We start from the raw sequence: 144,179 nt of genomic DNA, 5'->3' as shown, positions 1-144,179 counted from the left end.
TGGCAGCTGACTCATATTTATGATGGTTGTAGTGCCCTGGACTCATGTGATGTTGGTGACCTTCTGACAAGCAAAGTCAATTGGGAAGCCAGTTTCACTTAACAACTGTGTTACTAACTGAACAACTGCAGTGATTCACTTAAGATCTATGGCAAGAAAGGTCCTAAAATGAGGCAAAGTCCACTTAACAAATGCCTCACTTAAAAACAGAAATTTTGGGCTCAATTATAGTCATACATCGAGGACTACCTGTACTGGACCATGGAAGAAGAAAGTTGAAGAATCCTGAGAAGGAGATTGGAAGAAAGAAAAATCTATGAGAGGAGGTGTCAGAGACTGGAACAGTACTCCAACCCTCCCAAAACCGGGTCTGACCTAACCTTCATTCCATCAACATCATCATCAATCAGCCTTTCCCAATTCAGAGTTCTCCCATAAACAAACTGGGTCAGGAGGATGGAAATAATATTGCTGTACACCTCAAAGGCCAAAGATTGGGGGAAATTGCTCTACAGGTTTGAAAGCCTTGCCAGAGAACCATGTTTCAGGAAGGAAAGCAAACGGGGGGAAAAAATTAGGAAGACAGTGCTTTAGAGATGATATGGTCTCTATTATTTTGAAGGATATGTCTATGGAGTTTCTCAGTCATTTAGGTTATGGTTGTCCTGTATGGTTGTTAAGGACTTGGAAAGTCCAGTTGGCTTTTGGAAAGCACCTTTATTCTGAAGGATCTTTAGAGTAAATATCCTCAGTGGGTTCCAATTCACAAATGAGTCAGCTTTCTTTTCACAGTCCCATGGCCCTCTCTGCTTACTCACCTCTCTTGGGCTTAATTCGTATCACTGTTCAGAAAGAGGAGAGACAGGTAAGGTTAAAAACTCAAGCTTTCTGCATCATACAGTAGCCATTTAGATACCCTCAGGAGGGTAATAGCTTTCTTTCCCCGTTGTTTCATAATGCTAGCTTATAAAGCATATTGTTTCTGATTTTTCAGGCAGGAATTACCTAAGGGGTTTTCTACACTGCAGCTTCCATCTAATTCTCTCCCACATGTAATGCATCTGGAAATGAATCTGGCTTAAGAAGTCCTTTTCTGTTTTTCAATTCCTTCCTCTATTTTGGCCAGAGAGATGGCTTGATGTTCTGATTGGACCATGTTTGCCCTGGCCATAAGGGATGAGTTCTCCTGCTTCTAAAGAAGCCCTCCAGGACTGGTTTTAAGAAAAAGGAAGAAAACACAATGGTTTTATCATTTTTCTATCTCATGGGCCAGAAGGAGAAAGCATCTAGATCAGTGGCTTCTTAACCTTGGCAACTTTAAGATGACTGGTTGGGCAATTCTGGGGTGTTGAAGGCCACACATTTTAAAATTGCAAAGGCTGAGAAACACTGATCTAGAGTGTTGTCAATTTCACCTGAAATCTTGTCAATTTCATTGGTCAAAAAGGGACTTATCCGGTGGCGGGATTCAGCCAGTTCGCACCACTTCAGCAGAACCGCTAGCTAATTTTTGGTTGCCCAGGCCCAGAATGGACTTCCAGAAGCAACATCCACACAGAGAACCAGTTGTTCACACATTTGAATCCCACCACTGGACTTATCCTTGTACTGTTTCACTGAATCTTATTAAAATTGGCAATGGGGGAGGTGACCAGAGACAAGAAGAGAACTGGCATTCGCACTAGAAGCTCCAGCAGTCATTTTGGGCTGGAGAGTTTTACTTATAGGTGATTAAAATGTAGCACACAAATTGAACACTAGTGGGGTTTGATCTGGCATGAAGACAGTGTTGAAGGAAAAATATTCATCAGGGTCCAATCCAAGCTGGGAATAAACAAAATGGAGGCTGCTTTAGAAAGAAGGCTGTAGTTTATTGAAGAGGAGAGCCTGACAGAAAGATGGCTCTGGGAAAGCTGACCATATGTAATAGGGAGTGGTGGGTTTTTATACCTTCTTGGGCTTTTGTTTGGAGTTGTTCCTGTGGCATGAACTTTGACCTGAGTCTGCCTTTCTGGTATTCTGACGGTGGTGGGTTAATCCTATTATGCCTCAAAGGTCATATCCTGCTTCTCTGGGGGTGTGGCTGATGGCTATGTCCTGTGTTGGGTTTTTTTGGTGTGAGGGATTGTTGATTCTAGGGATCTTTGTCTTTCTAATCCAAGCTTCCTGGCTCCAATCTTTCTGACAACATTACATTTGATGCAGAGTCAGAAAACTCTGACAAGGCCAGCATTAGCTGCTGGCTGGGGAATTCTGGGAGTTGAAATCTACATATCTTAAAGTTGCCAAGTTTCAGAAACGGTGCTCCAATCCAAACAAGTAGGTACTAAAGTTTGATCATCTAAACATTGATGCTATTATTATCGAGAAGCACATATACACTTAATAGAAAAACAGCAAGGTGATTACTAAAAAAATTGAATAAAAATATATGACAACTGCAATAGCATAGAAACCAATCAGCATTTCAAAGACCAACAGAGTGTACTAAGAACTAGTAATATGGCAAACCTGCAGTGTTTGAAGGCAACTGGCACAGCTTCAAAAGAAGAGAGTTTCATAGCAACGGTGCCATATCATCAAAGGCCCTTCTTGGCTAATTGTTCCCTGGTCATTGCATTGAAAAAGAAAATTGAACTGAATTGACACTGGGCATAGTAGATGCGCAGATACCTTCTATAAGGGACAAAATACCATCCCCAAATTGTGACTGTGGAGATGAAAAACAAACTATCCAACACATAGTGACAGTGTCAAAACATAGCCTATGATGGAGATTTTGCTGATTTCCTGGCTGCAACAAATGAAGTAAAAACAACAACTGTATTTGCAATTTAGATATATGTTTGTAACCTTCCTGTTAAGATTTCAAATTTTACATTCTATGTTTTGTATTTTCCTTTTTACTAAAATATGATGTGAATATGCCATACGATAAATAAACAGAACAAATGTTTTTTTCCAGGATTCTGAAAGGACAGAAAGATAAATAATCCTATCCTATATACAGTATATTTGTCTTGTCTCCATCTAAATTTATGATCACCACCATACCATTGTTTAAATATTCATTTACATACATGCCATGTAACCAAGGGGTTTCTGTGTGTGTGTATGGGGGGGGGGGGGGTTCCTTGGTTGTTTTCTTGCTCAGAGAACACCAAGGACTCCACAGTTCAATTCTGTTGGCAAGTGTTTTCTATTACCATGGTTTATTCAATGAATGTGTAAGAACAGTCTTGATAAGAATGAAAACAAACAGGGCATTATCTATCAAGCCACACCTAGCTGCACACTATTCTCACCTGGTTACCAATACCTTGAAAATGTTGGCGACTGCCTACCAATACTCATGCATGGACAAGCACCCATAATAAGCAGAAGTTTCTGAGAAGATGGGACCAACTGATTACAACACACCTAGCAACATCTCTGATTTTTAAAGAATCACAGGACCATGAAATTCAATGTTTCCTAAATAGAGTCCAGTCTTTTGTGAAACAGGCTATTTTGACAATCTTCTGCTCAGATTGTCGCAATTTAGCAAGCTCAAAAGACAACTGATTGGGAAAGACTGATTTATATAAATCCACATTTTACTCTGCTTTTTTTTTAGATAACTAGAATAATAAAGGTAGTTGAAGGGATGACCTCCAAGTTCCCTTCCAACTCTGTTACTGTTACTATTACTGTTACTGACTGTATTACATTAACAAAGAATCATAGAAATCAAAATATCTAAAAGATTTAAATATGATTTGAATATGAAAATATGAACAATCTCAGTATGCCAGGTATGGAATTCAATGGAATAATGAGAGCAATTCCATGACACACCAAGGAAAAATTAGAATAGGTATGGTGGCAGCCCTTTTGAGGACTTCCCCACTTCTACGGTGTGTTCTACTATGATATGAGTAACAGAAAATACATTTCAGATGCCTCTCTTCTTTGGGAAGGCTAATGTAAATTGAGCTACAAGTTTCTCAATAGTCGTTGTCCATTCTAGATGCAATCCCCACCTCACATGAATACATATATAAAAATTCCCCAAGGATGCAGGAAGAGAGAGGCCGTCTTTCCGATGGGCCATTAAATTCAGGTGAACCTTAACCAATGTTCAACTTTGCTCCCTGCTAACTACAAGGATCAAATTAACATGACATTAAATATGAGATGGGCAAGAGTTTTATTAAATGAAGATCCAGGGATACCTCAGAGGAGGAAATTACAGCAAACTGCATTGATCTGGAAATGATGACAGTTCTCAAATACCACTCTTACATACTTTTGTGCTGATTCTGATGCAAATATGTTAGTTGCAATATTTGTGCATGTCTCATCTTTGGTGTCCTCCCTATGGAGTCCTCTGTCTTATTAAAATCTCAATTTACCTATGTGCTGCGGATGTAGGGTGTGTCCAGGGTATGTGTGTATGTGTTTGTATGCATTCAAAAAATCAAAAGGACAGTCATGACCACAACATAAAGCTGTCCCTCCTTGCACGTGTGAGCAATCTGAATGCATGTATCAAAAGAAAGGACTTTGATGGTGCAATCATGATTGTCCTCTTGTCTATTTTGACCTGATTCACTTTGGCTTCAACAGATGGATGCATGCCTTCGAGAGATCCTTCTCTCAGCTGCTGATGGCATCAGACTAACTTCCATTATTTGAGAGACATTCCAAGTTGACACCATATTTGTGAATTAATGGAGTTCAAGAAAGGTCAAAATACTTGTAAAAATGTTTCTCTACGTTGGCAACCTTTAAAGATGCCTGGACTACAACTCCCAGAATTCCCCAGTCAGCATTCCATTCTGGGAGTTGAAGTCCAAGCATCTTAAAGTTGCCTTAAAGTTGTCATGGTTGGGAAACACTGATATATAGTATATATTTGCCTGCACTTCCAAAGCAGACTACATTTATCGCACAAAATGTTCTCCTTTCAATAAAGGGGTATTCTTTCTCCTCCCACCCTAAGGATTTATTAAAGAATCATTTATAACCAAAGATAAAAATGCATAGAGTTTTGAAGCAAGGAAATACCAAATGGAGTCTTTGTGGATCTTTTTTGAGCATTCACCCCATATGGCAATAACATCAAAATGATTATTTTCAATTTGGGGTTGTGGTAGAGAATATTGTGTCAAGGCATAAGGTTGTCTTAATTCCTTCTGATGTTGGCTAAGACATATCCAGATTATGAAGGGTTTATTATATTAAAAACTTGTTTAGAAAAGAAATTCTTTCTTTCTTGACTATTCTTTTTGTGACAGCTGAATGCAATGACATGTGGGAACTTAGGAAAGACATGAGACATAAAACATAAGATTTAAGATGGATCTGCCTTGGATAAACAGAGGCAACTCAGCTATTGGATAATTTCAAAAGTCCCCTGAAAGTGACAGGTTATAGCCAAGTGCAAACTCTCCCTTTTCTGGATAAAGAAAGAGAGAGAAGGTGAGGCTGGGTGATCAGCTGAAAAGGATTTTCGTAGTTCTCTTTCAAATACCTGATACTAGGACCTCACCTAAAATGTCAGACCATATTTTATCTTGCTCAAAACTTTGGGAGTTATTTGTAAAAAAAAAGATTAAGGTGGGATATAAATAAATAAAATAAAAATATTAAGGAAGTTAAGTTATAGAAGAAAGGGTTCTGATTAAAAGGTAAGGAAAAAAAATGTCAACAAGTACAGGAACTCTTTGACAGCAAAACTAGTGACCCAAAGAGATTTATGTCTCTCCTTTGTTTGATATGTGTATTCAAGCAGGGGCTAGACTGTTCTTGCTTTGGATTTGATTTGGATTCCTGCAGTGAGCAGTGAATTCCAACTTTATATAAGAGAGAGAGAGAGAGAGAGAGAGAGAGAGAGAGAGAGAGAGAGAGAGAGAGAGAGAGAGAGAGAGAGAGAGAGAGAGAGAGAGAGAGAGGTATGCTATAGAAAAGGAATGGAAAGGAACACACCTGCCCATTGTTTACCCTTGGGTCCCGTGGTTTCAGAAGTGATTCCACTTCTATTTGTCTTATAGCAGAAGACATGTGAGGAGTGGCAATTGCTTTGAAAGTATGTACGTCAACTGTGCCTCACGATTCAAATAAATCAATGTTTTTTTCATTCAGGACAATCATTACTCATCAACCCTAAGAATTATTTCAGGTTTCAGTGGAGACAAATAACCTCAATATAAGCTGCAGTCCATATCAAGATTTGTTCCAGAGGATGCTTCAATTAAAATCTTGCCCCTGCCCCTCAAAAATGTCCATGGAGGATTGAAAAACTTGACATTTAAACTTCATTGGCCCAAAAATCAGCATAGAATAAAAAAAGTACAGAAAACTGATTCGAATTGAATACTTTATTTGGCCAAATGCGATTAGACACACAAGGAATTTGTCTCCGGTGCAGAAGCCATTTGGTTCTCTTTCCCCATATTATTTTATTTTGTTAAAACTAATCAATGTTCAACACCAGATTGCACGATAAATATCACAAGTGTCTGGCCTATAGGCAAATAGCCCAAATAGTTGTTTGCTATGACCACGGAGATGTCCTCGGACAAGCGCTGGCTCTTCGGCTTTGAAACGGAGATGAGCCCCTAGAGTTGGAAACGACTAGCACGCATGTGCGGGGGAACCTTTACCTTTACCCAGGGCTTTTTTTCTCACAGAACGCTCAGAACGGAGTTCCAGCACCTTTTTTGGATGGAACCTTGTAGCGTAGGCAAGGTAGGTTGTATGACATGTGTGAGTTCCAGCACCTTTTTCTTTTACAAAAAAAGCACTGCCTTTACTTATGTTCATATTATACTATAACACAGTGAATGAGTTGGTTGAATCATAAATTAATTAAAACAGTGGCTTTACACAACATGTTAAGCCAATTACACACACACAAGATTGAAATCAACCAAGCTAATTACTAAGTTCAGCATATTTGGAAAATAGCTGGTATGTATTGGTTTTCTAACCAAAAGAATCACGTTCTCTTTTAAACAAGCAGAGGAGATTATTACTCCAAAATACATCAAAACTTCATTCAGGCCAAGTATATCTAATAAGGAACTGAAATACATCATATTCCCTATTTTAACAGTGTGTGTGTGTGTGTGTTTGTGTGTGTGTGTGTAATTAAAAAGTAAACCCGAAGTAGAAATTGTATCCAGTAGAAATGGGTCCCTTGTAAATGGAAAGCTGGAGAGACCTACAGGTTCACATAGAAAATTGAACTGAAGGCGTCTTGAAGTTAGCAAAAATTTGATGCCCCACAAATCATATGCCTGTTATACTTCTGCTGCTTGAGCTGCTTTGGTTGGTGGTTTGCTTCTGGGTTCAATTTAGGGTATTGACTATCACCTTTAAAGACCCATGTCTGCATGAATATGATATTTATATGGTTTATGGTTATGTTTTGTCTTTTAATTGTTCATCACCCAGAGTCATTTTGTGAGCGAGATGGGCAATCTCCAAATTTGATATGTGTAGAAATAAATAAAAATGTTGTTTTCACTATAAAGAGAATATGGCGCCATCTATGAGTCTCTATGTTTGTCGTTTGACTGAAAGATGGGCTTTCACTCAATTGTGGGGAAAGGCTCCAGAAAGCAAAATCTCTGATATGATGTGTTTACCACAGAAAATGTTTTTTAGAGATTTTTTTTCCTATTAAATCAATAATTCGTTGATTTGAAAACATACTGCTAAGCTTGTAAGCCGCCCTGAGTCTTCGGAGAAGGGCGGGATATAAATGGAATTAAAATAAAAAAAATAAATAAAAAAAATATTGGACAAGGAGATACATAGTTGTGCATAGTCACAATGAAAATATGTACAGAATCCACTGTCCCCATTATACAGTATATCTATATATTATATACACACACACACACATACATATTGATGAAACATAACATATTAAATTAGGAGAATACATATTTGATTTATTTATAGCTTGCTTTATTTCTGTATAAATGGCATGCATAATGTTTCCACCTTCCCCCCCCCCCCCTACAACAGCAACCCTTTGAAGTGTGTTGGACTGAGCAACATCATCCAGCTGACTTTCAAGCTTAACAAAGACCTAGAAGACATTAGACTATAATTTTTGAATCTTGACATCTTTAAGATATGTGGACCAACTCCCAGAATTCCTCAGCCAGCATGCCAGATAGCAAGTTCTGGGAATTGAAGTCCACATAATGTAAAGTTGCTGAAACACTGCCCTTGAAGACTTGCCCTAAGCCATAATTTTCTGTTTGTGTCTGGGAATTAAGGTCCACACATCTTAAAGTTGCCAAGGTTGAGAAACAGTAACCTCAGCAAAAGATGGGAGTTCAGAAGCAGCCATATTGCCAGCACTTGCCGAAGGCCTGTGAAAGTCAGTTGGCAGACCCACGCAGGCATTCTGGAAAATAGAGAGAAACCCGCTGGAGGAGGGCAGGTGGTAGGGAAATATGTATAAGCCAACCAAGCAAAGTCAGAATCTCATGGTTGCCCAAGCCAAGGCTTGGCTCCAACCCAGCTGCTCTTACAGCCAACCTCATATTAAGGTACAGGTAGTCCTTATGAACACAATTGGGGCCAGAATTTCCACTGCTAAACAAGACGATTGTTAAGTAAGTCATGCCCAATTTTATGACCACAGTTTTTAAGTGAACCATTGCAGTTGTTCGCTGAATCACATAGTCATTAAGCAAATCTCCCTTCCCCCATTGATTTTGCTTGATAGAAGCTGGCTGGGAAGGTTGCAAATGATGATCGCAGGACTTCAGGATACATGTGCAGCCATCATAAAGACCTGCCAGTTGCTGAATTTGGATCACATAACCATGGGGATGCTGCATTAGGCGTAAATCTGAGGACCAGCCATAAGTCACTTTTTCCCCCGTGCCATTGTAACTTTGAATGGTCGTTGAACAAATGGTTGTAAGTCAAGGACTGCCTGTTAATGCATTTCCTGATTGGGCAAAGCCAACTTTGATTGTATTGCATATTCTTGGCCAGAATTCTCCAACAAATAGCCAAGGACATGACAACACATAGAGCATTTATTGCATGTAGCAAGGTTGTAGATATGAGTGGGGTATCACTGCCGTGGAAAGACACAGAGATCCAGTTAGGGGGGCTGTTGGTGCAGTTGTGGGCTTTATGAAGATGAAGGCATATCTGCAGCAGGTGGTGGAGGAGGGGGTACAGGTGGGGCAGGGGGAATGTGGTGGGTGTCATAGCGGCTGCCTTGGAATGGGACCTGGTGCTGCTCCTCTTGGTTCTCAGAGGGACCGTGGCGCCAAAGCTTGAAGCTGTTGAAAAAAGAAACTGACTTGAGTAGGGAAGCGGCTACGTGTTAATTCATTTATTTGATGGACTATCCTGAGTTTTCCATGGATGAAGGTCTTTTTATTTTCCCCCCACATAACAAGGACTCAGGGAGCTAAGATATGCTGAAACTTGCCTAAAGTCATCCAGTGATCTAACATGAACTTGACCTGGTTCTCCAGTCCTGTAACCACTGCATCATATTATCTTGCCAATCACTGAGGGTGGCAGAGGGAATATGATTTAATTCTCTCTTGGATTGAGCGATGTGTGTCAGAAAATCAAGACGGTCAAATTATTATTATTATTATTATTATTATTATTATTATTATTATTATTATTATTATTATTATTATTATTATTATTATTATTATTATTAATTTTATTTGTATACCGCCCTTCTCCCGAAGGACTCAGGGTGGTGAACAGGGCAATACATGTTAAAAGACAAAATACAAAAATTAAAAGAGATTAAAAAAATGCCCACAACTCTTACAATAGATTAAAACACATTAAAAATAATAAAAACCCAACCCCATCCCATCAGGCCAGGCCTTTTTTTAATGTGTTCAGTTGCATAGGCATGGTTCCCATCTTTTGACCCTCACTCTACAGGAGTGATCAAACAATCAACGCCCCAGATTATACAGTCCTAGCCACCATTTGGCTCTGCTGATTCCCTTTGCCGAGAGATACCTGGTGCCATCAGTGCAGAAATGGTCTTGAACCTTGCAATGGTCTCCTCTATTTTGACTATTGGAGTTAAGAGGGAACCTCAAACACCACTCCTACGCCCCATTCAGAAAACCTCTTCAATTGATGTAATGGGATGTGAGAATAAGGAAGAGAAGGAAGAGCTGCAATCAAGGCAGTCCGATGAAAAGAAGGACTAGGGATGACATGATAGCAGTATTCTAATATTTGAAGGCTGCCATAAAGAAGAGGGTGTGTGTGGTGAGGTGTCAACCTATTCTCCAAAGCACCTGAAAGCAGGACGAGAAACAATGGATGGAAATTAATCAAAGAAAGAAGCAACTTAGAAGTAAGGAGAAATTTCCTGACAGAGAGAACAATTGACCACTGGAACAGCTTGTTCCAGACATTGTGGGTGCTCCAACATGGAGATTTTAAAGAAAGAATATAGGAAAGAATTTTTTAAAAAATAAATTGGACAGCCATTTGTCTGAAATGGTATCGGGTCTCCTGCTTGAGGAGGGGGTTGGACTAGAAGACCTCCAAGGTCCCTTCCAACTCTGTTATTCTGTTAAGGAACAGTCGGGTAAGAGACACTTCAGCCCACACGGAAGGAATTCAGGTGGAGCAAATGTCTCAGGCTTGACCGTCCATTGTTCTCTTTAGGATGAAGGAAGGAAGGGGAGGTGTTTTCAGATTTGCAAGATTCTGTATTGTAACTTTACAATAAAGGTAGTTTTAGTATTGATTTATCTGGTGTTCAAACCTGATCTACCTTAAAGGGCTTTCTGGAAAATTCAAAGTTTTCTGTATACAGATAAGTCTTTGCCACCATCTGGTGGTCAGCTGGATCTCTGCAACTCAGATATGTTACCTATCCTACATGAAAGGTGTGGAGCAAGGAATGGGCCAGAAGTTAACAGCTCTCTGGACTTCCTAGTGGTGGGAAGTGGTGGTGGGCCTCCCCTGCTTCCACTATATTTCTGCCACTTGAGCATTCTTTTCGTCCTTCAGTCTTCTCTACTGTTTTACTCCAACACCTCATTTTTCTATGGGTGTAGATAGGATGTAGGTGTAGGTGTAGGTGTAGATAGGGGACGCGGTGGCTCAGTGAGTTAGGACGCTGAGCTTGTCAATCAGATGGTCAGCAGTTTGGCAGGTCGAATCCCGAGTGCCGCGTAACAGAGTGAGCGCCTGTTACTCGTCCCAGCTTCTGCCAACCTAGCAGTTCGAAAGCACGTAAAAATGCAAGTAGAAAAATAGGGACCACTACGGTGGGAAGGTAACAGCGTTCCGTGCGCCTTTGGCATCTAGTCATGCCGGCCACATGACCACGGAGACGTCCTCGGACAAGCGCTGGCTCTTCGGCTTTGAAACGGAGATGAGCACCGGCCCCTAGAGTCGGAAACGACTAGCACATGCGCATGTGCGGGGGAACCTTTACCTTTACCTTAGATAGGATGAACTAACAGCACCTGTCCTTTGCAGCGCCAAGGTTCTAGTATGGGTACTAACCATTCATAATAGACGGTGCTCAGGAAGCCAATGGTGATGACTCCACAGAGAGCGGAGAGAATGACAGTGATGACAATCATGTCTCCACTACGTCGTCCAGGCCAAGTGTCTATTGTTTTCCAGATTTTAGCTGAAAAAAACAAGTAAAAAAAATGATAATATATAAGACTATTCAAAAATCACTATCTGATACCTGTGGGGGAGGGGAAGTGACATCATGTGTCTGGACATAATCATGTAAATGCTCCAGATTATGCAATATGCACCTTCTGTGCCTGGCCACACATTACATCATCTGTGTATGTGAAGGCTGATGCATTGATGTAATCCTGGTTTCTATCTAACCAATGTATCTCTATTAAAACTATTGGTTTTATCTTCTTCCCAGTTGGCTGTATTAGTTTGTTTGTTAGACTGTTTTTTTCCTTTTGTTCCCGGGAAGGGGCTTATGTAGGTAAAACAGAATAGCTGGCCACGATGACAAAAAATGGACAGGGTGCATGTGGTGACTTCACAAAGAGCCTTGGTGGAGCAGTGGGCTAATGCCTCCTTAAGTAACACTAGATGCCTGCAATTAGTGTAGGTTCGAGTCCCACCAGGCTCAAGGTTGACTCAGCCTTCCATCCTTCCGAGGTAGGTAAAATGAGGACCCAGATTGTTGGGGGCAATAAGCTGACTTTATAAAAATGCCGCTTGGGGGGGGCGAAAGCCCTAATAAGCAGGCATATACATAGAATGAAGGCTATTGCTAAGCACATTGATTAAGCATATATGTCAAAAAGAACATAGCCCAGTTGTTGGACTAGATATTATGGACAGTCCTAGTTACCTAATAAGTCATAACATTTTCCAGTTGTTTTATTTTTCTCATCTGAGTTCCCTCCTTCCCAGATAATCCAGAATTGCATAACATGTTCTCCAGATGTGTTAGACTACAGCTCTCCTAACTATCTTGGTTAGAACTGAAGAGATTCCTGCAGTAATTCACCCATCCAGAAGGCACTAGCTTGGGAAAAGTTGCTCTAACCATTATTTTTGGAAGCTCTGCTATTTGAGAAAAATATTTTTGCCCATTTTTTTTGTATGCTTCTGAAAACTGCCAGACCTCCAATCCTGCAAATATCTCTCTTTCCCCTTTGCATCTGTTTCTTTCACAGCAGTGTTTAAGATGTACCAATAAAGGAGAATAGTTGTAGCTCAGATTTGAAATGACGGGTCCTTGGTAGTCTCTGAGTTTGGTTGTTTTCTTGCAGAAATTTCATTACCCAAGCTAGGTAACATCAACAGCACTTGATGATGTTACCTAGTTTGGGTAATGAAATGTCTTCAAGAAAACAAGCAAACTCAGAGACCACCAAGGACCCCTTGTTTAAGGTGTATACAGCTTAGAAAACCAAGTTTGCTTTTAGTTTTGAACAAGTTTATTTTTTTGCCTATGCAGAAATCACACTGTACTTGCTTTTTGTGCAGTGTTTTTTCAATGTGCCTAAGAATCTGGGGAAAGAGGGGAAAAAAGAGGATTATAGGTATGGCACTGCTCTTGGCATCATTTGGAAATAAAAGGATGATGGGAGGTTCCACCATTTTTGGATGACTGAGATTAGTTCTGTCTTCTAGAATAATCTTTTCCAACCGGATGCAACTCCCATTATTTCCCAGGTCCACAAAATTTTACAGTACCATACATATCTTAGCTTTTTAATGGGCAGCAAGTTCTTCTACTTGCATACCTTTAGTCAGCCTGATTGGAGAAGACCATCTTGTTTCTGCTTTCGAACCCGAAGAGTTCATGGCGAGGAATTTTACTCTGAAAAGTAAAGTGAAATTAAAATACAGGAGGAAGGAATAGAAAGAAATATCAATGACATTCCAAGTGCATTCAAGTAATGACCAGGTGTGCCCATAAAGTTTGGTCAAAACTGTCAAGATGTTGTACATAATGGTGAATGCACAAAACAGGAATACAGATCCAGAAAGAAAACAAAGGTCCCATCTATTTTGGCTGCTTTAACACTATATCATCATGAATGAAAATATGCAAAATCTTCTTTTAAGCTATCAGCCAATATTCAGTCAATATTTTATAATCATGATTCAACAATGACCATATAGGAGCCGTGACCAGGGGGGCTTTTGCCCAGGTTCGCCTGGTGCGCCAGTTGCAGCCCTACCTGGACCGAGATGCCCTGCGCACAGTCACTCATGCGCTCGTGACCTCCCGATTGGACTACTGCAACACTCTCTACATGGGGCTGCCCTTGAGGACCACTCGGAGGCTCCAGCTGGTGCAGAATGCAGCCGCGTGGGTTGTGATGGGGGTTTCCCGATACTCCCGTGTAACACCTCTACTCTGCGAGCTGCATTGGCTTCCGGTTGCCCTCCGGGTGAGATTCAAGGTGCTGGTGATGACCTATAAAGCCCTGAATGGCTTGGGTCTGGGATATCTGAGTGAACACCTGCTGCCGGCATCAAGCTCCCTTCGTCCTGTGCGCTCCCACAGGGAGGGTCTTCTCAGGGTACCACCGGTAAAAGATTGCCGGCGGACAATACCCAAGGGGAGGGCCTTCTCTGTGGGTGCGCCGGCCCTTTGGAACCAGCTGCCTGTATAGCTTAGGACTGCCCCTGAACTTCGCTCATTCCGCCGGGACCTGAAGACCTGGCTCTTCGAGCTTTCTGGCCTGGACTGAGAGTATTAACTGGGGTTTTAATTGTATTTTAATTGTAATTGGGGTCTTTAGTTCAAGGTTAGTGTAATCATTTTAATTGTTTTTAATTTTTGTAACTTGTTGTATTGTTTTTAAAAAACCTTGTGAACCGCCCTGAGTCCTACGGGAGAAGGGCGGTATATAAGTCTAATAAAATAAAAAATAAATAAATAAACAATGAAATTTGTAATGTATTGACCTTTTGTATATGTTGTTAACTGTTTACTCTTGTTGCACTGCTTGCTAATTGCTTGCATTCAATTGCTAAGTGCTAGTTCAGGTGTATGTTGTAGCCGGTTGTCTCCAGCTAAGTAGATCTTTGGGGGGGGGACCTATTGGTCGCTGCCTATCGGCCAACCGTATAAATAGCTGTGCAGCAGCTCCCTTGTTGCTTCTGTTCTGACCTTCAATAAAGCATGTTGCTGTTTTGAACCTTCCGTCTCGCTCAGTGCCTGCAAAGAACCTGGCCACACAACAAAATTGTTCTATAATTCTTGGTTGAAGACAAATCTTGTCCTTTTAGAAGTGACGTAATATTGGCCTCTTTCCAAGATTCTGTCATAGCAGATCCTTGCAAAATAGAGTTTTGTACACTTTTAAGTGGCTGTAGAAGTTGGTCTTCAAATTACTTATAATATGAACTTGATAGCTGATTAGAACCTGGTGCTTTCCCTGTTTTATTGTGTATCAGCAAATATCTGTGTTAACCATGAGAGAAATAGAGACTAAATTAAATTATGTGAAGCAGGAAAAAAATAGAATTTGCAAACAAATCAGGGAAATGGTTGGTTTACAAACTGAGGAAGGAAGAAGAGAAGAAAATGGTATTAGAGATTTAGGAAGAAAAAATAAAGAAAATAAAAATAAAAATAAAATAAAAAGGAGTAGGGTGACATGATAGCTGTATTCCAATACTTGAGGAGCTGCCGCAAAGAAGAGGGGATCAACTTATTTTCCAAAGCAACAGAAAGCAAGACAAAGAACAATGGATGGAAACTACTCAAGGAGAGAAGCAGCCTTGAATTAAGGATAAACTTCCTAACAGTGAGAACAATAAACCAGTAGAACAGTTGTGGGTGCTTCATCACTGGAGGTTTTTAAGAAAAGACTGGACAACACCTATCTGAAATGGTATAGGACAGGGGTAGGCAACCTCGGCTCTTTTATGACTCATGGACTTCAACTCCCAAAATTCCTGAGCCAGCTATGCTGGCTCAGGAATTCTGGGAGTTGAAGTCCATAAGTCATAAAAGAGCCGAGGTTGCCTACCCCTGGTATGGGGTCTTCTGCTTGAGCAGGGAGTTGGACTAGAAGCCCTCCAAGGTCCCTTCCAGCTTTATTCTGATTGACTGATTAAAGGTGAGACCATATTAACATATAATGTCAGTATTTAAATATCCTTCCATGATTTTATTTGAATTTGTATGAAAAAAAAATTATAAAGTCTCCCTGGGAAAGACTGATGAATATTTGAAAAAAATGAAAGTCACAAAACTTACACCATTTTCAGAAACAAAATATGAATACTACAATAACAACTTTTGAAATATCAGAAGCCTTCATTCCATTTACTGTGGTCATGCAATCCCTTGAGATTCCTGGAAGGACCAGGAACCTGCCCTTTGAGGCTCTGTAGCTACAAACCCATCATTATCTGATTAGAGCTGTAACGTCTTTTGTATTATTGAAGCCTGTGAAATCTTCCTGGCTCCGACTTCATTCCATTCCCTTACAGGGTGGAAAGTCTGGTTGAATGGGTCTGCATTCCCATGGCTATTTTCTCAAGGGATGGGCCCCAAGTGTCAAAAACTGGTTATATCTCCAGCTGCAGAATCAATAGGAGTTTTTATTTATTTATTTATTTTCAGAATTGTGACATTTGGCTTCATTCTTCCTTAATTTCTAAATGAGATGTAGGCCTGGATGTTTCAGGGAATCAAAAAAGTCAAAATGGCAGCTCTAATCATGCAATCAAAGGGGTTTCAACTGCAGTTATGGGTGCCATCTTGATTTTTTGACATGGGTAAAAAGGGGTGGGGCTTTAATCACAGAGTTATGGCCATCAACTTGATTTTTTTTTACCTTCTTCCCTTTAAAGACATTTTTGAAGAAGTGGCTGCTCACCCCAAATATTTATTTCTCTTCAATTAGAAATTTACAGAAAAGATCAAAGAATGCAGTTTGTTTAGAAAATCGGCTATGTGGAGCAGGGAGGTTTGAAAAAAGATCGTTATCAAAGTCTCTCAATCACAGAATGCTGTAGAAAGTTTGTATATCTGTAAGGATATATGAAGGGACGCAGTGGCTCAGTGGGTTAGGACGCTGAGCTTGTCGATCAGATGGTCGGCAGTTTAACGGGTAGAATCCCGAGTGCTGCGTAACAGAGTGAGCGCCTGTTACTCGTCCCAGCTTCTGCCAACCTAGCAGTTCGAAAGCACGTAAAAATGCAAGTAGAAAAATAGGGACCACTACAGTGGGAAGGTAACAGCGTTCCGTGCGCCTTTGGCGTCTAGTCATGCCGGCCACATGACCACGGAGACGTCCTCGGACAAGCGCTGGCTCTTCGGCTTTGAAACGGAGATGAGCACCGGCCCCTAGAGTTGGAAACGACTAGCACACATGTGTGGGGGAACCTTTACATTTACCTTAGGGATATATGACTTAAGAATAAATATCTTAATTGCATTAAGAGCCAGTATGGTCTAGTAGTTAAAGCACCAGGCTAGAATGAGGGACACTGTGAATTCTAGTTCGTCTTAGCCATGAATTCATGAAAGCCACGCGTGACCTTATTCGGTCACGGTCTCTCAGCAAAACCCACCTCACGGGGTTGGTGTTGTGGGGAAAATCGGAGGAGGAAGGTGTGTTGTATATGTTTGCTGCCTTGAGTTATTAGTATAAGTAATAAAGATGGGATACAAATAAATAATCTATCCTTTTACAGGAAGCCATTTGGACATCCTCTTCAAGCCTCTCTCCCTGCCATCCCTGATGGAGCTGCTGAAATTCTGCTGCAAAATGTATGCAGTTTTCTCTTAATTCTCCCAAGCTTGCAAAATTCCAAAAAGAAAGAGCCAGAGATTGCATTGCTGCTCTGACCCTTGTAGCCTTCAAAGAGAAGGAAAGGAGGAGGAGAAAATAGAAAACCCCTTGCTAAAATTATGGATATCATTCTTTGATTTGCATCTTGCCTATCAGTCCAGCAATCAAGGAAGCTTCCCTGCTTTTTATTTCATATCTAGCAAACAAAAGCCTTCAAAACTGATCATTCTCAGTCTCCTACTGTAATAACGTTATATGTCTCCCTTTCCTTCCCTAAATAAATGGTTACTGCAGTGAGGTTCCCTAAATTCTCCAATGTTTTTTGTTTCTCTCCCCCGCCCCCCCTCCCCCCCAAAAATCATGGCCAATCAGGTCCAACAGCTTTCAAGAGAATTTGAGAATTTATTTGCACTGCACGCTTATCCATGCTTGTAAATGAAGCCAGCTTTGCCAACGTGGTAAGCGATGCGCATCCACAAAAACAAACCTAGTCAGGATTAAATTATGCTTATCGTGCCATGCAAACAGCAGCCAATAGATTTGTGACTGGATGCAATAGGTCTGTTGGCTTAGATAACCAAGTGGAAAGGAAGGGATGTTTATCCATTTTCTGTCTTGATTTCTTTTAGGATATTATTAGTATGGCTGGTCGCACAGTCAGCCAGATGTTTAGAATGGATTTGGCAGTTTTGTCAACCTATCGAGTTTTTCCCAAGGAACTAGAATAGGCAGACTTTGTATTATTATTATTATTATTATTATTATTATTATTATTATTATTATTATTATTATTATTATTATTATTATTATTATTATTATTATTATTATTATTATTATTATTATTATTAATCAGATACTTTTAGACTGCATTTCTCATCCTTATCCACTACTGACTCTTTCCCAAGGACCTGAGAAAGGTAGATGTTATTGCTGATGGTGTTAAAAGTATCACCTCAGGCAGGTTTTTTTTGTCATAGAACGCTCAGAACAGAGTTCCGTCACCTGTTTTGGATGGAACCTTGTAGGGTAGGCAAGGCGGGCTGTATGACATGTGTGAGTTCCGGCACCTTTTTCTTTTACAAAAAAAGCACTGACCTCAGGATGTAAGCTGTTCCTCGTAAAGCTGCATTTTGCAATTGACTGATGGTGAATATCTCAGCTCTGATGGAGTTCAAGTGATGTTTTGGGATTGCATCCAAGGTGCCTATTGTTCCTACCTTTGCTTTCTTTGGCCCGAGTCTTATTATTATTGTTATTATTATTTATATTGCAACTACTACAACTATTATGTCTGACTGTTGCTCTTAAGAACTTTCAGATCCCAATCTTGAGAGTAGAATATTCATTTTATATCCTGCCTTCAGAGGTGATCACTGATAAAAAAACAAACAAACTCAAGATGGTGGCCACAAACACGCCATCAAAGCCCTGCCCCCTTTTAACTTGCATTATGACTGCCATCTTGACTTCTCTGGCATGCCTTCCCTTGAGGATATCCTTTCTGCCTGCCAGGGTTCCCTCCAAGGATTTCAGAGGGTCGAATCGAGGGCTATATGCCATCCTCCCTTTACCTGTAAGGTCCAGTAGAGGGCAGAGGGCCATTGCAGTGGGTCCTGCTGTCACCATTTTTGCAAGATGATTCGTTGCCGACCCGGAGCACGTTCGTCGTTTTGCCTTTAGGACATGGATATTGGGAGACGGTAGACTTCATGGTCATGTAGGCATAAGTGGTATATAAATTTTCATACGGTGGAATTTGCTGTGTGGATGTGGGATTTTTGAAATTAGCTGTGGCTGTCGGAAGAGCACATGAAAAAATAAGGCAGGGAGTGTGACCCAGGGATGAGTTCATCTTATCAAAAGCCAGTGGTTTAATAGCTCATCCATCTCATATTAGGCCCATGGTTAGGCCCATGGTTTGGGAAACCTCCCATTTACCCAGAATATGGTTTCCAACAATGGAAGCATCCCCATGGTCACGTGATCAAAATTCAGATGCTCGGCAACTGACTCATATTAATGACAATTGCAGTGTCCCAGGTGTTATGTATTAGGCTTTATTGGAATACCTAAAGCTTGTACAAGAGTCACCACCAGGAGGCATTGAACTGTAACTGTTTTGGCGGGAAGCATTTTCGGTGGGAAACAGAGGTTCAATCTGATTGGTTGGTTGAGTACCTGGCCAGGTGCTGGCCAGGTATATATAAGAGGGCAGTTAGCCCCTATTCCCCAGTACAGTCCCTTCACCTAATAAAGAGCTGTTATGTTGTACTCATCGTCTCGGCGTCCTTCCTGCTCTCCAGAACTCACTATGCAACACCAGGGTCATGTGATCCCCTTTTGCGACCTTCTGACAAGCAAAGGAAATGGGGAAGCCTGATTCTTTCAACAACCAGGTTCCTAACTTAACAACTTTAGTGATTCACTTAACCACCGTGGCAAGAACAAGTTGTAAAATGGGGCAAAACCCAGAAATTTTGGGCTCAATTGTGGTCGTAGGTTGAGGACTACCGGTAGTTAAGGTTTGGGACTAAAATTGGGAAGACTCTGTGTCATGGAAGCGCAATAGGCAGCTTTGGGCTCGTCCCTCTCTCTGAGCTCAAACGATTGTAGAAATGCAGGTGGGGCTGAATGACAAAGGCAGCATTGCACCATAATCCCCATCCGTCTTCTGTACAGATTGGGACATTGTGTGCAGTCCCAAAGGGGCAGGACTTGTAGAACAATGCTGCTTTCATAATTTTACTCAAAGCAGAAAGCTTCTGCGGATGTTCGCCTTCCAGGCGTGGCGTTCTGGGAATAAAATAGAGGGAGCCTCCTCTCTACGTCTTGACTTCTGGATGGAAAATTGGAAATAAAGGGGAATGACTATAGCTCAAACATGAAATGGGGTGGTGCTGGTCCTTGGTGCTCTCTGACCTTGGTGGTTTCCTTGCAGATGTTTCATTATCCAAACTGTTACCTAATGAAATGTTTGCAAGAAAGCCATCAAGCTCAGGTTGTTCAACTCAGAGATTACCAAGGACCCCTCAAAGGTGATTATGAAAAAAGAATGGAAATGGCTTGGAAGGGAATATTCAGAAGCTGTTACAGAAGCTGGGGTAGAGAAAACATTAGGAAGAAACAGGCTGATTCCTCTTGATTCAGTGGGATTTATGACAAAGAGAAAAGAAGCTCGCTCAGATTTGCAAGATTCTGCTATGATAATAAAGTTTAGTTCTAGTTTTCCTGGGGAGTCAGCTTCTTGATCGGGTCTATCTTTCCAGAGCTAACAGATAGAAATCCAACAAATAAAATACATTAATTTTCTTCATAAAATGTCTTATGATTTTGGCTGTTCACTCACCATTAGCGAAGGTGATTACCAACCAGATGTTGTCGGAGGCATTGACAAATGAGTCAAAGACACAGTTGGGCAGTTCTAAAGCAAAAGTACTACCAGTGATTTTTCCTCCCATGTTCTGATCCGAGACCCTAGGAGTGTAGGGGACCATCTCTGAAAATACATTGAGATGTCATCAGTATCAGTTGGTGATGCAGAAATGCAAGAACTGGTGATGCATCTAACCAAAGGCAAGCAGGGGTCAGAACCTTTCTCACCAATAAAAACAACATTCTTATTTTCCCCCCCTGCTTTCTAGACCAAGAGTGTACACTATAGCTCGTACTCCTTGACCTGCAATCCCAAGAGCTTGTGCAGCTGGGGGAAAAAAAAGACAAAGGCATGGTGTTTTCAGAACCTCTCTTGATGTTACCTCTATGTTCCTTGGAAACTTTAATAAACAAACAATATATGCCCTACGTGGCCCATAAAAGTTGTTCATCCCTGAAAAAAGTAAATTTGCACAGTTCTCCCCAAATATTGCCCACTGCTTTCAGAGAGGGAGGGTCAGGCTATTTCTTTCCCCACGCTACACAATGACAGAAGATGTCTGCCTTTTGTTTGGTGCCCACTCTGCCGTTACAGAAAGTATGGTAAAAACTCTCCTAGAACAGAAGTGAGAAGGCAAGTGGAGATGGTGAGGGATCAGAAGTTCTACCTCAGGGCTTTTCAACCTTTTCACCCATTGTACCACTTTTAGGATATGGCAACATCTGGGTACCACCAGTCGCCTAGCAAGGTGTCAAAAACTTGATGACCTGCCCCTCCCCCCCGCAAAAAGGAAAAAAGTGATGAAGTACAAGTAGTCCTCGACTTACAACAGTTCGCTTAGTGGCTGTTTGAAGTTACAATGGCACTGAAAAAAGTGCCCCCCAAGCCACAGCCGAGCAAGACACCTGCCTGCCCGCCCAGCAGCGCTCTTCCTCCTATCCGAGGTTTTCATTATGTGAGCATTTCTGTTGAGGATTGGCAGCGGGGTTGGGGTGGGGAGGTGTTTGGTTTTTATTCCCCCCCATCTGCTGGGTGGTTGCATATCTCACTCAGGCTTGTGCGATGCTGCCACGGGTTCAGCTCATTCCCCTCCCCTGCTACCACTTTTCTAGGATGGTCGCGTACCATCTGCCAGGTGCCAATGTACCACAGGTGGTACCCGTACCACTGGTTGAAAAGCCTTGTTCTACCTCATGGCCTGCTCTGTGCTTCCTGAGTTAGCTTGGTGACCTGAAGTTCAGGAGACACTGTGTCTCATGGTGTTGCACTAAGACCTGACTGCCTGCCTGCTTGGCTTCCATCAGCTCTTCTTATGAATGTCAAAGGAAGTTTATCTCTTGCTTTCATATTCTTCTGCTGTTACAAAAATGGATCAAAAGGGTATAGGCATGTAAATATGCCCCCTAATAAAAAAACAAACTCTGGTCAACGTTTTTGGCCCAAAGAGCCACCATGGACCATCCCCTTACACCCTTTTGTGCCACTCAGTAGAAAAGCCGTTCTTCAGGATTATCCTGGGATGGGAAGGAGAGGACACTATCCCCTTTCTTTCGATGGTAGTGCTCCCCATAGCCTGTCAATCAGAAAGGATATCAAACAGCTCCCCATTTAAGGAGAAGATTGCCATATTATATATGTATCGTAAACGTAGGGGTTTTTTTTAGATTTAAGGAAAGTATCCATGGGCTGTCAGGCTCCTGAATGGGAAATAATTTTATAAATTTTATGTATGATTGACTTGCAAGGCTGGTGTGTTTTGCAATTAGCTCACATGGTGTAATAAGATGGAGGGTTTGTTGTCACTGTGAGTTGGGGGGTGGGGGCACGAAGGGAGGCTCAGCCAATCTCAATGTATACATGGTTGTACTTTGACAATAAAGGTTCATTCATTCATAAAGAATGCTTCTCTCTTTAATTCCCCTCCCCGCTACTGCCCCAAAGCCCTATTTCCTTGGGAGCAAAAGTTTAAAAACAAAAACTGCACAACCAAATTTTCCTCTTAAATACCTAAAAACCTAACTTGGATAGAAAATCTTCCATATCTGGAATCACATTCGGCCCAGATGACCATTATCCATCTATTGTAACAGATAATAGATAAATAACAGATTTGGAAGGGACCTTGGAGATCTTCTATCTAGTCCAACCTCCTGCTCAAGAGGGAAACCCTATACCATTTCAGACAAATGGCTGTCCAATCTCTTCTTACAAAGCTCCAGTGTTGGAGCAGCCACAACCTCTGAAGGCAAGCTGTTCCACTGATTGATTGTTCTATCAGGAATTTCTCTGGATTCTCTCCTTGTATCAATTCCAAGCATTACTGTTTAACCTTATAGCATCCCCTGGTCTGTCTGACTCACTTATTTGAGTTTCCATTTGAATACCCACCATCCCTCCCTTCTTCCAGCATCTAAGAGGATTAAGCCAGCCACCTCACCTACCCAGAGCTCTGTGCTGACATGGAAGTGGAATGTCATTGGAAAGGAAAGCAGAGCATATCTTCCACACATTTCTCCAAATTCATTTTATAATATTGACATTTGTATTTAAACACAATCCACTTAACCGTGCAAGTAAAAGCTTAAGCTAGGTTAGTATTGTCCAAGCCCAGTCTGTTTCATTTATGGATGGATGTATTTCTGAACACAGAAAATAGGTTAATTCAGGAAGCAGATTCAGCACATTATGTGAACATAGCCACCCAGTTTTTGCTTGTACTTAGTTACTTAGTAAGGGACACGGTGGCTCAGTGGGTTAGGACGCTGAGCTTGTCGATCAGAAGGTCGGCAGTTTGGCGGGTTGAATCCCGAGTGCCGCGTAACAGAGTGAGCGCCTGTTACTCGTCCCAGCTTCTGCCAACCTAGCAGTTCGAAAGCACGTAAAAATGCAAGTAGAAAAATAGGGACCACTATGGTGGGAAGGTAACAGCGCTCCATGTGGCTTTGGTGTCTAGTCATGCCGGCCAGATGACCACGGAGACATCCTCGGACAAGCGCTGGCTCTTTGGCTTTGAAATGGAGACGAGCACAGGCCCCTAGAGTCGGAAACGACTAGCACGCATGTGCGGGGGAACCTTTACCTTTACCATATAGTTACTTAGCCCAGATTATTGCAAGATTATTCCATTTTTTTAACTATCTCATCACAAAAGATGATTACTGGCAAACATTTACATCTAAATGTCTGCTAATGCCCAGAGCAAAAGAGACAGAATCTTTATCTTGGAAAGTTTAATTCAAAATGGTAGGTGATACTCTTAATTTAGGAAAGGACACCAATGATAGAGAGAGAAGGAAGGAAAGAAAGAGACATTTTAGGCAATCTTCCCCAAGTCATCCTACACATAGGTGAGATGACACTCGCATCATTTCCAATAAGACAAGTAATGACATGAGTTGTACTTGAACATGCTTGGAAAATACCAGGTTGGGAAAGATTGCATCATCAGCCCACTGAGATAGGGCAGGATCTTTCCTTTCATCAAACAGTACCAAAAAGCATCGAGTTGCTCCAAATAACCCTCTTCCAACTGTATGATTTTATGATTTTATAAAATAATAATCACCTAAAGCCGTGGTCTTGCAAGCAACTAGGAGCAGGAGTAGAAGGGAAGCAGCCATCATTACAGAAGCTGGTTATTCTTCTCAAGAACTTTCTTCTGGCTATGATAGAAGATGTCCCAAGCTGACAAAAGGATGTTCCTCAGAGTCCAAGGTGCAAATGAAGACAAGGTCAGTAAGGAAAAAACATCCTTTTCTACTCTACTGGCCAATTCCTTATCACATTGTCTTCAGCAACTGCCCCTGTTCCACCCTTTGCCAACTTTCCACATTCTTCCCTTGCCTTGTAAGGATCTTGACCCCGATAGCAAACAGGTTTGTCTTGTTCTTTCTCAAGAGAATTGAAAACAACCACTAACTGGACAGTGTAAGTGGGCATCACAGGGGTGGAGAATGAGGGGACATGAGACTGAAAGGGGGAGAAAAAAAAGAAAGGTAGTTAAGCTAGACAATATCAGTAATATTAAGTAAGGTGCAGTAGTTACACTATGGGATTAAGACCTTGGAGATACAGGTTCAAATTTTCACTCATTCACAAAATTGTGAATTTATTTATTTATTTATTAATTTAATTTGTATACCGCCCTTCTCCCTAGGGACTCAGGGCGGTGAACAGGGCAATACATAAAAACTAGATACAAAAATTAAAATCATTAAAACATGATTAAACAATGCCCATAAATTAATACAAATTTAAAATTAAAGTCATTTCCCACCCCGTCCCATCAGGCCAGGCCAGCTTGTTTAAAGAGGTAAGTTTTAAGATCGCGCCGGAAGGAGCGGAGATCGGGCGCCATCCGGAGCTCAACCGGAAGATGGTTCCATAAATCCGGTGCACCCACAGAGAACGCTCTCCCCCTGGGGGCCACCAGTCGGCATTCTTTGACCGGTGGCACCCTGAGGAGGCCCTCTCTGTGGGAGCATACTGGGCGGAGGGAAGTTGACGCCGGCTGCAGGTGCTCCCCAAGGTATTCTGGACCCATGCCATGAAGGGCTTTGTAGGTCATTACCAACACCTTGAACCTCACCCGGAAGACAACCGGTAACCAATGCAGCTCGCGGAGTAAAGGTGTGACATGGGAGTATCGGGAGACTCCCAGTACAACTCTCGCGGCTGCATTCTGTACCAGTTGGAGCCTCCGAGTGGTCTTCAAGGGTAGCCCCATGTAGAGAGCATTGCAGTAATCAAGACGAGAGGTCACGAGCGCATGAGTGACCGTACGCAAGGCATCCCGGTCTAGATAGGGCCGCAACTGGTGCACCAGGCGAACCTGGGCGAAGGCCCCCCTAGTCACAGCTACAATATGGTCTTCTAAGGAGAGTTGTGAATCTAGGAGGACTCCCAAGTTGCGAGCCCTATCTACAGGAGATAATGACTCAACCCCCATAATGAGGGGTGGGATATCCTGAATATCCCGAGATGCCAGTACGCACAGCCACTCAGTCTTGTCAGGGTTGAGTCGAAGCCTGTTCCTCCCCATCCAGACCCGGACCGCCTCCAGGCACCGGGACATCACGTCGAGGGCATCACTGGGGTGGTTTGGGGTCGAAATGAAAAGTTGGGTATCATCAGCATACTGATGATACCCAACTCCAAAACCACGAATGAACTCACCCAGCGGTTTCATGTAGATGTTGAACAGGAGAGGCGAGAGGACCGACCCCTGAGGGACTCCACAAGCGAGAGGCCTCGCGGTCGACCTCTGCCCCCCTGCCAACACCGACTGCGAGCATCCCAGGAGATAGGAGGAGAACCACTGAAGAACCGTGCCTCCCACTCCCAATCCCCTGAGACGCCGCAGCAGGATACCATGGTCGATGGTATCGAAAGCCGCTGAGAGGTCTAATAGGACTAGAACAGAGGAATATCCCCTGTCCCGGGCCCTCCAGAGATCATTCACCAGCGCGACCAATGCCGTCTCCGTGCTGTACCCGGGCCTGAAGCCCGATTAGTACGGGTCTAGATAATCCGCTTCATCCAGGACCAGAGGGAGCTGATGCGCCACCACACTCTCAACAACCTTCGCAAGAAAGCGAAGGTTGGAGACCGGACGAAAGTTATTCAAAACAGCCGGGTCCAAGGCAGGCTTCTTGAGGAGAGGTCTCACCACCGCCTCTTTCAAGGCGGCGGGAAAACTACCCTCACTCAGAGAGGCAGATATAACCGCCTGGAACCAGCCTCGTGTCCCCTCCCGGGCTGCATAAACCAGCCAGGAAGGGCACGGGTCCAATAAACATGTGGTGGAGCTCAGCCTCCCCATGATCCTGTCCACTTCCTCCGGAGTCACAGGATCGAACTCCTCCCAGGTGACATTGACAAGACCGCTCGTGTCCTGATCGTCCGATACTGCCCAGTCAGAGTCCAAACCGGTCCGAATCCGAGCGATTTTGTCCAACAGATGTTGACTAAATTCCTCGGCACGCCCCTGCAAGGGTTCCCCACTCACCTCCTGATTAAGGAGGGAGCGGGTCACCCTAAACAGGGCGGCCGGGCGATTATCTGCGGACGCGATGAGGGCAGCGAAGTAGTGAATGAGGAGCTTTGCCACCCATTTGGTTTAACCATGCGAAAATAAGTATAGGTAGACCTCACATAGCACTGCATTTGGACCAGCAGGTCTGTTGCTAGGTACCACAGTCACTAAACAGAAAACCATATGACCTCGATGGGTTTATGGATTATTTCCCCTGAAGTGATTAAGTGAATCACCCCGGTTATTAAATAAAACAAGGGACTGTGATTTACAATTTTACTTCTGCCTTCTCTATTATCTCTGCTTATTGTAAGCCAGTTGCGAAGCTCAGAAACAGTGATCACATGACTGCAGGACCCTGCAACAATTGGTCGTAATTTTTTTACACCACCATCTAAATGTCAAATGGTCATTAAACAAGGCAGTTGGTAAGCGAGGATTACTGTACACTGGAACCCACTGGATGAACTCATAAGCACATCTAGTTCACCACTCATTTCCCCCAAATGGTGAATAGAATGTGAAGGATGTGTGTACCGTATATACTTGAGTATAAGCCGAATTTTTCAGCCCACTTTTTGGGCTGAAAAATTCCACTTCGGCTTATACTCCAGTCAACAAAAAAACTTACTGAGGACTTGTGCGCGGCCGAGGCTTTGGAGCTTCCGGGATCGCGCTCACCTCTCCCAAGCCACCGCCGTCCGGAGACCTGCCGAAGTTTGGGGAGGTTTGGGGAGGTGCGCGCGCACCTCCCCAAAAGTCCCCAAACGAAGCCGGGTCTCCGTTCCTCTGCGCCCTGCCTGCCTGCTTCTTTCCACAGCAGAAAGAAGCAGGGAGGCAGGGGGCGGAGGAACGGAGACCCGGCGACGTTTGGGGAGGTTTGGGCGCCTCTCCAAATATCCCCAAACGTCGCCGGGTCTCCGTTCCTCTGTGCCCTGCCTGCCTGCTTCTTTCCACAGCGGAAAGAAGCAGGCAGGCAGGGGGCGGAGGAACGGAGACCCGGCGACGTTTGGGGAGGTTTGGGCGCCTCTCCAAATATCCCCAAACGTCGCCGGGTCTCCGTTCCTCTGTGCCCTGCCTGCCTGCTTCTTTCCACAGCGGAAAGAAGCAGGCAGGCAGGGGGCGGAGGAACGGAGACCCGGCGACGTTTGGGGAGGTTTGGGCGCCTCTCCAAATATCCCCAAACGTCGCCGGGTCTCCGTTCCTCTGTGCCCTGCCTGCCTGCTTCTTTCCACAGCAGAAAGAAGCAGGGAGGCAGGGGGCGGAGGAACGGAGACCCGGCGACGTTTGGGGAGGTTTGGGCGCCTCTCCAAATATCCCCAAACGTCGCCGGGTCTCCGTTCCTCTGTGCCCTGCCTGCCTGCTTCTTTCCACAGCAGAAAGAAGCAGGGAGGCAGGGGGCGGAGGAACGGAGACCCGGCGACGTTTGGGGAGGTTTGGGCGCCTCTCCAAATATCCCCAAACGTCGCCGGGTCTCCGTTCCTCTGTGCCCTGCCTGCCTGCTTCTTTCCACAGCAGAAAGAAGCAGGGAGGCAGGGGGCGGAGGAACGGAGACCCGGCGACGTTTGGGGAGGTTTGGGCGCCTCTCCAAATATCCCCAAACGTCGCCGGGTCTCCGTTCCTCTGTGCCCTGCCTGCCTGCTTCTTTCCACAGCAGAAAGAAGCAGGGAGGCAGGGGGCGGAGGAACGGAGACCCGGCGACGTTTGGGGAGGTTTGGGCGCCTCTCCAAATATCCCCAAACGTCGCCGGGTCTCCGTTCCTCTGTGCCCTGCCTGCCTGCTTCTTTCCACAGCAGAAAGAAGCAGGGAGGCAGGGGGCGGAGGAACGGAGACCCGGCGACGTTTGGGGAGGTTTGGGCGCCTCTCCAAATATCCCCAAACGTCGCCGGGTCTCCGTTCCTCTGTGCCCTGCCTGCCTGCTTCTTTCCACAGCAGAAAGAAGCAGGGAGGCAGGGGGCGGAGGAACGGAGACCCGGCGACGTTTGGGGATATTTGGAGAGGCGCCCAAACCTCCCCAAACGTCGCCGGGTCTCCGTTCCTCCGCCCCCTGCCTCCCTGCTTCTTTCTGCTGTGGAAAGAAGCAGGCAGGCAGGGCACAGAGGAACGGAGACCCGGCGACGTTTGGGGATATTTGGAGAGGCGCCCAAACCTCCCCAAACGTCGCCGGGTCTCCGTTCCTCCGCCCCCTGCCTCCCTGCTTCTTTCTGCTGTGGAAAGAAGCAGGCAGGCAGGGCACAGAGGAACGGAGACCCGGCGACGTTTGGGGATATTTGGAGAGGCGCCCAAACCTCCCCAAACGTTGCCGGGTCTCCGTTCCTCCGCCCCCTGCCTCCCTGCTTCTTTCTGCTGTGGAAAGAAGCAGGCAGGCAGGGCACAGAGGAACGGAGACCCGGCGACGTTTGGGGATATTTGGAGAGGCGCCCAAACCTCCCCAAACGTCGCCGGGTCTCCGTTCCTCCGCCCCCTGCCTCCCTGCTTCTTTCTGCTGTGGAAAGAAGCAGGCAGGCAGGGCACAGAGGAACGGAGACCCGGCGACGTTTGGGGATATTTGGAGAGGCGCCCAAACCTCCCCAAACGTCGCCGGGTCTCCGTTCCTCCGCCCCCTGCCTGCCTGCTTCTTTCCGCTGTGGAACGAAGCAGCCTGAACGAAGCAGGCTGCTTCTTTCCACTGCGGAACGAAGCAGCCTGCCTGCTTCTTTCCGCTGCGGAACGAAGCAGCCGGCGGCGGAGGCTTGCAGAACGGCGGATCGGCTTATACTCAAGTCACCAACTTTTTCCAGTTTTTGGGGGTGAAATTGGGGGTCTCGGCTTATACTCGAGTCGGCTTATACTCAAGTATATACGGTATATAATGGATGTTTTTATTTGTGGTTTTTATTGGTGTCTAGTGTGCACTGTGGATAGCATTAAATTTCATTGTGAGAAAAACACAATGACAATAAATATATTCTATTCTATTGTATTCTATTCTGTTCTGTTCTGTTCTAAATGCCCAATGGGATGCATTTGAAAAGTTCAGAATCTTTTAATTTGGCAATCATTAGAATAAAACCTCAATGAATGAGCCAAATATCAATCTGAAATTTATATAATCCTTAATGTGAATTTATCCCAGGACCATGTTGTATATTGCTATGTTATCAAAATCAGGCCTCTATTCCACTGGAGAATAATTATGTCTAAATTATGTAAGCTATAGTTTTTGACATTATTTTTTTATGTGAAAGAAAATACTTTCTTTGATTAAGGAATTATCTTTGACTTCTCATTCAATTACTCAAATCAATCAATCAATCAAATTAATCAAAATATTTGATTAAAGAAATCTTTGGTTTCAGCTGCAGGATTTTGTAGTACTGTATGTTGGAGAGAATTCAGAAAACATACCTTGGAGGGTGTGGAAATACAAAATGTCTGTAAATTTTTTAAGTTTCTGGGCAACCACAGGAAGACATGGCTGCTTTAAAAAGTAGCTGATGGTGTTAGATTTGCAGTCATACAGTATATAATCATAGAATCATAAGGCTGGAAGGGATCTTGGAGGTCTTCTACCTGCTGTCCAAGGCAGGATTCCTTATACCATCCTGGACAAACGGTTGTCCAATCTTTTCTTGAAAACCTCCAGCAATAGAGCACCCACAACTCCGAAAGGCAAGCTGCTCCATTGTTTAATAGGCCTACCTTGTGGCGGTAAGAGCGGTGACCCTGCCATTAGACTAGGACCTGGGAGACACAGGTTGAAGTCTATACTCAACCACTGAAATTCCCTGGCTGATTTTGGGCTAGTCTCTGTGCAATATTTGCTGCTTGAGGTCACAGAAGAATCGTAGATATAATTTAACTAAGAGGAATGACATCAACTAGACCTTAGTTTACTTTTATTTGAGGCTTTCTATGCCATGGTCCATCAAACCTGTGGTGGAAGCTTCAACAAATTTTACGGAACCATCAAATACCTCAGTTGGCCAACAGAATTTGGAAAGCACCAGAAAGAGCAAAGAGAGATGTGAGAATAAAAATTTGAAAAATGCCATTAAACAGGCATGGGGAAAGGTTGTAGCCACGTTAGCTACCATACCGGTTACAGTCAAGTAAAGCAGGTAACACTGCTGAACAGGTTTTATAACTTTGGACAGTTATGCTGTGGTTGAACAGGTCTTGGGGGAGGGGCTTCACCTTTCCCCACACCCTATGCATTCCCAAAGACAGATACAATTAAATACGGAAAACACATCACACTTAGAAACTAAACAATCCCTACCCCACTCAGGAACCATAACCAACCCCCACAACCAAATGACGAGGCTAGTTACATCTTTATTTATTTATTCTCATGGTCTTTCTTCCTTTTAGTCATTTGTGTTTTTACAATGGTCAGTCAGATTTCCGTCGATGGATTCATATCTCCCAGAATTTCCAGCACAGAATCCTAGAGATGCAATGGATCATGTGGGCCACTCAGTCCAGTTGCTTCCTCTGTGCATGAATGCAAATTAAAGTAATGTGGATGGATGGCAGCTTGAGCACATCTGGAAAACGGTGGCCTACCACTTTCTCCAAGTCATTTGTTTCACAGCTGAACTGCTCTTACGATTAAGAAGTGAGTTAACTGAGATTAAACATGCTTGGGATAAACACATGTTCAGCATCCAACAAAAATTAAAAATATGAACATAAAATAAAAATTGTTGTTGTTAGCTGCGAAGTCGTGTCCGACCCATTATGACCCCATGGACAACGTTCCTCCAGGCCTTCCTGTCCTCTACCATCTTCTGGAGTCCATTTAAGCTCACGCCTACTGCTTCAGTGACTCCATCCAGCCACCTCATTCTCTCTCGTCCCCTTCTTCTATTGCCCTCAACCTTTCCCAGCATTAGGCTCTTCTCCAGTGAGTCCTTCCTTCTCATTAGGTGGCCAAAGTATTTGAGTTTTAATTTCAGGATCTGGCCTTCTAAAGAGCAGTCAGGGTTGATCTCCTGTAGGACTGACTGGGACTCGCAGGAGTCTTCTCCAGCACCATAGTTCAAAGGCCTCAATTCTTTGGCGCTCAGCCTTTCTTATGGTCCAACTTTCACTGCCATACATTGCAACTGGGAAGACCATAGCCTTGACTACTGTATACGCACTTTTGTTGACAGGGTGATATCTCTGCTTTTTAGTGTGCGGTCTAGATTTGCCATTGCTTTCCTCCCCAGGAGCAAGCATCTTTTAATTTCTTGCCTACAGTCCCTCTCTGTGGTGATCCTGGAGCCCAGGAAAATAAAATCTGTCACTACCTCCATTTCTTCCCCATCTATTTGCCAGGAATTGAGAGGGCCAGATGCCATGATCTTGTTTTTCTTAATGTTAAGTTTTAACACAACTTTTGCACTCTCCTTCTTCAACTGCAACAAGAGGCTCTTTAGTTCTTCTTCACTTTCTGCCATTAGAGTGGTATCATCTGCATATCTTAAAATGAAAAATAAAAATTAATAAAATATAAAATAATTACAAATAATAAATAAAAAAATAAAAAACAAAACAAAAACAAATGAACTCAAAGGGCAGATTCAATAGACTACTAGGCCTATCTCTGTCAGTTTTCAGTTTCTTAAAAAGTGTTTCCTCAATATTCACGTGCAATACAGGTAGTCCTCAACTTACGACCACAATTGAGCCCCAAATTTCTGTTGTTAAGTGAGCCATTTGTTAAGTGAATTTTGCCCCATTTTATGACTTTTCTTGCCACCATTGTTAAGTGAATCACTGCAGGTGATAAGTTAGTAACCTGGTTGTTAAGTGAATCTGGATTCCTCATTGAGTTTGCTTGTCAAGGTTGCAAATGGTGATCACATGGCCTTGGGACACAGCAACAATCATAAATATGAATCAGTTGCCAAGCTTCTGAATTTGATCACATGATCATGGGAATGCTGCAAAGGTTGTAACTGTGAAAAACGGCCATAAGTCATATTTTCAGTACTGTTGTAACTTTGAACGATCAATGAATGAACTATTTTAAGACTGCATGCCTTCCCATAATTCGAAACTATTATTCCATATACTACATTTTCAAATGATCAAGAACAGATCTTGACTTTCTATGCAATGTTTTGTCAACTAGTTTCCAGTTTCCTGATAAATCTTACTGCCTTTCCCCAACTTGCTCCAATTTTGCTGAAACCTTTTTCATGTATGGTTGTTCATGTCTTTCTCCCTCTGCTTTTGTCTGCCTTTCTCCACATTTTTAGCTAGCTAACAATTTTAGATGTTTCCTGAGGTTTAATAATTAACAATTAAACTATTTTTTTTCTAGATGAACTGAAGGGTGTGTTTGCTTGCTCTGATTTGGATATAATGATTGACCAGGCACATGCAAACTAAACCTCCTTCCCCTCATGTTCACATTATTTCCATATTTATCATCTCCTTCTGGCTACAGGGCATATAAAGTGCTAGGCAGGTCAGTCACATGTAATACTAAGCTTAATAGTTTGACGTTTGTTTTCTCCCATTCTCTCCTAACACATGCTGTTAGTATTATTTGACTGATAGGACTCTTAAAATAGCCAATATTGTTGGAACCTGTTGTTCCACTGCCTGCATTCACACAATATTCTTAAACCAAGTCAATTCAACAGTAATGATCACATTCACAGACATTGCTAGGCGTAGTTCATTTTAACTTTGTTTATACGCTGAGCTTGTCGATCAGGTCGGCAGTTTGGCGGGTCGAATCCTGAGTGCCGCGTAGCAGAGTGAGCGCCTGTTACTCATCCCAGCTTCTGCCAACCTAGCAGTTCGAAAGCACATAAAAATGCAAGTAGAAAAATAGGGACCACTACGGTGGGAAGGTAACAGCGTTCCGTGCGCCTTTGGCATCTAGTCATGCCGGCCACATGACCACGGAGACGTCCTCAGACAAGCGCTGGCTCTTCGGCTTTGAAACGGAGATGAGCACCGGCCCCTAGAGTTGGAAACGACTAGCACACATGTGCGGGGGAACCTTTACCTTTACCTTTATAGTTTATAGGAGTGCAACCTTAGAGTGTCGCACAAATCTTGTTTGGTTGGTTAGTTTACTAACTTAAATTTAGTAACAAGGCAAGCAAGTTGTGTCAACACAACTACTGGTATAATGTGTTTCTGTGGTTTACTGAATTTGCTTAGATTCAAACGTGGGACAATTTGGACAAGTATGACTGCACAAATTTAACTCCACTGATCACCTCGCTCCATCTCATAACACTTGTTGCAAAAAGTCCTACGAGGGAGGAAGACTGAAGCACTGAAACCAGCCTTTTGAACTAGCTGGGGTGGAGAGAAAATAAAGGGCCAACTTCTAATGCATACCTGAGACCAAAAGCACAATGGAATTTGAAACATGCAATGTCAGCTATCCAGCTCCGGCTGGATCAGCGAAGCAAGAATCAAACAGAGTTGAATTAAGGAATGCTATTGCAAGAATTAGAAGTAAATTATAGAAATAATGAGAATGTTCCAGCCTCTCTTAAAAGTGAGCTCATTAAGGTGGAATCTCTTTGAAAATTTCAAATGGCTTTTTCCAAGCCTTTTGGCAGTTATTTCTGAGACACACTCTCCCATCAGTTGGTTGCTTTATACTCTAGCCTTCCTCCTCCTGCTCCTTTCTCATCCTCCTCACTCAGAACAGAGCAGCCTAGGACTAGGTTATGGCTCTGAGCAGCCTAGGGGAAGACCTGATTTCCTGCCCATTGACCCTGCGTCTCCCATACTGTATGAAAGTTGGAAATTGTAGTTAGTAGCCCTTGTGCCAAAGGCAACTGTACTTTGTCTTTTCTTTGGACGTTTCACTTCTCATCCATGAAGCTTCTTCCCTTCTGAACCGAAGAAGCTTCTTGGATGAGAAGCGAGACGTCTCCAAAGAAAAGACAGTCCACTTGACCTGGATGACTGAGAATCTCCATAGACATTTAGTAGCCCTTGCTTTTCCGACTCTTTTTTTAACATTTTTTTTTGTGGGGAACAGCCGTTTTCACATACCAGTATTTTGTCTGCCTATTATACACTCAACATCTCTTACATAGTACAGGCAGTCCTCATTTAGTGACTGCCTCATTTAGTGATTATTCAGTTATGACAGTGATGAAAAAGTAATGACCAGTTGTTGCATTTATGATCGTTGCAGGTCTATAAAGCAAAGGAAAGCTGAAGTAAGATCATTAACATCACAATTTTACTTCAGCTTTCCTTTGTGTTACAGATCTGTGAAATTTGTAAATGTGAGGCCTGGTTGCAAAGTTACTTTTTCAGCAACACTAACTATGAAGCAGGGACGCGGTGGCTCAGTGGGTTAGGACGCTGAGCTTGTCGATCAGAAGGTCGGCAGTTTGGCGGGTCGAATCCCGAGTGCCGCGTAGCAGAGTGAGCGCCAGTTACTCGTCCCAGCTTCTGCCAACCTAGCAGTTCGAAAGCACGTAAAAATGCAAGTAGAAAAATAGGGACCACTATGGTGGGAAGGTAACAGCGTTCCATGCGCCTTTGGCGTCGTCATGCCGGCCACATGACCACGGAGACGTCCTCGGACAAGCGCTGGCTCTTTGGCTTTGAAACGGAGATGAGCACCGGCCCCTAGAGTTGGAAACGACTAGCACGCATGTGCGGGGGAACCTTTACCTTTACCTAACTATGAATGGTTGCTAAATGAGGCGGTTGGTTGCTAAACGAGCTCTATCTATATATTATAATGATTAATGAGAACAAAATAAAGGTTTTCTAAATCTGAGGATAGTTGCTTAATCCAACATCTGACTGGTCTGTTATTTCCAGAAACCCACAAGTGTGTGTATGTATGTATCCAGAATCCCTACCCATTCTTCAAACCAGGGCCGTCAATTCAGTTCCATCATTCTCTTATCAATTCTCCTCTCCTGGATTAAGTTCCATTTGCTTCCTTGCCTGTAGAAGTAGCTCATGATGCTCATTTACTATTGGAGGACTTAGTTCTATGTAAAGAAGTTTATGGATCTTAATCCAGGAATGAAGAATTCACAGGGAATTATGGGATTGAATGATGGCCAATGTGCAGTTTGTAAAAAGGATGGAAGCTGCAGCCAATGGAAGACTTGCTTAGCCCATTGTTCTCTTCCCATATCAACAGGAAGCTTCCTACATTTTATTAATTTTAGCTAAAACATAAGACATATGGCCTTAAGACAAGTTTTGAAGTGATGTGTATAGAACTAAGTTGTTGAGAAACGGCAGCTATGGTAGTGTGTGGTTACTAGAATATTGAGAATGATAAAGTAAGTCCAGTTGCCACGATTCAACTTTCAGACAACTTTAACTGGATGACCGAGAATCTTCATTGCCATATTGCCACTTTGAGGAAGAAAGTCTTGACTCTCAAGATATGTATCTTAGACTTAGATGCATGCAGGTGCTGCTTACCTTTGATGTGTTACAACTGAAGTGATTTTGTTTCCATCTTTCTTGACCATTCTAATTCACCCAGGGTGTCACATCCTAAGTATTCGCTTTATATATAGGCCATTTTAAGTTCGTATATTGTACTTTTTGTTATGTGAGCAAGCTTGTTTGTTTTCCACTTTAAAATGCATTTTTCTCATTTTTATTTACTGAAAGACCTAGAAGTTAATCTCCCCTTCCCCACCTCCTTAGCAAAATATGAGTTTCCAGAGATAGAAGAACTATGACAAAAGCACCAGGATAGAAAAGTGGAAACCAAACCAAATCCAGAGATTTTGCCAAAAAGTTGCTCATCTCCAAAACTATTCCAAAATGCAAACTTGGCACTGGGATATTTGTTCCAAGAGGAAGATTTGGAAGATAATTTCCAGAAATTAGAATTGCTGCAAGTAGAAACTCCACCCAGGATTCTCTCCAATGTGGTAAGCAGGATTCTTTATTTTTGAATGTAAATATCTTGCAGGACGGATATGATTTCCCATCTGTGTGACTCTTTACTTCCCTCTAATGGCCAGCTCTGGTAAAACAGCCTTTTTGTTTCAATGCCTAATTGTAGTAGTTTTCAAACTTGGCCCTTTTATGACTTGTGGACTTCAACTCCCAGAATTCCTCAGCCAGATTTGGCTGAGGAATTCTGGGAGTTGAAGTCCACAAGTCATAGAAGGGCCAAGCTTGAAGACCCCTGCCTAATTGTATGTACCACACCCATTTTAGAAATTCCACTATTCCTATCTCTTGTAATTTACCTAGGATAGCTAGGTCAATTTACCCTTCCCTTGTTTTTGACATTATTTTAAATGTATTTACTTATACTTTTAAATATAAATTAAGAAAATCAGGAAGATGCTTATTCTTATAGGATGAGTGGGAAGAAAATTGTAATATAACATAGATGGATTATAATATTGCTTTTAAAAACAGTGATAAGCAATCAATGTCAAGGCCCTAATTTTTGTCCTCAGACTGAAGATTACTGACTGTATGTTAAATGTAGATCCCAAGCAATTTTTCTGCTTGAACAGCTGGTAGTGACAAAAAGGAATTTGGAGTTTCATTGTTAAAAATGTTTCCAATCCAACATGTAGATGGGATGTGAGACACTGGAGCAGGGTCTTCAAACTTGGCAACTTTAGACTTGTGGACCTCAACTCCCAGAATTCATCAGCCAGCCAGGGTCTTACAAGTTTGAAGACCACTGCACTGGACTCTTTCACCTACAAGTAGACCTCGACTTACAACTATTGAGTCCAGAACTAGCCATTAAGTCACTGTGGTTGCTAAGTGATTTATGACAGGTTCTCGCACCTATAACTGTTGCAGCATTCCTGTAGTTATTTGATCAAAATTCAGGTGCTTGGTAACCAGGATGTAATTATGTTACAGCACCCTGTGCCTCATGAGGGTCTTGTCATCCGAGATCTTCCCAGGGGGCTCCAGCAAGCAAAGTCAATAGGGGAAGTTGGGTGTGTGATTTATTTAATGACTGTTGCAAAAAAGCTGCAACGTTCGATGCGACTCATGGAATGACTGCACTGCTTAATAACTGAAGTCCAGGAGCACTTGCATCACCCTATAACTATGGGCTATAATTCTGTAATTATACTAGTACATAATATGGCACTAGCCACTAAGTTCAGATTTCTGAGAACCTTAATTTTCCAGAATTTTTTTCTTTTAGGAAAAAGTTTCTCCTGGTTACATCTGTGACAAAATACTTACAAACAAACACAGCTGAAATCCCAAATGAAACTGTATAAAATGTATTTCAGGACTGTCTCAAATCTTTACTTCGGTCCATGATGAACTAAATAAGCAGCAGTGGATTATGCAAAATATATAGTTATCCAATATGAAGAATTTATGCAACTTACAGAATCCAGTTTTTACTGATACAGTTAAAAAAAAATTAGTTCTCCAATTACATAAAGCATAATTATTTCAGGGTTTGTCTTAAAAGCTGTAGCAAGCAGCCCTAAATTTAACCATATACCCAACTGTGATCTTGCTAGATGACTCTGCACACTGCACACAAGATCTGTAAAATGGGAAAACTGAAAGGTTATTTTACAGGGCCTGGATATAACAAAAAAGTATTAGAATCTGAAGATATATAGCAACTTTCCACAATTTGCTGTCAAAGTTTGATAGAATATAGTTATGGCTATGACTATTCCAAATAGCATGACAGTGGGCGGTAGCACATAGCAACTTGGATTTTAAAAGAAAGCTGAGTAAGGTTGGACCTGAATATTCTTGCATAAGAGGCTAGGATGAAGTCCCAGGTCTGCAAATCTGAGAAGGCCATTTCTGTTCTGCTGCCAACGAAACTACTTGGATGTGCTACCGCCCACTGTCATGCTATTTGGAATAGTCATAGCCATAACTATATTCTATCAAACTTTGACAGCAAATTGTGGAAAGTTGCTATATATCTTCAGATTCTAATACTGCTTTTGTTGCTAAACAACATGATTTTGTTCAAGCACTGAAGTAGGGAAATCTCATCCCTTTCAAGAGATCTGCCTCAAAGCAGCATCTCATTCTTGATAGAAAGTGAGAAGGAACAAATAGTAGTGTTCCTTCACTTCCAGTCACTTGGCGTATCTTCAACCCCTGTGCAACCACATATGGAAGGATACAATATGAGGATTAAGCCACCATCCTTTTATGTATTTCATCTAGCAAAGGGAGATTTATTGTATATGACCAACCTGTATCAGGACTGTAAATGCCCTTAAAATATCTCTTTATATATATCCATATATATGTAAACCCTCTCCTCACAGTCATGCTGGGCAATCTCAGAGACTGTGTTATTGCTCAGCAAAAGGGAAAGCAAACATAAGGCAACAGAGGTGGGGATTTGTAGCTGCCACCCTCAACCGAGAGGCACCTATAGTCAAGGAGAAGACAAACTCCACTTTTGGCTGCAGCTCCAGTCCAAGATGGGAGGTTAAACTCATGGACTCAGGCAATCTTCTGTGACCCCTTGAGCTGCCAGTTCAGCCAGCACATTGTCAAGGTAGTTTGGGTCTGGGTAGCCATGGCCTGAGACATTAGAGGTCATCTCTGTCTTGTGATGGATCTCATTCCACACCACAGTGTTGTTCTCGCCAGTTGTGCTAGATGTTCCCACAGTGAAGATCAAGCGCCTTCTCCACGCCACCTTTAAAAGTTCCAGCACCTAGAGAGAAAAGAAAGAGGCTAACGTGAAGCTTCTCACATTCCACAGAAGAAGACTCCAATCTTTTTTATGCACCCACTTCACTTTGTTGAGATCTAAATTCTACTTCTATTCCATGTGTAAAGTTGGAAGACGTCTCTGAGATCATCATACTGTGCACTCTCTAGGACTTCTCCAACTTCTGCTTCTGAAACTCTCCACCTGCTCAATATCTGGCACTATTGTTGAACTGTTCTTATTAAGCAGTTCAATCAGAAGAATTGGATTTAAGCTGAATTTTCCATGGTGAAAAATTTAAAAACTTTTTTAAAATACTAAAGAATCATTAATAGTCTTCGTTTAATTAAGCTACGGATTGTGCAGAAAAAAAGGAGAATTAACTTCACATTCTTTATTCTACCGCAACAGGTTAACTATACAGATCTTAGTATCACTGTACCTTTCGCCCCTTCTCGTTGTCAGGTAAGTAACAATATCGTGGGAATCCTCTTGCAGTGTATGGCAGCCCTGGGCTGGGATGCTCTGGACCCTGAAAAGATAAAGGCAGAAAACATTTATATATGAAGATCCACTCATTTGTACACACTGGCTTGGAGCACAAAATAGACTTAATTTAGTTGTTGAATTAATCAATGTTCTGGATTCACATAATTTGCTGGATCACACTCTAATAAAAAAGCAGGATCTGCAGAACACATTAAGGTATCAAAAGCAAGCCAAGGTTCAAACTAAACTAGCTCAGGCACATTGTACAATAAATGATCAATTATTACCGGTTAAGAGTGCAAACCCAGCCACTGGGTACCAACTGTGCTGGTTAATGCCTCTTTAGCCCTTTAAGGACCATTGCAACGACCCCAAATATTGAAGAAGTGTTTCAAACTGACATAAATAAACTGCTCAGAGTATAATAAAATTCTTTAAATGTAGCGATGTGCATTTTTTTGTGAGAAACGAAAGAGCAACTCTAGATTTATCTGGAAAAGATTTTTTGAGAAACAAAAACCCCATTAGGGCTCCCAAATTGCGAGCAGGTGGAAGAACATTTTTCACTAGTGCTCTGCCCTTTAATGGGAATGCGGTGGATCATAGCATTATATAGCAGGGACATAATATGTGCATCCCATGTGATTTCTAGGATTATTTTTTCAGGAAGAAATTATCACTGTACCTTGGAAGGAAGATTTGCCAAGAAAGGAATCCATCTGTTCATTCTTTCTCATTCCCACCTAGCCACTTTGAAATGCAGTGGCTGCCACAAGGCCTAACCTTCAGCATCATCTCGGGCTTTCTAACTTTGCTTTACCATCAGGCCCCTCCCCTCAGGATAGGTTTAGTACATACAACATACTCACCTGAATGCCTCTGTTGATATAGTATACAATCTGTATTGACCCACAGTTCTCGTGCCCTGGAAGAGACTCTGAGCGCTTGTAAAATTCCATCTTGCCACTAGGTTGCGTGCCTGTCTTCTCACCATAGATGGCCTTACAAGAGGGACACTGTAAGCTGCCATCCTGATAGAATATTACAAAATGTTATAATGAGTATAAAATAAGGGCTGTGAAAAATACAGATTTCTGGAAATCTCTTCCCTCTTTTGAAGTTCAGGATTGCATATCGCTTCCCACTAGCTGGATGTCCACAAAATGTTGGATGCCCTTGGCAACCTATGGCTGTTTCTAATAAGCCACTTTTCTTACTTCTTAATCTATAAAGCAAAAGGACTTTTGTCTTGATGAGCCCAGTGGCGTAGCGTGGGGGGTGCAGGGGGGGCCGGCCGCACCGGGCGCAACATCGGGGGGGCGCGCTCGCACTCGCAGCTCTCTGCCCCTGCCTGGCTCACTCACTCTCTCTCACTGCAGTGCTGGCTGCGCGAATCCGACCCGAGCCGCCCGGTCGCCGCCCACTGTGGAGGGGGGGGGGGTGCCAGGCGTGCGGTGCGGAGAGCGAGGGACTATCTGGGGGAGGGACAGTGCAGCGGCCGGGTGCTTGCCCCGGGTGCTGACAACCCACGCTACGCCACTGGATGAGCCCATTTTATAGAGAAGGGGTAGAAAACACCCCATGCGAGCACCCTTGCATGCATTCTTGTATAAAGCATCTTCTCCCACGAAACCTGAAGGTGCATCCATTCCCATTCCAGCTTGCCCATCTATTCAGGGCCCCTACTATCCTTCCTCCTACTTTAAAAGAGTGGCTTACATGACACACACTTTTCTGGCTGATGGATGCTGCTTACAGAATGCTTTCCTCAGTATCAGCTGTACCTGATACTATCTTTAAATCTTTTGCTTTTCATTTTGCCCACTATGGTAATCCGTTGGAACTTTGTGATAGTCTTTTAATGAAGTGGCTTTATTACTTTTTTTTTTTAAAAAATGATAAAGCCATTATTTAAATTTCTTTTTCACTGCCATGGAACCTACCGGTTGTAGATTCTGAGTCATAACATGAAGCACTACAAAAAACGGAGAATTGTCTGCCTTTCTCTAATGCCTGCAGGAGGTCTGGCAGAAGATGTTAGTCCTTGTTGCTTAATGGCCACCAAAATTAAACTTCTATTCATCACATGAGTATTTCTGGATTCCACTGCTCAATAACCCTACAGCAAGACAGCCAACAGACTGCTACGTTTATCATTAAGTGAGGTTGGCTACTGTGGCATCCACACCTGGTGTTCCAAAGCAAGACAAACAATAGCCAATCCCCTCCTCGCTTGCTGTACCTTGTTGCCACTGGTGTACATGGCCAGCACACAAAGTAGGTGAAAGGTATGGGCACATTTGATCAGTCTCCCCACACTTCCAGGTTGGATCATCTTGCTCTCACTGGTATCACTGTATCCTGAAGGAGCACCCAATTTTTCCATACAGATAATGCAATCCTACAAAATAAACAGTTCTTTCATATTTTTGCTTCAGGGGATTGAAAACATCATAACAACCAATCAACCCCTTCCAGATAAGGATCTTGTGAGACAATCAGATGTCATTTTGCTCTAGGAGAGAAGAAACATTTAATCTCTTCCCCATGGACTATTTTCCTCCTTCAAATCTTCTCTGGCTGCTTTTTCTCTCCTAGGATTTTAGAACATAGGATTGGGAGGGACTTTGGAAGCCTTCTAATCCAACCTGTACATGCATAAGCAAAAGTATCTCAAATTCTAAGGGGAGGATGCTTCTCTGCTCTATGTGGCCAAATAACATGGTTGGAAAAAGTTTGCTGAAAGAACTGTAAAGTTTTCTTGCAAAAGCAGGAATTGGCAGGCCCAATTGTCACTTGAGGAGTGACATGTTGGAGGACTGTTTAAAAACAAAAACAAAAGAAAATCAAACATTCCCCTAGGTCCAACTCTACTCCTGATATCATAGGCATATCCAAGTGGCCTTGCACCCAAAAACCAATGAGGCCCTTTTCCCCCCTTGTACCTCACACCTTCTTTCCCCCCTTTCCTTTTCCTTCCCTTAATCTCCTATTTCTATTTATCTTTGTATTTTATATATTAAATAAAATTTAATAAAAAGAAAAAAAAACAAAAGCCAAAATCAATGAGGCTCAATTACGATGATCTCTTTGAGATCAACCAAGGGTATTTTAGTATGGCCATCTCCTGTGACAGGCGGGGCTTTCCATGTGTCCCACAACAGATCAAATTTGCAGATGAACCTTTTGCAGCAACAGCATCTTCCCAAATACAGTTATGCGTGAATGGCTAGGCTAAAGGGGGGGGCGGGGCGGTGAGAATTAACCTTTATGTAATGTGTTCAAAGGCAGCATCACACACTGATTAAAGACAGGTCACAGTTCAGCATGGAGAAAATCAAACAGGAATCATCATGCATTATCTGGGTTGCACAAAGTACTAAATGCGATCTGTTGTAATCATTTGCTGAGCAAGCCAGTCACTAGACTCAGCCCAAATGAAATGAAGCACACTATAGCTTAGCTTAATGTATGACCCCTGCTAGCATTGGGAAATACCCTTTGCCCCAAACTGAAAAGAATCCCCAGCAGCTGAAACAGAAAATGGTATCAGACTCATAAGAGAATTCAGTACAAAGCATCCTGAATTTTAGGAGTGTATTTAAGTTGTCAAAGCTGCCTTCTGTTTCAAAAGAGTAACCAAAAGGTTAAGCCACAGAAAGCTAATGTAGAATGTTCTGGTGAAAACTGAATTTGATTAACCTTTAATTGAAAGTCTGAACTATTAATATGATTAATTTTTTCTTTATCTTTTTTTATTTTTTTTATGTTCAATTTTATTTTCCCATTTCTTCCACAAACAAGTCAACAAATATATCGCCATACATAAATACATACACGTAAGTTTGGGTACTGCTCGTCCATTTCCCCTTTCACAGTATCCACCCTCCTTCTCTCTCTTCCCTCTTCTCTACTTTCTTTCTCCCTTTCTCCTTTCTTTCCTACTTCCCTCTTCTTCCTCTCCTCTCCTCTTTCCCTCACCACTCCCCTCCCGTTTCCCCCCACTTCTCCTCCTCTTTCCCTCCAACCTTTCTACTTCCTTCCCCCTCCTCTACTCTTAATTTCCTCTTTTTCTGTCGTATTACAATGTGGCTGGAACATTTCAAAGATGTTGTGGAGGGTTACAAAGAGGTGGTGGCGCGGTGGTTAGAATGCAGTATTCCAGGCCTAGTCTGTCCACTGCCAGGAGTTCGATCCTGACCAACTCAAGGTTGACTCAACCTTCAATCCTTCTGAGGTCAGCAAAATGAGGACCCAGATTGTTGGAGGCAATGTGCTAACTCTGTAAACCGCTTAGACAGTGCTGTTTATAAGGCTACGTGGTCCCAGAAGATCCAATCTCATCAATGATAACTAGCAAAGCCCAATGATAAGATAGAATCATGTTGATTGCCCCATACACAAATGAAGGGGAACACAAGCTTGAACAATATAACACCAGCATTGTTGTCAACCAGTAGGGTCCGTGTTGTATCGGTTGAGGATGATGAGAATTACAATCGACACCTGGGAAGGTGTTAAATGGCCAGAGGTTGGCTTTAAGGAAGGTTTCTATGACCCACTCAGCAATGCTCTTTGAGGGAGGTGAGTGGTTTAGAAATGTGAAATGTAGATAAACAAACTGCTCATGTGCATCTCTTCCACATACCTCATCAACTGGAGGTGTCTTCAGCTCTTCCAAATACTTCTTCACAACCTCTTCTGGCCTGGTCTTGCTGTCTGAAGAAAAACAGAGAGAAAGATCACAGAGGGGAATATCATTCTGCACTAAGGCACTAGGAGGGAAAAGAGGTGAAGGGGAGTAGCAGGAGGCATAGGCAAGTTAAGATGGCAGGCAAAGAAGAAGGAAGAGATGTTTCCAGAAAATTAATCCAGCACAGTCATTCTTGAACGGCTAATTTGAAAACAGCCAGTATTTTAATGGTACACAAGTAAGGAATATGGCTATTCCTACTGCTGCTGCAGAGGCAAAGGCATCAAATGGGCAGGAAAAAGAATTAGAAGATCAACTATGGCTGTGGATGTCATTTTACTTTATGCTGGGGAATTCTGGGAATTGAAGTGCATATCTGTTAAAATTGCTGAGGTAGAGAAACATCGTTCTAGTGTATTATATAGTTTGGAAATAAAATGGAGTGAAACTTTGAAGCTGGTTTTGCCTTTGGAAGCAAAGGGTTTTACCTTTGGAGACTTCAAAATTTAACTCCCATTTTATTTCCATGATGGCTGGGGAATTCTGGGAGTTAAAGTCCATATCTAATATACAACATTTGGGGTGAAGGGGCTTTGAAAATGTCCTTGCCGTAACTTTTCTTTCCTTAACGAAAATCTACAGTCAGAAACACAGTATTTTTTTTTCAACTACTGGAATTTTTGTACATGTACATCCTATTCATTTCAGAAAATGGTTGAAGTTATTTATGTAGCTACCCTGGTTCTACAAGTCAAAAGTCAAGGAAGAGACGTAATAGGCAATGGTTTTCTCAACAACAGAGTGATCTGAGAGGTCAATATCCCTCCTTCCAAACACACAAGGGTTATCTGGGCTTGAGAAACTGATCAGGGAGAGCAATTATGTGTATGTGTTTGGAATCTACTGAAGAACAGCATAGACATGAAACCATCACTAATTTGGGGATGCAACGTTTTGAGGTGAAAAATAGAAAAGACCTTAAAATAAACTTTAGAAAGTGACTAACAGACCCCAGGATGAAACAAAACTTTTGGTCCACCTATGTACATCTTATGGTCTGCCATTCTGCACTATGTGCTGCACGCAATTGTGTCACAGAATGCTGGAAGCCAACCTTATGCTGTCACTGGGTGGAAGTGATCAACTGGTTTTATTCATTTAAATTTATTGGCTGACTAATTCCTGGGATCATACAAAAACTAGAAAACCCATACACAGTAAAAAAAACATTAATGGTCAATTTATGCAAGCTGAGTGCTTGTCCTGTAGGTTTATGCAATTTAAAAGAATTAAAGAAATTATAACAGCATAATGATCTCCAAAACATAAAAGTAGCTAAAGTAAAACCCTGTAAGATAAAATTGTACTGTTTTCACTAAACTCACATACAAAGGGGGGAAATGTTCTATGAAAGATATAACAATGTTCCCTAAGAAAAAAACATTATTAGTGGATGATCCCACCATCCAATTTAATGCTAACAAGTTGAAATATGTTTTAGATGCCTTTAAAAAAAATACTGGAAACTTTCCAGCGGTTGTTAGAACAGATCTCAACAAAGTAATTTCACAATGCAGTTCTGAGCATTGTGAAAATGAATGCTGTTTTCCTTTCTATAGCTTGTCTGATATTAAATAGTTTAAAACAAATGCTTATCTCTGGCCTTACAGATGGGTAAGAAACTAGGCTTTCGAAATTAACTAATCGTGCACAGTTTTCTTGGGGGGGGGGGAGGGAGAAGGAAGAGTGCAAAGGCACTACTTCTTGGAGTGCTCCATAGACCAGGCCAGCAGCAGACGCAGGGAAGTTCAACCCTAAGTAGGCTAGAGGGATTCTTTCAAGTGCAAAATGGATCCCAAGCTGTGATTCAGGGACCATTGGTAGCCTGCTTAAGTTTCAAAGGAAGACCCCAATGTAGGCATATAGGGACGAAAAATCAAGAGATTGCAGAACTGTTACTGTTACATTCCTACTTGAAATCTTGTGAAAGTTTGGATATATATGACTGATGAAAACTAATAAGTTTGAAATGCATATCAGTCTCCCTTAATTCTTTGTTAGCAATTTAAAATTTACACACACACACACACACACACACACACACACACACACACACATATATATATATATATATATATATATATATATATATATATATATATATATATATATATATATATATATATATATATATATATATATATATATATATATATATATATATATATATAAATAAATAAATTCTGCTGTTTTGAGGTCTTCCAGATGCCGTGTGGGGCGACTGCATGTACACGTCTCAAGCTGCCTGGAGGCAGACACTGTGTTGCTGTCCCCTGGCTGACGTGAAGCTTTTCAGATTTGTGAATTAGAACATAGTGGTTTGCATATAAGAAAAAGTAAGGATCTGCTATGAGTATAAACACAGATTAATGGGGATAGAAATTGTACTGTACTTTTCCACAGACGTATTCTTGTCCCGTCCCCCCACCAGCTTATTTTCAAAGACCAGAAAATGCCAATATAATTATGACAAAATAGTAGGCTACTTAGCCTTTTGCCTATGTGGAAAAATGTTTTAACTGGACACTTTTGTATAAGGAAAGAAGAGGAGAAAGCTAAGGGAACTTGAGAAAATGTCACTGCATTTTTATGTTTGTCAGCAAGCACGTTGCAGTCTGCTCTGCAGCTGTGCTGTTATCTTATCATTGTAACCATGGTGAGTGTCACATGTTCAACCACGTTATGGTTTCATGTCTGGTTCTACTATTGTGTGCGCATGTCCAAACAAAGTTTTTTTCTTTTTCTTTCTCTCTGTGCTGTCTGGTGAGACAGAGCATGTAGTCAGTTATGAGTCTTTCTTTGATTAAAGTTTTTACAGTAGAATATGTTTCGGGTTTTCTTTCTTTTACCTGGAACGCACCATGCCTCAAATGAACCACGGTTGTTTTTTGATTTACTCCTTTGACAGAAAGGAGAGGCAAGAGGCCGCTTTGAGAAGGGCGGGCTGGGAAGGGACGTTAGTGGCCCTTGCGTCAAAATACATTATTATGTAAACAAGCAGAGTTCTATATCTCTTAATTGGACACCCCATATAATCCGTTCAAACAAAATTATTAAAAGTTTTAACTGGCGATTTGAATAAATAAGGCCCAGAAGTTAACACCCCTAATCCATCCCCCACTTGTCATGCCACCAACCACGAAAAGAGCTAAGATTAACATCAGTATAAGAACTTTAAATTGATTATTTTGGAGTGTGGCAGCATGGCTTTAAAGTAGAGGTCCCAAATTACACTTCTGACCAATAAATCCAGTCCTGCCATAGTGCCAGTAATATGTTCAGAAGTTGGCGTTTTCCAAAAATCAGAGACTCAAAGGGCCTGTTAGTTATTTTTTCCCCTCAATGCACCTTGTTACAGCTGCTTGTATTAACCATTAATATATGGATGGCTATTTAGTTTTAATCTCTCCAAGCAACTCTTCTAACTCTTTTAGTGCTCCTCTTCCCTTTCTCATAAGAGCCAACCAAAAGCATCTGACATACTCACAAGTAGCCATCTCGTTAGCTTCTTCCACTGTTTCCTTTCAACTGGTATTCTGATATCCCTAATTTAGCATCAAGTATTCAGAGCTGATAGCCCTTGACAGTCCTGATTTCCATGAATTTATGAAATCCCTTAAAGCCACCCAACTTAGTGGCCATCACTGGATGTTGTGTGAGGGATCCACAGGTTAATTAATGTAATATGTAAGAAAAGTATATAAATCATATGAAAGTGATTCTACAAAAAGTGGTGCAAAATTACTTTTCAAGATTTTAATTAAGAAAAATTAAAATTGTAAGTTCAAAAAAATTACAAACCCTAAAAACATTTTAATACCGGATATAACCCAGTATTGATCAAATCCTCAGTTGTCATGTTTCTTCATCAATGTTTTTGATGAACAAACGTTGGGATGTATAGTTTACCCTTCCTTTTCTCCATTTTTGAAATCTTTGCCCATTGTTTCTACAATTCTGCTTTAACTGCTTCAAGCTGCAACTGTATGGAAGAGATACACAAATAAATGACATAATTTAATAAAATGCAATGTGAATGTCCATTAGTAGTCTAGCTATACAGGTAGTCCTCGGTTAATGACAGGAACTGGAACTGACATTGCTAAGCAAAACAATCACGTGACAGTGCTGCTTATCAATGGCAATTCCAGCACTCGGAGCTGCCATTGTTAAGCAAGGATATCCTGTGGTTGCCATTTGCAATCTCCTGTTGGCTTCCTCGTTGATCTGGCTTGTTGGAAGCTGGCAAGGAAGGTTGCAAATGGTGAACGCATCACCATGGCCATGTTGTAACAGTCAGAACTCCACAGACTAGTTGTAAGTACCACTCGTTCAGTGCCCTAACAAGCTTGAACGGTTGCTGAATGAGTGGTTGTTAAGCAAGGACCACCTGTAGAGTCACTGCTCTGCCACCTTCTTCTCCTTACCACATTTCTCCATTTAGCAGGAAAAACCCTTGCCACAGCTGGCTTCTCTACTTGGGTACGTGGGTGGTCTTCTGAACCGCTAAAATGATCGGGCTGACGCTGGACAATAAGACCTACAAAGCAGCAGCATGTAAAGCAGAATTGTGTCAAAACTCTTGGGCAACAGGAAAGCTTGTCCTTCTTGGAAAGAGTAACCAAAGGCATTTTCATCGAACTGTTTCTGGGAGAAGTCGGAGAATAAGAAAAAGGAAAATGCAGGGCAGGAAAGAGAAAAAGGAGGCAAAGGTGGCAACAGAAGCAGCAGCAGCAGCAGCAACTGAAGAAGACTCCCGCGGAGTCCAAGCAAGTGAGAGCTACCTTTGGTGCCCACGCTCCTCCTTCCCTTAACTGAGCAGTTTTTTTTAGAGGCTCTATGGGCTCGGGCAGGTTGAGGCGCTTGGGTGAGGTGCACAGGAAATCCAGGGACTGACATCAGAAAGGCCATCATGCCTACAAGGGACATGAGACAGTCATGCACAGGGCAGGTAAGGGGAAAGGGGTGGAAAGAAAATTTGCATCATACCATTTGTAAGATTAAAAAGAAACCCGATTAAAAAGAAACCCTCTTGATTCGAGAACCTGATTCAGTGCTCATTTCAAAAAACAAGTGACCAAGCAAACCCCAAAGGAAAGCAAGCAACACGTTACAGGGAGAGGTGGTGGGTGGTTTTGAGGTAAGGGAATGTAGACACAATGAAAAGCTTTTTTTTCTTTCTTTCTTTCTTTCATTTGGAAGAGACAAGGACGGGGTGAAACCACACAAGCAACTGCCTGCTTCAGAAAAAGCATTTCAACTCTTTTCTTTCTGCTTGAGGAAAACAGAAAAACCTCCTATGTTCAATTTAGGATTAAAGCTGGTTTATAAATACAGACTTTAGAAACTGCAACAAACGTTGCTTGACTTCCATAGTGCTGCACTGACAGCACATAAGACCAAAACTTCTTGCCCTTAAGGTTAATATATATCATTATACAATAATTACAGTAGGAGGCTTAATATGCAATATGGAAGAACAAAAACTGTGGACCCACAAATGTATATAATAGCCGTTTTCATTTCCCCCTCCCTATGGCATATGCTACTTTCAAACTTTCTGTGACTTCTAAAGCCTGCTAAAAATTGCTAGTGCATTTCCCTATCATTTTGAGCTTAGGAATATATGCGAAACTGTTGTGTAAGCCAAAGTGACATAACATAGTTCTAACAAAATCACATCTCAAGTCCTCCAGAAAAGCAGCAACTGACCCCCAAATCCTGTTCACTGCAACCTTTTCCCTGCCAAATATTCTCTGTCGGTCTCCCTATCACCCAAAGGTTGCCTATTCCTGTGATAAACTACGTGTTTAAACATCATTGATTGAATTACAACAAACCACAAATAGACTTTTGGCATATTACATGCTATGTGCAACCAATTCATCACAAAATATCCTTTAACCACAAACAAGCCAGAAATCCAATAGCAAAGTAACACATAAGGGAGGTTGCAAAACCAAACAAACACCAACCTCCTTTTACGTTTCAGAGATGCAGTTTCATGTACACTTCTGGTGCCTAGTGCTGCCTCACTGCAAATTCATTCATTCATTGATTTGGTTAGTCAGTCTGTCTGTCTGTCACATGCATGCATGCTACTGGATATTACAGTACAGTGAGAAATATACAGATATTTAAGACAGTTCTAAGTTGCTGACATTAAGGCTACATGTGGCTATATGGAAGTGTAGAAAAATCATGGAATTCAGCTATGCTTCCCAGGAATTTCATTTTCTTTCAAAATTTCTGTTCTATTTATGGATGTGAAGTACTTAGGAAAACATCTGGGCAATGTCTACAAGCACTGCAGAAATCTTGAGTGAAAGTTAAGTAAGTTTTCCAAGGACCTGGGCCAATACTACAATGACCTCAACTGCTCTGTAAACGGGCCTATACATCGAAAATTACAACTGAAGAGAGTGAATGGTCAGAAAATATGCTTTTTGGCAGAATTCAAAAATTGTGTTTTGTTGTGAAAGTGATAACAACTGCTGGTGGAGCTGGAGACAAGGAGTAAAAGGAAGCATTGGTGAAAAGGGGGTAAATAGGTAGACTAGGCATAGCACCGCTATTTGAGAAGGCAGCGGTCTTTATAGTTTTGTGCTCAGAGGGTCAACCTTTGTTTTTAATATTCCTTCATGCAAAAGTAGTACAGCATGCAAAAAGAAATTGAGAAAACTGGGCTAAAATAATTTGTGGTTGTATTATAAAAATATTCTTATTCCTTCTTATAAAAACCTATGAGTGTGCAAAGCAATTGCTACACACGTTAATAACAGAACACTCCTATACTTCCAAGTCTCCCTTAAATAAAAAGTATTTTTATTTAAATAAAGTATTTTTATTTTATTTTAACTTAAATAAAGTATTTTTTGGCCCAAGTCTCATGACAGGAAGAACAGGGTAGAACAACGGCTAATGACCCTCTTTTACTGGTCTACTATAGAGAGCGTCCTCTCGTATGGTATTGTGGTTTGGTATGCTGGTCTGACAGCCGCGGACAGGAAAGTATTACAGAGGGTAGTGAGCACAGCACAAGACATTGTGGGCTGTCCCCTGACACCACTGGATGACATCGCCAGGGCTCGTTGCCTTGGAAGAGTGAGGAAGATTCTCAGGGATGACTCACACCCTGGACGGTATCTCTTTACTCTCCTACCATCCGGTAGGAGATATAGGAATATAGCCAGCCATACCAACAGGCTGAAAAATAGCTTTTATCCGTGGGCTGTTAGGCTTTTAAATGGGATATAATCTCCATAAACTTATGCAGAATTGACTTGGGAGGCCGGTGTGTGGTATAGTTGGTTCACATGGTGTGGTAGGATGGTTTGTTGTCACTGTGTGTTGAGGGGAGAGAGCACGGGGGGGGGGCTCAGCTAATCTCAATGTACACATGTTGTACTTTGACAATAAAGGTTTATTTTATTTTATTTATTTATTTAGGAAGAGGAGCATCAGAGCTATTGTATAGTAGAGCCCCCAGATAAAAAGAAAAAAAGTTTGCCAATCCTTGCCATAGGATTTGGTCAGATGAAGGAAAGCTCCTGCAGACAGAATACTAGGCATATGGTGAGCACATGATCCTGTTTCAATTCTCCTTGATGTGTAACTGACTTGAGGCCCCTCCACCCCTCCCTTGTGAGAAACAAGGTATGAGTGAGCTTCCCTGTAATATCTTAGCTGCAAAAAGCTCATGCGTATATATGTAAAACCTGCCTGACTGCTGAGAGAAGCAGCGCATACTTTGCACTTCTGCAGGACATAATCTGTCATCTATACTACAACGAAGAAAATCGGCCTGGAGACAAGCACTGCTCTTTAAGGCCAAGCTTTCTTAAATGCTGTGCAGCCTGTATTTAAAAAAAAAAGTGGACCAGGAACGGTTAAAGTTTGTAGCTCCCGTGTATTATTAATTGTACTTTGTATACAGCATTTCATTATACCAGTACTTTCTATCTGGCCTAGTGAGAAGGAAACCCACCGTGTGCTTTCCCAAAGGCACTAGGTCAGGGGTAGGCAACCTCGGCTCTTTTATGACTCGTGGACTTCAACTCCCAGAATTCCTGAGCCAGCTATGCTGGCTCAGGAATTCTGGGAGTTGAAGTCCACGAGTCATAAAAGAGCCGAGGTTGCCTACCCCTGCACTAGGTATTTTATTCAGGCACTGTTTCAGTTTCTCGCACTAAGGATTGCCCTCGACCCTAAAGATCATAAACATGCTCTTTAAAAGTATGAGTGCCAAGATTCCTAAGATACTGGTTTCATTATGACACACTAAATTTCCAAAGAAGCATTTTAAAACAATTGCTAGAACTAATCTGTTTCTAAATCAGTCCTCGTAGGGGCAATTCAATTGCATAAGTTGCAATCAGATTAACTGGAATTGGGCACATTCATATGCTAAGTGGGGAGAGTTTAAGAACAGGCAGAAACCCTGATTTTAGCTATTTTTACAGGGAGCTTTTTTCCTGCTCTAAAGGACCGCGGGGTGGCCTCCTTAAGATTTATCTCCCATTTTTGAAATTAAAACCACTAAATCTAAAAACAGTCCCTATAATATTGCTTTATTAATTATCAAATGTTTGGACAGCCATTTGTCTGGGTCTGAAGATTCTCGACCTGATTCTTGGCCAGAAGCTTGGATTAAAAGATTTCCAAGATATCTTATAGACCTACAAATTCTATAAAATAGGGAGTTACCTTCCAAACATTTATAGAAGGTTATACCACTCACTTAAGAGCAGTAAAGGTGGGGGTGGCATTAACAGAGGGAGAAACTTGAAGTCTCAGTCACAAAAAACAAGGCTCCCCTGCATTAGAAAACCATTTTATCAAAGCAGGTGAAAAGGGGGATCATTAGCAATAAAAGCAAAAAGACAAAAAATATGTAGCTATGCAATTCCTGTTTTAATGTTTATGATTATTTCAAGTTACACGGTAGTAAAGATTGTAGTTGTTTAAGGCAGACTCTAGCTACAGTGAAAAGGACATCAAACCAACCATAATTACTATGAGATTTACAGAAATTATGGCCTATAGCTTCTCCCTTGATCATCTGATGAGAACATAAAAATGAAATATATGCAGCAGCTCAAAACAGGAAAAACAAGGCAGAGAGGAATGGGACACCAAGGGCCACCCCTTTTGTCCATATGATTCTTGCTATATAATTAAAAAAAGTCTCTTTATGAGGATTTTTTACATATCTGACTCTAAATTTTCTAATATTAGATAATGCTTTGGGTGCAGAAAATCCCAGATTAAAAACCCCAGGACAGGAATGCAAATCCTGAGCAAATAAAATCAGAGTTGTGTGTCCTTTTGCCTCACACTTTTCTACTGTGTGAAATGTCAGTTTGTAGTAGAGTGTTTTTATGCAAACAGTGTGTTTAGTCCCCAGATTTTCAAGATAAAGGACTGGTAAAGATCCTTTCTAAAACAAACTGTGGTGCGAAAGACTGATTTGTTGTTTTAGAATAAGCAACTGGATGTGTGATTTATATATTTGCAAGAACAAGTTATTTATTAAATTTCTACACTGCCCATATCACCAAAGAAATTCTGGGCAGTTGACAACATTATAGTAAAATAATATAAATACATAAATAAAAGCATACATTAAAAGCAGAATTAAAAACAGGTTAACAAGTAAAAATGAATCAAACTAAAAAATCCAAAAGGGTAGGTCAACAAAATAGTCATTGACTAGAGACCATAATTCAGTAGTAGAGCAGAACTCTGCAATATCAGCTCGTAGATATCTCCCAGAAGAGATAAAGAAAAAGGCCACTGACTAGATGAGGACTAGTAAAAGCAGATTAAAAAATATGCAAGATGGTCTAATTCCTGGCAAATCCAAAGGTCAGAGGATGGGGTTGTTTAGCAAATGCAGCTGCTGGAAATGCAGAGACCCTTAAGAAACAGATTCACCTAAGACGAAGACATTTTGAAAACTTCACCCCAGATTTATCATTACTTAAAAATTATAGTCAGCATCCTTATTCCAGAAGGTGTGGTGGACCAACTGGTAAATTATAAAAAAGTCAGACTTTGAACTGGGGCTACTAGTTTCCCAAAGTAAAACATGGTAGGTAGGATTGTGTGGAATGGGGAAAAAAGATGGTGGCCATTACCTGCCAGAGCTTCATTCACTTTGCTGGGTCTGGGTATGGTCACTGGTAACTTTGGTACACTGAGGAGACAAAATCAAATAAAATGAGAATTTTATGCACAGTGGTAAAAAAAATCAAGTTCTTTACTGGGGCAACACATATTTTGTCTCCAAATTGGCTGAATTCTGAAACAGACAAAATTTAGATAACAGAATAACAGATTTAACAGAACAACAGAGTTGGAAGGGATCCTGGAGGTCCTCAGGCCAAACTTCCACCCAAACAGAAGACCCTACCATCCCAGAGAAGAAGAAAATAGTAATAGTAATAGTAATAGTAATAATAGTAGTAGTAATAATAATAATAATAATAATAATAATAATAATAATAATAATAATAATAATAGTTGGAAGGGGCCTTGGAGGTCTTCTAATCCAACCCCCTGCAATGGTAGTCCACTCTCTTCTTAAAAGCCTGGGGTGATGGAGCACCCACAACTTCTAAATTATCCTGGATGAGAAACTGGAGGTTTCATGGGGTTGGTAATGGAGTGGTTCACAAACAGGATATGGAGGATTAGGCCCCACTGATTGCTCTCCAAATCCTCCTCCTGGAGGAAAGGACCCAGTAGCCCCCACCAGTTACTTTACTCCTGAGAAAACGTCTCTGCCACCCATTTCCCTCTGACCCTTCCATAGTCTGACTATGCTGAAGAGGCTAGATCCCTTTGGGCAAAATGAGAACCTCTGATAAGGCTTTTAAACATTTAGTATGAAAAGCAAGGCCAGGCATCTGGAGAAAGGAAAGGAAAAAGGGAGAAAGAAAAGAACCAAGGCTTTTTGACAAGGCAGATCCTTCTCCACCCTGGACCCAGGATTCTCTCTCACCAACACGCACAATCAGAAGAGTTTCCAGTCCATAAAATCTCAGCTATTATACTGACCCCGACTTTCTATCCAAATTCATTCACTCATTCATTCATTGCTGTTGCTGCTGTTAATTCTTACCGGCCTTCAGCCATCTTCTCGGAAACTTGGGGGAGAAAGGGCCGAGAGAGAGAGAGAAAAAGAAAGAGAAACCAAAAGCACAGGGGGGAAAATGGCGGCTGCCCTCCTTCCTATATAAGCCCCCTTGGGAGGGGAAACCCTCTCTCTTGATTGGCTAATCAGTATTCGGTTTTGTCTGTCTCCACCCATTATTTGGATGGACAAGTCAATTGGCTTTTGTTTTTTTAACCATTTCAGTGTCTGCCTGAACCTGAACCTATTTTTCAACTGAGATTTTCAGACGATCACCTCTACCTACCTGAGGAACAGAATCTGATTTTTTTAAAAAGCGCAAAACAGCAAGAGATTTAACTCTGCAGGGACTTGTCCAGGGAGTTGCCAGGAGTCAATACTGACTCAAAGCTGGTAAACCACACAAACAGCTTACAGAAACCCCCTGGTTTTCTTAGCAAGCATAGATCTAAAAGAATAGCGCTAACCTTCCAGGCAGTTTATTTCCCCCTCAACACATTTCAATCTTAAGAACTTTTTAAGGAGGTTTTTCTATACATTCCAGCAACATCTGCTTTTTACAAGAGCTGCGTCCAGTCCTTGCCAAATTCTGGGAGAAGAGCCAAGCAAATGAGGGGAGGATGACACAATCGCTGAAACTCCTAATCACAACCATCCACTATCTGTAAACTGGAGAACTCCTTCAAGGTCAAAACAGAATGAACACAGGAAAGAAATACCTTAGTTTTAATTAAAGGAAAGATACAGGTTTTCAGATGACTTTTTGGAAGATGAAGATTTAACTCAGTGGTTTGCCACTCTCCCTAGGGCCTAGAGCAGGGGTAGGCAACCTTGGCTCTTTTATGACTTGTGGACTTCAACTCCCAGAATTCTTGAGCCAGCTGGCTCAGGAATTCTGGGAGTTGAAGTCCACGAGTCATAAAAGAGCCAAGGTTGCCTAACCCTGGCCTAGAGGAACAATTGGTTTTTAAGCAAGCTTGAAACAATTAAATCAGGCAACTTTAAACCTGGCAACTTTAAGACTGCATGGTTGGCTGGGAAATTCTGAGAGCTGAAGTCCAGAAGTCTTAAAGTTGCCAAGGTTGGACAACCCCTCAGTTAAATCTATGCTGCAGTCAGCCATTGTTGCAACTGAATCTTCCCCTAAAGGAATGATGATTTACTGTCTTACAACTTGCCATTCATTATTGCAAATCAACTCCACCCACAGGAGCTAGGTATTGGGGCATCTTTTTGTTACCTGCCCTCAATCTGATCCTATTTGTCCTCAAGCCTAGCAATTAGAAAATGAGAATCATAGTCTGAGTTTAGGCAGCAAACAGCCTCTCCCCTTACTGACATATTTTGTAATTAGATGGCTCAAGACAAAGCACTTGTCAAAAGTGAATACACGGTTATTGATAGCGGTAATAAACACAGACTATGCTTCTCATTTTCTAATTGCTGGGCTTGAGGACTTAACAACAGAAATTTGGCACTCAATTGTAGTTGTTAAGTGAAATATTTGTTAAGTGAGTTTTGCTCCATTTCACAAATTTTCTTGCCACAGTTGTTAAGTGAATCACTGCAGTTGATAAGTTAATAACCCAGTTGTTAAGTGAATCTGACTTCCTCATTGACTTTCCTTGGAACATGACCTTGGGACACAGCAACAGTCATAAATATGAACCGCTGCCAAGCATCTGAATTTTGATAACATGATCCTGGCAATGCTGCAAAGGTTGTAACTGTGAAAAGCGGTCATAAATAAGTTTTTTCAATGCCTTGTAACTCTGAATGGTCACTAAATGAATTGCTGTAAGTCGAGGACTACCTGTATATACCTTAATGCAGCATTAGAGACACTAAACATAGAAATATTATGGAGGAAAGTGACTATGGAATCCAGACTGCTCGCACGGATCAAAGCCCTTTACACAACTACTTGCTTGAGAGGGGGCCTTGCAGTTAATGGAGCCATGACAAGTAGGATCAATACAAAAGTGTAAAAAGAGGGTGCATTTAATAAAGGCTTACCAGGACTGATGAAAGATGCTAAAGTGTACAAGTCTAAGGCTTTCAACACACATTGCAACATCTTGCTAAATGCTGACAATATGATTTTACTATCATATTTATTTGTTGGACTACATGAGTTATGATTTGGCTCCTACTATCACAATAATTCTCAGATTATTAATAAATCAAAGTAAAAAATCATGTTTTTTTTAAAAAAATGACATCACAGCCATAGATGTTTAATAGATGGTGAGCTAATAGAGCAGGCATGTCAAACTCGCGACGTCACGTGATGCCGCGTGATGTATTGGGACTTTTTTCCCATTGCCAGCAATGGGGAGGGCATGGTTTCAGCAGGCCGTCAGTTTGTCATGCCTGCAATAGAGCAAGTTAACACCTTTCCCTATTTATCAGTAGCCTTTTCTGAGACTGGATTTTGGCTCCATCATCATCAAAGCAGCTTGCTCAGAGCAAGAGCACATGCAAATTCACTGTTAAAATTGATAAATCACTGCTATCCAGATTCCTTAGCTTCAATTATTAAGATATACCTAATCAAGGTTACCCTTATGCTCTTATGTGGAGCTGAAGTTCGGGTCTTAAAACACAAATCATTATTAGAACAAACCAACGTTTGAGAAGTCTCTTGGGTATGGATAACAGCACCTTAGATACTGCAGTTAGAGCTGAATTGGGAAGTTCTATAATTTGTTCTTTCTCTAAAATCAGAGCCTTATTGGTGCAAAATCAATGCTATGGAAACTGACAGATTCACAAAATTGAGTCTGATAGAACAGATAAAATCTCAACTAGAGACTTTTTGGGTTGATAAATTTTATCAATAGCTGTGATCTCCCTGTTTCCTATCCAAATGAAAAAGTTTTCTGTCCAAAGAATTGTGGACATAGAAGTTCATAGAGATATAGTTACTCCCAGTAAGGCCAACACATTGAGATGAATGAGCCGCTATAAAGGCATCTTCTATGTTGCCAATTATTTAAACATAAAAATCTCCAAGCCTCTTAGGGGAGTCTTTACTTGAATGAGATTTGAGCAGTTGGGAGGTTTAACCAAGTCGCTTAAGATGAGCCTTGGTGGAGCAGTGGGCTTAAGTAACACCAGCTGCCTGCAATTAGTGCAGGTTCGCATCCCACCAGGCTCAAGGTTGACTCAGCCTTCCATCCTTCCGAGGTAGGTAAAATGAGGACCCAGATTGTTGGGGGCAATTAAGCTGACTTTGTAATAATGTCACTTGGGGGCCCCCGAAAGCCCTAATAAGCAGGCATATACATAGAATGAAGGCTATTGCTAAGCTTGTAAGCCGCCCTGAGTCTTCGGAGAAGGGCGGGATATAAATGGAATTAAAATTAAAAAAAAAATTAAAAATGAATGTACTTGCATTTGTGGAGCCCCAGAGACAGAGGACATAGTGCATAACGTATTTGAATGTCAATTGTATAAGAAAGAGAGAGATCAACATATTGAACAGCACATTAGACTAGCAATCTCCTGGAATCATTATATTAAAACAACATATTTCATATGCCTTAAAATTACAAACAATAAAGCCCTTTCCTTAAACAAAATAGTGCAGTTGAGAACTGTATACGTGCATCTGATTAGGTTAAATTGTAGGGGTGACACAGAATTATTATTTGCATTTTCTTTTAGTATATTTTGTAAAATAAGATCTTATTGTTTTGTATTTTACATTTGGTATTCTAATATGGCCTGATAAACAGTAAAGTACTGTTACTATTTAAACACTACAGATAGTCCTCGACTTACAACATTTTGTTTGAACATGCCGTTCAAAGTTATAACAGCCCAGAAAAAAGTGACATGACTGTTTTTTTTCACACTTACAACTATTGCAGCATCCCCATGGTCAAAATTCAGACACTTGGCAACTCTTATTTGTGATGGTCGCATGTCCCCGGGTCCCGTGATCACCTTTTGCAACCTTCTGACAAGCAAAATCAACGGGGAATTCACTTAACAACCCCTTTGCTAACTTAACAACTGCAATGATTTCCTTAGCAACTGTGGCAAGAAAGGTTGTAAAGTGACACAGATCTCACTTAACAACTGTCTCACTTAGCAACAGAAAATGTGGGCTTCATTATGGACCTAAGTTGAAGACTACCTGTATCTCCTTTCAATATAAAGTACATTCTGTAAGAGTAGTCCAGCAAGCATACTTTTCATAGCTCCACAAAGGTTTTATGGTCCTTACTCACACAAGTGCAACTAGGAGCAAATGTTCAAAGTTTGGTAAGTACTATTATTAGAGACAGACATTAAGAAGGTATTTATAACACTTCCACTGCTGCATACAATTCTTAGTACTGTATAGGTACAAAAGTAGGCTGACAACCCTAATCACTTTTTGAATCATACCTATATGTACCTATATATACACCAACTGGCTAAATTTGAATTCTAAAAGAAATCAGGCAGGAAATCCATCATGCACAGTACCAATTTCTATATGATGGCTCTGAATTATAGTTGCAATCCATTTTTATCATTTTGGAAAGGCTTGACCAATATGGTAGCTTTTACACATCCCTTGTTATGGAAAAACGTGAGCGCCAGCACTTCATCTAGTGTGCATGGGTACCCGCTCTTCTTTGGAGAATTACTTTGTGTTTGAGAAACACAAATACAGAGTGTTTGTTTCCTCTTCTTAAAAGTCTTCGTTTAACAACCTTGCCATAAGCTACACAAAGTCATATCTTCTAGAATAAGCACTATGACTTACTCTGAATCAGCCTCATTTATTTCACTTTCCACTCATATATCCCTCCTACTGTCAGGTTACACAAAAGGGAGCTGTTCTGGCCAGCTGAAAAGACATGAGAAATGTTCTGATTTGAAAAAAATAAATAAAAGGAAAGGTAGACAAGCAAAGTAGCAAAGCCCAGACAAGCAAAGTAGCAAAGCCCTGCTTTCCTTCTCAGATTTCTACTAATTGTGTACGTTAGATTTGCCCAGAGACAGAAGTAATTACATGCTTCCGATGGGATGCTGTTCTGTGGAGATAGAAACAGAAGCTGTCTAACGCTGTCTCCTGGTGTTGAAATAGCCCTTTCCTCGGCTTAAGCTTATACCTTGTTCTGAAATGTCAGCATTGCTTTCAAAAACAGGTCTCTGTTTAGAACCTGGCAAGTGAAGGTCACCTATAAAAAAAACCTAAAAAGTTAGTAAATTCTGAATCCAAATGCACAGCGGATGACCAGCTCTCAGATCCAACGCATAACTACAAGTTAAATCTCTGGAGTACAAAATATTCATATCTGTATCAAAGGTGCTTTTTCAAAAGGCAACTGGACTTTCTTTGATTTTTTTTCCTTGAAGATATTTTGCTTCTCATCCGAGAAGCTCCTTCGGTTCTGACTGAATGGTGGAGAATGGAAGGATTTAGAATTAATTCTCCACTATACAGTATTCACTAGTCAATCTCAATTTCCTTCCCACCCAAACAAAAATTGCTGAAGAAAAAAGATATGATTGAGCTTTTTGAATGCCACCAAATGGTTACCTGTTTCAACACTATCTCTAAATCTGGATGGCCAGATATTGCTCAGAAATTCAAAATTAAGTAAGTAATTTAAGTCTTTAGAATATATAAAGCAGGGCCTCACATGGCAATTAAGTGACATGAATTTATTTATTCCATTTCAAAATATCACCTGAGTTTATCATTAATAATACCAAAGACTGGGCAACAAATTCCATAAATTAATTACACCTTCGGTCAGGTAAATATTATTTTATTTTGGTCAAGTCCAGTATTAATTTACACTCACAGCATCAACAATCACTACTGCGCCAACAATGACCATAACATTTAGCCTGTAATGAAGAGAATACTTTCTCTCATCTCCACATCATTCTAAAAACCTCCAACCCTCTATAATGCACTTGTAAACATTATAGATCTCACAAAATAATGAATCCAAAACATTGGGACACTCACTCACTTCAGTGGCAGTTTCCTGGGCCTGGAAAGCAAAAGAAATTTGCAATTTTGCGTCTCCCATCAGGATGTAGAGCCACTGTGTCAGAACCCACCCCAATCCACATCTTAGGAAAGAAGAACTCTTGGATACGAGATTGTCCAAACATGAACTTTTACTAAAACATGGTTGACAGTGGATAATATAGACAGGATCTGGAAACTGTCTCTCAGGTCGATACTTTTAAAGTGTCCCCAAGTAAAACCCCTCCCCTCAGTCCATTTGGTCAGTACTGGATCAGTCAAGTTTCAGGTGTCACACTCCTCCTGGGAATGGAGAGCCCCAGTACATTTGCAACATTATTACTTCCTCCCCTTCACATTCCAGTCAGAGATACAAACCAGAATTCCCCCTTCTCCCTCTTTCTTTGTTCTTCTTAGTTCAAAGGGTTTCTTCCCTGGTCTTTTGTGATGGCCTCCAGGTAGGCTGAATAAACAAACCTTGCATCTAAGGGATAGAGATGGCTCTTAACAACCCTGCCTTCTCTTTCCCTCCTTGGAAATGGCAGAATCCAGTAAAGGGGTGAGATTTAGATTTGCGCAGATAGGGAGTTAGAAATGAAATATAAATGGATTCTGACATTCTGCCCTTTTTTTTGAAATTGCATTTTCTGGAATGATATTGGAAAAAGAGGCAAAGCAATTTTTCCAATCCATCAGCAAAAAATCCAGCAGTTTTGGACCACTGGCTTTTTCTACTAGCCAAAGACTCAAGAGCAATCAAGTGCTATTTAAAGAAAGGACACTGTCCAACAATGATGAAACAGCCACAGTTAAGCATAAGGGATCCGATTCCTGAGGGCACAATGACTCTTCAATTTTATTATTGACATGACCCTTTCTGGGAGTCAATAACTATCTGAGAAGCAAGATAAAAACACTGCAAGTAAGTCTATAAACAATCGTATTCACGGATGGGCCCGCAACATCCAGCAAAAATGGAAATCCCTTAGGAAAGCATACCTGGTTCCTTTGGATGCTGTGTGAGCTGAACTGGACCCACCAACGACTGCAGATTGTGATGCTGACCCTGCACTCTGCACGTTCAGTCTTGGCATTGATCTTGCTCCAGAGAGGGCTGGTTTATTGTAAGGCACAAAGCCCACCAGAGAAGCACCGAGTCCTGAGTTTCTATTGGCCCCCTGTATACCAGTAAGGAATTTGGGAGTCGTTCCTGCTGAATGTCCAGGAAGATTCACCATTGAGTGCCGAAACCGTGAAGTTATGGGGCCAGTTCCACTATTCAACAAGCACTGTTGGCATGAACATGTGGGCCCAATGTGAACAGGCCCCGTGGCTGTGGCTACTGGGTATGGAGAGTCCACACACCGACGGATTCTTCGCTGGTACCCAGTGGTTTTATTTGTCTGGCTCAGTGATACAAAATCAATTCCATAATTGTAACCAAAGGGCCCAAGATCCACCTGAGGGCTATTGAGCGAGAAAGCTTGCTCCAAATATACACAAACGTTCATCTCATATGGAAACCAGCTTCCTTCATCGTTCTGCCACTCCCAAGTTACTCCCTGTCCAGGTGCCGAATCAAGCTGGAAGACATGTCTGCGCACCGCTCGCATGGTCCCTAGAGGGGAAAAAAACCACAACAAACCAGGAAGTAAAATTAGATGTTAAAACTAAAAGCAGTAAGAGAAGGATTTTGCATAGCCCAGAAAACTGAGTATTAACTGTTATGATACTTCTCATTCACATTAGATTAGGAGAATAAAATGAGAACGCCGGGATACATTATTTGATCATTCATTTTTGCAGCAGTCCCTCCAGCAGATCAGACATAGAAAAATCTTTCAAATCGCTTGCTATCTGATTATTTTTTTCAGAAGAAATATCAAAAGTTCTACCAAGGAGCATTTGCATTCATGGCAACACAACTAAGTATGATCCCTTCTTTGTGAGTCAGGTTCAAACGTTAAAGACCAGTTTGAAATTGGCCAACTTCCATTGTATTTGAATTGATAAGGCAATAAGAAAAGCAAGGGGTTTTACCTTGTTTTGTATAAAAAGCTAACTGCTTATCTATGTATACTACTCAAAAAAATAAAAGGGAACACTTAAACAACACAATGTATATTGTATTTAATAGTAGGCTGTCTCATCTTGTGTTCCCTTTATTTTTTTGAGCAGTATATTATTTAAAAACATACAATATAATATAACAATGCTCACTTTACTTTTCCCTCCTTCCTTTTTCCTTTGTATCATGTTATTTATAGCTGGAGACTAAGGGCAGGAACTGTCTTAACTGTGCTGTGCATATTCATTTTTAAGCATTAAATACTGTCATAAATAAGGGACGCGGTGGCTCAGTGGGTTAGGACGCTGAGCTTGTCGATCTGAAGGTCGGCTGTTTGGCGGGTTGAATCCCGAGTGCCGCGTGACAGAGTGAGCGCCTGTTACTCGTCCCAGCTTCTGCCAACCTAGCAGTTCGAAAGCACGTAAAAATGCAAGTAGAAAAATAGGGACCACTCCGGTGGGAAGGTAACAGCGTTCCGTGCGCCTTTGGCGTCTAGTCATGCCGGCCACATGACCACGGAGACGTCCTTGGACAAGCGCTGACTCTTCGGCTTTGAAACGGAGATGAGCACCGGCCCCTAGAGTTGGAAACGACTAGCACGCATGTGCGGGGGAACCTTTACCTTTACCTTTACTGTCATAAATTAAGCTAGTTTGGTGATGTAGTTAAAGCATCAATATAGATACTGGGAGTCTGTGAGTTCTAGTCCCAACATAAGCAAGAAGCCAGCTTGGACCAGTCAATCTCTCCTAGCCCTAGAAAGCAAGCAGTGGCAAGACACATCTGAAATCTTGCCAAGACAAATGCAAAGACCAGCCCAGGCAATTGCCAGAAGTCAAGACTGATTGAAATGCACCAAAAAATGTACCAAAACCGGTCACAAATAATTACATTATTCAGCCACTTTTTTTATACAGGTAGTCCTCAACTTACAATCACAACTGAGCCCCAAATTTCCATTGCTAAACAATTGTTAAGTGAGTTTTGCCCCATTTTACGACTGTTCTTGCCACAACTGTTAAAATGAATCACTGCAGTTGTTAAGTTAGTAACAGGGTTGTTAAGTGAATCTGGTTTCCCCACTGACTTTGCTTGTTAGAAGGTTGCAAAAGTTGATCACATGTCCCCAGAACACCGCAACCGTCATAAATTCATGTCAGTTACCAAGAATTTTGATCACATGATAACTGGGATGCTGCAACAGTCATAAGAGCAAAAAATGGTCATAAGTCATTTTTTCAGTGCTATTGTAACTTCAACCGAAGTAAGTCGAGGACTACTTGTATAAACTATTCTGTGGGGGATGGGAATGACATCATCTGATGCAATGAACAGACAGGGGGACACCGAGAGACGCCACCACCATCCCCCACTTCCCTCATTTAGCCGTGATCTTCATTGCTTTCAACTGAGACTCCAATAGAAGCTCCATTTCTAGATAAACTGCTGCTTCCTTCTATCTCAGGAAAGGTGGTTTCCTGTCATTTTTCTCTCACTTCCTATGAAGATACCAGAATGCCAGAGTTGTCTTTTTCACAGGGCGTACTTCAGATGATTTGCAGATGGTTGTTTTATTTTTATAAAATCCATCTGACGTGCTGTAGAGATTAATGGGCTGCATAAAATAAAACACCACAGAACTCATTTTATTTTGTGGGAGGAGGAAGGGAAGGAGTCTGCAAAAATACCGTAGAATGCCCACATTTTAAAAAGAAATGCAGAATCTTTTATGATTGGTTTACATTGATATCAGTGTTTGATATCCTGAGGATATCCTGTTGGCCATCAGCTATTTATCCTCAGAAGACAGCTACCTGAGAACAAGAATAGGTTCACATATCACACATCAGCCAAGATTTAACAAGCCATAATTTCCTCAGTGCGTACATTAACCTAAGTCAAAAGCAAACAAACCATATTATGGCTTAGTCTGTGTGTAAACGAACAAACACAAAGTCTGCCCCTATCATAAAGTTAGAATTTTTTTGTGGGAGATATTATTCTCCTATATTCAATAATAAAACCTGAGACCAAGAAAATATTGGCAACCTAGTAAATGAGATTTAATCCAGGTTTACAGCTCTTTCTCAGCACTTCAGACTGTGCTTAGAAGAGAATGCTCTGCAGCAGTGATTCTCAACCAGGCAACTTTAACTGTATGGACTCCCAGAATTCCTCTGTCACCATTGAGAAACAATTTTCTACACCATGATGGATATGTCCACTATTAAACTATATCTTTTAGCAGATAATGCAGCTGCTTCTTACCAGTATCTTGCCGGAACTGGGTGAGACTTGCTATGTCAATTATATAGGGAGTCAGAGTTGAATCAGCCTGTCCCAAGGATATGCTGCCATTGACAGGCCAAGTTCCCAGTGACCGCCGGCCTTTCACCATGAGAACCTGGAAAGATTGCTCAATGTAGCTGCACACGCTGCTTCGGTATGGCCTCCACCTGCCAAACTCATCCTGCCACTCCCACACAGCCACTCCTGGATCTGAGAGTGACGGTGGAGGCCCAGCAGATGTACTTGGCAAAGTTGCCATTTTTAAATGGATTTTCCCCACTTAAAAAAAGTCGACAGGAACCTGGAAGTGGTGTTAAATCAGAATCCAATCTGTCATCTTCAGCAACAATACCTTGACAGACCTGTGGTGGAAAAGGAAAGGACATTAATCATGAGGTATCAAGCATTATTTCTCAGATGTTAGCAACTGACCTACAGTGCAAAAAGTCACATGTAATATCACCTCTTCCGAGACAAATTCTATCTCTAGCACTTTACTTTCTGAACTACAGTTATGTTAATACAAACAATCCATCTAGGTCCTAGAGCTTTCTCTACAACGTCTGCTTGAATATACTTCTACTTTTCTAGAAATCTGATATTATTTCTGCTGTTTGAACTGCACTTACAGCTAGAAACTTTTCCTATCATTCAAACATAAACTCTGTTCCTGTAATTTAAGCCCATTATTGTATTACTGGAACATTAAGCAGACAAATCACTGCTGGGGAGAAAGGTAACTAAGTAGCAATGAGAGAGAACTGCAGAGAGATATCTTTGCTGCCAATGTTATTAAAATAACTAACTACTCCTAGTACTAGAAGATTTGTCCTATGGCTTGATCCAATGCCTGGATTTGCACAACATGTTAGACCAGTGTTTTTCAACCTTTTTTGGGCAAAGGCACACTTTTTTCATGAAAAAAATCACGAGGCACTCCACCATTAGAAAATGTTAAAAAATTTAACTCTGTGCCTATATTGACTATATATAAAGTAATTCTCTTGAATAGGAATCAAATAAACACAAAGAAAGTATTTTATAATTACTTTATTATGAAATAGTAAGTAAAGAGAAATATGAAAAATTATAAAATGTCCGTCTCCTCCTGCTCCGGTCCTCCTGGTGACTCGAGTCGCGACGTCTTCTTCTCTCCGCTGCTGCGCACACTGTGCTCGGGCGGGAAGGAAGTCGGAAGATGATGTCCTACTGTGATAGGTCCAGGCTGGAGTCTGGACCAATCACAGCCCGGACATCAGAAAAGTGGAGGGTGTCCCCCTGAGGAGCGCCAATAGGCGCCCCTGCTGGCCGAGGGCGGAGTCAAAACCCCACCCCCCCCATACCCAGGACACAGTCCGGCGCCCGCCTAGTGGGCGAAAATTTGACATTTTTTAAATAATCTTTCAAATTTTTCAATTTTTCCCACGGCACACCAGGCAACATCTCGCGGCACACTAGTGTGCCACGGAACAGTGGTTGAAAAACACTGTGTTAGACCAAACAGAAACAGGTTTGAGTTGCTTTTGGCATATCCTGCTGGAGGGATCCAGCCACTGTTCTAGAATGTTGTATGAACCAGGCTCTATACCAAAGAGTCCAACTATCTGGACAAAAAAGAATTTGACTAACTGGCAGCAAATCAGAAGAGTTACGATAGTCCTCAACTTACGCCAAGGTCATTTACCAACTGTTCAAAGTTATGATGGACCTCCCCCAGGCTACTTACGACTCAAAGTTCTGACAGCCGCCCTCCCATGGTCATGCCATTATATTTTGGGTGTTCAGCTACTGGCTGGCATTTGCAGACATCTGCAGCATCCCAGGGTCACATGATCATGATTTATGGTTTTCTTTTTCTCCAGAAACCAAGGTTTACGTCTTATTTCTGGGGGGGGGGAGACACCCATTGCAGACAATGGGTTCATTTAACAACTACTGCAAAAAAGTCATAAAATTAGCTGTGGTCACATGGTGACCCATTTAACAACTGGCACAATTTACAACTGTAATTCTGGGTTCAATTACGGTCATAAGTTGAGGACTACCTGCAGGTATGCCGCGTTGATTTGGGGGGAGGGAAAAGACGTTATTGTTCTCAACTGTACAATACTTTGAAGATTTCAGCAGGCAACAATGTTATTTACCGGTATAAATAATTGTACTAAATACTACTGTAACTTTATTTAGCAATGCAGTATCTGTGACATCTTTTAGAGCAAGACAAGCCCTGCCTCAAGCAGCTTATATAAGGTGTAAAGAATGATGGGAAAAAATGACCTTCTAGTTCAGGGGTCTTCAAACTTGGCCATTTTATGACTTTTGGACTTCAACTCCCAGAATTCCTCAGCCAGGGCCAGGTTTGAAGACCTCTTTTCTAGATGTTCTTGAAATACAACTTCCAGCAACCTTTACTATTAACCATTCTGGTTGAGGTGAGGATGATTAAAGTTGCATTTCAGCAACACATGTAGACGTCCAGGTTCCCCACTCCCCTTTCGTACTACACTGATGTAAATAGGCCCTTGACTTACAACCACAATAGGGACCAGAAAAAAGTGTGAAGTGGTGTGGTCATTAAATGAGACATCATGTGACCACCCCCAATTTTACAACTCTTGCCATGATTGTTCAGCAAATCACTGTGGTTGTTAAGCAAGACATTATATAACTGTGATCTGCAACCCTCTCTGCCTGCTTCCCCACTGACTTTACTTGTTAAAAGCCAGCTGGGAAGGTCACAAATGACAACCACAGGACTGTGGGGTGCTGCAACTGTCATAAATATGCAATGGTTGCCAAGCATCTGAATCATGGTCACATGACCAAGGGGATGCTGTAATGGACTAGTTGTCATTTTGTTCAGCACCTTCATAACTTTGAATGGTTGCTAAATGAATGGTCGTAAATTGAAAACTACTGTACGTGTAATTCTTATTCATGGCAGTCTTTAGTGATGCAATAGCAATGTAATACAGGGCAACCTCTGAAAGATGCCAATGCAACCAGCACCGATTGCTTTTAATTTAATCTGAGAAAATCCAGGAGCACTTTTTAAAATTCTAAAGAACTAAATATTCATGATGTATACCACAACATATCATACCTAGTTATATGCATCGTTCTCCCCTATGGGCTGAAAGAGTTTACTTTGCATTTTCTTAATAATCCTTAAAATCCCAAATTTTATAGCATCCAGAAATTTGAATTATAGCTCAGCTGTTTACATAAAAATCTTCCCTGGCCCATTACACCCAGAATGGGAACTGCATTCAGTGATATCTAACAAAAAAACTGAGCAAACAATCTGTATTCCTTAAAGTATGTTCAAATACTTAACAGTTTGTTTGCTTTCTTCTATAGTACCATTCAAAAAGCAATTGTAAAAATATTGATAAAAATACATAATGTGCATGGCTGGACTCACATAATACACTAAGTCAATACAAAATAAAACATATTGTAAAATCATAGGGCTGGAAGGGTCCTTCGGGATCTTCTAGTCCAGGCATGTCAAACTCATGACGTAACGTGATGTCGTACCATGACTTTTCCCCCATTGCCAGCAATGGGCTGGGTGCGGTTTCATCGTGATGCATCTGGCCCGCGGGCTGGCAGATTGACATGCCTGTTCTAGTCCAATCCCCTATTCAAGGCAGAAGCCTTATATCACCCCAGTCAAATGACTGAAATATTGTGGGGAAATTAGTCTTAATAAGAATTTTGAAGAAAGGATATATAGATTTAATTAATTTTTACAAAGAGAAGTGAAATATAAATTGATTAGAAAAGATGTTATAGGTAGATGCTGTGACAGATCAGTAGTATAGTATTTCTATAACATGAAATATGAAAATACTGGGGTGATATATTTAAGTGGAAAATTTGGATAGTTAGATGTTAATTATTGAGAAAATTATGATTGATAAGAATTGTTTGAATATTATGGAGAAATTGAGTTTCATAAGATATAGAGGGAGCCAAGCTATTCTCCAAAGCACCTGAAAGCAGGACAAGAAGTAATGGATGGAAACTAGTCAAGGAGAGAAGCAACCTAGAACTAAGGAGAAACTTCCTGACAGTTAGAACAATTAACCAGTGGAACAACCTGCCTCCAGAAGTGGTGAATGCTCCAACATTGGAAGTTTTTAAGAAGAGACTGGACAGCCATTTGTCTGAAATGGTATAGGGTTTCCTGCCTTAGCAGGGGGTTGGACTAGATGACTTCCAAGGTCCCTTCCAACTTATTATTATTATTATTATATGGTGAATTAATAAGGACTTTTACGAACATAAGTTGATAAGAAAAAATGCTATATATGGACGGTATTATTGTTGGTATAAATATAGAAGAAAATGTTTTTATTTAATCTATATATGGATAATATTAAATATCAAAAATTATATTTGTTTAATGCTGAAGGAGAATACTATTGGGAGAAGAGAGGATCAAGGAAATATATTATCAATTGATATACTAATTATGGAAATATAAAAATTAATTATTATTGACTGTTAATTAACTACTGATTGTAAAAAAAATCACGAACCAAGACAAAACGCTGTACAAAACTAGGCACTAAGGTTGTTGTTGTAAAAAAATAATAAAACGTTTACAAAAAAAATGGTTATCTAGTTTATTCTTGAAAACTTCCAGTGATGGAGCACTATAACCCACAATCCTAGGAAGCAAGCTGTTCTATTAATTGCTTTTGGTATCAGTGTGTTGTGTCTTCTTAGCCTATTTTGGACTATTCATAGTGCGCATAAACAAACAAATCATAACTAACTTACAAACAGATCAATACAAAGCAGAAAGAAAGTACTGCATTTTACAGTTTGTTCACTTGGTTGCTTAGAGGCAATGCAGGGTTATTACAAACCACATGAGGAGACTTTTTGCCATACTTGCTCCAAGGTAATTCAGTATTACTGTGCCTATAGATTAATGCTGCAACAACTTTATAAACTATGAAGGTTTGGATATAAATCAATAGCTGAGGGGGTGACTATATGCCATTTTGAAATCTATAAAAAACATTCATCCAAGTTTCTCATAAGCCATAATATGGGTCTGAGTAATTTTGGTTAAGCACATATCATAGTAGTATACGATAGTTGCTTTTGGTTTAAGAACCATTATTACACAAACCATTTCTTAGCACACTGTATGACTCAGTGTAATGGTTCACTAGAGTTCATCAAATGATTCAATCTAAGTACCCAAATCAGTTCATTAAAATGATAATCATTCAGGAGTTTCCAGAGGGATACCTAACATTGTAAAAGGTCAGGGAATATTTGATTATTCATTGTTCTTGAATAACCTTAGCAACAGGTTCTATCCAATTACCATTTTTATGATGCATGTTTGGGGGAAATGAGTCCTGAAATCTTCAAGAGAAACATGCATATTGCCCCCCCAATCGCATCTTTCATGTGAGTGGAGAATACAATACAGTACAAAGGACATGCCTTGGAGAAGAACTGGGAAAATGTTGGTATGGTATCCATCTCTTCTTTCCCATCTCATACACAACATTATAAATGTTTACTTTTTTATATGAACATAAACAGGAGAATGAAGAGAATCCCCCATCTTAGTATTTTTAGCACCGGCATTACCTGTGTTAAAATGCTGATGGTAAAACAATTACTATCAGATTTTAACCACCCTAATGGTTCAGAGGAAAGACTGTCCAGTGGCCTGTAACTATCAGGAAAAGCCATTTTAGGGCAAAGTCATAATCTTCAGCAGCAAACACTCAGAAAATATAGTACCTCTAGGAATGAAGGTTATCTCATAAATATATATGGAAAGCTGACACGCATACTTCTTTTAATTACCAGAAAGGGTACACGTGGTTTGCAAGTTTAAATAAAATCAAATAGTCTTGTAATAATTTATAGAAAATGATCAAAGAATATAATTTAGGTTAGCTTGACAAGGTACCACGTGCTTGTTATTATCACCAAAAGTTTAATCATCTCCCTCTTTAAATAAACAGAAAAGATATCCCTTCTTACACAAATTCAGCTTCCTTCCTGGGAGGGAAACACTTTACCCTACAACAGATCTGATTTCAAAAATTACCAAATTTACTGTAGTTCCTTTTGGCTTAAGAAACAGCAAAACCACCTGCCCAGCCCACTTCATAGAATTGTGGGGAAAATAGAAGGCAGGAATATTAGCTATGTCTGCTGCCTTGTCCCTTTCTCTCTCTCTCACACACACAGGACAAATATGAAAAAGGGGCAAATTTAAAATAGGTGCATAAAGATAAAACTAATTGTTTATTACTTTGATTTACAAAGGAAAATTCAAGAGCGAAACCAAGAAAATAAGTAATTAAGCTAAAGGACATAATAAAGGACTGTTCTTTATATGCATGTTAACTGTAGATAGATGGGTAGGATAACAATATAATCATCATCATGCCATCCCTTTTTGGGCCAGAGATAACAGTGTGAAAGTTATTGCCATTTGACGCCAACCAGGAAACCTGATCCAGCTATACATTTCCACTACAGGGAAACGTAGAGTTAAGTTTTTTGGTTCTTAAACTAAGCTTCCTGGTTACTCCTATTATGCTCAGCCTGGATTTTCCCAGAGAGGGACAAAAAGAAAGAAAAAAGGAAGGCAATAAGCTACTCTCTTATGCTTTGTCGAGAAAGGCCGTGGTGTACAAAGGTATACACATTTAATCACATGCTGAGGTGTGTTAAACGTTGACTTAAATGTTACCCCTCCATCGTGACAAACACCCCAACATGGCATTCGTTCTCTTTCGGTCTAATCATGCTGGCTGGGGAATTTGGGGAACTGAAGTCCACTCGTCTCCAAGCTGTCAAGGTTGAGAAACGCTGAGTTTAAACAACTACAGGCTAACTGTCAAAATATGAGAGAGAGAGAGAAAGGGGCCAAAGAGTCAGGGATCCCTCCCCCCTCCTCCGAGTTTCTTGGAAGTAATAATAAAACCTTTATTGTCAAAGTACAACATGTGTACATTGAGATTAGCTGAGCCTCCCCCTGTGCTCTCTCCCCCCAACACACAGTGCCAACAAACCCTCCATCCCACCACACTATGTGAACCAACTACACCACACACCGGCCTCCCAAGTCAATTCTGCATAAGATTATGTCCCATTCAAAAGCCTAACAGCCCACGGATAAAAGCTATTTTTCAGCTATTTTTCAGTAAGGCAACATACGAGACCAGACAGCCACCTTCCTTGCACCTCCACTGAAAGGGAGGTTGAAAAGCCTTCTCCAAGGTCCTTCTTCGGCAGAGAATTCGGACACCTATTCTACCCTCACTTCCTTGGACAGAAAGCTGCCATCAACACCCCCGGCCAAGGCCTTACCTGAAGCGGCTACCTGCAAACACTCCAGAAGGTAAAAGCCGCAGTTCTCTAGCGAGTCCCGCATCGCCTCCTCGGGTGACGGAAATGCGCACGCGTCAGCCTTGTCCTCAGCTTCCTGCTCGACGCCCATGCTTGGGCGGTGGCGCGGAGCTTCACGGGAAATGTAGTCTTGAAAGCCTACGATCCTCCTATTCTGGGGGGGGCAGCCTTCTTGCCGCGGTGCATTCTGGGCAGTGGCGTGGAAGACGGGTTTCGCGTCGCGTCTTTGCCTTTTTTTCCCCTCTCTTAACAAGGAGTTTATACCAAGTCGCCTCCTAGTGATTTCATGGACGCAGCGTTATACAGGAGTTTTCTTGGAAGTTATGGAAGAAGTTTGAGGTGATTTTTATTTCCTCCAAGACCAGCCTGTAGCGTTGCGATCATTTTAGTGCAGGGGTCTTCAAACTTGGCCCTTTTATGACTTGTGGACTTCAACTCCCAGAATTCCTCAGCCAGCAAAGCTGGCTGAGGAATTCTGGGAGTTGAAGTCCACAAGTCATAAAAGGGCCAAGTTTGAAGACCCCTGTTTTAGTGGCTTCCCACCCAGGTGCTAAGCATGACTGTGCTTAGCTTTCCAAATGAACCAAGCCTGTTTCCAAGCACCAAAGTTCTCATAAATTAAGCGCTGTGTCCAGATTGCTTGTGGTTCAAACTTGAATGGGGATGGAACATTAAAGGTTATACTTGTAATGCTGATATCCCAAATGTCCATATTGATAGAAATGTTTACATCCCTCTTTTTTATTTTCAATACTTTAAGCTTTTTAAGTAACAGTTAATTTTTAATCACATAAAGCATGGAGATTTGTACTGAAATAATGCAATGTGTCCTATTTCCAACTTTACAGTATGGGTAGTCCTCAACTTATGACCACAATTGAACCCAAATTTTCCATTGCCAAGCAGGACAGTTAAAGTGAATTTTGCTCCATTTTAGAACTTTTTCTTGCCATAGTTGTTAAGTTAGTTACATGGTTAAGTAAATCTGGCTTCCCTATTGGCTTACCAGTCAGAAGGTGGCAAAAGGGAATCACATGTCTCCAGGACACTGCAACTGTCATAAACACATTCCATGTACTAAGTATGAATTTTGATCACATAGCCATGGGGTGGCTGCAGTGGTCATAAGTGAAAATCCTTCAACAATAAAGTCTTCATCATAACTTTTTTCAATGTTGTTGTAACTTCTAATGTTCACTAAACGTGTAGTTACAAGCTGAGAACTACCTATAAAGGAGGAAAAATGGCTTCTTCAACAAATAATGGTAAAAAAAATATCTATGAAACAAAAGAATTATTTTACAATTCTTTGAAAGTCTGGAAGGGTTACATTTCTCCCCTAGAAGTAAATATTTCTTTTTTTATATGAATTATTTTTGGTCTGAGAATGCTGTGGTAGACCAGTAGTCTCCAAACTTTATGTCTTGGCGGCCCAGGGGGTGGGGAACTGGCCCATGTGTGAGGAATAAAAATTCAACTCCAAGGGTGTTGGAAAACAAAACAAGTTTTATTGAAGCTTTCGCAAAAGCGGTGGAACTCTTGGTAATGGCAAATCCCAGAGTCCACACTTGAATCAATTTTTGCGTAGGGTTTTTATACCCTGTCCGTGCATCATTCCACATCCTTCCAAAGTGAGCCCAGTTGATAGGCCCACCCAGTCACATGCTTTCTGACGCCTAGCAACCATTACAATTACCAGACCCTCCAATTATTAGATCAGATGCCCCTTTTGTTCCTGTCTTTATCTTCACTCCCTTTTCTGTGACATGATTTGTAACATCCTGCTAACTCGGGGTATAGCCTTATCTTCAAGGTGAATTGTCACCCATACTGAATAATTGCAATTATAAAGGATTTATGTCTTCCCTTGTTTTTCTATAAGAATGCCTGCTTTGTATCTAGAAGCTATGTGTATAACAAAGTTCATGCTTCGGTTAAACATGGCTGCACTTTGGTTCATAGTTATACTTTAAAATATTAACTCTAGACAGTTTATTTTTATAAAGAATAAGCCTTATGTAAATTGAATAATATGTTATTCAATATGCTATTCATAAGCTATATGCTATTCTACAATAGTGTGCACTATTCTAAAAGTATACTTTATACTTTATACTCCAGCGTATTATATCTCCTTTCCTAAACATACCTTAGCTAAGTGCCTCTATATGCCTATTCCTTTGGCAGAAATGGACAATTACAACATGTATATTTCTTGTGTACCTCACACATGGAAGTGGTGGGCTGTCATGTGTGTGTGCTGAGTCACTGCTTGTGCGCCCCCCGACCCACTACTTGTGTGAGTTGAGCTGCACGTGTGCCAGCCCGCCACTCACATAAAACAGAACAGAATAGAAGCTGGAAGGGACCTTGGAGGTCTTCTAGTCCAGCGCCCTTCTCAAGCAGGAGAACATGAGTCAAGCTGTGTGCATGCATGTGCTGGCCAGCAGCTCTCACAGTCCTTCCTATAATTACATTAATTGTGTTTTATATTCTCTGTTGTAGTCAGCATTGGAATAAACAGATTGGGTATAAAGTTCAGTAATACACTTGATGTGCAGAACACTGCAAGAGCCAGGTTCAGTTTTCAGATTAGGACAGGAAAAAGAGATAATCACCTGATACCTGGATAACAGTAACCACAGACATTTGCAGAATCCACCATTTTTATCAAAAAAATTAAAAGTCACATTGTGCCATTGCAAGACAAGTTCCACCCCCTTTATCCATGCATGCAGCATCATAAAGTACATACCAGAGGAAAATAGCTTTCACCATTTGCCTTTGCTTTTCTCTTTCTGTGGACCCCACTGGTAGTAGGCAGTCAGAGCAGGCAGTACCCACTTGATGGAGCAATGATTTCCTTTGATGCAAGGCAGTTTCTCTTCTTCCTGAAACGTCTTCACATGTTCTTTTTCATTTGTTAATATGGCTTACAGGAGCATCACAAACTAAACGTAAACTACACTTGACAGGGGAAAAAAAATCACAAGGGCCAGGGGAGGGGGAAGGCTGACTTTATTCACAAACTAGAAATGTATTTTGGTTTTCTGCAATGTCATGTAACTAGCAACTATTCCAAGACCAGAGGAAATGTTCAGGATTTCAGGAGCAGGGGGGGGGGGGAAAGTAAAATTTAAGCAGGAATTTATCATCTCCCCCCTGGCATCCATTCAGGTTAAGAAAAGCCACTTGGCCATGGGAGCCATGGGAAACATTTCTTGAGAAATAGCACTTTTATTTAGGATGTTTCTATTCTTAACTTTTTTTCATCCTGCTGTAAAACTGGGACAGACCATGAAGTTGAATGGCTAGAATAGCCTAGTTCAGGGGTAGGCAACCTTGGCTCTTTTATGACTCGTGGACTTCAACTCCCAGAATTCCTGAGCCAGCTGGCTCAGGAATTCTGGGAGTTGAAGTCCACGAGTCATAAAAGAGCCAAGGTTGCCTACCCCTGGCCTAGTTCTACGCTAATCCAGTTCACTGATCACATTGTGGCAGCCACTGCTAGAGATGATTGTTTTACAATAACAAGGAAAGCATGGAGAACATGGCTTCTAGAACATTTCTGACCCTTTAATAATAGCTCTACTGTATGAATGAAGCATGTTTAGAAGGGAGGTATTGACTACTGCCCAATTGACTCTTTTATAGGGAGATATTAGAGGGTTTTTTTCCTAGATTTTTTTGTCCCCAGTAGGTAGGTTTCTCCTGCCTTCAGTTGAGGTGCCAACACTGTAAAGGCTGTGTATCCCAAAACTGCACTGAGTGCAAGATCCTCTAAAGCGGAGGTTGGGTTAGCAACCTTCTTCTGCATAGGAAGTAGAGGCCATGCTACTGCTGCCATTTTGTCCTCCTCCATTTCATGGCTTAGTGCTAGGCAGAGGACATGTTGTGCCCAGGCTGAGGTGGTTGGTGAATCCAGAGCCAGAATAACCACCGAGGAGGTAGCAGACTGGATGAATATATTTCTTTTTGAGATTATGGACTGGATGATTTCATATGGCAGACCAGATGTAGCCCACAGGCCATGGATTGCCGACCATTGTTTTAAAGGGTTTTAAGCATAGCCACCCAGCTGATTTTAGTGCAGTTGGTACAAAGTACAGCAAACTGCATGTTAATTTCCACAGGATGACATGAGCACATTACACCTGCACTGGTTCACAATTGGTTTTCAGGTACAATTTAAAGTGCTGGTAACTTATAATCTCCCATGTGATTTGTTGCTTTCCCAGTCAGCTTCCGACAAGCAAAGACAATGAGGGAAGCCAGATTTGCTTAACAACTATATGATTCACTTAACAACTGTAGCAAAAATGGTTGTAAAATTGGGTGCAAGTCACTTAATAACCAAAGAAATTCTTAGCAACAGAAATTCTGGTCCCAATTGTAGTTGTAAGTCAAGGCTGGAATATATTATGTTATTTAATCAACAATTACACAGTAAAAAATAGATTACATTTTTTTTAATTCTTGTTAGCTCCAAGTGTCATAAAGGTAAAGGTAAAGGTTCCCCCGCACATGTGTGCTAGTCGTTTCCAACTCTAGGGGCCGGTGTTCATCTCCGTTTCAAAGCCGAAGAGCCAGCGCTTGTCCGAGGACGTCTCCGTGGTCATGTGGCCGGCATGACTAGACGCCAAAGGCGCACGGAACGCTGTTACCTTCCCACCGTAGTGTCATAGTCTCTTTCTATTTTATCCATCATAGAGGCAAGCAGGCTAAGTGAAACATAAACCCCCAAATGAAAATAAGAGATCTCTCTTCTCTTTTTTTTTTACTGGCATGAGATGGATATGCAAGAAATTCCAGCCAAGATGGATGTAGCCCAATGATCATTAATAACTTCCTCCCAATTTAGATTTTCTTCCTGTTTAAAAATGATGTCTCAGTGCAAAACAACAGCAGCACCATCAGCAACATACTTTTGTCCAAAGAATTTCTAATCTGGTATTCACTTTCTATCAATAGCTTAGAGGAAACACCTCTTGCATTTCTTTTGTCCTCTCTGGAAATTTGACCCATTCATCAGAGAATTATGTACCTTCAGAGATGTCTCCGCTGAAATATTTCCCAATCACTGCCTCTTTGCTTATGGTTATGGGTTGGTTTTTTTTAAAAAAAACTAAATGAAGATGTCTTCCTACATAAAGAGAATGATTGCCATACAATTTAATTTTAAGCCTTAATTACCTGCTTTACCAGCTCCAAATATATATATGTATATATACATGTAACACAAGGTTATTGCAATGACGGACTGGAACCAGGCAATTAATAGATGAGACTTTTTCCTCCATGCTTCTTCAGAATTTGCAAGGAAAGAAAAAGGACAAAGAAAAAGGGGTTGTTCTTCTTGGCATAGAGATTGCCATTCAATTTTTAAAGAATATATTTTTATGAGTTGCTTTTTTCCTTTCCCTTCATCTTCATAGATTTTGGGATATAACCCTGATTTTGTTTCGACAGTGGAAAGCAGAATAGCAAACAGGTAGGTGATCTTTACAATTCCTTTTTCTTTTGATATTTACAACATTTGTGGAAATACTGCCTTATATAAGATAAGAAAAAGTAGCCACTCTGCTTGTCCTAAATACAAGATATTGCTAGAGTTGGACATTCAAAGGAATAGAGGTGATATGCAATATTTAGCATCGGTATTAATTTCCCATATTCTTAGACTATATTTTATTTTTCTAAAAGTATTTTAAATATAATAATTGCAAATAAGTATTGAAAATATACTAGTGACATTTCATCATAAGAAAATATTGTTCAGTTGTGAAATAATTTGGGGAGATGCTTAACAAGGTATGCCATGATGGAAAATTTGTCCTATATACTGCATTTGATCTCAACAAGGCAATTCTCACTTTCCAATTGTTAGTTGAATATCTGGTACAGTTTGGTGATCTTTATTGGAATTCTTGGAACCAGGTTCTCAGTTTCCAAAAATTTTAAAGGGGTATGTGCTGAATTTCCATACATTTAAAACCATTTAAGTCTTAACAAGCTGGCTAACTATAGAAAAGTAAGGAAAATGGTGAGAAATCTGGAGTCAAACCTTATGAGGCAAGAGTGAAGGGCTGGATCTATGAATCTTGAAGGTGAGATCATCTCTAGATGTTTATATACACTTGTATTTGATTAGTTGTGAGTCACAGTAGACTAAATCTATTTTTTAAACTGCTAGTACTCCTCCCTTTCTGAATAGGGAGAATTGAGCATTTGCCTACATTTTGAAATGGAGCAGAAAGATTGAATGCTTAATTGTGAATTATGCTTAAATGCTTAATTACATCACAGCTACCATTCTTACCATCCCCATTACCTGCAAACAATAGAAATGATTGGGGTTCAAATCCCGCTAGATCAGGCACGTCAAACTGCTGACCCGCGGGCTGGATCCATCATACTGAAACCATGCCCACCCCATTGCCGCCAATGGGGAAAAAGTCACGATACGTTGCGCAATGTCACGTGACACAGTGAGTTTGACATGCCTGTGCTAGATGGGTTTTGAAATCCTTATGTGTGGATGTATGCTGTATATGTGTGTGTCTGTACATACGTGTGTACATTTCTTGTCTGAAATGGTATAGGTTCTCCTGCTTGAGCAGGGAGCTGGACTAGAAGACCTCCAAGGTCCCTTCCAGCTCTATTCTATTCTATATACGTATATACAGACACATGCTCATTTCAAATTATCTACTCAGGATTGGATTAGTAATTCACCTAAATCCCACAAAGCTGTTTAGAAGAGTCCCATGATTTAGAGGGTTTTAAAAATTGCAGAAGGGTCAAAAATCAGGCAATATCAGAGAATCACACTCTTGTCACTTAAACCTAGATTGACTTAATAAGACACAGTTGACTGGGTTGTCACACAGCAAACTAAATTATTTATTAGCAGATTACAAAGCACCTTAGCAAAGTTCACGCTACACACTGAGACAAAAACAAATCATACGATGTTCTATCACAACGTTTAGCATCTTCCATGAACCAAGGAAACACGGCAAGTTAAAATCTAGTCTAAAACCAAGGAATTAAAAACCCAAACAATCACGTTCACCCAGAAATTCTAGAGCTACGCCATTTACCTGCTAATTATGTAGCCAACGTGGGTGAAAACAGATGCACATGGATCTGTCATTATTCAGCAGCACAGGGTCCAAAGATAACTTCCTCTATCAGGTGGCAAACTTGAACTAGAAGTCAGTTTTGCTAGGCTGTTTGTTAATAACCAAAAACTGTAATTGTGTGGTTCTCCAAAATCTGAGTCTACAGATTAAATAACAAATTCATTGCAACAGAATCAGTTTAACGAAGAAAAGAGAGTCTCTTCACAGAAACGTGTTCTTATCTCAAAAGTGTTTTTCCAATAAAAAAAAACAAAAAATCAAAGTCCAGTTGCCTTTTGAAAAAGCACCTTTGGGACAACTATGACCTGGGTGACTGAGAATCTCCTTAGACATTAAACATGTTCTTAAATACTTAGGTCCCCATTGATGTATGAATAGCATTTTTATCACCCTATCTTTTACTTGAAAAAAAGACCTTTGGAGTGGCCTATTAAAAATCAGATGTTAGGCTTACCAACTAAAGGGCATGTCACAAACCAGAAAAAAAGGGTGAATAAAGAAATCTGAGTATTAAATCTCAGTCACAGAGGACAGAAACTTCAGGGCTTCTAAAGATTTCATTCTTATCTTTCCTGAGGTAACCATACAGTAATGGAGTTTGAAGCCTTGTTAGATTTGTAGACTTTTTATCCTTCCTGCTGTAGCACAAAACAGAAAGGCAGAAAGGGGGAAAGAGAAGACATCAGATGCCTGAAATATAATTCAGGTCTGTATATTTCTGGCAGGTGCTTCTTCTACTTAATTTGCCTAAGAATCTGGCTAAGTCCAAGCATTCTTAAAATTGCTAAGGTTGAGAAACACTAAGCTACAGAAATGGTGTCTTCTCAATTTCTGGTTGTTTTAATTATTTTTTAGGAACCTTTAGATGGTTATCTCTCAAGTATGGTTTAATTGATTATCACTGGTGTCCCCCAGGGAACAAGAGGAATCAGATCAATGAAAGCAGCGTTGTGTCATTGTGATGCAAATTCCATCCCTTTTGTATGGGCATTGTGATGTCTCATACACACAGATACCACAAAGAGGTGGAGCTTGTGTTATCAAGTCACTATGCTGCTCTTCTCATTCTGAGGAAAGCAGCCAAATACTGTAGAGATTGCTATGGTTTTCCAGCTTGTTGCAGAGTCTTGGTCTCCATGATCTGTAGGGTCCTTTCCAATTCTATAATTCTGTTATTCTATAAAATATTTGCAACTATTGTTTTATTGCAGCTTCCAATCGGAGTTGGTCACCGGGACCAGAGGTTTAGTGCTCTGAGGTTTCGGACACGTGCTGGAGCCCATCCTCAGGGAACCTAGAACATTTAACAAAATAATGTCTGTCAAAACTTGCAGAAAGCCTAGAGTTACTAGAGTTGGCCATCATCAATACACCATTGCAAGAAATGCATGAAAGTGAATTGCAAAATGTACATACAGGTAGTCCTTGACTTGTGACCACAATTAGGGCCAGACTTTCCATTGCTAAGCAAGATGATTGTTAAAGGTTGTTGTTGTTGTTAGTTGCGAAGTCATGTCTGACCCACCGTGAACCCATGGACAACGTTCCTCCAGGCCTTCCTGTCCTCTACCATCTTCTGGAGTCCATTTAAGCTCACGCCTACTGCTTCAGTGATTCCATCCAGCCACCTCATTGTCTGTCATTTCCTTCTTCTCTTGCCCTCAATCTTTCCCAGCATTAGGCTCTTCTCCAGTGAGTCCTTCCTTCTCATTAGGTGGCCAAAGTATTTGAGTTTCAACTTCAGGATCTGGATTGTTAAATGAGTCACACCCAATTTTAAACCGTTTTTATTATTATTATAGAATAGAGTTGGAAGGGTCCTTGGAAGTCTTCTAGTCCAGCCCCCTACTCAAGCAGGAGAACCTACACCATCTCAGACAAGAATTGCCGTGGTTACTGCCTTTGTTAAGTGAATTATGCAGTTATTAAATAATCCTGGCTTCCCTAGTTGACTTTGCCTGTCAAAACTGGCTGGGAAGGTCACAAATGGCTTTCATGTGACCCTGGGACACTGGTTGGCAAGGACCTGAATTTTGACCATGTAGTTGTGGGGATGCTGCGACAGTCATAAGCGTGAGGCCCAGTCGTAAGTCACATTTTTACTGCCATTATAAGTTCAAACAACAGTAAACAAATGGTTACAAGTCGCGGACTACCTGTACTTTAAAAGATGTGCCTGTACAGTATGTAAAGATGTACAAATTGAAAGATTCCAAAATTGGTCCCTTCGAAAACGGGTGAAATATGCAGATCACGGAATTGGCAAGGTGGAGATGCTTCTTCTCCTGTTCCAATTCTGAAAAGGGGTATGTGTGTGTGTGGGGGGGGGGGGTTGTCGGGTGAAGAATAACCTGAGGCCAAGCCACACACTTTCCTTAAGCCAGGACAGGTTCACGCTGCTGGCTTGAGGCCGATTCATCTGCCATCGCTCAGTCTTTCTCAGTGGCCAGCGGGAGAGGGAAAGTAGGTAAGGGCCCCACAGGACAAAAGTCGACATTATTTGCAAAGGAGCGTCGGCAGCATGAGGGATGAATAGAGCATTCAAACACACACACACACCCCGATGGAGCAAGATTGTTTTTCATTCCCAGATGCCATTTGTCTGCTGGTGTGCAGCACTCAAGAATGGAGAAAAGTGTGTGAGAGTGAAATTGTAGGTCCGCAGGGGGGTGGGGGGGGAGATGTGTTTTTTTTCTCCATTCTATCTCAAATAGTCCTTTTGAGGCTGGATTATGGAGGCTAAGAGGGTAAGGGGAGATGGGCAGCTTTAGGGTTAGAGCAGTCTTTCCCAACCTTAGCCATTTAAAGATGTATGGATTTCAACTCCAGAATCCCTCAGCCAGCCATGCTGGCTAGGGGATTCTGGGAGCTGAACTTCACACATCTTAAAAGTACTGAGAAACACTGGCTTAGAGCAACCGTCCCAGCAGTTTTCACCGTCCCAGAGATTGCTCCATAACTTTTTTGAACTGTTGGAATTGCAGAAGTAGGTTATTTTTATTGAGTAAAAATTGGTGCATTGAGTCCCACTCTCAGTGATGTCACGCCACATCACTGCCATACCACCCGTGATTCTCAGAAACTGACAAAAGGTGGGGGGGGGGGAGGAACTCCAGGTTGGGGAATGCTGGTGTATAAGGAAATTAAATGGAGCTAATTTGCATTAAAATACAACCTTCATCCGTTTCTCTACCATGCCAAGTTTCATGTCTTTTACATGATGAGAGATGGTTGCCTCGGCACTGTCTTTCCCTCTTCCTGGTGTGGCTTGGCAGACGTCCCTCGGGAGAACATCGAAAATCTTCCACTTAATCCTGCAAGAAGCAGAAATGAACTTTGGACCTTGGCCAGGTTACAGGAAGGAAGATCAGAAGCCAGGACTCTGGGTACCACCTGCCTTACTGACCCTGCCAACACTGGCTCCATTCTTCTTCCTTTTACTAACAGGTGAGTAGTCCCTCCCCCTCCTTTTCTTCCTCCGCTGCTTCTTAGTAGGCCACCTATAGTTATGAAATTAGCATACAGATGATTGTAAATGGACAAATGCAGGTAATCCTTGACTTATGACTGCAATTTGGACCAGAATTTCCAGAATATTGCATCCAGTTTTGGCCACCACTATATAAAGAAGATGTTGAGACTCTAGAAAGAGTGCAGAGAAGAGCAAACATACAGTATAAAGAACGGTTGCTGGAATTGGGTAAGTCTAGTTTAATGAGGAGAAGGACAAGGGAGGACATGATAGCGGTGTTCCCATATCTCAGGGGTTGCCACAAAGAAGAGGGAGTCAAGCTACTCTCCAAAGCACCTGAAGGCAGGACAAGAAGCAACAGATGGAAACTAATCAAGGAGAGAAGCAACCTAGAACTAAGGACTAATTTGCTGGCAATTAGAAACAATTAACTAGTGGAACAACTTGCCTCCATAAGTTGTGGGTGCTCCAGTCCTGGAGGTTTTTAAAGAAGAGATTGGACAACCATTTATCTGAAATGGTATAGGGTTTCCCGCCTGAGCAAGGGGTTGGACTAGAAGACCTCCAAGGTCCCTTCCAACTCTCTTATTCTGTTCAGTTCATTGCTAAGCAAGGTAGTTTTTAAGTTTTTTTTTTTTTAATCCCATTTATATTCCGCCCTTCTCCGAAGACTCAGGGCGGCTTACAATCTAAGAAGCACAAATCAATGTGCTTAGCAATAGCCTTCATTCTATGTATATGCCTGCTTATTAGGGCTTTTGCCCCCCCTCCCTCAAGCAGCATTATTACAAAGTCAGCTTATTGCCCCCAACAATCTGGGTCCTCATTTTACCTATCTCGGAAGGATGGAAGGCTTAGTCAACCTTGAGCCTGGTGGGATGCGAACCTGCACTAATTGCAGGCAGCTGGTGTTACTTAAGGAGGCATTAGCCCACTGCTCCACCAAGGAGCAGAAGAACGAAGCTGAAGTCACCAGCCTGAGGATGACAGATGAGATTGTGTCGAAACGTTGCCCTGATACCTCCAATTCTATGTGGGGGAAAACCTGAATGACCAAAGATCTACATACAAACACCCGCACTTACATAGATTTGTGGATTTCAGCTCCAGAGGTCCCAACCAATCTTGTTGCTTTCCACTGTGTTGAGATTAACAGGTCCCTGAATTTCCTATCATCCTACAAGGATGGGGATTCTGGAATGTGAGTCATTAGAATCCTAGAGTTGGAAGGGACCTCCAAGCCTGTAAACTGCTTGGTGGAAAATTTGATAAAGAATTTTAGACAAATGGTTATACAGCCTGTTGTAAGTCTCAGCACACCTGAAAGTCAACAGATGGAGAAGGATGTCCAGGTTTAATTCCTGAAATGGGGATATAATTGAATTTTGCATGAACTTATATTATTATTATTTTTTTGCAGCTGGCAGCACTGGGGCTGCACCGATGACCATTCCAGGTGAGACTGTGTTATATGGAGATGCATATAGAATTTTAAGGCTCTTCCATATCTGGCCTTTGTGCTGCTTTAGCATCACTATCATCTCTTTCCAGCTTTGTTTCCTACAGCATCATTCTTGGAACAGCTGATTTTCTTCCTGCTTTCCTGAAGGGCAAACTACCAAACTTTCTATTTTAATATTTGCAACCTGAGACTCTCCAGTTTTGCTGGTTGTCTCTCTCTCTCTCTCTCTCTCTTTCTCTCTCTCTCTCTCTCTCTCTCTCTCTCTCTCTCTCTCTCTCTGTGTGTGTGTGTGTGTGTGTGTATGTTCCATTTCCCCTCTACCTATTTTAAGGGTCCTTATTAGATTTCATAGGCAACTTTTATCAATAAATTCCATGTTAAGACCTGCCAATCTACCAATGCAGTCGCTAAAATTCAGCATAACTTGATGTTGCATAATCATTCAACTACATTTTGTCCATTTCTAACTGAAGAATGCACTGTATGGGTTTTGTTGGAAGCTCAGGAATTTTGATCAAATGAATAAATGCTAGATGCCAATTAGGAAAGAGTTACAACAATTCAAACTGAAACATATTTCATCAAAGTAAATGCTTGACTTGTACAGTTAAAACTCAGTCTGATAAACAGGTGTTAAAATAGCCTTCTTATGGCTCTTCATCTTGAAACTGGGCTTAGAATAGAAAGCTCTTCAGATAGAAAACAATCTCCTGTAACATTCAACTTGATTACCTTAGTGAGAATTGACTCTTAGCAAAAAAAGTGATGGTTCATTGCATCTGAGCCCAACTAAATCATAATGGACATAATGTACACCTAAAGTTAGCAGGTATTTGCTAGGTATCATGGTAGTGCCAGCAATAACAGCTGGACTGGTAGAGTGGTTAGAATGCAGTATTGCTGGTTAACTTTACCCACAGCCTGGTTAGATTCTGACCTGGTCAAGGTTGACTCAGCCTTCCATCCTTCCGAGGTCGGTAATATGAGGACCTGAATTGTGGGGGCAACGTGCTGACTCTGTAAACAACTTCTTAGAAAGGGCTGTAAAGCACCATGAAACAGTATATAAGTCTAAGTGTCATTGCTAACAGCGGGGCATAAAAACAGGAGCCAATGATCCTCAATTGTTTTCAAGAATTTGTACTTTAAGGTATGGTTGGGCACCAGAACATGCTGGATATTTTCCTCCTGGTTGACAGATCCCCTCGAGGTTGGACAATTGTAGAGGCCCAGACCCAAGGCCAGCTGATAGAATGCTTCAAGAGACAAGTTGAATGTAGAAGACCATCAAGCTGAAACTAAAAATTATATGTGAGACTAAGAAATCACAGTTGCAAGATGAGAGCCAGAGAGCATGCCTCAGAAGTCTGGATGGTTAGACCAAGCCAGAGAAACTATCACTTATTGAAATATTCCATCTGTAGTCCCAAAGGGGTTTTTTTCAAAGGCAACTGGACTTTTTTTTGTTTTTCCTTGAAGACTTTTTGCTTCTCATCCCAAAAGCTTCTTCAGTTCTGACTGAATGGTGGAGAGTGAAAGGATTCAATTCTATACCATTCAGTCAGAGCTGAAGAAGCTTCTTGGATGAGAAGCGAAACGTCTTCAAGGAAAAACAAAAAAAGGCCAGTTGCCTTTTGAATAAAGCACCTTTGGGACAACCATGACCTGGATGACTGAGAATCTCCATAGACACCCTGTCTGTGGAACTCTGATAGTTCACCGGAAGAAACAGTGATCCACAAAGTTTGGGGGTTGATGGCTCTAATCCTAGCAGCCACCGTAGTAATCCTTTCCCTTGGTGGGTTGAGTCCAAGAAGAATTTGCAGTTTTAATGGGCCATAGCTATATTAGATACCTTTTCATTCTAGCAGATTTACTTTCCCTTATTCCAGTAATGCCTCAGGATGCAGTATAATCCCTAACATTCTTGAATGACCACCCTGAAAGATTTCAGTGGATGCCTCAAAAATCATGAGCTGCTCTTGGTAGAACTAGTTGAATGGACTCAAAAGGAAGAAACTTTCAGCATGCAGAGAATAATTATATCAACTGTATTTCATAAATAGGGTATGCAAAATATCCTGTCACAGAATATTCCAACCCAGAAATTTGTTTTGATGTCCAGCTACTTTCAGAAGACTCAGAATGGCCCATTTTGAGATTGGGAAGTTCCATGGTAGAATTTTGTTCCCAGGCTTTAATATTATTTATTTAAATTAAATTAATTTTTTATCTTAGCCCTACTTACTTTTTAAGCCAACCCAGTGCACCTTTGGGGCTTTGAATTCCAATATGTAAAATTAGCCCCAGATGATTTGCCTGACCCTACATTAGTTGCTCACCAGCCATGGTGAAGCTGTTCCTGCCCCACTGAAGTCGTCTTGACTTGTTCAAGACAGTAGCTTTCCCCTCTTTTCTTCCAGAGGTACGGCTAGTCAATGGACGCACCCGGTGCCAGGGACGGGTGGAGATCTTCTACAACAATACCTGGGGCACCGTGTGTGACGACGACTGGGACATTGTGGATGCCAACGTGGTGTGCCGCCAACTCGGTTGTAGCCGTGCCATCGCCATGCCACCCGCCCTCTCTTTTGGCAGAGGGCAAGGGCCCATTTTTCTAGACAATGTGGACTGCAAAGGCAGAGAGGCAGCCCTCAGTGAGTGCAGCAGCCATGGATGGGGCATCCACAACTGCTACCACTATGAAGATGTGGCCGTCATGTGTAACGGTACAAAGGTTTGGGCCTGGTGGATTGCAGTGGTGGTGGGGAGGGGACTGGTATCAAAGTGGACCCTCCAACCTGATTTGTTTGTTTATTGATTGAGCATTTGTGGTAGGTCAGAACTGTCTTTCCTTCAGGAGTTCATGGTGCGAATACAGGCAGTCTTCGACTTACAACAGTTCGTTTCATGACCATTCCAAGTTAAGCACGGCACTGAAAGAAGTGACTTATGACTGTTTTTCACCCTTACGACCGTCGCAGCATCCCCATGGGATGCGATCAAAATTCAGATGCTTAGCAACTAGTTGATATTTGTGACAGTGGCCGTGTCCCCGGGGTCATCTGATTGCCTTTTGTGACCTTCTGACAAGCAAAGTCAACGGGGAAGGCAGATTCAGCTAACAATCGTGTTACTAGCGTAACAACTGCAGTGATTCACTTAACAGCTGTGGCAAGAAAGGTCATAGAATGGGGCAAAATTCACTTAACTGTCTCGCTTAGCAAAAGAAATTTTGGGCTCAATCATGGTCATAAGCTGAGGACTACCTGTTGTGTTTTTTTTGTAATTTCTGCAGGGTAGGAATGACTTAAAACAAAGCTTAACAGTTAAAAAGGAAAATAACCACTTTCTATGCATTCATAAATAGACTTCCCAGGCCTATCATCCAGCACATACCTATCATCATACAGGACTACCTGTATAGAGTCCTCTTCCTTTTTTTTGAAACAGACTGAAAGAATCAACATTTTAGACTGAGAAATAATCCTTAGCCCAAAGTTATCCAGGCAAACTCCATACCTGAATGAGATTTGAGCCTTCTCTTCTGTCTTCATTTGGTTCTGCTAAGCGAGTTGCAACATGCATAGTCAGAGGCCACATACAGCCTACCAACCTCTATTTTGGGCTTCCTAAAGTCCTTCCCCACCGGGTGTAATCCAGTAGAAATAGAACAATAATTAAAACATAAATCCAGAAATTACAGATTATTCAAGTCATATTTGAAAGCCACAACAAGTAGAGGCTGTAATATAACTCCCTTGAAGGGGAATATAGGTGGTTCTCGACCTACAACAATTGGGACCAGAATTTTTGTTGGTGAGCAAGTTGATTGTTAAGTGAGTCACCCTGATTTTACAATCTTTTTATTTTTTTCTATGGTTGTTAAGTGAATCACACGGTTAAGCAAATCCAGCTTCCTCCATTGACTTTGTTTATAGGAAGCAGGCTGGAAAGGTTGCAAATGGGACACATGTCCCCAGGCCATTTCAACCATTGGAAATACACGCCAGTTGCCAAGCATCCAAATTTTGATCACATGACAGTGGGAATGCTGCAACGGTAGAAAGAACTAGTCATAAGTCATTTTTTTCAATGTCACAGTAACTTCAAACCTAAACAAATGGTTTTAAGTTGAGGACTACCTTTATCTTTGTTGTCACCAGAAACATCATACATTGCACTATGCCATAATGTGGATTTCATTTTGGCTTAGTAGTGTATTATATGAATCTGATCTATATCTCTTTAAACCAGATCTGCAACAGATAATCCTCTGCTCCTTTCAAGGCTGGAAGTGGCAGAGAGAGTTGACAGCGTGTGCCGTCAGCTTTGTGCTCTTTCGCCAATGAAAAACTTGGTGATTTTTGCAGTTTCAAGAAATCAAGAAATGTTTGGCCCTCTAAATACAGTATTTTCCTTATCACCTCATGAAAGGGAACATTTAAAGTAGGACTTGCACCCTCATTTAGAATCAGGAAGAATTTGGTAGCATATTTTGCAAGTATCAAATGTCATTAAAACATATATTCTGCAGCTTAGGAATGTTTATGCCTTTTAATAAAAGTTGTTAAGTCAGAAAAGATGCTATCAATCTCCTGTATTTTGCTCTAAAGCAGGGGTGTCCAACGCGCAACGTCACATGACGTGTCACGACGTATCATGACTTTTTTTCCATTGCCGGCAATGGGGTGGGCGCAGTTTCGGCATGATGCATCCGGCCCATGGGCCGACAGTTTGACACCCCCGCTCTAAAGTAAGACTAAACATGCTATAGTGTCTTCATTAAAGAAAGTACAGCTGGTTCTGTCTGGGCTTTCATCAATTAATGGATAAAAAAAAGTGAGGAAGCCTTGATTAAAAGAGTGGCTGAGTAATAGTAGCTTTAGAAGCAAAAGAGAATCCTGTCTTCAGAGCATTTTTAAACAGCTGCTTTGTGTGGATCAGAAACAGTTGTAGTGCAAAAGGCGATCAGGACTGACTAAACTGATCAGAACAGCTGGCAGAGTATTGGGCAGGCAACGTTTGAAGAAACAGCACAATTTGTTGGGGGGATTGCATGTAAAGAGAAACACTGATGTGAGTATAACTTTTATAAGAAAATATCCTTGAGTCTGGTGCTTATGTGAAAGAAACATAATAGTAAGCTTTGTGTGTGTGTGCTAAGGAGAACCAGTTTGGTGTAGTGGTTGAAGTCATCCAGCTAGTAACAGCAGACAGATCAGTCACTTCCTCCCAGCCTTGGGAAAGAGACAATTTATTTTTTTTATTTATTTTAATCCCATTTATATCCCGCCCTTCTCCGAAGACTCAGGGCGGCTTACAATCTAAAGCACAAATCAATGGCAAACCATTTCTGAAAAACCTTGCCAAGCAAGCTGCAAAGGCTCATCCAATTGCCAAGAGTCAAAAACTGACTTTTAAGGCATATGTGTGCATACACACAGATGGCAGTAAGGCAGCCTCAATTACTCAAGTACTGCCTACAGCTAAGCGTCCCTTTTATAAGCACAGCATCTGATCTGCACAGGTCAGAGAGAGAAGAGAAAAGGATGAACTGGGAGATGAAGGAAGTGATGAAAGAGGAAGTAGGTTACAAAGAAAGTTTTTCAGACAAGGAAAGGAATTCAAAATGAAGAATCCTTCTACATCTAGCGGTCAATATCTATTTTGGAGAAGTGACGACAGTAAGATGATTTTTTTTCAGAGAGGGAGGGATAGGTGGCACCTTGAGATGTATCTCCAGGCAATATGTGATATGAGCATCACATTATCTACCCCTGAAATGCCAGATATATAAATTAAAAGTCTGGATGTCACCAGAATAAATAATAATAGCAACATTGCCTATGGTTTAAATATTATTTCTAAGGGGAGCATGTGGCTGAGCTTTTTTTTAAATGTTTTTTTCCCCATCAATCTTCCCCAATTGGTGTCTTTCAGATGTTCTAAGACTAGAGGTTCTTGAAATATATTTGGAGGGCACAAGTTTGGGAAGGCTGGTTAAATCCATCAAGTTGACCTACTATAATTTAAAATAAAAGTTATAGGGCCTGCATATACAAAGAAGATGGGGGAGGACGCAAAGCCTGTGATGTTGATATAATTATTCTATGGTTTTCTTGATTTTCTTGCATCAATTTTGTCTGTCTTTTTAGAACTGCTACCCACACAATCAGCAAAAGACCCTGCCAGCAAAACAACCGCAGTCACATTAAAAGATAAGAAAAGTAAGTGCTTTCTAGATTTAATAAAAAAATCTTTAGCTGGCTTGCTTATTTATTTTTGCAAGCATATATCTTGGAAAAGGAAGGAAAGGATATTTGTCTCAAGGACCTTAGAATATAATGTAGCATATGATGGAGAGCATCTGAACGGGAGGAAAATAGAAGCTGGGCAAAAGTACTCATTTATGTCAGATATTTATGTTAGGCTTGGATAGAGTGGTGTCTGGTAACCGTAACAACTTTTTACTACAGGTACTGAATAGCCATTGCAATTCTCTGCTTTGTTCATGGAATTTTATAGCACAGGACCAGAGAGTTCAGATGATCAATTCTTCCATTCATTGCTACTGGCTTTTTTTGTTTGGTTCCTTTTTCTTATTGGAAAAAGTCAATGATGGCAGAGGAGAAAAGTGAAACATTGCGTAATAGTGGTCGCTATTTTTCTACTTGCATTTTTTATGTGCTTTCGAACTGCTAGGTTGGCAGAAGCTGGGACAAGTAACAGGCGCTCACTCTGTTACGCGGCACTCAGGATTCGACCCGCCAAACTGCCAACCATTTGATCGACAAGCTCAGCGTCCTAACCCACTGAGCCACCGTGTCCCTTATAGTGGCCCCTTAATAATGTTTTTTTCCCCCAGGTCTTCTTGGTTTCTTTTTAGTAGGCATCTCTGCCTCTTTCTGTAAGAAGAACTCATTCTTGTTCTCAAAATCGATAAACACAGCAAGGCAGATGGTTAGATGATCCTCTGGTCTCTTTCAGGTGATGGGAGAATCCGGCTGGTGAATGGGGCTAACGCCTGCCAAGGCCGAGTGGAGATATTCTACAAAGGAAACTGGGGCACTGTGTGTGATGATGAATGGGAGCTACGTGACGCCAATGTCGTATGCAAGCAGATGGACTGTGGTCGTGCAGTGGCCTACAGGACCAACGCCTACTTTGGCTTCGGCACCGGGCGGATCCTCCTAGATAATGTGAATTGCGATGGAAACGAGCCACAACTCTCAGCCTGTTTCAGCCTGGGTTGGGGCATCCATAACTGTGGTCACCATGAGGATGCTGGGGTCATCTGCTCTGGTGAGCAAATTGGAAAAGACATCTCAGCCATCTAGGCAGTTCCCAGGTCTCTCTTGTTTGTGCAGAGAGATTTTGAACTTTAGCAATATAAAAGAAGGGGTGTGCAAACTGTTAACATGACCAAACTTGCAAGATTCTGTTCTCTTCTTTGGATGACTGTTGTAAATGTACTACAAATGGCCTTACCCGGAAGCAGAATACTTTAACCTTGGAACTGCTCTTTTTAATTAAAACAGGGAGTTCAAGGTCAGAAGCTCTTAACCTTGATGTTGAGTGAAATGTTTTAAGGGGAGTGGGGGTGGGGTGGGGTGGGGGAGAGACCAGGCTATCACCAATGGAAGCTGAAATAGGAACGTAAGTAGATTTTAGTTCTGATTTTTTTATACCTCCCAAAGTGTCCAGTACTGGTAATCCTCAACTTATGACCAAAAATTGAGTCCAAAATTTCTGTCGCTACATTCTGTGAAACATTTTCTTAAGTGAGTTTTGCCCCAGTTTACAACCTTTCTTGCCACAGTTGTTAAGTGAATCTGGCTTCCCCGTTGACTTTGCTTGTCAGAAGGTCGCAAAAGATGATTCGCATAACCCCGGGTCACAGCAACAGTCATAAATATAAGTCAGTTGCCAACTGTCCGAATTTTGCTCATGTGGCCATGGGGATGCTACAAGGGTTGTAAGTGTGAAAAATGATCACAAGGCACTTTTTTCAGTGCCCTTGTAACTTTGAACGGTCATTAAATGAACTGTTGTAAGCCAAGGACTACCTGTAACATGTCCTGAGCCACAAGATCAGATTAAGATGGCAGCATATGTATCCTTGAGAACTTTTCTTTGTATTTTAAAGTATCGTGTGAATGCAGCTTTGGTATAAGGGGAAAGCTCAAAGAAGCTCAAATGTCCTTTGAGTCTCCCAACATGAATCAGTGTGGAAACAGAATTCGTAACTGGAACTAATGCAACTATGAGACACTAAAGCTATGTACTGTGTTTCCCCAAAAGTAAGACCTACCCCCTAAAATAAGCCCTAGCTTGATTTTGGGGGGTGGGCCTAATATTTATTTATTTTATTTTTATTTTATTTAGATTTATATACCGCCCTTTCCCGAAGGACTCAGGGCGGTTTACAGGGCATTTAAAAAAAAACAGTCACTACAAACGTTAAAACAAATTAAAAGAGATTAAATAGAACCCTGAGAAAATTAAAACCCAGTTAAAATTAAAATTAAAAATATTCTCAGCCTGGGCCAGAGAGCTCGAAGAGCCAGGTCTTCAGGTCCCGGCGGAATGAACGGAGGTTGGGGGCAGTCCTAAGCTCCATGGGCAGCTGGTTCCACAGGGCAGGCGCACCCACTGAGAAGGCCCTACCCTTGGGTGTTACCCGCCGGCAGTCTTTAACCGGCGGCACCCTGAGGAGACCCTCCCTGTGGGAGCGCACTGGACGAAGGGAACTTGATGCTGGCAGCAGGTGTTCCCTCAAATATCCCAGACCCTCGCCATTTAGGGCTTTATAGGTCATCACCAGCACCTTGAATATAAGCCCTACCCCAAAAATAAGCCCTAATTTTGGGGTGAGGCATACACATAAAAATCAAGCTAGGGTGGCGATGGGGATGTGGAACTGCCCCACGTGCCCCGCACCCACTTACCATGCAGCCAGGCCTCTCCTCGTTGGCCCACTTCTTCTGTGGCATCCCCAGGCCTGCATTTCACAGTTAGGCCTTCTGGAAAGGCCTGACTGTGAAATACAGGCCTGAACTCCATTCTCAGCTGCAGAATGAAGCTGCTTCTTTGGCTGCAGAAGAAGTGGGCCTGATGAGTGGGGCTGTCGGTGCTGGAGGTGAGTAGAAAAGACACCCTCCACCCCCACCTGAAAATAAGACTTGGTACCACTTTTGGAGGCAAAAAAAAATTGGGGGGTGGGGGAAACATGGTAGTGCTTCCTCCTTGGTGGGAGACTTTGCCATTGTTATTTCAGCTCATTAGGTTTGGGAATTCTAGGACTGACAATCCCAACTCATTTGGAGGGTACCTGTTTGGAGAACATTGCTCTGGAAAAATGAAAAGATTTTAACATAGGATGAAAATGGAAACATGGAGCTTGTCCAGGGCATCCTTGAAAGAAGAAAATTCTAGAGATGGAGTGCAACAATAGGAAAAAAACCCTCATTTTTGGTTATTGCCTTCTAAGATGAGGAAGTTCTTTTACTACTTCTAAAAAAGTTAGTTAGATCTAGATAAGGCTTCCATGCCAGACCTTAGTCACAGACAAAGTAGGAATAAGGAATAGCAGCCCTTGAACTGTCAAGATCTCAGATCATGTCAAGTCAGGTGAGTCAAAAAAACTGTGTGTCTTGAATAGGCATAGAAATGGCACTGGATGTGTTCTCACCAGAGAGTTTCCCATAATTAGCAATGTTGTATTCAATTAACACAATTTTCTGGATTCACATGACATAATGAGCCAGGCAGTGATCACACAACTGGATTCACCCAACATGCTAGGCTAAGATGTGATAAGATTTGAATAATTTTGTTCGGCATGCATAGAGTTCTGTTATAAAATTTCCAGAAGCTAGGTTCAAGGACACCAACCTTCAGGATCATTCTTTGCCTTTGTCCTTATTGTTAGAATTATTAGAAATAATTGAAGTGCCCATCAATTGCTTTTCATTTAATATTTTTAATGAGCAAAATATAGTTCACCAGAAATTGATTGATGGCACTAACTCTTCAGCAGATAAGTTGGAAATCTGTCGCTGGCCCATTGACTTGGCATGGCCAACCTTTCTTATCGTTGTGTTTCAACAGGGCTAGGGACAACCACCACCATCATGCCAATCACTACATTAGTGGTAGAGAACTCCAAAGAATCATTTACCGACACAGTCACAGGTAAGAGGGGCCATGTTGTCTATAATTTCACTCTCCATAAATCTCAGAATTTGAGGGGAGGGAATGTGAGCCCTATCAAACTCTTACAACGTGGGTCTTGTGTCTTCCCATGCTGGGGGAGGAAGAAGCTTTAGAACAATATACCTGGACACCATATTGAGGAAGGCTACCAAAACTAGGCCAGTGGTGTACTGAAAAAAGGGAACAGGCTGATTACAGGAAGGATAACTCTTAGACCCAGGGCCACATTTGACCTCTGAGCAGACTACCGACAGTTACATTCCAAGAAGTAAAGAGAACCAGGGGTTTCTGCAGGGATGGTTTTAAAAAGTTGGTGGCTTTGGAAATATGGTCATGGCTGCCATTTTAATTTTTTTTTTTATTGTTGGGGGCAATTAAGCTGACTTTGTAATAATGCCGCTTGGGGTGTGTTGTGAAAGCCCTAATAAGCAGGCATATACATAGAATGAAGGCTACTGCTAAGCTTGTAAGCCGCCCTGAGTCTTCGGAGAAGGGCGGGATATAAATGGAATTAAAATAAATAAAATAAATAATTTGGTGGCAGTTTGGAAGGAACTGTGACCCGCCTCCAACTTCTGGGTAATACTGTGTATGAGCACAGTAGCTTCAGTGTTTGGGTTTTAGGGCTAGAGTAGGAGTGTCTAACTGCCGGCCCGCAGGCCGGATGCGTCATCTGGAAGCCCCGCCCACCCCATTGCCGGCAATGGCAAAACTGTCCCGATACGTTGTGTAACATCATGTGACGTCGTGAGTTTGACATGTCTGGGCTAGAGGGTCAAGGTTTGTTTTTGTTGTCGTTTTTGCATTGGAGCTATGTCCACATTAGGGACAATATTACCATTTCAGAGAAGGCGTTTCAAGAGTGATCAAGTAGTAGCAAATCTCAGATGTTCATCCCTAAAGATTGAGACACAACTCCAGGGGCCTATTGGGAACCCAGTGATCTAATCTTTGCTAAGGCAATGCTTAGAAAATCATTATCCGTTCCGGCTATCAAAATTTCAGAAGAATATTGAAAAGTGGAAAGGGCTTAGACTGGATGACGTGAAGTAGTACGAGATTTGGAACTCAAGTTTCAAAAGGGGCAAGATTGAAGGAATTGGGGAACCCCAGGTCTGGAGAAGCAACCATTAAGAGGAGATACGTATTCCATTGTATTGATCTGTTTAGATAGTAATGAACCCAATAATTCCCATTGTCAGTAGGTAGGAGTCTGATAATTTAAACTCAGAGAAAGGGATTAAACTCAAGAAAATGGGGATTTTAATAATATCCTTGCATTTGATCATGGATCCAGCTGCCTTGCCCACCAGCTGAACCTCCTCAGTGTAAGTTTTTAAACAGAGGCTAGAGAGCTACTGTAGTTCTGGATTTTCTTCATGAGATGAGATATTAGATCGTCTTTTTTTCCAATTCTGTGATTCTATAAACAACAGAGAATAGCCCATCTTCCTAACATTCATTTCACATAGACATCAGGATGGGAATGTTCTCACAATTGAATGCCTTTGCAGTTACCGAGGATAAAATCCAGTCCACCTCTGAAACCGAGATGGCGATGACTTCAGCCCTTCTTCTCTTGGAAAAAAGAAGTAAGTTTTTATACCCTTTGTACCTAGAAACAAGCCCCAGATGCTATGCAAATATTATAGTATTGGTCTGAACTAGTCACAAATGGCCCTTTTAATTTTCTATCACATTTCTGTGCCAAAAACAAACAAACAACCCTGTGTGATTCATCCTGGAAAAATAAAAAGTTCTCCAATTGTTTTTCTACCCAAGAGGAAGAGTTCACTCATGGTGAGAGAATTAAAGCAAAGAAACCCGGCTGGGGCATCTATGGGGAAGGAAGGGTTAATAAAATCAAGGCAGGTAGAATAAGAATAGGAGACAAGATAGGGCAAGACAAGAAGCGATGAGTGGAAGCTTGTCAGAGGGAGATCCAGGCTGGAAATAAGCAGGGAAATCCTGACAGTGAGAACTTTTAATCAGTGGAACATTTCGTAGAATTGTGGGTACTCCATCACTGGAGGTTTTCAAGAAAAGTCTTGATCACCATTTGTCCAAGATAGTATGAGGACTCCTCTTTTGGGGAGAGGGTTGGACTTGGAAGACCTCCAAGGTCCTTTTCAACTCTATAATTCTACGATTCTAAGATGGCAAATGAAGCTCTACCCCCTTTTTATGGGCTGAGCAGATGTAGAAAAAAAAGGGTGGGGTTTCAATCATGCTGTCACAGCTGTCATCTTTTTTGTCCCCCCCTCCCCCGCTCCCAGCAGACTTTTGTGAGATCGTTCTGCAGTGAAAAATAACACTTCTGCCACCTACTAACTAAATAGGTTGAAAACGAGTAAAATCCCCTTCTTTGAAAGAAATCCCAAAAGCAAATTCTCTTTCATCAGATGGAATGACAGGTGGTAGAAAACCATGCAGGAAAAGTTCTGGTATTGGCTTTGGCCAGGGGTAGGCAACCTTGGCTCTTTTATGACTCGTGAACTTCAACTCCCAGAATTCCTCAGCCAGCATAGCATAGCTGGCTCAGGAATTCTGGGAGTTGGAGTCCACGAGTCATAAAAGAGCCAAGGTTGCTTACCCCTGGCTTTGGCAATATGAATAAGCCCAGGAAAGTGGACAGAAGAGGGCTGCTGAAGTTCTTTCCAATCCCTTTACTAGCAGTGGTCAGCAGAGGCAATCTTTTTTTTTTTTACCTGTATAATGAAGTAACACACTGTGTTTATGCTTCTACTCTTCTCTTGTATTGTATCTCTGTGTGTGTTCGTGTGTATCCGTGCCTCAGGAAGCACAGGGTGGGCTTCATTTGTTTCGCTCTCGATTATGGGACCAGGAAGGAGATGGGAAGGGGTCTTTGGGAAGAGCAGGGAGCGGCATTTCAAGCTGTTGCCCAGGTGTTTCTCCTACAGGAGACTAAATTGGATCCACATTTTTCAAACTTGGTTTTTTTGCCAGCTTCTCAACCACACCAAATACCGTATTTTCCGGCGTATAAGACGACTTTTTAACCCATGAAAATCTTCTCAAAAGTTGGGGGGTCGTCTTATACGCCCAGTCGTCTTATACGCCGGAAAATAGTACATAAATCAATCGAGCGCCCCCGTTCTTGCAAAGCAACTTCAAGCCTCCTTAGTCCAGTCCCCCCTCCAACGTGACTCTCCCTTTCCACCCCCAAGAGCCTCTAAGCCCCTTCCCCTCCCCCTTGCAAACGCCAGACCCCGGGAGCGGCAGGAAGCCCCTCCCCCTCGCCCAAGCAGCATCTGAGCATAAGCAGAGCACGCCCTGCTACCCGCTATCTCTCCCGGCAGTCTGGACAGCGGTACTTGGCGGCCTGGTGCCCCTCTCGCCCACAGACCAAGCAGCGGCCCTCGCCAGCCGGCCTCGGCATGGCCGCCCCAAGCCCGGCTATCCAGCGCGTCTACCGGGCCTGCCTGGCCGACCGCCTCCTGGGCAGGGCTTGGCTCCAGACGCAGCGGCTGCTCCGTCTGCAAATGTACTCTCAAAGCCAGATTGCGCTCAGCCGTGCAGGCTGCTGAAAGGCGGGGACTCGAAGTTCCCACAGTGGTTGCGGCTTCTGGCGTGCCGTTTGCAGAGTCTGGCCTGGAAGAGCGCGTCGTGTGAACGCAGCTCTTGCGTTTATTCCAAAGGGTGGGTGGAAGGAAAAGCCCCTTTGGGCTTCAAAAGGGAGGCTTTGCACCATCTGCATCAGACGGGGCTGAATCGGGCTTGTGTCGGACACTTGGCAACTGGCATGTAAGTATTTTCCAGCGTATAAGACGAAAAATCTTGAAAATCTTCTCAAAAGTCGGGGGTCGTCTTATACGCCCAGTCGTCTTATACGCCGGAAAATACGGTATATATGTTCCCATTCTATTCAATTTTGGGGGGAGCTATCCTTTTGAATTAGGGACGCGGTGGCTCAGTGGATTAGGACACTTAGCTTGTCGATCAGAAGGTCGGCAGTTTGGTGGATCGAATCCCGAGTGCTGCGTAACAGAGTGAGCGCCTGTTACTCGTCCTAGCTTCTGCCAACCTAGCAGTTCGAAAGCACGTAAAAATGCAAGTAGAAAAATAGGGACCACTACGGTGGGAAGGTAACAGCGCTCCGTGTGCCTTTGGTGTCTAGTCATGCTGGCCACCTGACCACAGAGACGTCCTCGGACAAGCGCTGGCTCTTCGGCTTTGAAACGGAGATGAGCACTGGCCCCTAGAGTTGGAAATGACTAGCACGCATGTGCGGGGGAACCTTTACCTTTACCTTTACCTTTATCCTTTTGAAGGACAGAAAGATGTCCTGACTCCCTTTACATTTTCCTTCCCCCCCACAATCTTTCTCTCTGGACTCGAGAGTTCTTTCATTTGGCTATTACCTGGATTGCTGCTGTTCCTCCTGTTCTGCCCATTACAATCACCTTCGTGCCCTTGTGGCCACGTGTTGTCATTCTTGCCTTTAGATAATGGATAGGCATTATGTCGCTTTCTAGCAATATCACCATTGATTTGACCATGGTAAATGGGAGTTCAAATTCAAATACATCTGAATGCTGCACAGTGCCAACTTTAATAGTAATATATAGCTACATGGACACATCCATGGAGCTACCAGAAGTTGAGTTCAACTTGAAACAGGCTACTTTGACCGTAGCACCTAAGAGATCTCGACAGAGCCTAATAAAAATAAACAGGGTCACATACAGACCTATTAATATTTGGATGGAAGCCACTGGGGATGGGAATCTTGAGAGACGACAGTGGCAAATTATTTATTTATTGTTGCTAAGAAAATTACATGAACTTGTCCATGAAATCAAGAAACATAGAAGTGATATTTGAGTGCTTTCTCTATTCTGCTCTATCACTATTAAGTCTGTATTCTTTCCATGACAATTACTACAGTTCATAGTATTGCTATTGACTTATTATATTGCTATTAGCAGTCTATGCTCTTCATACTATGCTCTGTACAACTATTGGTCTGCATTGATGTTTCTTTCTTAAGTCTGTTCTATCTTAAGTCCCTTCTCTCTGAAATTTCTTCTTCTTTTTCTGTTAATGACCAGCATGTTCTTGCACCTTTTTTTTAACTTTGGGCTTTGTCTTGCTAGGTTGATATACCTCTCTTCCCCCATTTCTTCTGAAGGAAAAACTCCCGGTGTTCATTAGATGCTCTGTTTGCTGGTGGGTGTAGTAGAGCTCCAAGACCCCTGTCTCCGCTCCCAGCTATGTCAGGGTTGCAGCTTTGTTTATTTATTTAACTCTGCTGATGCTGGGAGAGAGGCTCAAGTGGGGGGAGAGGGGGGAGAAGACAGCTCAGGTGCCTGCAATTTTGTCCAAGCAGTCTGCTCTTCCACAAGGAGATCTACACAAAACTGAAATTTGTGACCACCAAAGTATTTCTAGAGCCTGAAATGAGAGAAATTGGTTCCTCTATAAAAGCCATGCTGAGTGGATTTTTTATTTCTTTTCTTTTTTTTTGCAAAGTTCCAAATTAACTGCAACTCTGAAGGTTGTCATTTTTGATGTCAGCCTTAGCCTTTTCTTTCTCCCACTCTGACCAGCAGGTGGCGGCATACGCCTGGCGAATGGGAACAGCAGCTGCCAAGGTCGAGTGGAAGTCCTTTATGGGGACCTCTGGGGGACCGTTTGTGACGATGACTGGGATTACCCCAACGCTCAGGTAGTGTGCCGCCAACTGGGCTGTGGCACAGCCATTGGGGCTACCGTGCTGGGCTACTTTGGCTACGGCAGTGGGCCCGTCCTTCTGGACAACGTGGATTGCATTGGCACAGAGACTGATCTGACAGACTGCTTTAACCTGGGATGGGGACAACATAATTGCGGGCATCACGAAGATGCTGGCGTCATCTGCAGAGGTGAGAGATGCAAGTATCAAGATTCATTATGATTGACCCCTCCTATTAGCCGCTTCAGAAGTGTATATACATGCAGAGTGTATATACATGCACACATTACTCTTTGCTCAACTCCCTGCAAAATGGGTGTGTGTGTGTGAGAGAGAGAGAGAGTGTGTGTGTGTGTGCGTGTGTGTGTACGAAGTGGACTGCAAACCCCATTTCAGCTTTCTCTCTGGAAAGATATGGCATGTACTTCCCTTTAGTTTGCTGGTCAGGAAAATGTAAATGCTCAGTTCACAGGTAGACAACCTCTTCTAACACAGGTGAAATTTTCAGACCATATTATGAGTACTCCTTTTTCACTGATTCCCAAAACATTTTCTTGATTACTATGACCAATTACAAAACAGTCATTTACCAAAGCAAACTGCTAAGTTGCTCCAAGCAGCTCATCTACTTGAGAGTATTTCCTGTTGCTTCAGTTTTACCTTTGATTATTTTTTTTTCTGGACCAGTGGGCTACAGAACAAAGCAGCTGCAGCCATTCTCTCTTCTTACTTTTGGAGAAAGACTAGGGCGCTTGGGCAGAGACCAGAGTGGTGCTGGAGTTTACAGATTTGCTTGGTCTGCTTCCAGTTTATTGTTACTTTTGAATTAAAAAGTTTTTTCTCAAAAAAAAACACCCAGGCAAGGTGGGAGCGTGGGAGGTCTAGAAGAGATATCTGCTGATGCACTGGACACCAGCCCTAAGTAAGACTGGGCTAAAACATGCCCTTAAAAACAGAGAACCATATCTCAAGATTGACTAGTTGAACATGCACTTGTGATGTTCCTCTTTGCCAGTCTGCGCCCCTAAGCCTTTTTCCTGGATCCCAGGTGCAGAAGAATCGGGAGCTTCCTCGCAAGAAGACACTTTTGCTACCACAACCTCAACCACTACTCGTCCCAAAGATGGTATGTAGAGACCCCTAGTTGCTCTTAGCATGTGATGCTCTTAGCTTGGGGGTGGGGGGGAAATTACAGTGTGTAAAATTGTGCATGTTATTTAGAAAAAGGACCCAGGAAGAAAATGTTCTGGATGGGGTGAGAGTCCATCCAGTAAAGTGAATGGTGGGACATTTATAGAGATTCTCAATCTTCTATCTAGGTCATTTATTTTCCAAAAGGCCACTGGACTTTCTTAGTTTTTTCCCTTGAAAACATTTCCTAAGAAGCTTCTTGGATGAGAAGTGAAACGTTTTCAAGGGGAAAAAAACCAAGAAAGCCCAGTTGCCTTTTAGAAAAGTACCTTTGGGACGTGAACGGTGGCATATTCCAGACCAGCAAAAGGAAGATTTTTTTTTTTACACAACTGTACTTATTATTCAACTATAGAACTATGATGGCTTTTCTTGCGGGATAGTGGCTGCCTGCAACCAAGCGGTATAATTTGGTTGCTGAATTAAGCTATTTGATGCTGAACCACCATCAGGTGCAAGAAACCAGGATTTGGGATAGGGTTCAAAAGTACCATTAGTTTCTTTCATGCACCTATACACAAGAATCTGAACTACTAATAGTCAAGGCAAATTGGTCCTAGGTAGGAGTCCACAGAATTCATGGGGGGCTGGACTTAGGTGTCTTAGGTCTCTCAGCCTGGTCATCTGATCTAATGGCTTAAGTCTATACAACATGCTAAGCCATGCACTCATGCACTGACAAAAGTTGTAACTTATCCAAACATGGCACGTGAATATGGGTTGCTGGGTTCTGATGGCCATATGTAGAGCTGCGCTGGATTACCTCCTTTTTGGAGTAACTTCGAGCATGCATAGATTTTAAGCTGCAGATTCGAAAGGAAACTTCCGCTTTTGTCCATTGTTAGGACACTGTGCCCCAAAGGTGCTTTTTCGAAAAGGCAACTGGACTTTCTTGGTTTTTTTTCCCCCTTTGAAAATGCTTCGCTTCTCATGAGAAGCGAAATGCTTTCAAAGGGGGGAAAAAAAGTCGCCTTTTGGAAAAAAGCACCTTTAGGGCAACCATGACCTGGATGATTGAGAATCTCCACACAGACGTTACGACACTGTGTTTTTCATGTCTTTCATCCTGCCCTCAATCACCGTTTAGGTTTTCTGCGGCTGGTCAATGGCAGCCATCGCTGTGAAGGCCGAGTGGAGATGTTTTACCTGTCTCAGTGGGGGACGGTGTGTGACGATGCGTGGGATCTCAAGGACGTGAAAGTGGTATGCCGGCAGCTTGGCTGTGGAGGTGCCTTAGCGGCCTTTGGAGAAGCCCAGTACGGCCAAGGCAAAGGATACATTTTCCTGGACAACCTCAAGTGCAAAGGGGACGAGGTGTCTCTTCTGCGTTGCTCTCATATCCGCTGGAATGTGCACAACTGCGACCACTCGGAAGACGCTGGTGCCCTCTGCCACCTGCTGTGATGCTAAGAGAGACAGTTAAGTGAGTTTTGGCCCATTTTACAACCTTTCTTGCCACAGCTGTTAAGTTAAAACACACGGCAGTTGCCAATTTAATAACATGGCTGTTAAGTGAATCTGGCTCCCCCATTGACTTTGGCTTGTCAGAAGGTCACCCCCCAAAAAGGAACACATGATCCCAGGATACTGCAACCGTCATAAATAGGAGCCGGTTGCCAAGCATCTGAATTTTGATCATGTGACCATGGGGATGCTGCAACGGTCGTAAGTGTGAAAAACGGTCACAAGTCACTTTTTCCAATGCTGCTGTAACTTCAAACGGTAATTATAAGAACTGTTTTAAATCGAGGACTAATACAGATGTAAAATTCCCGGTGAAGTGAAAGAACTGGCGAATAAAATATTCTGAAGTTGACTAGAGTCATTCATGCGGGAGATGAATTTAATCTATATCTCTTAGTCGTGATTTCTAAATGGATATTTTTTTCTTCAGAAGTGTCTGTCTCTGAGTACCAATTGATTTGGGGCAAAAGCTATTATCTTTGTATTTTATATTGGGCTTCTCAAAAGGATATTGCCAATCACTCAATGGGCTCTTTGGTCTGATCTGCAAAGCTGCTCTTCTTCATACTGGTTACTTGTGCTTGTGTAGAATAATCTTCCCAAATCTGGCAATCCTAAAATTTGGTGGACTATCACTTTCATAATCCCAAATAAGGCTTGATGGGGATCATGGAAGTAATCATCAAGTAATTTTTATGCCACCCAAAGTTACTTTATAGGGGAGATGGGCAGCATAAAAAATTAATAAACCAAAAAATAATTTGAAAAGCGTCAAGTTTAAGAAGTCTAGCATGCCCTGTTTTTGGCATTTGGTAACTGGAACCATGATAATTAGCAATAATATTTCCATGTACAGAGTAACTGATTAGAATCCTCAGAATACCCATGATTGAGTTACTGCAGATGCAAAAGTAGTCTGGAGAATTTCCAATGCTTTCCTTATATTGTTAGCCATCAGAGTCAATGGCTGGGTTCCCACAATATATTAAGCCATGCTTTGTTCTCTAAGCTTCAACTGATTGCCTTCACATATCATATAAAACCTGAAATGACACTTTTATTAACCAGGATGGCTGGATTCAGTCAGCATTCCCAAGCCAAAACAAACGTTTGAGCCCTAATTTGTTGAATAAACCATTGTGACAGGTAAAAATCTATTGTTGAGCTATAGTGAATAGATTTAAATTTCAGTAGGAGGGTCTGCGAGGGGATCAAAATCTGGAGGCTGCTGTGTGCTCATCTTCTTACAAATTTTACCTTTCCTTCTTCTGTGGAGGGTGGTGCATCACACACTAACATAAGCAAAGAACATTATGCCAAAGTTTCATAACCTATGAAGCCTTGACTCCTCCAGTTTTAAAAGGAGGAGGAGACTAATGGAACTTTTGGCTTACTTCCCATGTTACTCTATGGCAGGGGTAGGCAACCTTGGCTGTTTTATGACTTGTGGACTTCAATACCCAGAATTCTGGGAGCTGAAGTCCACAAGTCATAAAAGAGCCAAGGTTGCCTACCCCTGCCATAGAGTATTATGGGAAGTAAGCCAAAAGTTCCATCAGTCTCCTCCTCCTTTTAAAACTGGAGGAGTCAACGCTTCATAGGGTGCTTTGCAATGACTCTTGAAGTCCACATCCCCATGAAGCATCTCTGTGCTATGTCGAGGTGCCCTCATTCGAGCTGGGCTGCTGCTGTGGTGGTAAAGTTCACCCAACAAAGCTTCATGAACTCATTTTCTTTAAGGCAGGAAGACCATCACTGTGACAATCAAGGACTTATCTTGACTTTTCCCAGAGTGTGTTACTTTCACTGTGCAAAACCCAAAGATGAGGTGGAATGCATCCGCTTTGCACCCCCACAGATTTAACCTACTAAGTCAGAACACCTCATGGCTTAATAGGATGAGTAATGCAGCCATATTTTAAAAGGTTTCTTAAGTTGTTTTGGTATTAGATGTATCAAACCAGAGTTGGTTAAAGCTGTATTTTGTTTTTGTTTTTGTTTTTTCAGATGAAATTCGTAGACTTCCAGCTCTGTACCACCTTTAAGAAACTGAACTTTCTCAGTGCATGACCAAAGTCTTCATACTGGAGTGGCGTCTTCTCAGTGACTTTTGTCCATGTGATCTCCTGCACATACATCTCTATACCTGGGCTCTGCATCACTTCAAATTTGATTCCAAAAAGTTGCTTCAGAAGCTATAGGAGTACAGATATAGCATTTGCCTGCAGCACTTTAAAGCACCCATGTCTTTTCCTGGAATTGCATGGCTATCCTTTTGCCTACCATGTGACCTTGGAAAAAGATATAGCTACTTTAAAAAGGTCGCAGACAAGTGCTGTGTTCTCATTCCTTCATACCCCAAAGCATCATATTCAAGTTAAATCTGAAGCATGACCATCTCAGTGTGCAGTTAGTTTATGAACCAGATGTAGTGTATTTTTCAGAGCAAGTCCCCACACAAGACACTTTGGACAGATCCAGGGCAGATCTCCAGAAATCTTTTACCCCAGCATATAATGTATTTCTAGTCTGTCATTTTGATAATAGGTTCTCCCCCCCGCCAGAACGTAGGGTTTCTTCTTTTGGTGTTCTGGTTTTTATGGTGGCTCCTCAGGACAAATGCGTCTTCATCATGCTTCTGGACAAAAATATGTTTCAGGTGTGATATTTAATAAAGGTAAAGGTTCCCCCGCACATGCATGCTACTCGTTTCCTACTCTAGGGGCTGGTGCTCATCTCCGTTTCAAAGCCAGAGCCAGCGCTTGTCCGTGAATGTCTCCGTGGTCATGTGGCCGGCATGACTAGATGCCAAAGGCGCACGGAACGCTGTTACCTTCCCACTGTAGTGGTCCCTATTTTTCTACTTGCATTTTTACGTGCTTTCGAACTGCTAGGTTGGCAGAAGCTGGGACAAGTAACAGGCGCTCACTCTGTTACACGGCACTCGGGATTCGACCCGCCAAACTGCCGACCTTCTGATCGGCAAGCTCAGGATCCTAACCCACTGAGCCACCGCGTCCCTAAGCCAAGGTGATTAGAGTTTGGCTTTTAGCATCTTGCATTTTAAGGGTTGTCCAGGATAGCTTGGTTTCAGGAGGAGGAACTAAGAAGGAAGAACAGAGAATCCCGAGATGTTTTGGATAACACACTGAGCTCTAGGCTCAGCATGCTTGGCTACTTGTTACTTAGGTTTGTTTCTATTTATATTAAAGCAATAATTTAGGCCATTTGTACCTGGGCTGATAAATATGTACTTGCAGGTTTAATCTCCTGTACCTTTGAATACATGAAATCTTAACAGGCCATCCCCAAAGGTTAAGGTTTTATCGGGACTGGAGAACATAGGAATATATATGTACAGGTAGTCTTTCAACTTATGACCACAATTGAGCCCAAAATTTCTGCTACTAACCGAGACGTTTGTTATGTGAGTTTTGCCCCTTCTTGCAACCCTTCTTGCCACAGTTGTTAAGTCAACCGCTGCAGTTGTTAAGTTAGTAACATGATTGTTAAGTGAATCTGGCTTCCCTATTGACTTTGCTTGTCAGAAGGTCGCAAAAGATGATCACATGACCCCGGGATACTGCAACCGTCGTAAATACATGCCAGTTGCCAAGCATCTGAATTTTGATCACGTGACCATGGGGAGGTTGCAACAGTTGTACATGTGGAAAACGGTCATAGGTCCCATTTTTCAGTGGTATTGTAACTTCGAACGGTCATCAAATGAAACTGTTTTAAGTTGAGAACTATCTGCTTCAGGGGTGTCAAACTCAATTTCATTGAGGGCCGCATCAGCATTGCGGTTGCCCTCAGGGGGCCGGGTGGGTGTGGCCTGGGTGGGCGTGGCCTACTGGGTGGGCGTGGCTAGAGTGCATATGGCCTACTGGGTGGGCGTGGCCAGCTCTACATCATTCGCATCAAGGGTGCCTATGGGGGCCTGGGCAGGAGTGGGACAGATCTGGGGGTCTCTGGGCCAGGGCCAAGGCAGTGGGGGCCGTTCCCTCACTGTTTCCAGGATGGCTTCGTGGACCGCATGAAACCACTTCGCGGGCCGGATCCGGCCCCCGGGCCTTGTGTTTGACATGTCTGATCTACTTTCATGTATTGTTAAACTACTGCTCCCAGCATCCCTCACTATTAGCCACCCAGGCCAGGGCTGGTGTTAGTTGGAGTTTAGGGAATCTGGAGTTTCAATGCATTTTGTGATGTGCCTTTTCTAATACTTAAGACAATTCACTGCAATGGCCCCAAAGGCAGATTGCCTTCAAAACAAAACTTCTGGAGAGGGTTTTGGTCAGGAGAAGGAGGGGTTCTAGCTGAACAAATGTATTTTTCATGGTAATTATTATCATGACAGATGGCAGTACCCAGTTGCCTTTAAGTAAGCTTGAAAAAGATAAGGATGGTTAACAGCAATGGCACTTAGCCATAGCACTTATATACCGATTCACCCAAAAGCGGTCCCGGCTTTATGGAATGGCAAGTGGGAGGGGAGAGGGGATGGTTTCACGTGAGTGGTGCCATCTAGTGGTCATCCAAATGTTTGCAACCCAGATTTAGTAGCCCTCAAATCACACAGTTCTCATTGTTGAAGTCCTTGGTGCTCTCTGAGCTCGGTGGTTTGCTTGTAGATCTTTCATTATCCTACCAGACAACATCCTCAGTGCAAGAGCACGGGGTTCTCTCCCTGTTTATAAACAGTTGCTTCCATGAGAAAATGCAGTGGAGTTTTTGGCAAAGCAGTAGCTTCTTGCAGTTCAAACGATCTCATTATTTGAGCAACTGACAGCTATAAAACGGCTTAGATCTGTAAAAACCATGAAGTCAAACCCATCACTCCTATTAAGGCAAACAATCAAACAGGAAACAATGCTTTAATCAAGCAGGAAAAAAAACCACTCCCAGCAAAACAGGCTGGGCAAGTTACAGGTGGTCCTTGACTTATGGCTGGTCACTTAATAACTGTTCAAAGTTACAATGGTCCACAAAAAAGAGACTTGTGACCTGGATTCAAAGTTCTGATGGGGGGGGGAAAGCTGCGGCCACATGATTGCATTAGGGGAGCTCAGCAACTGGCCCACATTGATCACAAGTTACTTTTTGTCAGAAACAGGTGTTTGCTTCCAGTTTCCAACCAAAGACACCCATTGCTGACAGTGGGCTTGCTTAAGGACTGTAGCATTCACTATACTATTGATCCATTTACTTGACTGTTGCAAAAAGAATCCGGCACTGTTGTGATGAACCCACTTAATGACAGGCACGACTGAACAACTGTAATTTTGACCTCTCTTGCAGTCATAAGATGAGGACTACCCGTAAACAGAGAGCAAAGCCCACCCTCCCTCACACAGACGCTGGTGTTACCTACCTGGGTAATGAAATTTCTGCAAGCAGACAACCAAGATCAGAGAGCACCAAGGACCCCACAGTTAAATCCTGAGCTACATGTATTCTCTATCGGGACTATCATCCTTGTTTTTTCTTCAAAGGGAACTTCCTTTGGGATCCTGAGGCTAGCTCACAGTTAAATGTGGATAGAAGACTGAGTCATTCAGTTCCACCAAGGTGTGAGTTTGCGTAAAAACGGTGTTTCCATTGTACCTACATTACTTTTCAATGACCTAAACGAAGGCAGTGATAAATAGAATTTGACTACTTTCAAGGAAGACAGATCTACAGTCTGATCTACAAGGTGGGCGTTTCAATGCAATGTTTCTGGGGGGGGGAAATGTTTCGACATCTAACCACATAATATGTGTCATTTCACAGAGGGGGATGTTAAAAGGTGCTTTTACGTAATACAGTGTTCATATTCCACATTGTCATTTGTGTTCTTACCAGTTGTTTTGAATAAATAAAGGCCCTTGAAAAGGTGATGTGATTCAGCATTATGTATTTGCTGCCACACAGGCAGGACTTTAATGATTAGGACATTGATCTTTTTTATAGTTGTTCAGGTAGTTTCCGAGCAGAGAGGAGGCTGAAATCTGATCCGTGTTACATCCAGACTGCAGACCTTTGTCTGGCTGAGCAGAGCAGAACATAAAAGTAGTCCTTGACATACGACCACAATTGAGCCCAAAATTTATGTTGCTAAGCAAGACAGTGGTTAAGCGAGTTTTACCCAGTTTTATGACCTTTCTGGCCACAGTTGTTAAGTGAATCATTGCTGTGGTTAAGTTAGGAACACAGCTGTAAAAGTGAATCTGGCTTCCCCACTGATTTTGTTTGTCAGAAGGTCACAAAGGTGATCATACGACCTCCGGACACTGCAATCATCATAAATACACTTAAAGTTGCCAAGAGTGAGAAAGGCAGATCTCTAAGAAAGGTGGAATGGATTCCATTCTTCAAGACATCTTCCTGATGTTCTTTCAATTAAACAATCATGAGTTAAATGCAGCTTGTCCTGGGACAGCCAATCCAAGCATGGCTTTCTCCAGATGTGTGTTTGTGTGTGTGTGTGTGAGAGAGAAAGAGAGAAGGGGGGGCAGAGGGAGACAGAACTAAGCTCCCATCAACTCCCAATTCCTAACCCAGTGTTCTAGCTGACTGGATTACGTAGTCCAAGAAGCAGCTTCTAAATTGGAAAAGGGAGCTTTGGAAAATTGCAGATGGTGAAGGCTGTTGGAACGTACAGGCTCGATGAGATTCCACGATTGAAGTTTGATGCAAGAAAAGAGGCTCCCTTACGTTGCAATAGAACCCATGCCTGACTGTAATAGTAGGTTCTCAGACTGATAGATTTTCAGGAGACAGTTGTGTAAAGAGTCAAATGCAAACATCTCCATTATCAGCAGAAAAAAATATCTGCCTGCTTACTGGATCACACGAATGCTGTTACAAGGAAAACCAGAAAGTCTCTTGTCTTAATTTAAACACAGGGATATACTGGTTTTAAATGGAATGCAGTTGGTTTGGTGGCCAAGCCCATCCAATCCAAACCTGACTGTGTATACAAGGGGGCAGGATTTGCCCAGTGTGGCTGCTATCTTAATTTGTTTTATTTTCCCCTCCCGGCACCCTTCCGTGATCAGTGGCCAATGCTTTGCAAGGAAAAGAAGGCAAGCGATCCAGTTAATTACCTAACAAGGCTGTGGAGGAAGCATCTTCCAGAAATGGGAAAGTACTGTGGGACCCAGTGATTTGCTTTATAATAAAGCCCAAAGGGCCTGGAATGGGATGTAACACCAGAAAAAAGAGAAGAGCAGACAAACTGCAAGGCTGCATTGACATGGTGAAGGAAGCCTGAGTGGGAACAAAGCCCACCCCTCCTGGGATTCAGCTGATTCCCCCTACATCAGCTTTGATGCCGGCTGCTCGATTTGCCTGGATCAATAGCATCGATCAGTTCCTGCTTCATCATCTCTTAGCAGGAAATGGTGGTTGGGGCAGGCACAGAGGGAGAGAGGAATAAATATTTCACAAGGTCTGAAGCCGAGCTGGTGGTTATTTTCAGGCTGGATTTACAGCCTGTCCAAAATAAGGACAAGGGAGCAGGAGGAGGCCCATTAAAGGAGTCCAAGATGATTCATCTCCAGTGAGAACCTCAGAAGGTTCCAGATTGTCTCTTGCTATCTCTTTCCAAGTGTTCCAGTTTCTATGTTCAAGGAGGAATCCTCAAATCTGCCTCCCTCTCCTCACCAAACACCAGCCCTGGAGAGTTTTGATGTAATCTTCAAAGAAAACTGAGACACTCTTGTATTTATGTAATGTCTGTCTCTCTCTCACACACACACACCACCAAACACCCTCAAAACCCCACCCCCCATCTTTACTATGGAAGATTTTCCTCTATCTGTCTATGGAGATCCTTAATCATCCAGGTCATGGTTGCCCACAGGGCATTTTTTGTCATAGAACGCTCAGAATGGAGTTCCGGCACCTTTTTTGGATGGAACCTTGTAGGGTAGGCAAGGCGGGTTGTATGACGTGTGAGTTCCGGCACCTTTTTCTTTTACAAAAAAAGCACTGGTTGCCCCAATGGTGCTTTTCCAAGAGGCACCTGGACTTCCTTGTTTTTCTCTGAAGACGTTTTGCTTCTCATCCAAGAAGCTCCTTCAGCTCTGACTGGATGGTGGGGAATGGAAGGATTGATATTCCTTGCAGACAGTTGGTCATCTGCATTCTTTTAGAGCACGAGTGTCAAACTCACTGCATCATGTGACGTGTTGCAACATATCACGACTTTTTTTTGCATTGCCTCCATATGATGCAACCGGCCCACAGGCCGGCAGTTTGACACCCCTGTTTTTAAAGAGTCTTTGAGGCCACTTGGAGGTTTATCTGTGTCGTCAGGGTCACCTAAGTAATGCAGATGGGTGTGGAGCCTTCTTGGAGCTGCTGAAAGGACTGTGTTGGAGACAGTAGATAGAGGATGTTGTATCCAGTGGTGGGATTCAAACATGTGAACAACAGGTTCTCTATGTCGATGCTGCTTCTGGAAGTCCATTCTAGGCCTGGGCAACAAAAAATTAGCTACTGGTTCTGCTGAAGTGGTGCAAACCGGTGAATTTTTAATCCCATTTATATCCCGCCCTTCTCCGAAGACTCAGGGTGGCTTACACTCTAAGCACAAATCAATGTGCTTAGCAATAGCCTTCATTCTATGTATATGCCTGCTTATTAGGGCTTTCGCCCCCCCAAGCGGCATTATTACAAAGTCAGTTTATTGCCCCCAACAATCTGGGTCCACCACTGGTTGTATCCCTCCCCCTCTGTTGAGAGAGGGCCATTCAATTTTAAACAAAATGTGGACTTTGCTATCTATCTCTATCCTCTATCTGCTGGAAATGCATTTGTACCTTTACAAGAGCACCCATTCTGTTTTTGAACTCATAAGTGCTTCTTTAATTTTAAAGAAGTCCAATGCATACAACCTTCAGAAGATTTAATTTTGAAATTGTTAAAAAAAGATTACAGCACAAACACAATAAAAATCAAGATCAGCAATGGCAAATGCATGTTGCATCACACTTTTCCCCCCAACCTCAAATTTGCTGTGTGCAATGCTTGTGTCCAGTATGTCCACTAACTACCCATGCCCTTTTCAAGCACACTTCATTCCAGCGCTGCCTTCTCATCTTCTACTTTCATTCACAAGAGTTCCTTGGCTTCTCAGTTAGTTGAATTCTCATGTTCTGGATTTCTCAAGGCTTCCCCCAGTTACTCTCAGAGAATACATTAATAGATACATGTGAAATTATTAATAATCCACATTGAAGAACAGTAGTTATATACTGTAGAAATGTTTTACTGCAGAGTGCCCACCGAAACAAGTCTCCAAAAAGGACATACATTTGCATAGAACACAAATTAATGCATTTTGCATATGTTAAATATTACCTAGTAGTAATTACTACTACTTACTTTTTCTAATTACTACAAAATAAATCATCTTGATTTTTGCTTGATTGGACAAGACCTTGATTGGACAAGCCTATGAACTCTGTGCTTGACTTATGGTCTTTTTCAACATTTTCTGGAATTTGCACCACAAATGGTGAGACATTCTTTTTTTAATGGCCACTGTCAGTAACCCTGTGAATATACAAACAGGCGGACAGGAGCAAATACAACTAGTGTGTTTCAAGGTAAAAATTCTACCAAGGGCCTTTTGGTTCTCGAGCAGAAGGCCGGGAGTCCATGGCCAGGGAATATGATGTTCCTCAATATATTGTCTTCGGCAGAAATTTCATTTCCATGGTGGCCCTGTTTCACTGCCGATGCTCCCTCTAAAGATCTGATTAGAGAAGATTAAAAAGATTAATTCCTAGCATTTAATGAAAAGCTCACAAAATGCTTATGGCAGAATAAATAACGGAGGAGGTTGAGGATACATAAATAGCATTGCTGTGAAGGGGGCCCCCTTTTCATATATGAAATACTGAGATGTGTGAAGCATGGGAAATCAGGAAATCCAGGCAGTTTAAATGAATATAAAAGTTTATTGCAAGCTCATGCTGTCTACAAGAATCTGAACTACTAACCGTCTAAGCAAATTGGCGGTAGATAAGAATCAAGAGAATTCAAGGTGGGCTGGACTTAGATCTCTTGTAAGCGTGAAGGGACTCAAGACTAATGACACGTTTGACCCCTCCCTCGGGCTCAGTCTGATCATCTCCTACAGGATGCCTAACACAGACCGCAATGCACTTCTGAATATTTGAATCTCTTTGTCCCTCTTGTTCTCATTTCCCCAATCCACTTATTTTGCCAGAGTCAGGACTTTCCCCAGTTTGCTCCCATGTACCTCTCCTTCCTTTCTACAGCAATACACTTTCTCTTGCTCCTGTATCCTTCTAGTTCTGCAGGCTGGAAGAAAAATGGGAAGAGAAATGCACATGGTGGTTGCTAGGTAACCATAGGACATCCTCCTGGACCACCTTCTCATTGCTTATGGGGAGAGTAAAAGGTTTCTGTCATGAGCTCAAAAGGACGAACATTTCTATGCTAGGGATGCACAGCTTGATGCTTTCACTTTGCAATGCAACCCTACACAACATACTGTACATACAAACGAACACACACACACACACACACACACACACACACACACACACACACGCCGATGTCTTATGCGCAAGCCCCAGAGCCCTGCCAAAACTCAATTTTCTGGATTCATACAACCTATGAGGCTAAAACACAAAGGACCAGTTTGTGATTTAGTGGCAAGGCTTCCATTATAGGCTTAAAAATTCATTTCCTGGACTTATACAAAACATTGGATCCTAAATGACCCAAACAGGATGCATTCACCCAACACTTGAGTCTCTCTCACACACAAATATGCAATCCTTCCACTGTTACATGATTTAACATAGTATATTTTCTACAAATAGCCTCGGGAGCAGTGCCAGAAAATATTAATATTAGGTACACTTAATTTTATTATTTTTGTGTTTGTCCTAACCTTACCCAGAATTTGAAGGATATCCCAATATGCCAGTCAAAGGACTTGTCCAAATTAGCACAAAAAGTCTAATTATGTCATATTTTGGCTGCTGGAATTGGATGCTTGCAGAATGGCTCAAATATTTATAAAGAACATAAGAACCAACAGAAACTAATACAGAACAAAGAGTGAGAGAAAGAAAAAACAAAAGTGTAGAAAGAAAAAAAAAGAAACTTCCAATTTCTTTTGCAGCAAATACACACATAATTTACACAGTTATCTCTAACATTATAATTACAGTATAAAAAAGCTCACTTTTTTCTATTATCCAATTCTTTTTATAATAATCAAAATCACTAATCACTAATATGCTTTTTTTTCTATTTCATGCAAAAGACCTATAAGGAGTTTTCCAGTCAGCTATAAAATATAGATACTTTTTTTTTTAATCAAAGATGTTAATTTAGCCATCTCCACAAGTTTCATTATATTCCCATTGTGGATAATGCTGAATTTTTTTCAGCATTTTGTATACAATAATCTCGCTGCAGTTATGATGTATTTTTTTTCAACTGTTTGTCCATCAATCCCCAAAGAAAAACTTCCATGTTTCGATTGTACTTTAAAATCTTCTGAATTGATGGAGCCATATTTTTTCAGCTATTTCACATCTGCCAAACGTGATAAAATATATGTTCACGTTATTCACAGTTCCAAGAAAGATTCCCGAGGCCAGCACATCAGAAAGTTTTCTAGGTTAATAACTGCTTAACAGAAGGGAAGGGACCTTGGAAGTCATCTAGTCCAAACATTTGCTCAAGCAACAGACCTATACTATTTCAGACAAATGGTTGTCCAATCTCTTCTTAAAAACTTCCAGTGTTGGAGCATCCACAACTTCTGAAGACAAACCATTCCATTGGTTAATTGTTCTCACTGTCAGGAAATCTTTCCTTAGCTCTAGGTTGCTTCTCTCTTTGGTTAGTTTCCATCCATTGCTTCTTCTCCTGCCTTCTGGTGCTTTGGAGAATAGTTGACCTCCTCTTCTTTGTGGCAGCTGCTTAGATATTGGAAGGCTGCTATCATGTCACCCCTAGTCCTTCTTTTCACTAGATTAGATAAAATCTATTCCTGTGTGCTGCCACCACGTGGCTGTTCTTGGGAAATTATAATATGCTAATTGGGTCTGCCAGTACCTTCCCCCTTTGTGATGTATTTCCTATCCTGCTCATGATGCTGTATTAGGATCCACCCCTTCTGGGTTGGACTTCCTCCTTCTTCTTGCTCCCTTGTGTTCCATCCTCCATTGTAACATCTGAACACAAGCCATGTGGACAGTAATCCTGTTACTGTCTTTCAACCTTAAAGCTCCGTCCAGATTCACCTGACCACACCTTCTCTGCTGGAACCACCTTCTACATGCAAAATAAAGGTATTTCAGATGAACCAGGTGCTTTATGAGTTCACTGTCTGGAAAGGGCCGTTAAATGTGACTAAATTCGCTTAAACAGACCAATAAGTGTCTTAACAAGGAATTATATTCACAATACAACTGCCTGTAACAGAACATCCTGCAACCATTCTTTATATGTTTTAGCCTCCCGCCCCTTAATAATCTTGGTTGCTTTTTTCTGCACTCTGTCTGTATTTAATAAAACACAGAACATTATTCTGCCTGAGATATAACAGCAAATGTATGGGTAGTACTCGACTTACAACTTTCATTTAGTGACCATTCAAAGTTACAATGGCACTGAAAAAGTGACTTATAATACATTCTCATGCTTGCCATTGTTGTGGCATCCTCACAGTCCTGTGATCAACATTCTTGCCTTTGGCAATCGACATGTATTTATGACAGCTGCAGTATCTCGGGATTAGGTGACCCCCATCTGGGGCCTTCAAGCCCTGCATCCAACAAGCAAAGTCAATGGGGGAAGCCAGATTCGCCGAACAACCACATGGTTCACTTTACAACTGCAGTGATTCGCTTAACCATGGCAAAAAGTTTGTAAAATTGGGCACTACTCACTTAAGAACCGCCTTGCTTAGCAACGGAAATTCTGATCCCGATAATTCTGATCCCGATTGTGGTCATAAATTGAGGTCTACCAACATGAGTGCAAGGGGTAGGTTGGTACAATATCCTAAGATATTTAATTATGGTGACACCACAAGGGCAATTGTACAAGCACCTCAAAGTTAAAGCACATTGGCATTTTAGTGAGCTATCTCTGGATTATTTCACTTAAGGAGTATCTTCTTCAGGGTCACAGAGACAAGACTTCTCAATCTCTGTCCCCTTTCTTTGAAGCAGAATCCCTCCGAAGATCAGGTTGTTTGAGAAGCTACCAAAACCTGCATTTTCCAGACTCTTGGAATTAATGCAGATGAAAGGGAAATTCCTGCTAAGGGTTTGGATGCAATACCTGTTCCTGTTCCATCTACAGGTCGTCCTCCACTTACAACAGTTTGTTTAGTGACTGTTTGAAGTTACAATGGCACTGAAAATGACTTATGACCGCTTTTCACACTTACGACCGTTGCAGCATCCCCATCGTCACATGATCAAAATTCAGACGCTTGGCAACTGGCATGTATTTATGATGGTTGCAGTGTCCTAGAGTTAAGTGATCACCTTTTGAGACCTTCTGACAAGCAAAGTCAATGGGGAAGCCAGATTCACTTAACAACCATGTTGCTAACTTAATAATGGCAGTGATTCACTTAACAACTCTGGCAATAAAATGGGGCAAAACTCACTTAACAACTGTCTTGCTTAGCACAAAAATGTTGGGCTCAACTGTGATCATGAGTCGGGGATTACCTGTATTAATGTTTGTTTGTTTGTTTTCCTAAATTGCTTTGAGCCTTGTTGGATTGAATAGCACGTAATCTGGAGTAAAGAAAGTTCTCATGCATGTATCTCCTATTTCTGCATGTTTTATAACTACAATGTGTTGTGGTGGGTAGAGCAAAGTTAGGAAATTTTTAAAGCCAGGGGCCCATTTTGAATTTTTAAGACATCTGGAAGATGCAGTCATAAAATGGGTGCTCTGTTGGGACAGTCACAAAACGCTCATTTATACAGAACCAAACTAATCTTTTCATATGTTCTTTCCCATCCCAGTGGGATTTTGTGGGGCCTTGAAACCTTTTTGCAAATAAGTGTGATGTTTGATGCTGTGCTTTGCATTGTCAAAAAAGCACACCAGCTTCCAATATTGCATTGTATTAAAATAGTGTGTGTTAAAAATCAGGGGGAGAAAGGAAACTGGATTGTGCTGAGAAAGAAGTCTGGTCAAGGGCATCTGGGTTGTGTTAATACCACTTTATAATGCCTTGGTAAAGCCACACTTGGAATACTGCATCCAGTTTTGATCGCCATGATGTAAAACAGATGTTGAGACTCTAGAAAGAGTACAGAGAAGAGCAACAAAGTTGATCAGGGGACTTAAGGCTAAAACATATATGGAACGGTTGCTGGAATTGGGTATGTCTAGTTTAATGAACCCCTTCATGGATTACTGCCTTGTCGTGGCGAAGGGGCTTGCGTAATTCAATGAAGCTATGAGCTATGCCGTGCAGGGCCACCCAAGACGGACAGGTCATAGCAGAGAGTTCTGACAAAACGTGATCCACTGGAGAAGGAAATGGCAACCCACTCCAGTATCTTTGCCATGAAAACCCTATGGACAGTACCAAAAGGCAAAACGATATGACGCTGGAAGATGAGCCCCTCAGGTCGGAAGGCGTCCAATATGCTACTGGGGAAGAGCAGAGGGCTAGTACTAGTAGCGCCAGAAAGAATGAAGCGACTGGGCCAAAGCCGAAAGGACGCTCAGCTGTGGATATGTCTGGTGGTGAAAGGAAAGTCCGATGCTGTAAAGATTTTTTCTCCATAGGAACCTGGAATGTAAGATCCATGAATCAAGGCAAGCTGGACGTGGTCAAACAAGAGATGACAAGACTGAACATCGACATCTTAGGTATCAGCGAACTAAAATGGACAGGAATGGGTGAATTTAATTCAGATGACCATCAGGTATACTACTGCGGGCAAGAATCCCTCAGAAGAAATGGAGTAGCCTTCATAGTCAATAAAAGAGTAGGAAAAGCAATACTGGGATACAATCCTCAAAATGACAGAATGATCTCAGTTCGAATCCAAGGCAAACCATTCAATATCACAGTAGTCCAAGTCTATGCCCCAACCACCGGTGCTGAAGAGGATGAAATTGACCGGTTCTATGAAGCCCTACAGCACCTTATAGAACTAACACCCAAAAATGATGTCCTTATCATCATGGGGGATTGGAATGCTAAAGTAGGAAGCCAAAAGATAACCGGAATAACAGGCAAGTTTGGCCTTGGAGTACAAAATGAAGCAGGGCACAGGCTGATAGAATTTTGTCAAGAGAATACGATGGTCATAGCAAACACTCTTTTCCAACAACCCAAGAGACGGCTCTACACATGGACATCACCAGACGGTCAACACAGAAATCAGATTGACTATATGCTCTGCAGCCAAAGATGGAGAAGCTCTATACAGTCAGTAAAAACAAGACCAGGAGCTGACTGTGGCTCAAACCATGAGCTTCTTGTTGCAAAGTTTAGGCTTAAACTGAAGAAAGTAGGGAAAAGCACCAGGCCAGTCAGGTATGAATTAAATCATATCCCCATTGAATATACAGTAGAGGTGACAAAGAGATTTAAGGAATTAGATCTGATAGACAGGGTGCCTGAAGAACTATGGACAGAGGTTTGCAACATTGTACAAGAGGTAGCAACCAAAACCATCCCAAAGAAAAAGAAATGCAAGAAAGCAAAATGGCTGTCTGAGGAAGCTTTGCAAATAGCTGAGGAAAGGAGGGAAGCAAAAGGCAAGGGAGAAAAAGAAAGATACGCCCAATTGAATGCAGAATTCCAGAGAATAGCTAGAAGAGATAAGAATGCCTTCTTAAATGAACAGTGCAAAGAAATAGAAGAAAACAATAGAATAGGGAGGACCAGAGATCTTTTCAAGAAAATTGGAGAGATGAAGGGAACGTTCAATGCAAAAATGGGCATGATAAAGGACCAAAATGGCAGGGAACTAACAGAGGCAGAAGAGATTAAGAAGAGATGGCAAAATTACACAGAAGAACTATACAAGAATGAGCTTAACGTCCCTGATAATCACAATGAGGTGGTCACTGACCTCGAGCCAGACATCCTAGAATGTGAAGTGAAGTGGGCCTTAGAAAAGCTGAGCAACAACAAAGCTAGTGGAGGTGACAGTATTCCAGCTGAGCTATTCAAAATCTTAAAAGACAATGCAGTAAAAGTGCTACACTCAATTTGCCAGCAAATTTGGAAAACTCAACAGTGGCCACAGGATTGGAAAAGATCAGTTTACATTCCAATTCCAAAGAAAGGCAATGCCAAAGAATGTTCAAACTATCGCACTATTGCACTCATTTCTCATGCTAGTAAAGTTATGCTTAAAATCCTACAAGCTAGACTCCAGCAGTATGTGGATCGAGAACTACCAGAAGTACAGGCAGGATTTCGAAGAGGCAGAGGAACTAGAGATCAAATAGCCAACATACGCTGGATCATGGAGAAAGCTAGAGAGTTCCAGAAAAACATCTACTTCTGCTTCATTGACTATGCTAAAGCCTTTGATTGTGTGGATCATAACAAACTGTGGCAAGTTCTTAAAGAGATGGGAGTACCAGAACATCTTATTTGTCTCTTGAGAAACCTATATGCGGGCCAAGAAGCAACAGTGAGAACTGGACACGGAACCACTGATTGGTTCCAAATTGGGAAAGGAGTCCGGCAAGGCTGTATACTGTCACCTTGCCTATTTAACTTATATGCAGAGCACATCATGAGAAAGGCAGGGCTAGATGAATCAAAAGTTGGAATTAAGATTGCTGGAAGAAATATCAACAACCTAAGATATGCAGATGATACCACTCTAATGGCAGAAAGTGAAGAGGAACTGAAGAGTCTCTTGTTGCGAGTGAAGAAGGAGAGTGCAAAAGTTGGGTTGAAACTAAACATTAAGAAAACCAAGATCATGGCATCCGGCCCTCTCAATTCCTGGCAAATAGATGGGGAAGAAATGGAGGTAGTGACAGATTTTATTTTCCTGGGCTCCAAGATCACTGCAGATGGAGACTGTAGTCAAGAAATTAAAAGACGCTTGCTCCTTGGGAGGAAAGCCATGGCAAATCTAGACAGCACACTAAAAAGCAGAGACATCACCCTGTCAACAAAAGTGCGTATAGTCAAGGCTATGGTCTTCCCAGTTGCAATGTATGGCAGTGAAAGTTGGACCATAAGAAAGGCTGAGCGCAAAAGAATTGAGGCCTTTGAACTCTGGTGCTGGAGAAGACTCCTGCGAGTCCCTTGGACTGCAAAGCGATCAAACCGGTCAGTCCTAGAGGAGATCAACCCTGACTGCTCTTTAGAAGGCCAGATCCTGAAGCTAAAACTCAAATACTTTGGCCACCTAATGAGGAGGAAGGACTCACTGGAGAAGAGCCTAATGCTGGGAAAGATTGAGGGCAATAGAAGAAGGGGACGACAGAGAATGAGGTGGCTGGATGGAGTCACTGAAGCAGTAGGCATGAGCTTAAATGGACTCCAGAAGATGGCAGAGGACAGGAAAGCCTGGAGGAACATTGTCCATAGGGTCGCGATGGGTCGGACACGACTTCGCAACTAACAACAACAACAACAAGTTTAATGAAGAGAAGGATGAGGGGTGACATGATAGCAGTATTCCAATATCTCAGGGGCTGCCACAAAGAAGAGGGAGTCAAGCTATTCTCCAAAGCGCCTGAAGGCAGGAGAAGAAGCAATGGATGGAAACTAGTCAAGGAGAGAAGCAATCTAAAACTAAGGATAACTTTCCTGGCAATTATGACAATTAATCAGTGGAACAACTTGCCTTCTGAAGTTGCGAATGGTCCAACATTGGAAGTTTTTAAGAAGAGATTGAACAACCATTTGTCTGAAATGGTATAGGCCAGGGTTTACTGCCTGAGCAGAGGGTTGGGCTAGAAGACCTCCAAGGTCCCTTCCAACTTTATTACTATTACTATTAGTACTACTACTACTACTACTATTTTTATTGTTGTTGTTGTTGTTGTTATGATGTCAGGATGGTGGTTACAATCATACAATTGAAGCCCCCTCCTTTTTATCTGCAGTTCAATAAATGGGCAGAACTTTGATGGGTGGTTGTGGAGCTCATCTTGACTTTTTTGACCCCACTAGACTCTCCCCCATTTCTGAGATGTAATTGTTGTCATCAGGTCCCTACGCAATATAAATATAATAATAAAAAATATTTGGGGGTAGTTTACTCTTAGACCATTGGGTTGCAAATCTAATTATTTCCTACCACAAAATGTACAAAAGCAGTACTTCCCCAAATACCTGGTTTATAGTATTTCTTCCAACAGTGATTTGTATTTTCAAAAAATGATATTTTACATTTAAGTATATACCGTAGTAAGCTCTGTAAGCCTCTGGACAAAATAACTCATGGTGAATAGTGCTGGGCACTGTAGTTTTAGTAACATCTGGAAGGTCACAGGTTTCTTACCTTGGTGCAGAGAAATCTGCTAGGTTAAAGGTGGAGGAGCAGGGAGGCTTGTTAACAACTGGAAGACTCAGTCCTTACAGCTGCTAAACTCACCATGACTCAGTTCTCAGCTGCAGTTAGCTGGGAGAAACAGCCTAGCCTTTGTTTCAAATCCTGCCTGATGCTCCATGAGGTGAAGTGTGTTCAGGTCTGGAAGTTGTCTCTTGGATCTCCTTTTGCTGTTCCCCATGCAGTCTTGATGCACAGCACCACTATTTTAAGGAACTGCAAAGTCACTCATGCCATCAGCTCATTGAGTTTCAGAAGCAACTTTGCCTGCGGAGACTGCCTCGGTTTCTCAGAAGTCAAAGGCTTTTTGGGCACAAGATGGTATTCCAGCCAGGGATGTAAGTTTAGATAGCCACAAAGAATTTTTGCAGTCATATGGAGCTTTAAAGGAGACCACCAAATGTCTCAAAGTCCATAGATCCTACACAATTGTGTAGAAGAAAGCCAGTCTATTTGCCAGAGATTTAGAGGGAGGATTATTGCATTTCAAAAAGAGTCACGCATCTGAAAATTCAGCAGTTTTTGCATTCGGACTCAAACTCATCATCAATCTTTCTTTTTTACTTTGGTTGTTCTACAATCTTCTTTCTTTTTCCAACAACTCAAAGATGGTTATTGGAAATGTTCCCAAGTTAAAGAAGGACTAAAAAGAAATTGGTCTTTTTAGTATAAAGCTAAGTGTTCAACCATGTTGGCATTTTAATCTTGGAACTGCATAACATCCTTGAAGCAGGGTTCCCAGTGATCCATAGTTTCTTTAGTGGCATCTTAACTACCTGGAGCAGGTTCAAATTATCCTAGTTTCAGAAACATTATTGTCTGTGAAGACCTAGTTCTCTGGAGAAGACTTTAATGCTGGGAAAGGTGAAAGGAAAGAGAAGAAGACGACAACCAGGAGCAAGATGGACACTCAGTTACAGTGGCAATGGGGGAACCATTGAAAGTCGAGGTTAGGGACAGAGTGTCGTAGAGAATATCCAGTGGTGGGATTCATCCAGTTCGCACCACTTTGGCAGAACCGGTAGCTGATTTTTTGTTGCCCAGGCCCAGAATGGATTTCCGGAAGTGACATCCACACAGAGAACCGTTTGTTCACGTATTTGAATCCCACCACTGAGAATATCTATGCGGTTGCTAGGAGTCGAAAACAACTTGATGGCACATGATCAATTGCTTGTAGAACTCTTAGAAGGTAATTTTTCTTTTTGTACCTTGAGATTCTCAGCAATGCTGGTGTTACATTGACAATTTGTTACAATTTGTAACAATATGAAAAATGCCATTTCATTTTCTCTTAGTCAGGTTTTCACCCCCCTTCTCCATAATAAATTAGGGTGTATGGATGTGACTATTCAACATGTTCAGTTGAGTTGAGCATGACTATTGAGAGAGGGCTGTTCAATTTTGACATTGATGCCCTCTCAATAGAGAGGGAGAGAATATGACATCACCTACCTCCAGTCTATAACACAGTCCTTCCAGCAGTTCCAAGAAGGCTCCACACCCATTTGCACTACTCAGGTGACCTTGATGACACAGATAAGCCTCCAGGCGCATCAATGACTTGCTAAAAGAATGCAAATGACCAGCTGTCTGCAAGGAGTATAAATCCTGCCATTCCCCACCATCCAGTCAGAGCTGAAGAAGCTTCTTGGATGAGAAGTGAAACGTTTTCAAAGAAAAACAAGAAAGCCCAGTTGTCTTGTGAAAAAAAGCACCTTTGGTTTTTTTTCACTACAGAATGCTAATTTTCTGCTCCCCCCCCCTTGATAAGGCAGGGACTCTTTTAGTATTGACTGGGTAAGAATAGTTTAAGGAACAATACCATAATTGACATGCAAGATTATTACAGACCAAGTCCCATCTAGCATCCAGTTATTTCTAGTCATGGGAGCTGTTTACACAATCACCCTGATCATCTCTAAGAGCAGACAGAAATCTTTGGACACTCATAAAAAAGTGACATCATTCCTTAGCCAAGAAGAAGACAACCCACAGCTCTCCAGGTGTTTTTGGAGAGGTGAACTGCAGTTCTCAGCATCTGGTGTATAGTCAAAGTAGTTGGAGATGTTGGTCATGATGGTTCAACAATGTGTGGAGGGCCAGTAATTCTCAAACTTTGCTTTATTTTGGGCATTCAAATGTGTCTCACTGTACTATATATTAAATATAGTACTATACGTTAAATATACTATATGGTGGTGGTGGCGTTCAGTCACTAAGTCGTGTCTGACTTTTTGTGACTCCATGGACCATAGCACACTGGGGGGCCCCCTCCTCCATTGTCTCCTGAGGTTTACCCAAATTCATGTTCACTTTATCGATGACACTATCCAACCATCTCATTCTCTGCCATCCCCTTTTTCTTTTGTCTTCAATCTTTCCCAGCATCAGGGTCTTTTCCAATGAGTCCTCTCTTATCATTAGGTGGCCAATGTATTTGAGCTTCAGCTTCAGCATCTGTCCTTCCAAAAAATGATTAGGATTGATTTACTTAACTGTATGTATAGATATATAAAATTTGGGATCTCATCCTGGACTGTGTTTTTCTTTCCCTCTTACACTGAAGTCATTTTAGCTGGAATTCTGCCCAGGCTATCATTTTTCTCCTATGGAGAACATAGATTAAATCAAAATAAAATCTAATTAGCAACACTGCAATTAATACAATAAAACAAGTGTTTGTTAATAAGTGTTAGCAGATTAAAATAATGCATAAGCTAAGGAGCAAACAATAAGTGGATAGATTTTCAAAGCTTATCTAAATGTGGGAAATTGGATATTAAGAAACAAAAGAATTTAAAGAGGGTTGGGTTTAGGTAGTATCCTTGAAAAGGCCCTAGTTTCTATTTAGGTATTTGGGAAATCATTAGAGTTGTGCTTTTTAAAAAACATCACTGATAAAATATGATGAAGCTGATTGTAAAACCTGGATGTCCTTCCAATGACAAACTTGAGAAGTAGTGAATGGTTTTTCTGGTCCGACAGAACTCTTCCGTCAGACAAAATTATAAACAAGACCAGCAAGGAAGGGGAAGGATAGGTTTTATTTTTATTTTATTTTATTTTATTGAATTTGTATACCGCCCTATTCCCGTAGGACTCAGGGTGGTTTACAGGGCAGTTAAAACCATGAAATACAAAAAGTAACATCAATTAAAACAATTAAATTAAATTCAAAACCCAGTTAAATTAACAATCCCACAGTCTGGACCAAACAGATGAAAGAGCCAAGTTTTCAGGTCCTGGCGAAATGAGTGAAGGTCGGGGGCAGTCCTAAGTTCCGTGGGTAGTTGGTTCCATAGGGCAGGCGCACCCACAGAGAACGCCCTTCCCCTGGGAATAACCCGCCGGCATTCATTAACCGGCGGTACCCTGAGAAGGCCCTCCCTGTGGGGGCGCACAGGACAATGGGAAGATGATGCTGGCAGCAGGTGTTCCCTTAGATAGTCCGGACCCAAGCCATTTAGGGCTTTATAGGTCATTACCAGCACCTTGAATCTCACCCGGAGGGCAACCGGAAGCCAATGTAGCTCATGGAGAAGAGGTGTTACACGGGAGTATCGGGAAGCTCCCATCAAAACTCATGCAGCTGAATTCTGCACCAGTTGAAGCCTTCTGGTGGTCCTCAAGGGTAGCCCCATGTAGAGGGCATTGCAGTAGTCTAACCGGGAGGTCACGAGCGCATGAGTGACAGTACATAGAGCATCTCAGTCCAGATAGGGACGCAACTGGTGCACCAGACGAATCTGGGCAAAAGCCCCCCTGGTCACGGCTCCTATATGATCTTCAAAACTGAGCCGTGAATCCAGGAGGACGCCCAAGTTGCGAGCCCTATCAATGGGGGGGGTAATACCTCATCCCCTATTGTTAATGATGGAGAAGGCTGGTCAGCCCGAGATGCCGGTATGAACAGCCACTCAGTCTTGGCAGGATTGAGACGAAGCCTGTTTCTCCCCATCCAAACCCGGACCGCCTCCAGGCAACAGGACATCACAGCGAGGGCATCACTGGGTTGATTCGGGGTGGAAAGAAAAAGTTGGGTATCATCAGCGTACTGGTGATACCCCACCCTGAAACCACGAATGAACTCACCCAGCAGCTTCATGTAGATGTTGAACAGGAGGGGAGAGAGGACCGACCCCTGAGGGACTCCACAAATGAGAGATCTTGGGGTGGACTTCTGTCCTCCCGTCAACACCGACTGCAAGTGGCCCAGGAGGTAGGAGGAGAACCACTGTAAAACCGTGCCCCTCACTCCCAGCCCCCTGAGACGCCGCAGTAGGATACCATGGTCGATGGTATCAAAAGCCGTTGAGAGGTCTAATAGGACTAGGACAGAGGAACAACCCCTGTCCCGAGCCCGCCAGAGATCATTCACCATTGCGACCAATGCTGTCTCCATGCTATGCCCAGGTCTGAAACCCGATTGGTACGGGTCGAGATAATCAGTTTCCTCCAGGAACAGAGGGAGCTGATGCGCTACCACACTCTCAACAACCTTCGCCAAAAAGCAAAAGTTGGAGACAGGATGATAGTTATTCAAAATCGCCGAGTCCAGGGTGGGCTTCTTGAGGAGGGGCCTCACCACCGCCTCTTTCAAGGCGGCAGGGAAAACACCCTTGCTCAAAGAAGCAGTTATTACTGCCTGGAACCAGCCTCGTGTCTTCTCCCGGGCTGCATAAACCAGCCAGGAGGGGCACGGGTCCAATAAACAGGTGGTAGAGCTCAGCCTCCTCATGATCCTGTCCACCTCATCGGGGGTCATAGGATCGAACTCAGTCCAGATAACACTCTCAAGACCGCTCAATTCCTCAGGTTCTGGGCAGTGGTGGGATTCAAATATGTGAACAACTGGTTCTCTGTGTAGATGCTGCTTCCGGAAATCCATTCTGGACCTGGGCAACAAAAAAATAGCTACTGGTTCTGCTGAACTGGCTGAATCCCACCACTGGTTCTGGGCCTATCATCACATTCTTAAGATGGAATGGCTTTGCATGCATTTAATGAATATACAGCTTGTCTTAACCAAATTTTACCCAATTCAATTTCCTGGATTTGCATGACATATCAAAATATAAATGAATCATACAAAGCAGACAACTTTAAGATTTGTAGACCAACTCCAGAATTGCTCAGCTAGCCATGGATTCTGGGAGTTGAAGTCCACAAGTTTTAAAATTGCCAAGTTTGGTGACCCTTGATACATTTACTCAGCATGCTAGCCTAACATAATATTGACTCTAATGTGGGATTTAATTGCCATAGATTGACATTAGATATATAGTATTAAGTTCTTAATTCATTACCAAGTAGGATCTATTAAGGCATGTCAATCTTTTTTTTCTCCTCCCCACTCCCTTTTTCCTTTGAACTTGCTCTTGCCCAGGGTGAAGTCTGTATATTTTTGAGCTAGCCTAATAAACAAAATAAGATTGACCCTCATTATTTCAGAAACCTAAAAATGATTGACTTTGATGTGAATCCATCAGAAAAATCTAAGGATGCACAACTTAAGGAAATTTTGACTTTTCAACAGAGATAACGAGTGCTTCTTGCTGGAGACAAATTCCATGTGTGTCTAACCATCTTTGGCCAATAAAGCTATTCTATTCTATTCTATTCTATTCTATTCTATTCTATTCTATTCTATTCTATTCTATTCTATTCTATTCTATTCTATTCTATTCTATTCTATTCTATTCCATTCCATTCCATTCCATTCCATTCCATTCCATTCCATTTTCTACACTCTGCTGCTTGGGTTCATATAAAATATTATATTCAAATGTGGTTTTTTTCCACTGACTCATTGCATTAGATGCCATGAGAGCCAGTTTGTCCTAATGGTTAAGGCACGAGGCTGGAAAGCAAGAGACAATGAGTTCAAGATCTGCCTTAGTCATGAAAGCCAGCTTGGTGACTTTGGGTCAGTCGCTCTTTCTCAGCCCAATTCATGACACAGTCTTGTTATTGCATTGGATATATTAACTGCCTTATTTGTAAAAAAATAATAGACAGATATAAGTGAGGACCCAGATTGTTGGGGGCAATTAAGCTGACTTTGTAATAATGCTGCTTGGGGTGTGTGTGAAAGCCCTAATAAGCAGGCATATACATAGAATGAAGGCTACTGCTAAGCTTGTAAGCCGCCCTGAGTCTTCAGAGAAGGGCGGGATATAAATGGAATTAAAATAAAAATAAATAAATAAATAAATAAATAAATATTGTGCAGACCCAGTCCATGTGTTAGTCTGCGACTCAGCATGCTGTGTGAATGCAGGCAATTGAGCTAATTTACTAAATTACTACTTTATTAACCATGGTTAGTGTGGTGGCAAACATAGCTGTTATCTTAATACTTGCAGTGGTCGACTGAGGGATCCTATATCAGCCAAACTCTGAAAATGTGACCCTTTGAAAACAGTCTAGTCAGAAATAAAGGAAACCAGATACATCTAGAAGAGTTTGGTTCAACATAGAGGCAGGATAAAATTTGGAAGCAAAGAGGAAGAACCAGGATACTATTATGGAATAGTCAGGATGGCATCTGAAAAACCAGGAGTAGATGTCATAGTTTACCATCTTCCTAGTTTTCATTAGAGAGCCAGATTGGTGCAGTGATTTGGCATCAGGCTAGAAAGTGGGAGATGATGAATGTTAGCCTTGCCTAATCTTGGCTAACAAGGTTAGACTTAGGAGCCGTGGTGGCATAGTAGTTAGAATGCAGTATTGCAGGCTAATTCTGCTGACTGTCAGCAGTTCGATTCTCACTGGCTCAAAGTTGACTCAGCCTGCCATCCTTCCAAGATTGGCAAAATGTGGACCCAGATCATTGGGGACATTATGTTGACTCTGTAAACCGCTCAGAGAGGGCTCTAAAGCACTAGGAAGTGGTATAAGTCTAAGTGCTATTGCTTAAACACAAAGTTGGCTGAGTGACCTTGGGCTAGTCCCCCTCTCTGCACCCTAGAAAACAGGCAATGTCTGAAAAACCATGCCAAGAAAACTGCAAGGACTAATCCAGGCAGTTAAAGGTAAAGGTAAAGGTTCCCCCGCACATGCGTGCTAGTCATTTCCGACTCTAGGGGCCGGTGCTCATCTCCATTTCAAAGCTGAAGAGCCAGCGCTTGTCCGAGGACGTCTCTGTGGTCATGTGGCCGGCATGACTAGACGCCAAAGGCGCACGGAACACTGTTACCTTCCCACCGTAGTAGTCCCTATTTTTCTACTTGCATTTTTACGTGCTTTCGAACTGCTAGGTTGGCAGAAGCTGGGACGAGTAACAGGCGCTCACTCTGCTACGCAGCACTCGGGATTCGACCTGCCAAACTGCCAACCTTCTGATCGACAAGCTCAGCGTCCTAACCCACTGAGCCACCGCGTCCCTAATCCAGGCAGTTACCAAGAGCCAAAAACTGACTTGAAGATGCTCTCTCTCTCTCTTTCTCCCTCCCTCCCACCCTCTCTCTCTCTTTCTCTCTCTCTCTCTCTCTCTCTCACACACACACACACACACACCACACACACATGGAGTTTTCATTATTGGTTATCTGGAATCAGTCCAATAAATGGATAGATAATATTGAACTTTCCCAACCAGATAACCTTACTGTCCCTACTTAAAATTGGTCATCCATTAAGTTGCCACGGGTGAGAATCTTCTATACAGGTAGTCCTCAACTTACAACGATTGAATCCAAAATTTCTGTTGCTAAGCGAGACAATTGTTGAGTGAATTTGCCCCATTTTACGACCTTTCTTGCCACAGATGCTAAGTGACAGTTCTTAAGTCAGTAACGCAGTTGTTAAGCGAATCTGGCTTCCCCATTGATTTTGCTTGTCAGAAGGTCGCCAAAGGTGATCGCAGGACCCCATGACCCTGCAACCGTCATAAGTATGAATCAGTTGCCAAGCGTCTGAATTTTGATCCTGTGACCATGGGGCTGCTGCAACAGTCCTAAGGGTGAAAAAAGGTGACAAATCACCTTTTAAAGTGCCATCGTAACTTTGAACTAAATGAACTGTTGTAAATCGAGGATTACCTGTACATTGTTGTGCCCTGAAAAAAAAAAATCACAGGCAAAAAGCCCACAGGACCCTTATCAAAGCCAGGGGCTATCAGTGACGACTTTGAGGATCAAAATCAAATAATAATAATAATAAAAAAAAAACATTTGAGAGGATACCCTTAAAAACAACAACAGTGCTTCGCTTTGGGGGTGGTGCTGAAGGGCTGGGACTTAGAGCCTTGGTGGAGCAGTGGGCTAATGCCTCCTTAAGTAACACCAGCTGCCTGCAATTAGTGCAGGTTCGCATCCCACCAGGCTCAAGGTTGACTCAGCCTCCCATCCTTCTGAGGTAGGTAAAATGAGGACCCAGATTGTTGGGGGCAATTAAGCTGACTTTGTAATAATGCCGCTTGGGGGTGTGTGTGAAAGCCCTAATAAGCAGGCATATACATAGAATGAAGGCTACTGCTAAGCTTGTAAGCCGCCCTGAGTCTTCGGAGAAGGGCGGGATATAAATGGAATTAAAATAAAAATAAAAATAAAAACTTCTCCTGCCTGTCCAGGTGCCGACTCAGGGCTTCTGACTTCTCTGCTGAGTCACCCTGCAGAGCCCTTTTCCTTCAGACTGCAGCACTCCGATGCCTGCACTGGACTGAGCTGCCACTGCCCGCTCCTGTCTAAAATTAATGCGTCAGTTAATTGAGCTTTATGGCCCAGGCACTTTATGCTTACTCGCTTCTTTCCGCTGGGATCCTTCTGCAGAACTGGCAGATTGGAAAGGAGGGCGGGAAGGGAGGGCAGACGCCAAGGAACAGATCAGAAGCAAAGAGGTTGGAAAAGGTGGGGGAAAGCCAAAGGGGGTGGCAGGCATTCATTCTTCTGCCCATCTTCTAGCTCTTCTCCACTCCATCCTAAACAGCCAGGCTCAGAAGAAGCCAGGTGACTGGAGAAACAAGGCAAGAGTCTCCTGTCCCAGCCGTGAGTGGATGGAGGCAGTGCTAAATGTAGTCAATTGACTCAACTGTCAGGGAGCCTCTAGGGACATCACCTGTTTTCCTAGAGCCTTAATCAATATAGGGCAGTGTTTCTTAATCTTGGCAATTTTAAGATGTGTGGACTTCAACTCCCAGAATTCCCTAAATAGCATGGCTGGCTGGGGAATTATGGGAGTTGAAGTCCACAAATCTTAAAGTTGCCAAGGTTGAGAAACACTGCAGTAGGGTGTGGCCTCTTTGCTCCAACCTCAAAGGATGAGATAGTCCTGGGAACAGACCCAAGTAGGAAATGGCATTCTGAGAGAAGACAAACAACAATATTTAAAGATGGATTAGACAACAGTTAGTTCTGGAGGAGCAAAGCATCTTCTTTATTCCCTTGTTCAGCATTGGGAAGCTTTTTATTCCTCTTGCAGGGGAAACATTTAATTTTTGTGCATTCAGTTCCATCTCTGACACTCCCTCAATATTCAAGAGTTTTCTCTACATATTTACCTGTCCTACTTCTACTCAGATAACGCCGTACCGGAACTTCCATCATGTTGAGGCTGCATTTGATGGGTGTTGGAATTCAGCTCGTTTCCTATGTGCAGTACTACAGTCTGATCTTGTACACTATTATTTTCTTCGTTGCCTGCCCTTGCATCATATAAATGAGCTCTAAAAATGTTTCCTGTTAAGGAATTTGTTGTGCAGAGGTCTCCTTGTGCTACCAAAGAGTTGCACAGACAAGGAAGGGCACTGAGAGCAGTAAAAGTCACACACAGAAATACACTGAGTTCTAAAAGCAAAAAGTATTTTACTTTGAGGTGGTGTAAAAACAAAAATGCACAGTCAAAAATAAACAGTCCAAGTAGCAATCCAATATACAAAGTCTTCTTACCGGTCCAGAGGTCAATACACAGTTCAGCTTACAACAGTAGTAAACCAACAGCAGAGCAAAAACAGTAACAGTAGAGATCAGTGAATTCAGAGAGAGAGAGAAGCTACGTTCCTAGCTTCCTCTTATGGCCATGAGAACACTTACACACCCATTGGCCAATTAACAACTTAAAGCCATAGCATTATGGTTAATATATTTTCAACCCAACATTGTAGGCTAACACCATATGCCTAACATTCTCCCCTTTGGGTAGAATAATATATAACTCTTACAATCTTATGCACATTCTTTCACAATTAGCATTGTGTTTCACAGCACTTTGTACCTTCGTAAAATGGTCTGCAATATTTACATCAGATGAACAATACTCTAGCTGTATTAATTTATCCTTGACACATTGTCTGACATTTAAATAACGAAGATCAGTATGTTTAGATCTTGTTCTTACTGCAGCATTATTAGCCATCTTTATTGCAGCTTGATTGTCCTCATATACAATAAATGGATCATTTACATTTAAACCCATATCTAACAATAGTTGTTTGTACACTAGCAGTTCTGTACATAACACTGATAGACATGAAAATTCAGCCTCCATTGTAGATAAGCTTATGTGTTTTTGTCTAATAGACTTCCATCCAATCAAAGAATCACCCAACATTACAGCCAACCCTGAGGTAGATTTACGACTGTTTGAATCAGAGGCAAAACTCGCATCTGCATATGCAGTAAGGATTAACTCACGATTTGGCTCTAAATATAACGAGTAGTGAATAGTTTGCTTCAAATACCTTAATACTCGTTTAGCTGATTGCCAGTGTCTAACAGTTGGATTATTGTTGTACCTAGCTAATTGATTTACACAGTAAGAAATATCAGGTCTAGTCCAATTACTCAGATACATAAGACTTCCTATCAAAGATTGGTACATAGTCTTATCAAATACAGGACTCTCAACATTAGTGTCCTTAATATCCATAGCCATCGGAGTTTTTGCTGGTTTACACATTTCCATATTGTATCTCTTTAATAACTGAGATATCTTACTGGCTTGTGACATCTTAAAACCCCTATTTGTTTTCACAATATCTAACCCCAAATAGTGGCTAATTTCCCCAAGATTTCTAATTGTGAATTTATTTTGCAATCTTGAAATGATAGTTTGTGCTTCTAAATCAGTTTTTGTTATTATTGCAATATCATCTGTGAATAATAAGAGAAAAGATAATGCTCCGTTGTGTTCTCTTCTAAACAAACAAGGATCAGCATTACTGGCTACAAAACCTAATGCACTTAACTCATTAACTATACATTTGTTCCACTCATAGCCTGATTGTTTCAATCCATAGAGGCTTTTCTTTAACTCCCAACAATCATGGTCTCTATCACTGGTCAATCCTGGTGGTATTCTTAAATAAATAGTATGTTGCAATGGAGCATGTAAATATGCAGTTTCAACATCTACATGATTAACCATATATTGGTTTTTAGCCGCCCATACTAAAGCTGCTCTTAAAGTAGTCGCCCTTAGACTGGGTGCAAACACTTCGTCATAATCCTCAGTAGTTTGGGCAAAACCTTGTGCAACCAAACGTGCCTTATGGGTTATAGTTCCATCTACTCCCTTCTTTATTTTATATATCCATTTACAACCTATAGCTTGCTCACCAGGTGGCAGTTTTGTTTTCTCATAAACATTAAGATCCTGCAAAGACTTCAACTCCCTGTTCATTGCAGCTTTCCATGATGCCTGTTCCTTTTCAGGATACATCCTGATCTCATCATAGTTAGAAGGCTCTACACTAACTTGACATATACTTGCTTCATAGCGATCAGGTGGATGTCTGATACGCATTGAACGCCAAGGAATTACAGGGCTTTGAATTTCTGTCTCCTTTCCTTCCTCTGATTCATTTTTTATCTCCCCTATCTCCTCTTCATCTTTCATATTTACAGGAGATGTATTATCATTACTAGTTACGTTATCAGAGGAGTCCTCAAACACTAGAGGATCAGTATTAACAGTTTCTTGCTCTAACCTATCCCAACCAACGTGCTCAAGGAACTTTGCACTAGCACTGTTATATACATTAGTTGTGCCCCGTTCCCAGAAACGATAGGATCTATGGTTAGCTTCATAACCTACAAAGTATAATTGCCTAGCCCTATGTTGGCCTTTACTCCTGAGTTGTGCAGGAATGTGGACCCAAGCTGGGGTGCCAAACGTGTGCAGGTAATCAAGGTTTGGTCTTCTACCATGCCATATTGTATATGGTATTTTACCAGTAGAAGTATTAACAACTATATTCAGAACATGGTTTGCACATTTTGCTGCCTCCCCCCACAGTCTATCTGTTAAGCCAGAATCTCTTAACATGGTTCTAATCATGGCTTGTAACGTTTGCCCACGTCTCTCAACAAATGAATTATGTTGAGGCCTATATGGGGCTGAACGTTTATGCTCAATACCAGCTGATTGTAACATATCAACAAAATACTTATTTGTAAATTCAGTACCATTATCAGTAATTATGCACTGAACCTTTCTCTTTGTTTTTCTCTCCACGAACTTCAGCCAGTTTGCAAATTGTTGGAAAGTATCTGCCTTTGACTTAAGCAGATAACAAAAACCATATCTAGAGTAGTGGTCCAATATACTTAAAACATAACATGACCCTCCTAAACTTGGTTTCATGGGTCCAATTAAATCAGCAAACACAACCTCCAAAGGTACAGTTGTTTTGAAGCTGTTTATCCTGTGTGCAGGAGTTGCCTTACTCTTTTCCTGATTACAGGCATTGCAATTCAAATACTTACTACATGGCTTCAGTTTAACTCCCTCTACTAATTCCACTGTTTTACGTAGTGAGTTAAAGTTTACATGCCCTAACCGCCTATGCAATAAATGTATACATTCATCATGTGGCTTCTTGTTCTCACATATCGAGTTAGCTTTAACTGTACTAACCTGGTTACTTGTGAGAACGAATAAACCATTTTTCAAATTTGCAGTTACACAGGTTCCATTCCTCTCAATAGTGCATTGCTCCCCTCTGAATGTTACCACAAACCCAACCTTAACCAATTCCCTTACAGATAACAAGTTGAATCTTAGTTTAGGTATATATAACATAGGTAACTGTTCATCAATGCATGGACAATAGGAATTACCTTCACCAGAGGCCTTCATCCTCCAACCGTTTGCTAGTGAAACATATTGGTTGCTGTTTTTCATATTAACAAACCTCTTTTTCACTTTAGTAATGCATTGTGAAGCCCCACTATCAACAACCCACAATTCATTATTTCTGGATGTTGATTCACCAGAAATAGCCAAACCAATGCCCTTCTTAGCCTTCCCACTGCTATTCACATTCTGTTTTTTACCCTTTCTACAGAATTTGGCTATATGCCCTCTAGCCCCACAAGAATAACATTTCTTGACATTGTAAGCAGTGGTAAATGGCTGCTCCTCTTGTGGCTGTGTCTCTCTCAGCTGGTCTCTGTCACGCCTTCTTCTGGACTCTTCCAGCAGTCTCCCAGTAATGTTAGTCAATGTCAGTTCCTCTCTGGTCAGGACTTCCAAAGAAGAAACATATCCATCATAACTCTCATCCAAAGATGACAGAATAATGTAGACCTGATGCAACTCTGAAAAAATCAGCTCCTTTTCATGAAGCTCTTGAAAAGTTGCCTTCATGTAATTTAAATGGGTCAGCATATCTCCATTCTTCTGCAGACGAGCCCTAAACAGCTTACGTGTAAGGTGTATATGTGCACCCACACTGTCACGAACATAAAGCCTTCGCAAAACGCTCCAACACCTAGCAGCAGACTCCTCACCACGAATATGGACAAGCTGCTGGTCATTCAGTGTTAGTCCAATAATGCAAAGAGCTTTCTCATTGCTTCGTTTAAAGTCGTCTAACTTCTTTGCATCCTCTTCATCATCTGGATCCCAAGCAGTAGTATCTGGTGGGTTATTTACAACAGCCCATAGTCCTTCCTTGCGCAAAAGCAAGCAGCATTTTGTGGACCAGGAAACATAGTTTGTCCCATCCAACCGGGTTATCCAGGAGATGCCTGACAACTGTTCTTGTGCCATTTTACACCAAATACAAACTCAGCTAGGAATACTGTGTGTACTAACTCTCAGTACAGGCCTGGGCCCATAACCAGTGTTAAGGAATTTGTTGTGCAGAGGTCTCCTTGTGCTACCAAAGAGTTGCACAGACAAGGAAGGGCACTGAGAGCAGTAAAAGTCACACACAGAAATACACTGAGTTCTAAAAGCAAAAAGTATTTTACTTTGAGGTGGTGTAAAAACAAAAATGCACAGTCAAAAATAAACAGTCCAAGTAGCAATCCAAAATACAAAGTCTTCTTACCGGTCCAGAGGTCAATACACAGTTCAGCTTACAACAGTAGTAAACCAACAGCAGAGCAAAAACAGTAACAGTAGAGATCAGTGAATTCAGAGAGAGAGAGAAGCTACGTTCCTAGCTTCCTCTTATGGCCATGAGAACACTTACACACCCATTGGCCAATTAACAACTTAAAGCCATAGCATTATGGTTAATATATTTTCAACCCAACATTGTAGGCTAACACCATATGCCTAACATTTCCTTCTGGATGAGAAAGAGAAATGTTTTTAGCAAAACCAGGAGCAGATTCTGCATCCCTTTTGCACAGGGTGAGCAAGCATTGGGGGGGGAGGGGGGAGGGAGAGGTTGCCCAGCTTCTCCGGTGGGCTGGGAGAAAGCTCTAGTAGACACATGCGTATCATGATGTAGGGCGAGCTGCCAGTTCCCTCAGGTTTTTTGGGAGGTTGAGGAAAAGCTGTGCATCTCTGTGCAGGTAGTCCTCAACTTACAACAGTTCATTTAGTGACCATTCAAAATTACAATGGCACTGGAAAAAAGTGGCTTATGACCATTGCTCACACGGATTACCACTGCAGCATCCCCATGGCCATGTGATCAAAATTCAGAGACTTGGCAATTGACTCATATTTAGGATGGTTGCAGTGTCCCGGGGTCATGTGATTGCAATCTTGCTCAATAGTAGTAACTGTGAGAGGGATCTCGGAGTCCTAGTGGACAATCACTTAAATATGAGCCAGCAGTGTGCTGCAGCTGCCAAAAAACCCAACATAGTCCTAGGGTGCATTAACAGAGGGATAGACAGAGGCTAGGAAGGGCATTGGTTTGGCTATTTCTGGTAAACCAACATCCAGAAATAATGAATTGTGGGTTGTTGATAGTGGGGCTTCACAATGCATTACTAAAGTGAAAAAGAGGTTTATTAATATGAAAAACAGCAACCAATATGTTTCACTGGCCAATGGTTGGAGGATGAAGGCCTCTGGTGAAGGTAATTCCTATTGTCCATGCATTGATGAACAGTTACCTATGTTATATATACCTAAACTAAGATTCAACCTGTTATCTGTAAGGGAATTGGTTAAGGTTGGGTTTGTGGTAACATTCAGAGGGGAGCAATGCACTATTGAGAGGAATGGAACCTGTGTAACTGCTAATTTGAAAAATGGTTTATTCGTTCTCACAAGTAACCAGGTTAGTACAGTTAAAGCTAACTCGATATGTGAGAACAAGAAGCCACATGATGAATGTATACATTTATTGCATAGGCGGTTAGGGCATGTAAACTTTAACTCACTACGTAAAACAGTGGAATTAGTAGAGGGAGTTAAACTGAAGCCATGTAGTAAGTATTTGAATTGCAATGCCTGTAATCAGGAAAAGAGTAAGGCAACTCCTGCAAACAGGATAAACGGTTTCAAAACAACTGTACCTTTGGAAGTTGTGTTTGCTGATTTAATTGGACCCATGAAACCAAGTTTAGGAGGGTCATGTTATGTTTTAAGTATATTGGACCACTACTCTAGATATGGTTTTTGTTATCTGCTTAAGTCAAAGGCAGACACTTTCCAACAATTTGCAAACTGGCTGAAGTTCGTGGAGAGAAAAACAAAGAGAAAGGTTCAGTGCATAATTACTGATAATGGCACTGAATTTACAAATAAGCGTTTTGTTGATATGCTAGAATCAGCTGGCATTGAGCATAAACATTCAGCCCCTTATAGGCCTCAACATAATGCTTTTGTTGAGAGACGTGGGCAAACGTTACAAGCCATGATGAGAACTATGTTACAAGATTCTGGCTTAACAGATAGACTGTGGGGGGAGGCAGCAAAATGTGCAAACCATGTTCTGAATATAGTTGTTAATACTTCTACTGGTAAAATACCATATACTATATGGCATGGTAGAAGACCAAACCTTGATTACCTGCACACGTTTGGCACCCCAGCTTGGGTCCTCATTCCTGCACAACTCAGGAGTAAAGGCCAACATAGGGCTAGGCAATTATACTTCATAGGTTACGAAGCTAACCACAGATCCTATCGTTTCTGGGAACAGGGCACAACTAATGTATATAACAGTTCTAGTGCAAATTTCCTTGAGCACGTTGGTTGGGATAGGTTAGAGCAAGTAACTGTTAATACTGATCCTCTAGTGTTTGAGGACTCCTCTGATAACGTAACTAGTAATGATAATACATCTCCTGTAAATATAAAAGATGAAGAGGAGATAGGGGAGATAATAGATGAATCAGAGGAAGGAAAGGAGACAGAAATTCAAAGCCCTGTAATTCCTTGGCGTTCAACGCGTATCAGACGTCCACCTGATCGCTATGAAGCAAGTGTAATATGTCAAGTTAGTGTAGAGCCATCTAACTATGATGAGATCAGGATGTATCCTGAAAAGGAACAGGCATCATGGAAAGCTGCAATGAACAGGGAGTTGAAGTCTTTGCAGGATCTTAAGGTTTATGTGAAAGCAAAACTGCCACCTGGTGAGCAAGCTATAGGTTGTAAATGGATATATAAGATAAAGAAAGGAGTAGATGGAACTATAACCCATAAGGCACGTTTGGTTGCACAAGGTTTTGCCCAAACTACTGAGGATTATGACGAAGTGTTTGCACCCAGTCTAAGGGCAACTACTTTAAGAGCAGCTTTAGTATGGGCGGCTAAAAACCAATATATAGTTAACCATGTAGATGTTGAAACTGCATATTTACATGCTCCATTGCAACATACTATTTATTTAAGAATACCACCAGGATTGACCAGTGATAGAGACCATGATTGTTGGGAGTTAAAGAAAAGCCTCTATGGATTGAAACAATCAGGCTATGAGTGGAATAAATGTATAGTAAATGAGTTAAGTGCAATAGGTTTTGTAGCCAGTAATGCTGATCCTTGTTTGTTTAGAAGGGAACACAACGGAGCATTATCTTTTCTCTTATTATTCACAGATGATATTGCAATAATAACAAAAACTGAGTTAGAAGCACAAACTATCATTTCAAGATTGCAAACTAAATTCACAATTAGAAATCTTGGAGAAATTAGCCACTATTTGGGGTTAGATATTGTGAAAACAAATAGGGGTTTTAAGATGTCACAAGCCAGTAAAATATCTCAGTTATTAAAGAGATACAATATGGAAATGTGTAAACCAGCAAAAACTCCGATGGCTATGGATTTTAAGGACACTAATGTTGAGAGTCCTGTATTTGATAAGACTATGTACCAATCTTTGATAGGAAGTCTTATGTATCTGAGTAATTGGACTAGACCTGATATTTCTTACTGTGTAAATCAATTAGCTAGGTACAACAATAATCCTACTGTTAGACACTGGCAATCAGCTAAACGAGTATTAAGGTATTTGAAGCAGACTATTCACTACTCGTTATATCTAGAGCCAAATCGTGAGTTAATCCTTACTGCATATGCAGATGCGAGTTTTGCCTCTGATTCAAACAGTCGTAAATCTACCTCAGGGTTGGCTGTAATGTTGGGTGATTCTTTGATTGGATGGAAGTCTATTAGGCAAAAACACATAAGCTTGTCTACAATGGAGGCTGAATTTTCATGTCTATCAGTGTTATGTACAGAACTGCTAGTGTACAAACAACTATTGTTAGATATGGGTTTAAATGTAAATGATCCATTTATTGTATATGAGGACAATCAAGCTGCAATAAAGATGGCTAATAATGCTGCAGTAAGAACAAGATCTAAACATACTGATCTTCGTTATTTAAATGTCAGACAATGTGTCAAAGATAAATTAATACAGTTAGAGTATTGTCCATCTGATGTAAATATTGCAGACCATTTTACGAAGGTACAAAGTGCTGTGAAACACAATGCTAATTGTGAAAGAATGTGCATAAGATTGTAAGAGTTATATATTATTCTACCCAAAGGGGAGAATGTTAGGCATATGGTGTTAGCCTACAATGTTGGGTTGAAAATATATTAACCATAATGCTATGGCTTTAAGAAGTTAATTGGCCAATGGGTGTGTAAGTGTTCTCATGGCCATAAGAGGAAGCTAGGAAAGTAGCTTCTCTCTCTCTCTGAATTCACTGATCTCTACTATTACTGTTTTTGCTCTGCTGTTGGTTTACTACTGTTGTAAGCTGAACTGTGTATTGACCTCTGGACCGGTAAGAAGACTTTGTATTTTGGATTGCTACTTGGACTGTTTATTTTTGACTGTGCATTTTTGTTTTTACACCACCTCAAAGTAAAATACTTTTTGCTTTTAGAACTCAGTGTATTTCTGTGTGTGACTTTTACTGCTCTCAGTGCCCTTCCTTGTCTGTGCAACTCTTTGGTAGCACAAGGAGACCTCTGCACAAATAAATTCCTTAACACAATCAAGATCACATGAAGTACAATGCCTTGGTAAGGCCGCACTTGGAATACTGCATCCAGTTTTGGTCACCACGATGTAAAAAAGATGTTGAGACTCTAGAAAGAGTACAGAGAAGAGCAACAAAGATGATTAGGGGGCTGGAGGCTAAAACATATAAAGAACGGTTGCTGGAATTGGCTATGTCTAGTTTAATGAAGAGAAGGATGAGGGGTGACGTGATAGCAGTGTTCCAATATCTCAGGGGCTGCCACAAAGAAGAAAGAGTCAAGCTATTCTCCAAAGCGCCTGAAGGCAGGACAAGAAGCAACGGATGGAAACTAGTCAAGAAGAGAAGCAACCTAGAGCTAAGAAAAAATTTCCTGACAGTTAGAACAATTAAGCAGTGGAACAACCTGCCTCCAGAAGCGGTGAATGCTCCAACACTGGAAGTTTTTAAGAAGAGACTGGCCAGCCATTTGTCTGAAATGGTATAGGCTTTTCTGCCTGAGCAGGGGTCTGGACTAGATAACCTCCAAGGTCCCTTCCAACTTTATATTATTATTGTTATTGTTATTGTTATTGTTTTTATTGTTATTATTGTTATTATTGTTATTATTGTTATTATTATTACCTTCTGACAAGCCAAGTGAATCCAGAAGCCAGATTCACTTAACAGCTTAATAGCTATTAAGTTAACAACTGTACTGGTTCATTTAACAACTGCAAGAAAGATTGCAAAATGGGGCAAAACTCACTTAACAACTGTCTTACTTAACAGCAGAAATTTTGGACTCAATTGAAGTCATAAGTCAAGGACTACCTGTATTTAACTCTCTTAAGCTTATGTAGGAATGAATCTCTCTCTCTCTCTCTCTCTCTCCAGCCATTTTGTGCTCAGAGCAAAAGAACTCTTATGGAAAGATCTGGCGCATTGGGACCTCAGGGAGTCACTCCTGCAAACAGATGATTATGGAACAGAAAAATTACAATTTTGAACTAGCTGCTGAAACATCACTGCAGCACACAGGCTGGTCTCTGGGTGGATATAGCGGGGTTCAAAGTTCTGAGTTTGTTTACCACCAGCACCCCATGAGTGAGTCCCAGTTTGGCAGATATCGACGTGTATTTTACTCCTGAGTGAACATGCAACCTTCCTTTGCTGAATCAGGAACACTGTGGACCTAAACCCCATCTGTATCTGTGTACAGATGGCTCAGTTGCTTGCCTCCCACTGAACACCCACGCCAAAGGCACACACACAGCTGTGTAGCTTAGCTCAGAGGTCCCCAATCTTTTTGGTTTGGCAGCCCGGAAAAGGCAGGCACTGTTACACACGCATGTGTGCACACCAATGAGCCGCATGCAAGTGCATGCGCACATGCAAATGAGCCATGTGTGAGCACATGTGGAAATGGGGCCATGCAAATGCCACAAATGGGGTGGTGCTAGGGATGCTTGCAGCTGCGCTAGAGCGGGTGTGGGGGGTGAGTGCATGTGCACACGTGCATGCACTGGCCAACTTTTCATGCCTCCCGGTGGCCACAGGTGGGCGACCCCAGGCTTAGCAAACTAGCCCTGTCTCCCATTGTAAGCAAAGGCAGCCTGCATTCAGATGTACATTTAGTTTAAAAGAAAATGAGGTATTTTTACTTTGTGGGACTTGAAATCTGTGGAGGTGTTTGGATTCCATTGCAAGGAAAGAGCATTTCATTTGAAAAAGCAGATAGGCATGCAGCTTTTTCAAGATATTTTAATCTTGAGGCTAAGGGCCAGGTAATCCTTTAACCCATCCCTGCCCTCCCCTGCCCCCCACCCCCCAGGCCTAATCCTGAGCCTCTTCTGCAACTGGTGATGGGAACAAGCCAAGCCCGTTCAGGAGCAGAGGGCAAGTCACAAGTCATCCACAGCTCTACCTTCAGCACTTGGCCTCCACTTAGCTTTTGCCTATTCAAGAAATGCTGCAATGCAGCTGTGATGGTGCCAGCATGTAGTGCTTCTGCCAAAACAGTGCATGCATACTTAGGACACCCACTTCTCCCTACCTGCTACCTTGATCAGAGAGCCTTTTCCTGTAGCCTGGCTTGGGATCTATCAGAATAGGCACACCAGGCCATCCGAAAGAGCCCCTTGAAGCTAAGAATCTCACCACTGCAATGGGCAGAAGGCCAGGGGAGGATAACAGCTGCCTCATTCCTGCCCATGGGAATACTGCTGTCCCCATGCAGTAGCCCTTGATGCAAGAGCAAGCTAATTCTGCACTGCTGCCAAGGAAACAAATGGGTATGGCCACGTAGTTACTAGCAACAGAACTCAACTTCGAGACGTTACCTTTTAATAGCAGTAACACTAAGAGTTTATCTTCCAGAAAGCAAAAACTTGGAAGAGAGAAAACACGATGGGCAGAAAAAGAGGAAGGATTCTTTCTTGTTTGCTCCTACCTACTCCCACTGCAGAAGGAACTCAGCTTCGCAGGCTGTAAAAGGCTGGCAGATTTGTTTGGCGTTTTTAAGTTCAGGTAAGCTAAGCCCTCAACCTAATGTAACATCATGCCATGCCCAGAAAAATCCATCACACTATAGCTTAATGTGACGGACTGGATTGGGCAACATTGTAGTGCCCAACCTCAAAGGCCCAACCCCATTTTAGTGACTGTATTAACTGGCTTGAGCCCAGCCCCACTGAAGGTTTTTGCAAGAACCAGAGATCCCCTCTGCAAACCTTCTGCATATGTTGGGCTCAGCCAAAACTCCTCCCTCTGCTGTTTCTCTTTGATTTGCATGTAATCCTTGCAGCAGCCTTTCCTCTCCCTTTCCCTGGGTGAGTGCATATTAAAATAAAAATAAAAATACACACACACCTTGTACGAGCTGTTCCAGAACCATCGTTTTATGCTCTCACGCTGCAGGGAATAGAAGGTTA

At 41.9% G+C, this 144,179-nt stretch overlaps 3 protein-coding genes across 11 annotated transcripts; 1 reads left to right on the top strand and 2 right to left on the bottom strand.

Moving 5' to 3' along the window:
• Positions 1-9,148: 9,148 nt before the first annotated feature.
• LOC308659502 (uroplakin-3b-like) lies at positions 9,149-20,767 on the bottom strand (the record flags this gene model as incomplete). Its single annotated transcript, XM_081313148.1, has 5 exons — positions 9,149-9,302; positions 11,527-11,656; positions 13,257-13,333; positions 18,845-19,067; positions 20,620-20,767. 5 exons carry the CDS (start codon positions 20,765-20,767, stop codon positions 9,149-9,151), a joined length of 732 nt encoding a protein of 243 aa, XP_081169274.1.
• Positions 20,768-37,962: 17,195 nt separating this feature from the next.
• Positions 37,963-73,510, bottom strand: DTX2 (deltex E3 ubiquitin ligase 2). Of its 7 annotated transcripts, none has more exons than XR_014025972.1 (11): positions 73,390-73,451; positions 66,007-66,389; positions 62,670-63,288; positions 54,690-54,748; positions 49,335-49,466; positions 44,446-44,516; positions 42,040-42,198; positions 40,667-40,828; positions 39,751-39,840; positions 38,839-39,311; positions 37,963-38,162 (listed from the first exon to the last, which is right to left on the bottom strand). XR_014025972.1 is itself a non-coding variant. In XM_081324152.1 (11 exons), exons 3-11 carry the CDS (start codon positions 66,284-66,286, stop codon positions 39,087-39,089), a joined length of 1,797 nt encoding a protein of 598 aa, XP_081180278.1. In that variant the 5' UTR covers positions 66,287-66,389; positions 67,754-67,962; positions 73,390-73,472; the 3' UTR covers positions 37,963-39,086. The 7 variants fall into 7 exon arrangements, 5 of the variants coding, with proteins under 5 accessions (XP_081180278.1, XP_081180279.1, XP_081180277.1 ...); XR_014025973.1 differs by having other exon boundaries at positions 39,021-39,311; XM_081324152.1 differs by adding an exon at positions 67,754-67,962 and having other exon boundaries at positions 37,963-39,311; positions 73,390-73,472.
• Positions 73,511-92,522: 19,012 nt separating this feature from the next.
• Positions 92,523-106,762, top strand: SSC4D (scavenger receptor cysteine rich family member with 4 domains). Of its 3 annotated transcripts, none has more exons than XM_081312837.1 (7): positions 92,523-92,812; positions 95,621-95,704; positions 97,240-97,317; positions 101,299-101,610; positions 102,469-102,546; positions 103,699-104,034; positions 106,083-106,762. In XM_081312837.1, the coding sequence occupies exons 1-6, from the start codon at positions 92,632-92,634 to the stop codon at positions 104,013-104,015; spliced, it is 1,050 nt and encodes a 349-aa protein (XP_081168963.1). In that variant the 5' UTR covers positions 92,523-92,631; the 3' UTR covers positions 104,016-104,034; positions 106,083-106,762. The 3 variants fall into 3 exon arrangements, with proteins under 3 accessions (XP_081168963.1, XP_081168962.1, XP_081168961.1); XM_081312836.1 differs by having other exon boundaries at positions 101,296-101,610; positions 103,699-104,029; XM_081312835.1 differs by having other exon boundaries at positions 101,296-101,610.
• The last annotated feature ends 37,417 nt before the right edge of the window (positions 106,763-144,179 follow it).

Source organism: Vipera berus (genome assembly GCF_964194415.1).
Source record: "Vipera berus genome assembly, chromosome: 1".
NCBI lineage: Eukaryota > Metazoa > Chordata > Lepidosauria > Squamata > Viperidae > Vipera > Vipera berus.
The sequence above is the reverse complement of the archived record's forward strand: the minus strand, read 5'-3'. Positions and strand labels throughout refer to the sequence as shown.

What these genes read in the sequence shown, in the direction of transcription:
- DTX2 (XM_081324152.1), bottom strand. Translation starts at nt 66,286, where the DNA reads ATGGCAACTTTGCCAAGTACATCTGCTGGGCCTCCACCGTCACTCTCA. An exon ending in CCAGTTCCGGCAAGATACTG is followed by an intron (nt 63,289 to 66,006) that starts GTAAGAAGCAGC and finishes TTTCCCCTCTAG; the next exon opens with GGACCATGCGAGCGGTGCGC. An exon ending in AGTGAATGAAGCTCTGGCAG is followed by an intron (nt 49,467 to 54,689) that starts GTAATGGCCACC and finishes TGTCCCTTGTAG; the next exon opens with GCATGATGGCCTTTCTGATG.
- SSC4D (XM_081312836.1), top strand. Translation starts at nt 92,632, where the DNA reads ATGGACTGTGGTCGTGCAGTGGCCTACAGGACCAACGCCTACTTTGGC. An exon ending in ATTTACCGACACAGTCACAG is followed by an intron (nt 95,705 to 97,239) that starts GTAAGAGGGGCC and finishes ATGCCTTTGCAG; the next exon opens with TTACCGAGGATAAAATCCAG. An exon ending in TCTTCTCTTGGAAAAAAGAA is followed by an intron (nt 97,318 to 101,295) that starts GTAAGTTTTTAT and finishes CACTCTGACCAG; the next exon opens with CAGGTGGCGGCATACGCCTG.